Source organism: Monodon monoceros, unplaced genomic scaffold (genome assembly GCF_005190385.1).
Source record: "Monodon monoceros isolate NGI ecotype Baffin Bay Population unplaced genomic scaffold, NGI_Narwhal_1 Super_Scaffold_2, whole genome shotgun sequence".
Classification (NCBI taxonomy): domain Eukaryota; kingdom Metazoa; phylum Chordata; class Mammalia; order Artiodactyla; family Monodontidae; genus Monodon; species Monodon monoceros.
Window position 1 is genome coordinate 90,426,714 of NW_021703776.1, and position 144,179 is coordinate 90,570,892.

The 144,179-nt window shown below is 43.2% G+C and overlaps 3 protein-coding genes, 1 long non-coding RNA gene, 1 other non-coding gene and 1 pseudogene across 8 annotated transcripts in view; 1 reads left to right on the forward strand and 5 right to left on the reverse strand.

The window, feature by feature from the left end:
* Positions 1–36,229: 36,229 nt before the first annotated feature.
* ZC3HAV1L (zinc finger CCCH-type containing, antiviral 1 like) lies at positions 36,230–48,410 on the reverse strand. 2 transcript variants are annotated; one of them, XM_029232976.1, is made up of 5 exons: positions 48,028–48,410; positions 46,907–47,042; positions 41,391–41,649; positions 40,061–40,186; positions 36,230–37,914 (listed from the first exon to the last, which is right to left on the reverse strand). In XM_029232976.1, exons 1-5 carry the CDS (start codon positions 48,390–48,392, stop codon positions 37,712–37,714), a joined length of 1,089 nt encoding a protein of 362 aa, XP_029088809.1. In that variant the 5' UTR covers positions 48,393–48,410; the 3' UTR covers positions 36,230–37,711. The 2 variants fall into 2 exon arrangements, with proteins under 2 accessions (XP_029088809.1, XP_029088808.1); XM_029232975.1 differs by lacking the exon at positions 36,230–37,914 and having other exon boundaries at positions 38,553–40,186.
* A 4,389-nt stretch (positions 48,411–52,799) lies between these two features.
* ZC3HAV1 (zinc finger CCCH-type containing, antiviral 1) lies at positions 52,800–118,056 on the reverse strand. The gene is made up of 13 exons (XM_029233142.1): positions 117,716–118,056; positions 96,222–96,357; positions 90,915–91,167; positions 81,923–82,687; positions 81,023–81,121; positions 78,508–78,631; positions 76,511–76,685; positions 70,925–71,045; positions 67,334–67,436; positions 64,564–64,654; positions 63,613–63,743; positions 63,109–63,239; positions 52,800–55,622 (listed from the first exon to the last, which is right to left on the reverse strand). Exons 1-13 carry the CDS (start codon positions 118,021–118,023, stop codon positions 55,360–55,362), a joined length of 2,700 nt encoding a protein of 899 aa, XP_029088975.1. The 5' UTR covers positions 118,024–118,056; the 3' UTR covers positions 52,800–55,359.
* Positions 58,667–58,773, reverse strand: LOC114902194. The gene has a single exon (XR_003795414.1). It is a non-coding gene; the product is annotated as a U6 spliceosomal RNA (small nuclear RNA).
* Positions 118,057–127,044: 8,988 nt separating the features above from the next.
* Positions 127,045–131,762, reverse strand: LOC114901742. Of its 3 annotated transcripts, none has more exons than XR_003795269.1 (4): positions 131,518–131,762; positions 130,194–130,351; positions 128,945–129,099; positions 127,045–127,581 (listed from the first exon to the last, which is right to left on the reverse strand). It is a non-coding gene; the product is annotated as an uncharacterized LOC114901742 (long non-coding RNA). The 3 variants fall into 3 exon arrangements; XR_003795270.1 differs by lacking the exon at positions 131,518–131,762 and adding an exon at positions 130,680–131,506; XR_003795271.1 differs by lacking the exon at positions 128,945–129,099.
* A 316-nt stretch (positions 131,763–132,078) lies between these two features.
* TTC26 (tetratricopeptide repeat domain 26) overlaps positions 132,079–144,179 on the forward strand; it is a 36,425-nt gene continuing 24,324 nt past the window's right edge. The window contains exons 1-7 of the mRNA XM_029234405.1: positions 132,079–132,178; positions 132,685–132,822; positions 135,169–135,261; positions 137,199–137,313; positions 138,785–138,834; positions 140,993–141,138; positions 142,056–142,227. Coding sequence (XP_029090238.1) covers positions 132,176–132,178; positions 132,685–132,822; positions 135,169–135,261; positions 137,199–137,313; positions 138,785–138,834; positions 140,993–141,138; positions 142,056–142,227 — 717 coding nt within the window. The 5' untranslated portion in view covers positions 132,079–132,175. The remainder of the gene's footprint in view (positions 132,179–132,684; positions 132,823–135,168; positions 135,262–137,198; positions 137,314–138,784; positions 138,835–140,992; positions 141,139–142,055; positions 142,228–144,179) is intronic.
* LOC114901812 overlaps positions 142,600–144,179 on the reverse strand; it is a 1,769-nt pseudogene continuing 189 nt past the window's right edge.

Here is a 144,179-nt window from a genome sequence, read left to right on the forward strand (position 1 = left end):
CACTGAGGGCCAGGCATGGTGCTAGGCAGTGAGGACACAAAGACAAAAACTGCACCATTTTTCTACCCTCAAGAAGCTTCCAATCTAATTAGAAACAAATACTGCTCAGAGTGGTCAGTGCCATCATAGGGGTGCATGTGGACCGATGGCGTCTAAACCATTCTGGGATTTCTGGAAGGCTTCCTGAAGGAGGTGATATCTGGGCTGAGATTTTTGAGGAGGGAGAAAAATCAGGCAAATGAGGAAGAGAAAAAGCATTCTAGCAGAAGGAACAGCATGTGCAAAGGCACTGAGACATAAAGAACTCAGTGTAGTTCCGCTTAGGGGAATGACCATATGGCCAGAGCAGTGTGGTGGAGAGGCAGGAAAGGGGGGAAAGGCTGCTCCACTATTATAGGCAGATCGAGAAAAATGAAGATTGAACAAACCAAGGACACTGCCATCTGTGGCATCACACTGCCCTTCTGATCAAATGAACTTAGTGAACACGCTGACTAGGGACAGAGCCAAGAGGCCCATGAATGAAAACACAAGCAGAAACCCAAAGTCAACTGATAAATCTCAGCCAACTACGTTGTTAACGCATGTAACTCTGGACCCCATTCACATCCCATATCACTCACTGCCCTGACCTTATCTCTGCTGTCCCTCTATTTTCTCTCCCTCTTCCACCCTCTACCATTCAGCCTTCCTTCCCCAGCGCATTTTATCTCCAAGCACCCGGGCACTCTGCTAAAGGCATGGACTCCTGAGTTTGTCTGTAAAATTAAACATTTATTTCCATGTATCTATCTATAGGTGTATCGGTGTATGTACTGCTATTAACCTGTATACTTGTACACGTGAGGCTTCTTTATGTACTCGCATGTCTTTGTGTATGTTGTATTTGTGAAAATGTCTGTTAATACATATTTCTGTCTTTCCTCATCTTTGCCTGAATGTCTTCCTCTGGGTGTACGTACACGCATGTTTCCCTGTGAGTACGTGTGTGTATACAGGTGAAAAGATGTGCCGAGCATGAGTGGGCATGTGGCGCACACGCAGGCCACAGGAGTGGGCATCGGCAGCTTCAGCCTGCATGGCACCCACTCCCCCAGTCTTGCTTTGGGGAACACTCCCTCCACCATGATCGAGGTACCATTGTCACCCAAGATGCCCATTCCCTCATGGTCAAGGGATGGGCGCCTAACCCAAGCCCCAGGCTCTCCCCCCAGAATTGGAATCTTGAACAGAATAATAATAAAGGCTGGAATTCATCCTGTGGGCTGTGCCCTAAAGGAACAGTCTCCGACTTCTACAGCCTGGATCCTGAAGGTGTGGGTCCTGGGGCACCTTTTCAGGGCCACAGAAGTAGAAATTGACACACATATGAACATTTACATAACTTCCCAGCTGTAAAGTTCTGTGATTCAGGAACTATTTTACAACCTGTCACACACTTCTCATGACAACGGCTTTGCCTGGGATTATTTTTAAAACTGTGTTTCTCCCTCCCCCGTTCAGTTTCTTGCTGCCTTACTCTCCCACCAGCTATTCTTCCTCTCCCAGCTCCAGAGAGGACCGGCTTCTGCCTAGTCACCCTTAACTAATGTGGACGGCAGACACTTCTGGATCACTCGGCAACAATCCAATATGACCCAAACAATGTGGCAGAGCTCAGAAACTGTTCCTGTTCAGGTAGGCACATAAGTTACACTATTAGAGAAGTACACATTTGTTTTTGCACTGTGGCCAAAAGTTCTAACCCATAATTTTTTAACAAAACAACCGTAGTAGTATTATAAAAACCTGGTGTGTATTAATGTATTCCCTCTTGGCAATTAGCCAAAAATCAAAACTAAAAGACTACCAGAAATCATGACCATAAACAACTAGAAAAAGTACCATTGATCCATCCATTCACTCACTCATTTACTAGTGCTGGGCACTGTGGAATACAGGTGACTCTAACAGGGACCCCACCATAGGAAAAGGGAATGAAGGTGTGTGGCCGAGAGGCCCAAACTGCACAGGGCAAAGAGTCTTCGTATTTATTTCCCCTAAAAACCTGCAATTATAACCCAGATTTTATAAATGCAGAAAATGTAATCATTGTTATGATCATTTTTAACGTTGACATTGGTTATCAATTATTTCAGCATGAAATATGTCTTGAATGTTTGGTTACAAAATAAGATTTATTTAAATTTATGTTAAATTAGAAACATTTTTTTCTTGATCAGCTGATCCATTAACAAATCTCTTTATAAAATTATGTAAATGTTACTGTCAGAGTTATAAGTTAGTAAATTCCAAAGAGCTAAACTGCAGGGTCAAAGTGATGATCACAGAGCAACTGTGTAGGGAACTGTGTCTCTGAGCTAGACATGATCTGTCTTCAAACACTCAAGGACTAATAATTTTCAGCTCCAAATGTCATGGCTGTGTTGTATCAGGTCAGTGCTCAGGACTAGAGGACAAAGATAGAAAAGACTGCCAGTTTCCTGACATGGATAAAATCTGGTCTGGTCAGAAGCTTCAAAAGTTAATCCAAGATAGGGTGAATCAAAGCAGGAATTAGAGTGATGTCCCAGGCTCAATTGCTCAAAGGCTGACCAATTGAGGGGGGCTACCTGGGTCCAGGAGAAACAGAATTAACCCCTGGAACTCTGTGGCATGGGAGATAGTACAGATGATGTGTCAAAAAATACACACTAAAATGTTTCCAATCCCAGCAGAAGGCCGAACCTCCCAGACACCCAGGCTGGAGCCCAGGCAGCAGTGGCAGGCACCTCACGGGAGTTTAGCTAGAGCCCTCCTGGAGGTAGAGCTGTTTCTCCCGTATGGAATGTGCTTTTCTCAAGAAATGCTTTCTAAGGCACGTAGAACTAAGAAGACAGGTGGAGGTGCCTTCCGGGCCTTCCAGAGCGATCAAACTATTAGGAAGATATGCTCCTATGAATCAGTCAAAGTCTCCAGGAACATAATGGTCGGAGTGCTGGGAAACTGCAAGAGCACTACAGACTCCACACAACAAGGGCAATTAAAGGGAATGGATGGACACGAAATGCAGCCTCTCCCTCAGTGCCTTCATAACCAGACGGGCCCCATGCAGGCCATCAGCACGACCTGAAGAGCGGAAGCCATCTCCCCCTCCCTGTGACCTCGGTGACAGCCAATGCCCACACCCCCCAGCCCACCAAAAAGAGCAGAGTCTCTTCTGGGGGCACAGCAGGTGGCTGAAATCCAATTCTAAGTTGTCCTAAAAGCTGTCTCAAGACTTGAAGTTTGGCACTTGAAGGGTACTTTAAATAGGCACCCAGTTAAAGGGCAAGAAACATCTATAGGGTCAATGCAGGGGGATTTTTTTCAAATCACTGATGGAAATGCTGCTTTTTGAGAGCCACCAGGGAAATCTTGTAAGACTGAAGCAATCATAGCAGCAGCTGGATAGAAAACAGATCTATTAAATCAACTATACATCAAGATAAAATTAAAATTTAGAAAAACAGATTATACTCTTATGGGCTGAAAGAGCCACTATGGAACCAGTCCCAAGATGTAGCTTCTCTACCTGACAACCCTGCTGCAGAAATCCCCACAGGACTCAGGGAGGATGCTGCTGTACACAAATGACCCTCACCTCCGTGGGCCCTTGACCATTCACCATCACTTTACAGCTTCCTGCTCTACTCCTTCTGCTATGGTCCACTGACCCTACAGTTATAAACCACTCCTTGCACAAAGCTCAACCTGCTCCTGCCCTATCGCACTGAAGTGATGACCACCCTACTGTCCAAAAGAAATGAGGCAACCAGACATTAAGTTCCTCAATGGCATCATCCCCCCACCCCTCACCTGCACCCACCCACACCTGCACCCATCACTCCCTCTGTCCCATCTGTCTCAGTGGAAGAGGCACCATTCTTCCTGTCCAAGAATGCTCCGGAGTTTGAATCCCTCCTGTCCCAGTTACTAGCTGTGTGACCTAAGGTGAGCTACTTCACCTCCTTGTATATGTTTCCTCATCTGTCAAATGGAATTAATAATTGTAGCTGATAGGGTTGTTGCCAGAATGAAATAAGTTAATACAATTAATACATGTCGAGGGGCTAGAAGAATGCCTGGCATGTGGTTAAGTGCACATTATATGTTGGTTAGCTATTATAATTCCTATTGCTTTTATCATTTATTTCTGTCTCTTCTGAGAACTTGCCCTGGTAATTGTACCTTTTTCCCCATTATCTTCAACCAATTTGTGCTTGTGGTCGATAATCTCCAAAGATGACCAACCATCAATTCATAAGCAGATGCTATTCCATCCACCAATGGGTAGATCCTAGTCCCTCCCGCCTCTGGAATCTGGGCTGGCCGGTGACTTCCTCTGACCAAGAGAATGCAGCAGGGGAACTTTCAAGCCCCAGATCTTAAATGAACTGGCAGCTTCTGCTTCGTCCCTCTTGGAAGCCAAATATGACAACCTACTACCCTGAGACCACTTCTCTTTGAGAAAGCCCAAGACAGTCACATGGGGAGAGAGAGGGAGGGTATGTGGAAGAGCACGAAGACACTAGACATGTGAGGGAAACCCTCGTGGACCTTCCAGCCCAGTCCCAGTACCAACCACACTCAGGAAGTCAGGGACCTCAGGCCAGGCTATATGGAGCAGAAGAATCACCCATCTGAGCCCTGTCCAAATTCCTGACCCACAGAACCACTAGAAATAAAATATCATTATTGTTTTAAGCCATTCAATCTTTTTTTATTTAACATCTTTATTGGGGTATAATTGCTCTACAATGGTGTGTTAGTTTCTGCTTTATAACAAAGTGCATCAGCTATACATATACATATGTTCCCATATCTCTTCCCTCTTGCGTCTCCCTCCCTCCCACCTAAGCCATTCAATCTTGATGCAATTTGTTATGCAGTAACAGATAACTGAAACAATGTTCCCCTTCAGCACTAAAAGAATGCTCCATCGTACATCCCATCTTAAAACAAAATATCCCACACAGTTCTTCCATACTACACTTACTACTTTATATCACCACTGCAGTCCTCTATTATAACACTTAGCATACTGCTGGACAGTTATTTATGTATAGGACTATCCCTCCTACTGGACTGAGCTCCTTCAGGGCCATGACTGACTGCCATGTTTATCTTAGTATCCCCACATCCAGCATCGCACTCAGCAAGTGGTGGTGAGTGCTCAAAAAGTGTTAGCTGAATAATGCATGCATGTGTGAATGAACGGGACCTCCATACATCTGGTCTACCTGCAGACATGCATTCTGGCACTGGAAACCCAAGACAAATATGGAAGAAACCATAGGATCCAAGAAAGCAAAATTTCAAGAACCGGATTCAAAAGGTGCAGGAAAGAGATAAAGGGAAAGATCAGCATGGTGAAGCCAGAAGCCACAAACTGAAAGTCACTGAGATTTGAGGGTTGTTTCTGCAGCACAACTAGTTTATCGTAAGTGATCGAATACATATTCTACAATTACATGTTGTTTTGTTCTCATGAGGAGCTGAACCCTGAATTGGAAGAGGGAGAAGAGGAACTTGAAGGATGCCAATGGTCAAAGTCTATCTACACTGTGATTAAAGAAAAAAAAAAAAAAAAGAACAGTTTCAGGCCTAAGATTTCTGGCAATTATTTAGGTTACACTTTAACACCAGATCCAGGCAAGAATTCAAGGTGTTAAGACACTGTGTTTTATGAAGAACTAAAAAGGCTCAAGGGGCATATAAAACAATGGAAGTAGGACAGCTTGGTGCACTGGTTGGGATTCAAACAATGTATTTATTTTAAGGTATCGACCTCCTCCCACCAAAATTTCAAAGTTAATGAGAAATTGATTTTTAAACTGGTGGTATACACCAGTTTATTAATAAAGAGGATGTATCACAACCACACACTCTGCTGTCAGAAACAAGCTACAGAAAAATAGTTGAAACAAAGTAGAAATATTATCAAAACCACAAGGATATGATCCAGGACACGATAAGAGAGGAAATGCAGTAAGATAATGTCACTTGGTATTAGGAAAACGATTACCCTCTGTGCTGCAGGATATGGAATATGGGCTCATAATATGAATTTTAACTTTCTGAAATTTTCTATTTTTGAAATTTTTAATTTTTAATCTGAAGTAAAACAAAATGGCACCTTCACATAATACCCTAACTTTCAAAAGCCTGCTTCCTTCATTTCTCTTAACCAATATTTGGTGAGCACCTTCTTCTACATGCCCGGCCTTGGGTGTGCCCTCACAGCCAAGACTTCTGACACACGCAAGGGGCTGGTGAGGGGCCACAGGTGGCTCTGACTGAAGCTCTGGATCCACAGAGCTCACTCTACCAAGCGAGCAAAGCCTGTGAGTGGGCATTTCAATGGCAGAGTTCATGGAGTCATTCTCTAACAGGGACCCAGAGCGAAGGAAACTCCCAGGGTGAGGACTCCTCCCACTAATGGTGTGACCTTAAGCAAGTTTGTGAACCTCTCTAACCTCTATTTTCCTCATCTGTAAAATGGGGATAACAATAGTGCCTACCTCATGGAGTTGCTGTATGGATTAAACATGATGCATTGCGCCTAGCACAATGTTTGGCACACGGCTAGCGCTCTGTAATTGTTGGGTATTATTATTCCCAGGTCAGCCCTGAGATTTCTGCAAGGGAAACCAGAGAAAGGAACGCAAAGGGGACCTCAATCAAAGGCCTGAGTGCCTACTAACAAGCAAAGAAATGCAAAAGAGATTTTTGGGGTTTTTTTGGTTTTTTGTTTGTTTGTTTTTTGGTACACGGGCCTCTCACTGTTGCGGCCTCTCCCGTTGCGGAGCACAGGCTCCGGATGCGCAGGCTCAGCAGCCATAGCTCACGGGCCCAGCTGCTCCGCGGCATGTGGGATCTTCCCGGACCGGGGCACGAACCCGTATCCCCTGCATCGGCAGGTAGACTCTCAACCACTGCGCCACCAGGGAAGCCCCAAAAGAGATTTTTTAAAGTAGATATTTTTTACCTGCGAGTTTGGCAAAGATAATACAGATTGGTAACAGCCTATATTATGGAAAGGTAGAAGCAAAACTGGCACTCAGATTCATTGCTAGAGAGAATGTTGATTGCTTCAGTCTCTCTAGAGAGCAGCTTGGCAACATTTACCAAAACGTAACACATCAATGCTACTTAGCCCAACAGCTCTTTGCAGGAATTTATGTTAAGGAAATAATTGGAAAAGCGTGCCAAGAGAGATGTCCAGGGCTTCCCTGGTGGCGCAGTGGTTGAGAGTCCGCCTGCCGATGCAGGGGACACGGGTTCGTGCCCCGGTCCGGGAAGATCCCACATGCCGCGGAGCTGCTGGGCCCGTGAGCCATGGCCGCTGAGCCTGCGCGTCCGGAGCCTGTGCTCCGCAACGGGAGAGGCCACAACAGTGAGAGGCCCGCGTACAGCAAAAAAAAAAAAAAAAAAAGATAGATGTACAAAGATGCCCATAGCAGTGGGGTGTATTTGGTTTGTTTTTTTAAATTTAATTAATTAATTAGTTTATCTATTTTTGGCTGCGCTGGGTCTTCGTTGTTGCGCGCGGACTTCTCATTGCGGTGGCTTCTCTTATTGCGGAGCACGGGCTCTAGGTGCGCGGGCTTCAGTAGTGGTGGCTCGCGGGCTCTACAGCGCAGGCTCAGTAGTTGTGGCGCACGGGCTTAGTTGCTCCGCAGCACGTGGGATCTTCCCGGACCAGGGCTCGAACCTGTGTCCCCTGCATTGGCAGGCGGATTCTTAACCACCACGCCACCAGGGAAGCCCAGCAGTGTTTTTTTTATCACAGCACAAGTTGAAAGCAATATAATTATCCATCAACAGAGAACCGGGTAAATAAAGTACAGAACATCCACAGCACTGAGTAAAGTCATGATGTGGATCTATATTTGCTGACAAGGGAAAGGCTCTATGATAAAGTGTGAAGTGACAAAAAGCGAGTCAGCAAACAACACGTAGAAGACGGCACTGTTCCTTCACGTGTATGTGTGTGTGCTTATACGTGTGAAAAAAAAGTCTGAAAGGAGAAACACCAAAATGTCATAGTGGTTATATCTGAGTGGAGGGATCTGGGGTGATTTTCACTTTCTAACTCACATCTTTTTGTACCATAGGAATTCACTAAATGTGCAACAAATCCGACGTGTTAAGCCTCGTCACGTCACTCCTCTCATTCTAATTCCCACCTTACCTGGGGTGACGACCAGTCCCGTGACACCTATGATACTCCCACCCAGCACCCACTTCCTCCCACTCCCCTCCCCGACCGTCTCTGCTTTGGGCGCACTGGCCTCCTTCCCATCCCCCCACACGGGCACACTCCCACCTTTGCGCTGGCTGCTTCATCTGCAGGGAACACCGCCCCCCAAAGACCTGCCTGGCTCACCCTCTGGCCTCCTTCAAATCTTAAGAGTAAGTGTTACCGTTATGGCTTGAACCATGTCCCCCCACACACACACCAAATTCATAGGTTGACGTCCTAACCCCGAATACCCCAGAATGTGACCTTATTTGGAAATAAGGTCACTGCAGATGTAGGTAGCTAAGATGAGGTCACACCGGTGTAGAGTGGGCCTCTAATCCAATGACTGTCCTTATAAAAAGGGGAAATTTGAACACCGACATGCACACAGGGAGAACCCCACGTGAAGACTGGAGTTTCACTGCCACAAGCCAAGGCCTGCCAGAATCCAGGAGAGAGGCCTGGACAGACCCTCCCCACCACTGCCCTTCAGAGGCAGCTCGACCCTGCAGACCTTGACCTGGGACGTCTAGCAACCAGAACGCTGCCGCAATAAACTTCTGGTGTTTAAGTCACGGGTTTGTGGCCCTTCATTATGGAGGCCCCAGCAGCTAATACAGTCACCCTCTTCACGTGGCCTCCCTCACCACCCAGATTCACACTTCAGCCCCTCACTCCCAAGCCCTTTACTCCTCCACTTCTTCACGGCATTTATCACCTAAAGGTGATTACATCATCATGTAATTACCTTTGTTCACTGATGCATCCCCAGGGCCCAGCACAGTCTCAGCCCAGAGTAGACTGCTCCAGAAAGATTTGCTGCACAGGTAAACAAACAACTCAGAACCAAACAGATCAAGTCTGGCCTGGAGGAGCTGACTGTCTAGTGGAGGGAGACAGAGAATAAACAGACCCGTATAAGATGGTGATAAGCGCCGTGGAGACAAATCAGGGTCAGGTGCAAGGAATTATGGAGGGGCTGCTGTTTCTTGAAAATAGAGTTAGAGAAGGCCTCTCTGATGACGTGAGACTTGAGCAGAGACCTGAAAGAAGGGGTGCAGTAAACCATGGAGATCGTATCTGAGATAAGAATGTTCTAAGCAGAGGGAACAGTAAGTACACATTAGTGGAAGGAACACATACCATTTTTACAATCAGAAAAAAAAATAAAACTATTGTAAGTCTGAAAATGCATCCAAATATGTAAAAGCCCAATTCCAAGGGCAAGGAAGAAGAATCTGGTTTTATAAATTCTTAAGACTCTATTCAGGCCCAGGATGAAAACTCCAGCCCCTTCCCAGAGTCCCCTTCCCCAGCCCCAGCCCCATCTCATCCTCCATCAAATGGCTCTCTCAACAATACAGGTGAGGTGAGGTGAGAGGTGAGGTAAGAAGTGATGTATGAGGGATAGGTAAGGTGAGGTGCGAGATAAAGCATAAGGTGAAAGGTGAGGTGAGAGATAAAGTGTAAGGTGAAAGGTGAGGTTAGAAGTGAGGGATGAGGGATGAGGTGACGTGAGGTGAAGTGGTCCTGAGGCTGAGAGGCCTGGAGATCCCTGATGGTGCCACAGAGCCAAGTGCAGGAAATGTGACTGCTGTCCTAGCCACCAGCTGCCGACTTGCCCCCATCAGATCTGGCCTCTGATGGCCTGCAGAGGCCTTTCCATCCCAGCCGGTCAGCTGCCTCAGCCGGCATGTTCCCACAGCGAGCACCTGTCCTGTGTTTTTGCCCTGCCCCCAGGCCACGGTGGCTCCCAGCTCTGATGAATGTTCATTCCTGCTACCCAACCAGCTAGTTCCTACTCTGCCTCACTTTGGTTTTTTAATAACTGTAGTTTTAAAAAACCCACATAAGGGACATCCCTGGTGGCACAGTCGTTGGGAGTCTGCCTGCCTATGCAGAGGACACGGGTTCGAACCCTGATCCGGGAAGATCCCACATGCCGCGGAGTAACAAAGCCCGTGCGCCACAACTCCTGAGCCTGCGCTCTAGGGCCCTTGAGCCACAACTACTGAAGCCCGCGCACCTAGAGCCCGTGCTCCGCAACAAGAGAAGCCACCGCAGTGAGAAGCCCGCGCACTGCAAAGAAGAGTAGCCCCCGCTGGCCACAACTAGAGAAAGCCTGCGCACAGCAACGAAGACCCAACGCAGCCAAAATATAAATAAATAAATGTTTTTTAAAAATAAAATAAAACCCCCCATAAAATTTACTGTCTTAACCATTTTTAAGTGTTCAGTGGCGTTAAGTCCATTTACATTGTCGTGCCACCGATCTCCAGAACTTTCTTCATCTTGCAAAAGTGAAACTCCGCTCCCATTGAACATTAACTCCCCTTCCCTCCTCCCCTCAGCCCCTGGCAGGCACCACTCTACTTGCCGTCTCTGTGATTCTGACAACTCTAGATACCACATAACTGGAGTCATACAGTTTTTGTCTTTTTGTGACTTTCTTACTTCACCTAGCATTAATGTCAAGGCTCATCCATGTTGCAGCCTATATGAGAACTTCCTCCTTTTGTAAGAAGGAATAATAACTCCCTTGTATGGACGGACCACATTGTGTTCATGTCTGTTGATGGGCACTTGAATTGCTTCCGCGTTCACCTCACTTTTGACACCTGTTTGCTTCAGCTGCCTCCAGGTGCTTTTGTAATCCTCAGCTGTCACCACCAAGATCGCTGCAGGGCAATGCAGGGCTGGCCGAAAGGCCTCCCAACACGCCCAGGCCGAGGGCAAACGCAGCAGGAGCAGTTCTCTAAGCGTGTCCCACCAGACGCCAGCCCAGTTCTGAACCCGCGGCTGCCCCTTCCCTCAGTTTTCCCAACCAACTTGAAACCTGAATGTTTACGAGCTAAAGACTCCCCACTAACAGGCAACAACCAAAAGTCTTGGAAATGCACCCAACCTCAAGGAAACACCGCCTGGGCCAGAGCTTTTCAAACCTTAGTGTGCAGACAATTCACCAAGGCAGGCCCTTAAAATGTAGATTCAGCAGATCCAGGCGGGACCTGGGTGCGTGCCTTCCTAACGCGCTCCTGAGGCTGCTCCACGCAGCACGCAGCACGCAGCACGCAGCACGCGCAAAGGCCTAGCCACCTCCCCTCCCCTCCCCCACCCCGTCCACACCTATCTCCTGGGCTCAGTGCAAGTTCTCCTACAAGATGGCTGTGGAAGACTGTGTGTGTCTGTGTGTCTGTATGTGTGTGTGTTCCCCCTTTGAAGGCTCCCCAGCAGGATTTCCCCAGCGTTTACAGCAGCCCTTCAGGCTGTCTGGCTCCAAAGTTAATCCCAGCACCCAAAACCACGGTAATGAAGGGCTCCTTCCACAGGCCCCAACACGAGAACAAAGAAAGGAGAGGGGAGAGTTTCCCATTGGCTCCACAGGGCCGCGACACCTGCCCGTCAACACGAGGAGGCCCCCAAGCCCCGACCTCCCGCCGAGATGTGCCACCCACCGCCCAGGACGGCTGTCACCCCCTCACGTTCTGCCCAGGCTCTGGGCCACCAGGGCCGCAGGCAAGGCAAGCAGAGCGCGCCTGCCGGGCCTGCTGCCGAGACAGGCCTCCCAATTGCAGCCCCCGGCGATTCATCCACTCACCTCCTCTCCATCTCCTCCGGAGACCAGTGGTGGTCTCCTTCCTCACGCTCCCGAACCCCTCTCACACCTGCCTTCTTCTCAGAAGAGGGCCTCGTCCACCATCCCCACGAACGGGGGGGTCAGTCACCAGCCCCTCAGCCCATCTCTGCCCCCAGGTCTAGCCTCCTCCTGTTCTCCTCCAGCCTAAAGTGAAGCCCTCCAGGGCTTCCCTGGTGGCGCAGTGGTTAAGAATCCACCTGCCAATGCAGGGGACACGGGTTCGAGCCCTGGTCCGGGAAGATCCCACATGCCGCGGAGCAACTAAGCCCGTGCGCCACAGCTACTGAGCCTGCGCTCTAGAGCCTGCGAGCCACAACTACTGAGCATGCGTTCTAGAGCCCGTGAGCCACAACTACTGAGCCCGCGCTCCGCAACGAGAAGCCACCGCAATGAGAAGCCCACGCACCACAACGAAGAGTAGCCCCCTCTCGCCACAACTAGAGAAAGCCCGCGCGCAGCAACGAAGGCCCAATGCAGCCAAAAATAAATTAAATAAATGAATTTATTTTAAAAATAAATAAAGTAAATTCCTCCACTCTTCCCTGGGTCTCATACCCTCCAAAGCCCCGGGAGCCTTCGCTCCGGCGCTCACTGCCGCCCCTTCCAGCCACATCTGTCTCCTCCTCCAGCCCACCCCGTACTGGCCGATTCCTCCCCTTCCTCACCGGCCCCAGGGACTCCTACTTGCCGCTCCCCCTTCACCCTCCCTTATTTCATCCTGCCTTATTTCACCCCCGTGAACAGACACAGCACCCCCCAAAGCAGGACTCGGCCCTCCGGCAGTTGCCGGCCGGTTACCACGAAGCACAAACTGGAGTTGAAAAGCAGCCTCTCTGCGGCTGAGCCTCGATCTGAGGAGGGCTAGTCTCAGGCTTCAAATCCTTTCACTTCCCCCTCTTGTTGGCCCTTTTCAGCACCAACGTTTTGAATACTCTGCACCTGACACGTCCTAGTCCCCGCTCCCGCCCGCATGTCCTACATCCCCGCTCTTCTCCCACTGCTCCATCCACTGCTTCCCCCTCCTTCCTCATCCAGCCCAGACTCCACACGGCGGCATCCCCACCACAGATCCCTCCACTGCCCTCGGCCCTTCACCGCGTCTGCCCAAGATTCCCAACCCTGAGTCAAGCCAACCACCCATCTTTCCTGGCCACACGGCCGGTCAGATGCTACAGGACAAACGGCATCACATATGCACTGGCGACACTACAGATTTCTCCCATCACCTTAGGCTTCACTCCCAACCTTCCAGCAGTCCCCTCCGATTCCTTCCCCCATTATTATTTCTCCCCCACTCGCTATGGTGCGCCAGCCTGCCCACAGGAGCTTCTTCACTTTGCGGGAATTACCCTTCAGTTACTTCTACTCTTTCTTAAATTTTCAACCACTGTATCTTTACTGATTCTTCCTTGAAGCCTATAAACATGACCAAGTCTATACATGTTTTCAAAATTTCCATCAACCCCACGCCACCATGAAGTGACAGGTGGCAAATCTGGTCACGTCACTTCCTTCTTGCCTAACCACCTGCAGGGGCTCCCGTGGTTCTCGTGACCTCCGAGTCTGACTCCACAGCCTGTGCTCTTGGGACTAGGTTTATGAGGTGGGGTGGGAGTGGGGATCTAAGATGCAAGGGATCAGGAGAAAATGGACACGGTGGGTGTCCTGGGGGTGGGGATGCAGGAGGGAAGAGTGGAGGAGGATTTTTTTTAAAAAAGAAGTATTGAATACAATGGCCTTCAGTAAGTCACTGGGCTAGAACATCTACAGGACAGTGAGACAGTGACGCTCACAAACATTCAGTAGAAGTAGGACAGTTGCTATAACAAGTGCATTCCAAGGTATCCAACCTGTGGACCTGAAATATAAGAGCTAAAGGGAACTTAGAGATCATCTCAGCAACCCCTTATGACACTGATGAAATAACCCAGGACACGGTGACCTATCCACAGTCACACAGCAAGTCACTGGCTGAGAAGAGCACGTTCAGGTATGTTAGCCCACAATTCAATGTGCTTTCCAACAAATCATGCTGCCTAAGCACATGAGAGAGAAATCCTGTCGCAGTGAGAACAGCATCCTCCTATCTGGGAAGATCAACCTAGTGTAATTACAATTACAGCAATTAGCTGCCGCTAGCACCCAAGGCACTGAGAAGAAACCTGTGGCTCCCAGGTCCCCCGTGACTTTTCACAACCCTGCTGGGTTTTGTTTTCAGGATTAAATGAGGCCTTTCCTGACAAAGACCGCAGCAGCTGTTCCCTAGGGGCCAGGAGGTGAGGATTTAAAATGACATCCTCTATGCCCTTTGATTCTCAACCCAAAGACAACCAAGCAAACAAGAAATAACCAAAAACAGTTTCAATGTCATGATTTTACATCAACTGTTCTAACGGTTAAAAGACAATTGCAAGATATTAAGTGGTATATCCCCAAAATGCCATTAACTTTCAGTTAGGGGTTTATGGTATCTGGATCATTGGTTCCAAGGTGAAGGTGCCTAAAAATCAGCTGTGAACTTGTTAAAAAGGAAGATTCCCAGTTACTACCACCGAAGATTCTAATGTAGGCCAAGGGTGAGCCACAGAAATCTAAATTCTTAACAAGCACCCACGTCCCCAAGAGGCTCGAGGAATCACACCTTCGAAACATTTATCTAAGTCTTTGTTTATAGGTACTAAACCACTCAAAAACTGTAACAGTATTCACCTCAAAAAGCTAATAATAAAATAGTGCATTAAGATAAAAATTTAACATGTCATGAAGCACAAATGCAATGAAGAAAAACAAAATGGCAGATTTTGCTAATCAAAATAATCAAATTTCAAGATTATATAAAATTTAAAAGAAAATCCATTTGGAGGATTTGGAGAAAAAAAAGGTTGCTATCTTTAATATATAAAGAAAAATATTAAATATATATGTGTGTGTGTGTGTGTATATATATATCACAGGTAAATAAGCAAAAACAGAAAATTCGCAGAATACAAATACAAAATAAACAGAAAATATTCAACTCAAGGGACTTCCCTCGTGGAGCAGTGGTTAAAAATCTGTCTGGCAATGCAGGGGACACGGTTTCGAGCCCTGATCCAGGAAGATCCCACATGCCGCAGAGCAGCTAAGCCCCTGCACCACAACTACTGAGCCTGCGCTCTACAGTCCGCGTGCCACAACTAGTGAGTCCACGTGCCACAGCTACTGAAGCCCATGCACCGAAAGCCCAGAAAGCCCGTGCTCCACAAGAGAAGCCACCACAATGAAAAGCCCGCACACGGCAACAAAGGGAAGCCCCTGCTCGCCACAACTAGAGAAAGCCCGCGTGCAGCAACAAAGACCCAACACAGCCAAAAATAATAAATAAATAAATTTATATTTAAAAATTTAACTCAAAAGTAATAAAAAATTAAAGCAACAAGAGTTTTAAAAATAATATTCCATGCTGGTTATGATGAAGTGAAACAGTGAACTGCATAAACTGCTTGGGTTGATTTCAGCATTACAGCTTTACATAAAAAGTTGATTCATTCAACAACCACCTACTGAGACACGTATTAGGCACCCAGCAGAGCCCACGCACAAAGAAATATAGACAAAGCCTTACCTACATAGCTATTCATCATAGCATTATTTATAACAGCAGAAAAAGCTGGAAATAATAAAAGAATAATTAAGTAAATTATTAGGATGGAAACTGTTTTTGAACAATATTTAATGAATAGGGAAATGCTTAAGTTAAATATTGAGTGAAAAAAGTAAATACATATAATTCAGTTTTCTTTTTATTAACGTTAACAAAGGAAAGACAAAATTATTTACAGTGTTGGCTATAGGTTATGGGATTATGGATACCTGTTTTCTGTACCTTCCAATAATTTCCGAAGTTATCAATTTCATAACTATTATTTTAGGAGACTTATCCCTGAATAAGATGAAGAAATGGGCACAACCCTTTCTTTTAATATTGTGGATGTAGGATCTCCTAAAAGGACTCCATTCAAAAATAAGTCCAAAATATTACAATTTGTTTCCACAAGACCAAACTTATAAATGTTTAAACAAGCAAACAAAAAAGGGCACAATCAAAATGCTGAATGAAATAGAAATAGACAAGAAATCAATAAAACATAGAAATTTAAACAAAGACTGAAATAAGGGGAGCAACTGGAGGGTGGACTCCATTTAACAAAAGTTAACAAGGAAAGACAAACCTGCGGAAGGAGACGCGAGTTTGCAGGCAGCCACAGAAGGGACTCCAGCCTCATCTAGGAGACCCAAGGCAGGAGTAAGACATGCCACTTTCTGACTAATACCACCTACTCTTCAGAAAGAGAACTACCACGGCACGTTCGGCAAAGCCTCCCCAGCCCCACTCCAATGGTGAAAATACAACACTCAGGAAGAGGAGCCAGAGGGTCCTGGTGGCACAGAAACAAGACGTGGACTGAAATGCAGCATCTCTTCAGGATCACCTGCCACTCACCATGCCCAGCTATCCTACCAGGAAGCCACCCTCCACCAATATCACTCCTCTCAGCCTTCAAGTGGATCGGGGCCACCTTTAAGAGGTCTTCCTTAAGGAGCCCTTTCACTCACTGCCTCTCCTATCCGGGGACAGTCCGTGCAGGGGTCGGCACCTGCTTATGCGCTGCTCTGGGTCTCCACCTGGATCCTTGAGGACTGGCGCTGTGTCCCTCCCCTTCTCAGTTCCTATCCTATGACCCAGCCTAGAAGCAGCTTTATGATTATTATTTTCTGCGTGCCTCAACCAGGGGAGCCCAATACACCAACCCATGAAGAAGTCTCTGCTTCCGTGCTGTCAGCTCTAGAGCGGAAATATAATTTCAAGTCACCAGGTTGAATATTTGTATTTGGGGTTTAAGGGGGAACAGGAACAGACTTGCACCGACGAGAAAGTTATGGAGGAACAGTACAAACAGCTCCATTTATTCTAAACTTATCAAGAGAATTACTTATATTATGTACAACATCTGCAGCAAATCCAGACGGCCGTGCGCACACGGGGAAGCTGAAGAGAGGTTACATGCGCGCAGTCTGGAGTCAAACTAACCTAAACTCCTGAAGCCTTAGTTTTCTCATCTGTAAAATGAGTGTGATCGGATCATGTAAGTAAAATGCAGCACCTGGCGCACAGCAAGCACTCAGTAAACGGGAACAACTAGCTTGCCATGTCCCCCAGCAGGTGAATCCATGAGTATCCGATGGGCTTGCTTTGTTGACTAATGCCAAGAGCCCTCTTCATGATTACCTCTTCTCGTGGAAAGCCCTGGGTCTCCGCTCCTCTGGACACACAGGCTAGAACGCTCAGAGGCAGGACTGGGAGCTGAGGAGCTAGGTCAGACAAAGCTGTTTACACTCTCTGTGTACTGCATGAAAGAGACCCATTTTGTCCCCCCAGCTCTGGTGTGACTCCCTGAGCAAGGCTCTACCCAGTTATGGGAAATCTATGAGGAGGTCTCAGGTGTGCATAAGTCCACGGGTTAAGAGCCGTAAGGAGAATGGAAGAGAGATGAGTCTGCACCAACTAGCCTGTGACCTTGAGCAAGTCACTTCTCTGTCAGTTTCCTCTTCAGTCAGAGGAGCAGTTCCATTCTATGATCCCTTAAGTCCCTTCCTATGCTTTTTTCTCCCATCCTCTATCTGGCACTGGTTATAATTCTGACAGTGAGGTCCAGGGACACCTTCAAATGTGTTCCATTTCCTTCCAAAGCCACTTGCCAGTCCTCTGGCACTGCTCCCATGAGAAGGGAGGATTTGGAGTGGCTTCCATGGCTTTCTGGTTTTGTTCAGTGTGCAGCAGCTCTGCGCGCTGCTCACTCCACCTTTCCTGCCCCCAAAGTGGTCAAGTGTGTGTGTGCTGGGGCAATCACTGGCTTGCAGCATGTCATCTCAGAGATGGTTTCCAGACCATCCTCTGTGTAGGCTCGGGGTGGACAAATAAACATTTCAGAGAAGCAATATGAATTAAATCATTTCCTCAACAACAAAACCCGCCCACATGCTTCTTCATAAATCATGCCTCCTAATTCCACGCTAACAGTCAGTAAACTGCATCTATTATAAAAACAACCCTTACTCCTTTCATGCCCTGACACTTAAGAATCACAATATTTTCACATTCTGTTGTATTAATGCCTTTGCAGAAGTAACAGCAATAGCTATTTCCCTGGAAAGATCCATGGCCAGGGCGCTTTCCAAGAGATACTCTTTGAATGTTCTTTGTGTCCTGGTGCACTGGGGGACACCGCCAGCAGCCTGCATCGGGGGGAAGCAGGGCCACCCAGAGTAATGCAATACTGTTTTCAAGCAAACACGCCGAATGTACCCCTTCGCCCCGACAATAAAGTATTTCCAAAAATTTGATGTAACCATATTCATATAGCCATGCACAAATACCATTCCAGTGCCTGCGTTTTGCAGGGAAAATAAAGGCACATTCTGAGATGAAGCCACCAGACCCGCCACAGGCTCCCTGGATAACAGAATAGCTATGCAGACCTTCAGCAAGATTGGCCAGAACCCGCTTGCTTTTTCGTATTATTTTCTGCGTGTCTTTATTTGCTGGGCCCAACAAGAATGGAAAAGCATCTCAAGAAAGGAGGGCGAGGGAGCGGTGGAGAATAAAAGAGGATGGGCGGGGAAAGCCGGATTTTGAAAATAGCAGCAATGAAGGAAGGCAGGGTCGCGCCGGAGGGTCTCCGCGGTGCTTACCTGGGGCGCACGAGGCCGGCCGGGCCAGCAGCAGCAGCCAGAGGCCGGGGAGCAGCAGCCCCGAGCGGCGGCGGCGGCGGCGGCGGGCGCGGCGGGCGGAAGGCCCGCGGCCGCTCGGCCCCGGGACCAGCGCGACCCCGGCGCGGGTCTTCCCCTCCATGGCCGCGCCTCGGCGTCGGCGCCGCGCCTCTGGCTGTCCCGGTCGGCGCCCCGGCCCGGCCTCGCGGCTCAGCGCTCTCAGGCCCGGGAGGGGCGGCCGCTGCGGCGGCGACTGCTGGGACGGGGTGCCGCGCACCGGCGCGGAGGGAGGCCGGCGAGGCGGGAGCTGGCCGGGGACCGGAACCGCGGACGGACGGGGGCCGCCAGCCGCACGCCGGCCTCCCCGCTCCGCCCCCTTCGGAGCCTCCAAGCCGCTGCCCGGCAACGCGCGGGCCCGGGCGCGGGCAGGCGAGCACCACCTCCCGGCCGGCCGGGCTCCTGCCTGCGGGGCTGCAGGCGGCAGGCGCGGGGAGCGGGCGCACGGGGCTGCGCGGCGCGGGGTCGGAGCCCGGCCCGCCCCCGGGATCCGCCTCCTGGGTGGGGACGCGCGGGACGCTGGAGGCCTGGGCCCGGCCGGCGGCCGGCGCCGCCCCGACCCGCACGGAACACCCGGTCCGCCGCCCTGATGGCCCGGCGCGTCCCGCCCCCGGGGGCGCCCGCCGGGAGGGAGGCCCACGAGGAGGGGTCAGAGCCGGAAAACCTGGCCGGCGCGAACGTGACGGGCTTCTCGCTCCTCCTCTGGCTCGAGTCTGTGCGGGTCAGCAGGTGTGAGTGGGGCGCCTGCGTTGGTAGGACAGCCTTCGGGGACAAAGCGAGGGAAAGGTCGGGCTCCCTTCCCAGGAGCTCGACGTGCAGTAGAGGAGGCGAGAAAAGGCGCACACAGCTCTACCCATCCTGCCTCCCATCTAGAGGTCTTGCCTCCTGTCCAGGTCATTGGGAAAGGAACATGCAGGATGCTCTGAGTTTGGGAAACCCGCAAACTGCGCACGTAGTAGGCCTGCAGAAGGCGCCTGCAGAATCGAATTGAAGCAGAGCTGGAGAGAACCACACACGTTTAGGCCCTTTTAGGGAAAGCAACGCTCTTGGGAGGTGAAGAGAGTGTCAAAGGATCAGCATTTGGCGGGGTAGAGCTCAGGGTGCGTGGCTGGGATCAGGAAAGCAACGGAGGGAGTTAACATTTGTTGAGTACCTGCTATGCGCCGGGCATCGAGCTCCGAGGACGCCGGGGGGGGGGGGGCGTTAAAGGCCTTGGAACATGGAATTGGCAGTTTTGGATATTGCCATCCCATTGGAATGCTTGCACCAATCAGGTTATGAAAGGTGTGAATTGGGGACACTATGGTATCGCCAGGAAGCTATAGTGGACAGTAGAAAATGTGAATCATCCACATTAACAAAAGGATGCACGTTGCTCTCCAGTCCGCTTGCCCTGCTGGGCCCAGCCTTGCAGCGTCAGCCCAACTAGGCTTCTTGCCTGGTGGTAAGATTGTTGGAGAATCAGAAATAGCCCTCCCTCAGAATATGGCTGAGGGCCTTCCCTGGTTGGCTCAGTGGTTAAGAATCCGCCTGCCAATGCAGGGGACACGTGTTCGAGCCCTGGTCCGGGAAGATCCCATATGCCGTGGAGCAACTAAGTCCGTGCACCACAACTCTTTGGTGAATATCCAAAGAAAATCACTATTGTGAAGAGATATCTGTACTCCCACGCTCAGTGTAGCATTCCTCACAATAGCCAAGACTGGGAAACTACCTAAGCACTCATCAACAGGTGAATGGATAAACGTAGTACACAAACACACACACACACACACACACACACACACACACAGAGGAATATTATTCAGCTATGAAAAAGAAGGGAATCCTGTCATTTGCAACAACGTGGATGGACCTTAGGGGCATTATGTTAAGTGAAATATGTCAGAGAAAGACAAATACCGTATGATCTCACTTATTTATGAAATCTAAAAACATGGAGCTCAGGGGACTTCCCCAGTAGTCCAGTGGTAAAGACTCTGCCTTCCAATGCAGGGGTCGCAGGTACAATCCCTGGTCAGGGAACTAAGATCCTGATCTAGGAAAATAAGACAGACACTTAGGTGAAGTAGAGAAGAGAGAAAAGGGAAGCTGGGATAGAATAAGGACTCAAACATCTGGCTAAAGGGTCTAGATTTAACTTTGTAGGCAATGGGGTATCATTAATGATTTTTGGAGATATTAGAACTAAGCACAAGAAGGATTACTCTATTAACAATATATAAGATGATTTGGAGAGAGAAAAGACTACAAGTGCAGAGACCCAATTAGGATAAGATCTTAGCAGTGCATGACTGAAATATCAAGAATCATAAGGTTTTTCACCATCAAACAGACATTTTAAAAAATTGATTATATCCATTTGTGCCAGAGTATGGGGAAATAGGCACTCTCAGATTCTAGTGGTGGAGGTGTAAATTGGTATAGCCATTTGGGAGGATGATTTAGCCTTATCTATCAGAATTTAAAATCAGCTCACCATCTGGTGCAGAAAATTCCACTTCAATATATATATATATTTATATATATATATATATATATTTTTTTTTTTTTGCTTTTCCTTTTGCTTTTCTTTCCCTTCCTTCCTTCCTTCTTTCTTTTCTTTTCTTTTTAGCCAGGCTTAATTCAGACAGGTAAATTCAGCCAAATAATTCAATCAGATAAAATTTACCTTTTTTTAAAGTGTACATACAGCTCAATGGGTTTTGACATGAGTAACTGTCACCACATTCAAGATATGGAACTTTCCTATTGCCCTAAAAAGTTCCCTTGTGCCAGCCTACAGTCTATCCCCTGCCCCTACCCCAATCCCTGGCAACCACCAATCTGATTTCTGTTTCTATAGCTTTGCCTTTCCCAGAATTTCATATAAATGGGATAACACAGTACGTAGCCTTTTGTGTCTAGTTTCCTTTACTTAGCATAATGTCTTGTGATTCATCCAAGTTGTTGCATACATCAGTAATTTGTCCCTTTCTATTGCTAACTAGTATCCCACTGAGTGGCTATACCACCATTTGTTTATCCACTCACCAACTGATGGACATTTGGGTTGTCTTCAATTCTGTTTTGTTTTGGCTGTTATGAATACAGCTGCTATAAACATTTGCTTCCAGGTCTTTGTGTGAGCACATTTTCATTTCTCTTAAGTAAAAACCTAGGATTCGAATTGCTACGTCATGTGGCAAATGTATGTTTAACTTTATATAAAACTGCCAAACTGTCTTCCGAAGTGGATATAATATTTTACATTCTCACCAGCAACGTATGAGAGTTCTGGTTGTTCCACGTCTTTGTTAGCTCTTGGTTTTATCAGTCATTTTAATTTGAATCATTCTAGTAGCCATGCAGTGATATCCTGTTGTGGTCTATAATTTGCATTTTCTGATGACTAATGATGTTGAGCAACATTTTATGTGCTTACTTTTCATTAATATTTCTTTCTTGAAGTGCCTGTTTGAATCTTTTACTAATTTTATAATTGCATTGTTTTCTTATTATCAAGTTGTAAGTATCTTTACATATCCTGGATATAAACTCTTTTTCAGATAAGTATTTTTGCAAATATTTTCTCCTAGTCCATAGCTTGTCTTTTTTTTTTTTTTTGGCCACACCGTGCAGCAGGCAGTATCTTATTTCCCCAACCAGGGATCGAACCTGTGTCCCCTGCAGTGGAAGCACACAGTCTTAACCACTGGATTGCCAGGGAGGTCCCCATAGCTTGTCTTTTTATTCTCTTTTTTTTAAGATTTTTTAAAATTATTATTTTATTTATTTATTTTTGGCTGTGTTGGGTCTTCGCTGCTGCGTGTGGGCTTTCTCTAGTTGTGGCGAGCCGGGGTACTTTTCGTTGTGAAGCATGGGCCTCTCACTGCGATGGCTTCTCTTTTTTCTTTTTTTTTTCTTTTTTTTTTTTTTTTTGCGGTACGCGGGCCTCTCACTGCTGTGGCCTCTCCCGTTGCGGAGCACAGGCTCCGGACGCGCAGGCTCCAGACGCGCAGGCTCAACGGCCATGGCTCACGGGCCCAGCCGCTCCACGGCATGTAGGATCTTCCCGGACCGGGGCATGAACCCGTGTCCGCTGCATCGGCAGGCAGACTCTCAACCACTGCGCCACCAGAGAAGCCCCTACGATGGCTTCTCTTGTTGCAGAGCACGGGTTCTAGGCGCATGAGCTTCAGTAGTTGCAGCATGCAGGCTCAGTAGTTGTGGTGCACGGGCTTACTTGCTGCGGCATGTGGGATCCTCCCGGACCGGGGCTCCAACCCATGTCCCCTGCATTGGCAGGCAGATTCTCAAGCACTGCGCCACCAGGGAAGCCCATCTTTTTATTCTCTTAACAGTATCTTTTGAAAAGCATAAGTTTTTAACTTTGATGGAGTCCAATTTGTAATTTTTTTTTGGCTTATGCTTTTTATGTCCTATCTAAGAAAATTTTTATCTAACCCAAGGTCACAAATATTTTCTCCTATGTTTCCTTCTAGAAATGTAATGTTTTAGCTCTACAACTCATCTGAGTCAACTTTTATGTATTTTGCTAGATAAAGTTTGAAGTTAACTTTTTGCATAAGGTGTCCAGTTATTATAGCACTATTTGTTGAAAAGACTATCATTTCTCCATTGAATCAATTTTATACTTTTTCAAAAGTTATTACAATGTACATGTGGGTCTATTTTTGGACTTTCTATTCTGTTCCCTGTAAGATCTATCTATCACATGAGGGAGGGGAGAAAGCAAGATTACAGTATAGTGTAACTCCATTCATGAAAAAAAAAGTATTAATTGGAAATCCACTTTCCCACTGGGAAAAGAAATAGAATTCGGAGAGGGGTTGAGGAGTAAATATTTGAAGAGAAATGTTCACTTTCATGGAGAGGAACATTCATTTGTTACTTTGTTACTCTGAATGCATCTGACTATAATATTACATCATTTGCATTTTTAACACAAGCATACTGCTTTTGTATTTAAACTTTTTTTAACTAAGAACTTTGTGAGTTTGAGGGGAAATCAGAAAATGGATGAGACACATTCTGGATGTTAAATCAGCTCATGAAATATGAGGAGAGAAAAGAATAAAAGATGATTCAGAGGTTTTGAGGCCATATGTGCAAGGGTAGATCAAAGGAAGCCAGTGGAGAGGCTGGGGTGGAGGACGAAAAACGTTGGGTGTTGAATGCGCTGCGGGGAGCTGGGCCAGCACCCAGGGAGTGATGTTAGCACGAGTGGTGGGTGGTGCAGGTGAGCCTCAGGCTTGGGAGATAAGGCAGGTAGGGCTAAAAGTACAGATATGGAAATCATTTGCACAGAATTATTAGCTAAAGATGTGACAGTGAATGACTATGCCTGGGAAGAGAGGAAAGCAGAGAAGAGGGCTAAAGACAGGCCCTTGAGAAAGACCTTCATGTTGAAAAAACGGAAGAGGAGGCAATGAAAAAGGCAGGGAAAGACTCTGAGAGAAAGCTGAGGAGAACGACTGAAATGTGATGTCACCAAGGGCCTAGAGGGCCGTTTCAGAAGGCCATGGTCAATGTCAGGGACAATAGGACTGAGAAGATCTCTTTGGACTCGATGACATGGTCATTAAAAAGAAATTTTCTGTTGAAATGGGGATGGAGAAGGGTAATAACAAGAGTAAAAGAATGAGCTGGTTGGGAAATAATGGAGGCTACAGAGAAAGGTATCTGGCAGGGTTGAGATATGTTTTAGGATAGATAAGCCTGAACATCCCCGTAGGTACAACAGAAGGTGTCTGAAGACAGCGAGAGAATAAAATGCAAGGGAGGGGCTTCCCTGGTGGCGCCGTGGTTAAAAATCCGCCTGCCAATGCAGGGGACACGGGTTCGAGCCCCGGTCTGGGAAGATCCCACATGCCACGGAGCAACTAAGCCCGGGCGCCACAACTACTGAGACTGAGCTCTAGAGCCCGTGAGCCACAACTACTGAGCCTGCGCGCCTAGAGCCCGTGCTCCACAACAAGAGAAGCCGGCGCACCTCAATGAAGACCCAACGCCGCCAAAAATAAATTTATTTTAGAAAAAACATAAAGGGTCACTTCAGACATGACATTAGCTCAGCCTCGTGCAGAGTTTGTTAAGCTATAGTAATTGGCATCAACAAAAGTTTATTAAATTTAGTGAATAAACTTAAAAGCTCTTCACGGAAAAAGAGAAAGAACCAATCTCTGCTCTTTAGGAAATGACAATCTCCAAAGAATAAAATATGCTTACAAAATTTGAATTTTATAGGCTCTGGATGAAAATTGTGAGAAACCGGATGATAAAATTACCTGCCCACAAACAGCTCTGTGTGGAGCTCATTCACCATTTAAAAGAGCAAATTAAGACATTTCTGGATCAGCGCTGTCCAGAAGAACTTTATGCAATGATGGAACTGTTCTGTAAGTCTGTGTCCAGTGAAGTAGCTGCTGGACACAAATAGCTATGAGCACTCGAAGTGTGGCCAGTGTGACTGAGGAGCTGAATTTTTAATGTTTAAGTTTAATGAATTTAAGGTTGAATATCCACATGTGGCTAGTGGCCACCATATTGGACCGCACAGCTTGACCATGAAATAAAAGTACAATGACTGCCGTGTGGTAAACTAAGTATACAGAAACTGCCAGTGTAGAACTCGCTATTCCGATTCAATAATAAATCCTGGACTTGGTCTATGATGGCCATTTGATATCTATGGCAAACACCACTTTCTGTACCTGAGTTTCCTCAACTGCAAAATGGGAATAATTATAATAGTAACTACGTCATACCACCCTCAGTACTATGTCCCTCTAAACTTCTGAGAATCAACTTGAAATCCAGGTTTGGGTGTGACGGGCTGTCTGCCTGAGACTCAGGCCAGAGCGGAACTCAGGCGCCATCACCTGTGACCACAGAAGATGTTGGAGTGAGTCCCATGTGCAGGACGGATTAGCCATCAGGTGAATAAAAAATAAAAGACATCTGCAGATGAAACATCTGTAGTGAAAACAAACACTCCATTAATATAAAAACAAAACTTCAGGGCTTCCCTGGTGGCGCAGTGGTTGAGAGTCCGCCTGCCGATGCAGGGGACACGGGTTCGTGCCTCGGTCCGGGAGGATCCCACATGCCGCAGAGTGGCTGGGCCCGTGAGCCGTGGCCACTGAGCCTGCGCATCCGGAGCCTGTGCTCCGCAACAGGAGAGGCCACAGCAGTGAGAGGCCCGCGTACCGCAAAAAACAAACAAACAAAAACAAAAACGAAAAAAACAAAACTTCAAAAGCTCCCCATCACTCTTCAAATAAATCCAGCTGCTCAGCATGACCTGCAAATGTTCACAGACTCCTGCAAGGACATCCAGCTGCTGGGACCATCCTTCCAGGCATCGTCCCAGGGCCTCTTAATGGGCTCTCCCACTGGCCCTGGCCCTTCACCCACGCTTCATCTGATGGGTTCCTCCTCAGCCCAGTCTTCCCTGACTGCCCTGCCCCCACCTAAGTAAGCGATTCCTGTTAGTCTCTTCTTCCTTAGCATTTACTATTTGAAACTGTGTATTTAATTTTGTGTTTGGTTTCATGTCTTTGTTTGCCATTAAATCATAAATCTCCATGAGGACAGAGATCATTACTTCTTGTTTAGAGAGGGGTATTTACACAATGGTTAATTGCTTAGACTCTTAGGCTAGGACTATCTGTATTTTGTGTCACAGCCACATCACTTATTAGCTATGATGCATTAGCCCCTCTGTGCCTTAGTGTCCTCGTCTATGAAATGGAACAATTGTAATAGTAACTGCCTCATGGGGTTGTATAAGGATTAAACAAGTTGGTATATCTAAAGTGCTTAGAAAAAAAGCTAGCATATAGCAAGCTCTACTTTAATGTTAGCCATTATTATCCTTTGCCATTAATTGGTCAATGCCTGGTACAGTGCCTGACACACAGTATGTTCCCAATAAATATTTACTGAATTAATGACTGAATTTCCATCAGGCTACTAGACAAATGTTCTGATCTTTTTTTTTTCTAACCACTTTTGCCATCTTAAAGCAATGACAGTAATCCCTAAAAGTATTCTAAATAATTATGACAGTGACCAGTTAATTTATAGTTAGTGTGATGTTGACCTTTTTTTAAATTGAAGTATAGTTGATGTACACGTTAACTTGTTTTTAAAGATATAGATGCCAAGTTAATAAAGTATCTACCTGCTTCTAGCTTCTGAGAGTCTGTTAAATATTATACAATGCCTGTGCAGTGTCTATAATCTTCTGATGTTCACCATTCATTCTGTTGTTGACATGAAGTAATATATTCAGAGTTTTCTTTGTGATCTGTTCATCTTGTAAGCTTGGAGATAAGTTCGGCTTAGCCACAGTGTGGCTGACAACACAGGGTTTAGGTAAAGACAGGGTTTAAGAGTTTGAATACTGTTTTATCATTTAATAGCCATGTAACTTTGGTAATGACTTTTCTGAGCCTTGGTTTTCCCGCCTAAAAATGGAAATGTTAATACCTACTTCATAGTGTTGTATGAAAAAGTTAGATAACCAGGTAAGTCACTCAGTATTATAACTGGCATCTAATTATATACAATAATTATTTTTGCTCAATTCTTTGTTGGAATTTCATTTAAGAATTTTGTAACTATGTTCGAAAATGAAATTGGCTTCTAATAGAATTTTTAAGGATTTTTCCTTGTCAGTGTTGAGGACAGCACCTATTTAACTCACAGAATTAATTTGGGATTATGCCGTATTTCTCATTTTTCTAAAAAGTAGCTTTAATTTTTTTTATTACACATTGTAGAAAAAGCAGAATAGGGGCTTCCCTGGTGGTGCAGTGGTTGAGAGTCCTCCTGCCGATGCAGGCGACAGGGGTTCGTGACCTAGTCCGGGAAGATCCCACATGCCACGGAGCGGCTGGGCCCGTGAGCCATGGCGGCTGAGTCTACGCGTCCGGAGCCCGTGCTCCACAACGGGAGAGGCCACAACAGTGAGAGGACCGCAAAAAAAAAAAAAGTAGAATATACCAAGAAGCAAAGTTATGAATATTAAAATTATCTGTAATCTCACCACTCCAAAAGAAGCACTGTTAACATTAGACCACACGCTCTTCCAGACACTTCAAATGCATAAATGCGCTCACACACATACACACATACACACACACACACACAGAATACTGATATAAAATTGGGACCAGACTGTACATAAAATTTTGTTTCATGCAATATATTATGAGCATATTTTTTCACCTTAGTAAATACTTCCAGGACATCATTTTTAATGGTGGCGTTGTATTCCCATATATGAACCTATCCTAAGTTGTTCAGCAAATTCCCTAATGCTGGACACATAGGTGATTTCCAATATTTTACCACCATAAGCAGTGCTGCATCAGACATTGTGCTAGATATTTTATTAGCCCATGTTCATCCTCTACCCATCTCCACCATGCTATTTGCTTCAGGAAGCTGACCTTTGCAAGACTGCATCGTTGACCTTCCTCCCTCTCCTGTGGGTTTGATCAATGGGAGGCACCAACAAGAAATTAGACAGCAGCAGAAGAGGGACACAAGCGTATTTATTTCCCCAGGTCCTCCCTGAAGGGTTACTAGTTGGTGGTGTCCATGAACATAAGAACTTGAATTCATCTGGTGGGAGGTTCTGTCCTACAGCTACTCTCCCTGGGCTCCTGTAACAGTCCCTCCCTTTGCACCTTCAAGCGTAGGGTGGCGTCCCCATCACTGCTAGCCCAAGTACTCCACCGACCCTTGTAGGCTTCCCTGAACCTGACTCATGTCTTTGGAAATAGTCCTTCGTTACATTCTCCCCACTTATCCAGTTTAAGTGTGCCATCTGTTTCTTGCTAGGACCCTAACAAATATAAACAATTTTGTAAGTAAATCCCTCTACATATTTTTATTATCATCACATGATAAATTTCTGAAACTGGAATTACTCGATCAAAGAGATGTATATTTTTAAGATCTTTTACGGTCTTGCCAACTTGTCTTCAATAGACTCTTCCTCCAGCAGTGCCTGAGAATGTCAGCCTTCAGACCACTTGTCCAGCTGGGTATTATCATTTCTTTTCGTCTTTCGTTGTGTTCATAAACACTGCTATAATATGGAGTCATATCTTCAAAAGTGTGTGTTAGGGGGAGATTACCTATTAATCATTTTAGTCTATTTACTTTGGCTGTTCTTGAATAATTTTTGTGTTTTCCTCTGTTATACCTGTTATAAATTGACATGCTAGCCCACACTTGGTCTTTAAGAATTCATTAAAATTTACGTGATTTCATCTTACCCATTTGCGTAAGGGCTGCCTCTACCCCTATGCTCTGTCAAAGGTGAAATCGTTTTGGGGTCACATCTCTCTTTGCAGAATCTTGCCACTCTTTGGACTTCAGTGAAGTTGGTTGACTTGTGACCACAGTTCTCCTGGGCTCAAGAAAAGTTATGATTTTGTAGGTTACCTAGCTTTTTCTTGGGACTTCCTACATCATGAGGTGAAGTACGGCTCCCCATTTAATTTTTTGAAACTTTAATGAAATCTTAAGGATCTTTTTATAAAAGCAAAACATCAAACTATCCAATACCCACATTCAATGTGCTAATAGAAAGAATCGATATCCTGCTTCTCACGTGCTAAATGGAAAACTACTTATACAAATGTCGAGGAGTATGAATTGCTTAATAACGAAAAATGTTCCCCAGCTGCCATGAGCACTTGCAGCAATGCTGAAGTTGTATAATTTGTGAGTATCTCCAGAACTACTGATTAGGACACAGAGAGGAGGGAAAATGGACACTGGAAACTCCTGGGAAAAAGCTATTTCGTTTTGTAAGATTCTATTGTATCCACGCTATCTGAAAGGCAGGGCTTGATAAGTTCATTTGTTTTTGTTTACCTGCATGTTTACATCAGTGAGATCCTCTGCAAAGTCTAAAACCACGTTTCCAATGTTGGCAGAGCTTTCAGAAGCAATCACCTTTTGTGTTGAGGACATAGTATAAGTGATGTGGAGAAGCATTTCCCTGGCGCCTAAATGGTGTAAATCATGAGCAGAGAGAAGCTTCTAGAGGCCCAGGCAGAGCCCTCTTGCCCAGGTCTAAGGGCAGTATTGATCTTACTCATCTGTGTTTTGATAATTAAATGAGTAAAAGGACTTAGAACTGTACTCGTCACACAGGTAAGGTACAATGAATGGAAGCTGTTACAATTATCACTATTTCTCAACATTGATGAGACATATTAGCTTTATGTATCTTAAGGATACTGATTTAAGTCCCTGTGGCCTTTTATTTATTTATTTTAAATTAATTAATTTATTTTTATATTTGGCTGCGTTGGGTCTTTGTTGCTGCGCGCAGGCTTTCCTCTAGTTGCGGCGAGTGGGGGCTACTCTTCGTTGTGGTGTGCGGGCTTCTCATTGGGTGGCTTCTCTTGTTGCAGAGCACGGGCTCTAAGTGCGTGGGCTTCAGTTTTTGTGGCCCTCGGGCTCAGTAGTTGTGGCTCGTGGGCTCTAGAGTGCGGGCTCAGTAGTTGTGGCACACGGGCTTAGTTGCTCTGCAGCATGTGGAATCTTCCTCGACCAGGGCTCGAACCCGATCCCCTGCATTGGCAGGCGGATTCTTAACAACTGTGCCACCAGGGAAGCCCTATGGCCTTTTATTTAGATTCCAAGTTCCAAAATAATCCTATTTGGTATTTCTTTAAATGTTATCTATCCCTTCTTGGTTGCCCAAAACATTCTTTATTATTAAAGTTCAACAATTTAAAATATTTATTTAGATTTTTTGTTTTAAACGATAATATTTGACAGGACACTGGGAAGACTTTTGAACTTCAGGCTCGGCTTATTTTTGTTTCCAATTCTAGGAAATGCTCCTCATTACAACCCTGATTAAGCTGCTAGTCTAGTACTTCCTCAGAAATTCTTTTTAATCTACAGTTCTTGACACATACATACAATGGAATATTACTCAGCCATAAAAAGGAACGAAATTGAGTTATTTGTAGTGAGATGGATGGACCTAGAGTCTGTCATACAGAATGAAGTAAGTCAGGAAGAGAAAAACAAATACTGTATGCTAACACACATATATGGAATCCAAAAAAAAAAAAAAAAAGGTCATGAAGAACCTAGGGGCAAGACAGGAATAAGGACGCAGACCTACTAGAAAATGGACTTGAGGACATGGGGAGGGGGAAGGGTAAGCTGGGACAAAGAGAGAGGGGTAGTGGATATATGGACATATATACACTACCAAATGTAAAATAGATAGCTAGTGGGAAGCGGTCACATAGCACAGGGAGATCAGCTGGGTGCTTTGTGACCAGCTAGAAGGGTGGGATAGGGAGGGTGGGAGGGAGGGAGACGCAAGAGGGAAGAGATATGGGGATATATGTATATGTATAACTGATTCACTTCGTTATAAAGCAGAAACTAACACGCCATTGTAAAGCAATTATACTCCAATAAAAAAGTTTTAAAAAAAAATCTACAATTGTATTGCTGTGTCCTAATGCTTAGGTCAATAATTGTGCTGGTAATACTATAACTCTCTTACTCAGTCCTTCCGTGTCTTGAATTTGATTTTTCAATTAATCTTTGGCATTACTGATTGGCTATAGTATAGACTTAACTATATAGTTATATACTTTTACTAAGCATAAAACATTTAGGTATTATCTTAATTTTTATAGCACTTACAAATACATTAAAGTAGTTTTATCCTAATCTGTTTTTCCTCTCATCTCCTCTAGAGATCCCAAGCAGATCTAACATTCTGCTTGAAATCTGTATTTCTACAGTTGCTTTTGGCTTTGTTCTTTTTGTACTATTACATTTTTTTTTATTGGTCTCGGGCTATTTTCTCCCATTCCTCTTTCTGTGAGTATTTTTCTACTGATTTTTGATGTTGAAGCTTTTGTTTCAGATGCTTTCATTTGTATTTTAGAGGATTTTGTCAGTTCCAGTAGTTACTACAAAAAAGTGTGTTTGCACTTTATAGGTCATCCTTTATACCTTAGAAACAAGCTCAAAAAATGTGAATTTACATTTAGGGCATCAACCATGTTAGAAACCTTCAATTCACATGAATAACCTTTGATATTAAAAAAACAAATATAGAATCATTAATGTATTGTTCTTCTTAATGACATAATTATATCAGTATCTTTATCTATAAAGTATTTTAATTAATGAAATATGAACCAAGAAGCAAAGTTTAGCAATTAGCCTCATTTTAATGAGGCAAATGTTTCCAGCTCTTTTCCATTTAAGAACAGTCTTAGTTTCCTCAATAAGGTAGCAAATGAGAACTGGCTCCTTGTGCCACCTACTTACTCAGGTTTCTTTCCCTGAGAACTCCTACCAGTAATTGGTCAATATCAGATTGATCTTTATTGAACTGTGCAAGGAAAATCACTGGGATAAATCTCCGTGTCCTATTTGTGAACATCTAGTTCATCATGCTCAGTAGACAGTGACTGCCAGCATTGTTAGAAATTTGTTGGTTTTTTAAAAAATTTCACATTATTAAAAAATGTTGTTGTGTTTATCAAAGTAATACTTGTAATTAATTTTTTAAATCATATAGATCATAAAGAAATTGAACCCATAATTAATAACCTTCCAAAACAGAAAGCAACAGGCTGAGATGGGTTCATGGGTGATTTCTACAAAACATTTAAGAAAGAAATTATACCAATTCTCTACAATCTCTTTCAGAGAACAGTAGCAGAGGGACTAATCCCTAACTCATTCTATGAGGCTGACATTACCCTAATACCAAAACCAGATAAAGACATAATAAGAAAACTACAGACCAATTTCTCTCATGAGCATATGTACAAAACTCCTCAACAAAATATTAACAAATCGAATCCAAAAAAGTCTGAAAAGAATTATACACCATGACCAAGTAGGATTTATCACAGATATGCAAGGCTGGATCAACATTTGAAAATCAATCAGTATAATCCATCACATTGACCAACTGAAAAAGAAAAATCACATGATTATATCAATAGATGCAGAAGAAGCATTTGACAAAATCCAACACTCATTAGTGATAAAAACTCTCAGTAAACTAGAAGTAGAGGGGAACTTTCTCAACTTGATAAGGACTATCTACAAAAAAACTACAACTAATATCAGACTTAATGGTGAGAAACTCAAAGCTTTAAGACAACGATGTTGTCCCCTCTCAGCCCTTCTTTTCAACGTGGAACTGAAGTCCTTGCTAATGCAACAAGACAAGAAAAGGGTGGTACAGCCACTTTGGAAGACAGTTTTGTGGTTTCTTATAAAACTAAACATTCTCTTACCATATGATCTAGCAATCATACTCCTCGGTATTTACCCAAAGAACTTGAAAACTTATGTCCACACAAAAACCTCCACATGGACATTTATAGCAGTTTCATTCATAACTGCCAAAACTTGGAAGCAACCAAGATGTCCTTCAGTAGGTGAATGGATAAACTGTGGTACATCCAGACAATGAAATACCATTCAGCACCAAAAAGAAATGAGCCCCCAAAGACATGGAGGAACCTAAATGCATATTACTAAGTGAAAGAAGCCAATCTAAAAAGACTACAGGGGCTTCCCTGGTGGCGCAGTGGTTGAGAGTCAGCCTGCAGGGGCGGGGGAGAGTCCGATGCAGAGCACACGGGTTTGTGCCCCGGTCCGGGAGGATCCCGCATACCGCGCAGCGGCTGGGCCCGTGAGCCATGGCTGCTGGGCCTGCGCGTCCGGAGCCTGTGCTCCGCGGCGGGAGAGGCCACAACCGTGAGACGCCCGCGTACCGCAAAAAAAAAAAAAAAGACTACATACTGTGTAATTCCAACTATATGACATTCTGGAAAAGGCAAAAGTATGGAGACAATAAAAAGATCAGTGTTTGCCAGGCGGGGGAGGGGAGATGATAGGCAGAGCACAGAGACTTTTTAAGGTAGTAAAAATACTCTGTATATTACAATAATGGATATATGTCATTATATTTTTATCCAAACCCATAGTATATACAACACTAAGAGTGAACCCTAAGGTAAACTATGGACTTTGGGTGATAATGATGTGTAGGTGCATCCTGGGACTTCCCTGGTGGTGCAGTGGTTAAGAATCTGCCTGCCAATGCAGGGGACACGGGTTTGAGCCCTGGTCCAGGAAGATCCCACATGCTGCGGAGCAACTAAGCCTGTGCGCCACACCTACTGAGCCTGCGCTCTAGAGTCCACGCACCGCAACTACTGAGCCCGTGTGCCGCAACTACTGAAGCCTGTGTGCCTAGAGCCTATGCTCCACAACAAGAGAAGCCACCACAATAAGAAGCCTGTGCATGACAACGAAGAGTAACCCCCACTCACAACTAGAGAAAGCTTCCGTGCAGCAACAAAGACCCAATGCAGCCAAAAATAATGAATAAATGGATTTGCCTTAAAAAAATAATAAATAATAAAAATTTTTAATTTTAAAAAATAAACATCTAAAAAAAACAAAGTAGGTGCATCCTTGCTAAAAAATACACCATTCTGGTGAGTGATCTTGATAATGGGAGAGGCTATGCATGTGTGGGAGCAGAGGGTATATGAGAAACCTCTGCACCTGCCTCTTAATTTTGTTATAAACCTAAAACTACTCTAAAAAACTCAAGTGTGGGACTTCCCTGGTGGCACAGTGGTTAAGACTCCGCACTCCCAATGCAGGGGGCCCGGGTTCAATCCCTGGTCAGGGAACTAGATCCCACATGTATGCTGCAACTAAGAGTTCGCATGCCACAACTAAGAAGGCTGCATGCTGCAACTAAGAAGCTGGCGAGCCGCAACTAAGCAGCCCGCCTGTCAAAATTAAGATCCAGCGCAACCAAATAAAAAAAAAAAAATCAAGTGTACTAAAATGTAGCAAATAATAAATGCCCAACCATAGGACTATGATTAATAAATCATACATTAAAAACTATAATGCAGCTATCAAATATAATTGTGAATGCTTTCAATTATGTGGGTAAATGCTTACAAAACAGTATCAATCCAGAAGAGCATAATATGAAATTGTATTTATAGTATACTCTCAATATTTAAGAATATGTGCATGGAAAAAGACTGAAAGAAATATCCTACATTATTAACAGTGATTGTCTCTACACAGTCATATTATGGGCGATTATATGACTTCCTTCTTAATACTTAATTCCTGTATTCTCCAAAATTTCTACAATATTATTGTATTTCCCCCCCAAAAAAAAATTCTTTTGTAAAAATATTCCTAAATAATAAGAGTAATTCAAGGATACATAATACATTATTTTAAAACTAATAATGAATGTGAGGGGATGGATGTGCTAACTAACCTTATTGTGGTAAACACTTTGCAATATATATGTGCATACAGATGTATCAAATCATCACCTTGTACACCTTAAACTTACACAATGTTATATGTCAGTTACATCTCAATAAAGCTGGAAAGAAAATTTAATAGAAATTATAATACGGCTTCCCTGGTGGCGCAGTGGTTGAGAGTCCGCCTGCTGATTCTGGGGACACGGGTTCGTGCCCCGGTCCGGGAAGATCCCACATGCCACGGAGTGGCTAGGCCCGTAAGCCATGGCCGCTGAGCCTGCGCGTCCGGAGCCTGTGCTCCGCAACGGGAGAGGCCACAACAGTGACAGGCCCGCGTACCACACACACAAAAAAAATTATAATAACATTACAAATCAATTTACAAAAACTCAAAACAGTACCTAGAATAAAATTTATATTTTGAGAATATAGCAATAAAAAGGAAATTACTACATACACACATAACATATAAATGAAATTTATTTATGAATGTTTAGATGCATACACTTGAAAGTTACCAAATAGGATAAAAAATACATTAAAAGAATATATGGCATTATCAAGTGGAGCTTACTCAAGAATTTAAGGATGTTTTAGTATCATGAAAACCATGAATATAATCATATTAGGTAACTTAAATGATTAACATTATATGATTATATCAAAAGATACCAATTCCTACCAAAAGCTTCTAATAAACAAGAATAAAGGATGCTATTTCCCTTATTATAATAGAGAATATTTGTTTAAAACCAATAATTAACTTCATATTAAATGAGGAAATATCCAAAAATATCTTATTACAATTTTATTTAACAAAAAGATATAATAGAAATACATAAGACAAATATTTTTGCAGCTACAATTTTATATTGAAAAAAAAAACCAAACAAGCCATCTAATACTGTTAGAACAATGACAACTCACCTAAAGACAAATATTTTGAAAATCAATAGCATTCTGAAGATAGAGATTCCCATACTTAGTAGCAATACAGATATATTTAGCCAAGAAAGAATTTATGCAATAAGGGATATTCATGACCTAGACAAAAACATGAACAAATTATAATGAAAGAAATCAAGAAATACGTCAATAATGAAGACTTAATTCCTTAATGGAAAGAATTAGTATCATAAACATAAGTCATAAAGAATTAATTTTAGACCTAGACAATTCAAACCGAAGCATCAAAATGATGTTTACCTTATATAACACATTCCTTAGGGAAAAAAAGATCCTTTGAACACTAAAAATATGTGAGGAGAAAGAGAATCAACGAGAGCAATATGATACTGAATCAACAGATTCAAACGGAGAGTTTAATTCATTATACGGCAAAAAATATTTAACTACCAAGTGTTATAATTACCAAAAAAATAAATAATGTTTTTGCTCAAAGCCGGGGAATAAAAGCATTAGCAATGCAATGTACGAAGTGCTAGAGCTTTGAGAACACTAGGAGAGCTGCCTGTCTTGGGGTCAGGAAAGGCTAACCTGACATTTTAAATAATCTAATGTTGCCTGGTTTTGAGGCAGGAGGAGGGAAGGAGTGGCACTTATAGGGAGCATCATTTACAAACAGAGAGTCACAAGATAAAATGGCACATCCCAAAAACTGCAAGTAGGTCAATACACGCAATATTGGGCTGCATTTTAAGAACTCAATTAAAAGTCAATATTTTAAAATCAGAAAATTTATCATAAAAATTTCTGGATTTGTGGCTGCTTTTGACAAATTGGATGATACGTCAAATTGGGCCCCGCATTCCCATGTGGAAGCAAGAGGCAGTTGTCCATTTTAGATGGGACAGTTTGCCACAGCACTTCCTCTCTTACCCCATTCCTCTCACATCCACCTCACTTTATCCATTTATCTTAACTTTCTAGTCCCTGTAGGGATTTGAGTTTTATGACTTCTATCCTCCGTGATGGGGACCAATGAAGGTTGTGGCAGAAAAAAGCAGTACGATTAGGTCTGCATTTCAAAAGGTCAACCAGGCAGCAGGGGGAGAGAAGGGTGGTAAGGAGATCAATGGCATCCACAAAAGCCTATTATATTAAAAATTACAATGGGGGTACCATCCTTGAAGTGGAACAGGGGTCCATCTCGCACTTCCTACAAAAAACTCTCCCAAGACAGACTTGAAAACCACTGAGTTATGAATCTGTAAATTAAATGCAAGAGGTGATGAGGGTTTAGAAAAAGGCAGTGTGTTGGGGATGGAAAGAAAGGGGTAGAGAGGATAAAAATTTGCAAGATTTTTAAAGTGGGAAATTCTGCAACATGGGGTAACCAATCTGATACAGGGAATAAGAAGAAAGGAAAAGTATAGGACAATTCGCAGGTTTTTGGCTTAAGTCATTTGGTGCTGACACTCCAAAATAAAGAACAAAAGGAGGAACAAGTCTGGAGGAAAGTCAGTCATTCAATTTAGGGTATTTGGAATTTGTGAAGCCTACAGATGTGCAGCTTCATCTCATAAGCCCTGATAAATTGCCAAAGAAATTCTAATCTGATAACTCTCTAACAGCTGAACCATCAAATTAAAATAAGAGACAGGTATGATTACATAAAATGTTTTTATAGGATGAATACCAATGGAACTAAGATTAAAATGGAATATTATAGAATTGAATAAAATATTGCAACAAAGATTACAAAGGGTCAATAACTTCATATATAAAGGCATAATTATAAGATATATAAAAAGAGGGGCTTCCCTGGTGGCACAATGGTTGAGAGTCCGCTTGCCGATGCAGGGAACACGGGTTCGTGCCCCGGTGGTCCGGGAAGATCCCACATGCCGCAGAGCGGCTGGGCCCGTAAGCCATGGCCACTGAGCCTGCGCATCCGGAGCCTGTGCTCCGCAACAGGAGAGGCCACAGTAGTGAGAGGTCCGCGAACCGCCAAAAAAAAAAAAAAAAATATATATATATATATAAAACACAATAATGTAAAAATCTAAGTCTTTTAATGTAAAGAATATGCATTTATACACTATACTGTTTCCATTAAGGATTTAACATGGCTTACAAAAGAAATATAACAGTAAAAGAATAAAACGTAAATAATAATAATAAAATATAAAGATAATTTTTAATTAGCACCGGAGAAATCGTAACTAAGAAAAAAGAAGCAAATACGCAAAACATAAGAGCTTTCAGAAATACTGTTGTTGGCAACCAAAATGAAGAGCTTAACATAAGTTGCGTGGCTCTTACTGTCCATTAGGAGAAAACACAGCACCTTCTCACTTTAAAAAGGACAGTTTTGCACACCTCCCCCAATGGAAAAGAAAAGTTTTCATGATTAAAAATTTTCTAGGGGCTTCCCTGGTGGCGCAGTGGTTGAGAGTCTGCCTGCCAATGCAGGGGACACAGGTTCGTGCCCCGGTCCAGGAAGATGCCACATGCCGCAGAGCGGCTGGGCCCGTGAGCCATGGCCGCTGAGACTGCACGTCCGGAGCCTGTGCTCCGCCACGGGAGAGGCCACAACAGTGAGAGGTCCGCGTACCGAAAAAAAAAAAAATTTCTAAATTAAATAAATTTAGCTTGATGAAAAGCTCACTACGTTGGCCCTATTTCTCAAATGTTATGTTATTGCCAGACAGTTAAATTAAAAAAAAAAAAAAACTTTACACACCAACATTTGTGGCTATTAATACAACAAACACAGGAAAGAATTTCACAAAGCTGCTTCTCTGTGGTACCCCTTGATGAAAACAAGGAAATAAACACCAGGTACAACTAAAAAGAGACAGCTGGGTGGGCAGGGGGCAGAGAGAAGGGGGGAAGGGAGAAGTCAGTATGGAATGGGTGAGGTATATAGATTTCTGATGGTCCATCCTGATCACAGAAAGAATGGATACAACTTAGAGGAATGTAGGAGCTACGCATCCTTCATACTACAGGAATCTGAGACTTTGGTAAAAGAAATGGAGGGTACACAGAGTGAGGTGGAAATCTCTGGTGAGCACCCGTAAGTTATACACTCTGCAGTGTCGGCTGAGCATGGACCCACGAGAGTTGGATATCATATCATATACAGTCAACATGCTTTTACGAAAATTAAGGAGCCATTAAAGGCCAAGTCACATCAGCACAGAGGAGGGCCCCAGCAATTAAAGGGCATGTACAAACTACACAAAATAAAGACATAGGGAAAGAAGACATACGGAAGAATATTTACGTGCATATATATATATATATATATATTTTAACCCATGCCCCCTGCAATGGAAGCGCAGAGTCCTAACCACTGGACCGCCAGGGAATTCCCGCATGTATTTTTAAAGAAATGAAAATCAAGAGTATCATTCAGCAACTATACGTGAAGCAAAAGTAAAGAATAACGTAAAAACTTAATATTGTGTGGATTTTAAGAAAAGAGTTATATTCAAAATTTGTTAGAATCAAAATATCCCAGAATAATGGAACTAGTTAAGCAAACGATGATACATTAGTGTATCTGTGCATGAAAATGATTACGCATGATAAATGTGAATATGGAGAGATGCTTATGGAATATTAAGCAAAAAAAAAAAAAAAAAGCATAAAGTGTATGTAGTCCCTGAATACCACAATGTAAAAACTATGTATGTGGGCGTACAGAAAAGCACTTGGCTGGGTCTCAGAACAAGTCCGCAGGAGCCTGCCTCTTTAAGAGCTCTGGCCGGCCAGCCCGGGGAAAGCTCTCAGGAACTGCAGGATTTGCCCAGGACTGACCTCATCTACTCTCAGGTTTTACTCTCCCTTTGCCTGTTCAATGTCTAACCTCATCCTCAACCACGCACCCCCAAGTTTATCCTCCCAATCTGGCATTTTCTCTTTCTCCATCTTCTTTAATTCTCACCACAACCTGTGAGGTAGGTATCATTATGGCTATTATTAATAAACGATTAAATGAGTGAATGGTTACAAATTAAATCTCAACAGAAGCTTTGTTTTCAGACCTTCCAATTGGACAACGTTCTTCTTATTTCACTGACGTCCTCTAAGGTTTACCTGCACATGGCTTCTTGGCTGACTCAGCAGGGCCAGAGACCAGAGGACCGGCCTCTGCAGCCCTAGCCACGCGTACTCCTTGTTTCTCAAGGCCCTGGGAATGCTCAGCAGAAGAAGCTGAATTATCTAAAAAGAAGAAGAAAAAGATGAGGTTTCCTGACATACCCCTTTACTCTAAATTTCATTCTACATTGGGATCATCAGCCCAGCTAATCAGATCACCGATAAAACTCCCAACACTTTGTATTTGGAGAGTTCGTGTCTTCTGGAGTAAAATATACATATATATTTATATATCTCAACAGCAAGCAGAAAGTCACATTTCATAGCTAGGAGAGACCCACTAAACAAGACCAGATCAAGAGAATAACAGGCCCTACCCACAGTACAGGGCAGAATGTCCCTGCCACCATTTAGGGACACACCTACACAGCCTCTGACACTGGTACATGCAGAACCCTCCCTACCTTCAAACCACCACTCATAGTCGGCCACTACCATCCCAACACAAGAAAATTCCATATTAAAGCTTAGGGACTCTGACTTTGATGATCTGGTTTTCCTATCAGCAATTCTCCAAAGCCCACCACCCAATGAAACTGATTTTCAGCTATAAGCAAATCTAATGGAATAAGTACTCCCGCATTGTGATTTAAGAAAACCAAGCCACACTTTATAGACCTTAAAAAAGGACAGACTATGTGGCAATATGAGAAGATATTTATGATGTTGTAGAACGTGAAAATGAAAGATACTAAACTAATGCAGACTTTGACCACCACTGGACTAGTATTTTCTAGTAACAGGACTGAAGGGCCTGTAATTAAACAGTACCAATTATTATGGATTAGAGTGAGTGGGGTCATATGTCATTTTTATTTTGACTCTCTATTTTCCAAATTCTTCTGTAATGTGGTTAAAATTTCCTAAAAATTTAAGAAAAAACTTTAACTCAATTTAATAAAAGAAAGCCATCCCTACGTTATCCTTACCTAGATTCTAGTCACTAGCCCACCTCCCTCCTCTTTTCACCTACCAAAGCGGTTAAGACTGTTCTCCCTACTTCCTGACCCCCAACTTACCGAGGAGCTACACTGTTCAAACACTTGGGCAGAGGCTATTAGCTGGCAGCGCTGAAAATAAACTCCATCCCTTCCCTCCTTTGGTTAGAACCACAGCTCCATATCATAGAATGTTGACTGACGGAGCTCCCCCAAGGACAGAGCAGCAATTAACCTAGGAAGTGCTTTTTCCCCAGACTCACTTTCAGCTCAGTGTACAGCTCAGTGTACACTGTTGACAGTGTTCTGTCTACCTCTGAGAGTCTCACCTTTATTTTCAAGCGTCTTGTGCAGCTTCATGTGCCTGTAGGTAGCAATTATCTGAAAATTAACGACACTTGGAATATTCGATCCTTGGTCCTGCAGCAGCTGCAGGGACGTAGCGTGAATTAGCTGATGAGACCGCTTGCACTTGGGCAGCCTGCACTCTCCCCTGACAAAGGACTTGCACACGTGAAACTTGTTGCATTTATCCTTGAGGTTGCAGTAACCATACAGGGCTTCACCTTTGTTGTAGAGCAAACAGACCTGGTACAGAAGTGAAGCAACACTTAGGACATTCATTTTCACTGTATCTCTTGAGCCAATAAAGGACAGCTTCTCTAAATGGCACCTTCTGATCATCAGTGGCTATTAAAATCATCATGGGGGCTTCCCTGGTGGCGCAGTGGTTGAAAGTCCGCCTGCCGATGCAGGGGACGCGGGTTCGTGCCCCGGTCCGGGAGGATCCCACATGCCGCGCAGCGGCTGGGTTCGTGAGCCATGGCCACTGAGCCTGTGCGTCCGGAGCCTGTGCTCCGCAACGGGAGAGGCCACAACAGTGAGAGGCCCGTGAACCCCCCCAAAAAAAAAATCATCATGGGTGAAAGGCAGATGGGTAAATGATAGTTCCTCCACCCATATCTCCCCTAGCTGTTACTAATGTTCAGCTGCCCCTCTCTGACCTTGACCCTCAGTTGGCCCGCCCTCCTATCCCAGAGCCTGTAGCCAATGAGTGACTTCTATGCAGGTACAAAAGGCTGGCCCCCTTGCCTCAAGGCTAGAACCATTCTTCGATGTAATTTTTGCTCTAGAGCCCCGGCATGAATAAAGCCAAGGCCAGACTTCACCTTGCTTGTAACTCTCCCTTCCCTCTTTTTTACTTTACAGATTTTCCCCAAGGATCCCTCCTTCAATAGATCACATGCACCTAAAACACTATGTCAGGCTCTGCTTCCAGGGAAACCAACCTGGAAGCGTGAACAGATAATTTATTATCCAAACTAGGGCAAATTAAACTAGGGCATATTAATATTTGCATTGGGACCAGACACTGTGTACCTCCTGAGATGATGCAATAGGAAATACAACTTTCCAGGTATTAGCATGAAAGTCTGCCATGGCTGGAAAGCCCCCAGTCCCAGGCAGCCAGGGACTGTTAGTCACCCTAACAATATACCAAATATACAAAAAATTCTTCTATAAAATCAAGCCTAAATCCAATCAAAGGTCCAGATCTATCAATTTACAGTAAATACAGGGGATAGAGGAACATGTTAAATGATATTAGAGGCACACAATTAGTCAAACCTAAAATGTGGGAAAATTCTAGTGGACACAAATGACCTGGTTTAAAACAAAATGGTATCAGAGAACAAATGAATGGTTGCCAGAAGGGAGGTGGGTGGAGGATGGGTGAAATAATTGAAGGGAATTAAGAGGTACAAGCTTCCAGTTATAAAATAAGTCATGCGAGATTCACTGTAGTGATTTTTTCATAATGTATGAAAATATTGAATCACTGTTATATACCTGAAACCAATATAATATTGTAAATAATTATACTTCAAAAAAATTTTCAGAAAATAAAAAGTCATGGGATCAACCAACAAGGGATTAAGCTCCAAAATATACAAATAGCTCAAGCAGCTCAATATCAAAAAAACAAAAAACCAAATCAAAAAATGGGCAGAAGATCTAAATAGACATTTCTCCAAAGAAGACATACAGATGGCCAAGAGACACATGAAAAGATGCTCAACATCACGAATTATTAGAGAAATGCAAATGAAAACTACAATGAAGTATCACCTCATACCTGTCAGAATGGCCATCATCAAAAAATCTACAAATAAATGCTGGAGAGGGTGTGGAGAAAAGGGAACTCTCCTACACTGTTGGTGGGAATGTAAATTGGTACAGTTATTATGGAGAACAGTATGGACACTAAAACTAGAGCTACCATATGATCCAGCAATCCCACTCCTAGGCATATATCCAGAGAAAACCGTAATTCGAAAAGATACATGCACCCCAATGTTCATTGCAGCACTATTTACAATAGCCAGGACATGGAAGCAACCTAAATGTCCATCAACAGAGGAATGGATAAAGAAGATGTGGTACATACATGCAATGCAGTATTACTCAGCCATAAAAAGAAAAGAATGAAATAATGCCATCTGCAGCAACACGGATGGACCCAGAGATTGTCATACTGAGTGAAGTAAGTAAGACAAAGATATCGTATGATACTGCTTATATGTGGAATCTAAAAACATGATACAAATGAACTTATTTACAAAACAGAAATAGAGTCACAGATGTAAAAAGAAAAACAACTTATGGTTACCAGAGGGGAAAGAAGGGGGGGGATAAATTGGGAGATTGGGATTGACATATACAGACTACTATATATAAAACAGATAACTAATAAGGACCTACTGCATAGCACTGGGAACTCTACTCAATACTCCGTAATGACCTACATGGGAAAAGAATCTAAAGAAGAGTGGATATATGTGTATGTAAAACTGATTCACTTTGCTGTACAGCAGAATCTAACACAACATTGTAAATCAACTATACTCCAATAAAAATTTTTTTTAAAGTCATGGTGACATAATATACAGCATAAAGAATATGGTCAATAATACTGTAATAACTTTGTATGGAGACATGATTATTAGACTTACCATGGTGATCATTCCATAGGTATTTAAACGTCATACATATGAAACCCACATAATACTGCACATCAATTATACTTCAATCAGTAAAGCCAAAACACGGTATACGATTGTGATGCCAATTTTCTAAAATGAACCCATAATTTTAGTGCAATTCCTACCTCCCCCAAAGAATTCCTATAAAATAGTTTTAGGAATTTGAATGATTCCAAAGCTCATCTGAAAAAGGAAAGAAGTGAGAATCAATTAATGAAAAAAAGAAACAGGAAGCCAGAACAGTTTTTTGAAAAATAAAAGCATTAAAATAAAAATGTAAAAAAACTCACAAAACGAGTATAAGTTAAGGCTTCTACAAGACAGTATTAAGCACATATGGTCTTAATTGCTCGGCTCTAGTAAATCTTGAAGCAATAGATTATTCTGACTTGGGGGCTAGGTCTAGGATCTGTTTTCTTTGATCTCCTGTACATTCTGGAACCAGTATCACACTGTTTAATGAAAGTAGTTTATATTTTAAGATATGATGGTATAAGTCTCTATGCCCAGTTTATTATAAAAGGATATGTAACTCAGGAATAGCTGGATGGAAGAGATGCATAGGGCAAGGTATGTGGGAAAGGGTGTGGAGCTTCCATGCTTTATCTGGGCGCCACTCTTCCGGCACCTCCACATGTTCACCAACCTGGAAGCTCTCCTAAAGCCATCCTTTTGGGTTTTTTATGGAGGCTTCATTACATGGGCATGATTGTTTAAATCACGGGCCACTGGTAATTGAACTCAATCTCTAGGCCCTTTTCCCTCCCAGGAGGTGGGAGTGGGACTGAAAGTTCCAACCTTCTAATCACATGACTGGTTATTAGGGAAACCAGCTCCCATCCCTAGGTTACCTAGAGGCTTTCCAAAAGTCACCACATGAACATAACAAAAGTCACTTTTTATCGCTCTCACGTTTGAAATGTACACACCGTTATATTTAAAATGGATAACCAGGGACTTCCCTGGTAGTGCAGAGGTTAAGAATCCGCCTGCCAACGCAGGGGACATGGGTTCGAGCCCTGGTCCGGGCAGATCCCACATGCCACGGAGCAACTAAGCCTGTGTACCACAACTACTGGAGCCCGCACACCACAAATACTGAGCCCAGGTGCTGCAACTACTGAAGCCCGCGCACCTAGAGCCTGTGCTCTGCAACAGGAGAAGCCATTGCAGTGAGAAGCCCGCACACCGCAACGAAGAGCAGCCCCTGCTCACCACAACTAGAGAAAGCCCATGCGCAGCAACGAAGACCCAACACAGCCAAAAATTAATAAGTAAATAAATTAATTAATTTTTTAAAAAGGTAAAATGGATAACCAACAAGGACCTACTGTATAGCACAGGAAACTCTGCTCAATATTATGTAACAACCTAAATGGGAAAACAATATGAAAAAAAATAGATACATGTATATGTATAATTGAATCACTCTGCTGTACACCTGAAACTATCACTACTTTGTTAATCAACTATAATCCAATAAAAAATAAAAGGTTAAAAAAAAATTTAGGAAATTCCAAGGGTCTTAGGAACTCTGTGCCAGGGGCAGAGACAAAGACCAAATATATATTTCTTATTATAAACCACAATATCACAATACTTGCCCCTTATTGATTTTTTATGTGTACGGTACCTATATTACATACTGAATCTTTAGGAGTGTGGCAGAAAGGAATCACCAGGCATTTTCACACACGAGACGTGAGGTACCACTCCTGCCTCATCCACTGTGCTTGTCCACGGTCCCTGCTGTCTAAGTGGCCGTGTTTTGTGCCACGTGCCACACACCTCCAGTTCCAGATGATTAGACCGAAGGCAGGCTCCTATCTTAAATGCAGCTAACCCATCAACTGCTCACAGAACACTGACATAGTCTAATATGACAAGATGAGGCTGGACCCAGGGTACTCGGGTAGAAGCCATAAAGAAAAAAATGCATTAAGTTTAACAACTGAAAAATGTTAAGCTTCTATAAGTCAAAAAAACTCATGAACACTAAAGGTAAACAGAAGTTGCACTGCCCCTTCTCTCTGAGACAAAACAGACCGCCCCCCCCCCGCCCCCCTATAGCTGCCGCATCCTCCTCTCCCTTCCTGCCAAGATCTCTCGTAATACTTTCTTTGGGGATTCCAACCCTTCTGTTTAAAAAATTCTTTGTGTATAGCTAAACAGATACAAATGTGCTAATTCTGCCATTATAGCAGTTATAATGGGTACCTTTGGAACAACATAATGTAGTTCCAAAACAATTCAAATTAATATCTAAAGCCCCCAAAAAGTAAATGGGGGGGGATATTTGTAACAAAGTGACCAAAAAAGGGATCTGTATCGTTAAAGACATCTTATGAATTAACCGGAAAAGACAAACGCCTGGATAGAAAAGTCAACAAAAGTATAAACAGGTAATTCACAGAACACAGGCTTCGTAATCAGACAAAACTAAATTCAAATCTGCCATTTTCTATGTGACCTTGGGCAAGTTATTTAATCGAGCCTCAGTTGCCTCCCCTGTAAAATGGGGACAGGCATGCCTCACTCATAGGCTATAAATCAGCTAAGGTATACGAATTACCCAGCATTCAGTAAGAACTCAAAAAAACCAGTAGCCATTATCATTATTTCTATACCACACTTCTTGTGTATAAAAGCCCAATAAAATCATAGACTGCAGAAAGGCCAGCAGTGTATCATACCCACCCCCCCCTTCCCCTCAGGCTGTCCTCTGTAAGCAGATTGTTGAGGTTCTCCCCTGACTTTTTTCAAGGTGCAGACAATATGAGGGTGACTCCTTAGTGACTCACCTCTGGTAAAAGGCAGGGGTCATTCTGCAAAAGAAGGATCCGAAGCTGGGCCTCATTGAGACCAAACAGTCCCTGGTTTTTCAGGACTTGGATGTTGACAGGTATGTGGATATCATGAGAAAGGGCGCAGGTAGACCTAGAACACAAAGGTCTGGATCAGAGGCCCAGATGAAGGAGGGGCCAGACTGTCAAATCCCTTCCCTAGGGTCACTTTCAACTTGCAGGTGAAGTTATACAATTTTCCATGAACCCATGGATACTACAGTCTAATAAGCTCTGATAATAAGAAAGCTGGGATGAAGCAACTCCCCTACCAGAGCCATTTAATTCTGAATGAGGATGCTTTAAGGCCAAAGGGACCCCCTCCCCCAGTCACCTGCCTTGACAGAGGGTGCCCGTGGGTGGGTTCTGCAGAGGACCGCACTGGGCCTTCTCCACCCCAAGCGGCTGCGCACCCCACCATCCACCAACCTTAAACAGAATGCATGCCTCCTCCCCCCACCCCGCTTTGGGGGGCTAGAGGAAACCGAGGAAGACTGGAGTTAGGAGGCCGCCTCTAACGACCTCTTCCAAATCATCCAGCCCTCAGTTTCCTGGAGGGGGGGGGGCAAACTAAATCGCTCTTTCTAAACCTAGAGAGCACAGACTCGCGTCTGTAAAACTATGCTCAAGTGGGAAGGGCCGATCTCTGGATAAAGGATCCATGAATCTCACGGGGTCCTCAAATGGCCCCCAAAGGGCCACTGGTGGAAATGAACGCAAAAGTCCCAACCTGATTTATCCCGGCCGTGCTGTGGAAGATCTCGAGGGGCGGGGGGGGGGGGGGGGGGGGAAACGGCAATGGGGGGGGGGGGGAGGCTGTTGAGAAGTCCAAGTCCGGACGATCTTCCGCCTCATTCCGCAGCTGGGAGCGCGGGGAGGCCTCCCAGCGAAGGACCCTGACGGGCCCCTTCCCGGGGCTTTCCTTCCGCCCTTCCGGAGGGGGGCGTCAGGCCCGGACCAACGACCCCTTTTCTTACTTCTTAGCTGGGTCCCGCTTCCGGCTGGCCAGGCCAGGCCCGCGGCCCGTGCGCCCTGACCGCCGCGTCCCGCCCGCCGCCCCGACCCGTCCGCAGCCTCACCAGCAGTCGCGGTTCGGGCACTTGCCCATCATGTGGCGGCGGCAGAGGTGCAGCTGGTCGCAGGCCTGGCACTCGCCGCGCTGGTAGCGAGCGCAGAGGCGCGCGGAGGACACAGCCACAACCCGCCAGGCCGAGGGGCCGCCGCCGCCGCCCGCGCCGGCCGCCACCTCGGCCTCGGCGTCCCACGGGTCCTCCCGCACCTCCACCTCCTGCAGCAGGAAGCGGTCGGGCCCGGCCTGGCGCAGCACGTCCCGCAGCCGGGCCTCCGAGAGTTCCACGTGGCCGCGCAGATCCTGCAGGAACATGCGGCCGCCGTGGGCGCACAGCACCTTGGTAAGGAACGAGCATACCGTGGGCTCCGCCATGGTCGCGGCCCGGCTCCTTGTGCGGAAATCCGAGGCGGGCACACTCCTCCCAGTCACGTCCACGACTACAAACCCCGTTCCCGGGGCGGGCCGGGGGGAGGGTGGGCGAGGGGCGGCCGCCCGCGGGCCGCGGCGCAGAGAGGCGGGCCCCGGGGCCTGGGTCCACCCTGGGCGCGAATCGGGCGGGGACAGACTTGATTGAGCGCCTGCTCTGCGCCAGGCACCCTTCAAGGTTAAGTCCTCCCCTGGAGGGGCTCGTATAGTCGGGGGGAATCTGAGATACTGGTAAGGGCTACAAAGAAGATGAAACAGGGAATGTGGTAGAAGGTGCCTAGCTGGACGGCGTTAGGTAGCTGGGAGAGGAAGACCTCAGGACCTAGCCACTAGCCACAGTTGAGCATTTGAAATGTGACCAGTGCCAGTTGGAACGTGCTTCAAGTGTGAAATACACATACACCGGATTTGGAAACTTTAGAATGCAGAGAGTGTAAACTTCATATTCATGATGTTAAACTGATAATATTTAAATAAAACGTTATTATAATTTCATCTGTTTCTTTTACTTCTAATGTAGCTATGAGAAAATGTAAAATGGCTCACTTTATATTTCTGTTGGACAGCACCTGTTTAGACCTGTACATTTATTAAGGAGCTATCTTTTTGCCCAGCACCACGCTGATTTAATGACTATTTTTTGAGCCAACCGCTAATGCAGCAACAGAGTATAAAGATGAATAAAACATAATTGAGGAACTCAACTAGCCGAGTTGCTGTCTTAACAGGGCGGTTGTGAGGATTAAACGAGTTAATGCCGCATAAAGAAGCCAGAGGGAGGCCACTTTAGCTTCCAGATGCCAGAAGACCTTCTCTGCCGTGTTAAGAAATTTGGATTTACGGAAGACTTTGGGAAGCTACGGAAGACTTTGGGAAGCTACGGAAGACTTTGGGAAGCTACTGAAGGAATTTCCGCTGGCGAGTGACGGTGATCCCTCTGCCTAGAATGCTCCCCCGCACCCCCTTCTAGATGTCTCCTTTTTGTCATTCGACTCTGATCTTAAATGTCTTCTCTTTAGCAAGGCCTTTCCTAAAGTAGCACCCAGGTCTCTGCATGGAACTTATCACTCATGTTTTACTTCTTACTTATTTATATATTTGTAGAATTCAAACATGTGAAAGCAGGAATTTTGTGTGTCTTATTCCTTGCTGTATCCCCAACACTTAAAAACAGTGCCTGGCTATATTGTAGGATAGGTGTTTTTTATTTTGTTTTTGTTTTTAAAAAAATTTTGTAGTAGACAATTTTTCAAGCAGGAAATTAGAGGACAGTGAAATAAGCACCCATATATATCTATTTCCTCGTGTTATAAAATCTTAACACCTCGTCCTATTTTACACCTCGCCTGATTGTTTTGGCTGAGAACTTGTAAGTTTCCATTTCAATTTCTAGATAATTCAATCCTCAATACTTCAGTAGGCATGACTTTTAAAAATGGTAAATTTTCCTACATAATCCTAACATCATTTTCATAATTAACAAAAGTAACTGTAACTTTCCTCAACACTTCTAATGTAGGATAGGTGTTTTAGAAAGATCCCTGGCAGTAATGAGAATGGATTTCTAGAAAAGCAGGACAGGATAAGGAATAACAGAAGAGAAACAGGAGTTGAGGGATTATCATCTCAATTTTTATTGTGCTGTTTGCAGTGGGCAATCCAAGAGAAGATGCTCAGTGGGCAGTTGTATTTACAAGTCAAGAGCTTAAGAAAGATTGAAGAGACTATCTATTTGAGTGACATCAGAGTACTAGTAATTGGAGCTGTGAGAGTTGATAAGGTCACTCAGCACAAATAAAGTGAGGAACAGAGATGGGAGGATAGAACCTTGGGGAGTAGCAACATCAAACATTTCTGAAAAATTGAGAGCCTGCTACGGCAAAGTAAATAAACAAATGGAACAAATAACTAAGTGGAAAAACTCAAACATCTGCTCATGCTTGGTTTGATGCCACTTTGTATATTTGAATGTAGGTGTTTTTGACAGCAATGAGTTGGCTATACATTGTTTTATTTACATTGAAGTCCATATCAAATGGCAAATTTTACCTTCACTTTAATCATATCTATGTTGCCATATAAAGGTTTTCTCTCTCCATCCAAAGCTTTATGATTAAAAACGAATGAGGGGCTTCCCTGGTGGCGCAGTGGCTGGGAGTCCGCCTGCCGATGCAGGGGACACGGGTTCGTGCCCCGGTCCGGGAAGATCCCACATGCCGCCGAGCGGCTGGGCCCGTGAGCCATGGCCGCTGGGCCTGCGCGTCCGGAGCCTGTGCTCTGCAACGGGAGAGGCCACCAACAGTGAGAGGCCCGCGTACCGGAAAAAAAAATAATAATAATAATAAAGAAAAACGAATGAGTGGGGACTTCCCTGGTGGCAGTGGTTAAGAATCCGCCTGCCAATGCAGGGGACACGGGTTTGAGCCCTGGTCTGGGAGGATCCCACATGCCGTGGAGCTACTAAGCCCGTGCGCCACAACTACTGAGCCTGCACTCCAGAGCCCGCGAGCCACAACTACTGAAGCCCATGCTCCCAGAGCCCGTGCTCCGCAACAAGAGAAGCCACCGCAATGAGAAGCCCGCGCACTGCAACGAAGAGTAGCCCCCACTCGCCACAACTAGAGAAAGCCCACGCGCAGCAACACAGCCAAAATAAATATAAATAAATAAATAAATTTATTTTTTAAAAAAAGAGTGGAGAAGGGCTTTTGAAGGAGTGACTGATAGGACAATTCTGCTGAAGATCATTTACATTTTTTTAACTTTTGTGCCTCAGCCTGGCCCTGTTCCCACCCCTAAGGTGCGTCAGCAGTTTCCAGCGTCTCCCTGTCTCAGCCCTTAGACAAAAGATGTGCCAACCAACTGCAGGCTTCTGCATCACAGCCACCCCACCTTCCCCTGGCAGTGTGCTAAAGGCTCCTTGGTCATTGAGTCCTGGAATGATGAAGCTGGAAGGGGCAACACACATCCTCTATCCCCCATTGAATAAACTGGTATCTGCAATTGATTACCTTTTTGGAGATACCTGGAAATAGAGCAAATAAAAGCAGCAGAGCCAAAATTAATATTTATTTCCTTTTATTAGATAATCTCAAATGGAGCTTGGAGAAGAACAGGAAGGAATACAACTACTGAATTATAAGAAGCTGAGCTTACTTTATTCAACAAAATTTATCCAATGTATCAGCGTATCAAGCGGGCAGCTAGGTATCGGGTGGCACAGTGAACAAGACAGGTTAACTCAACTCTCATGGAGCTCACACTCTAATGCGGAAAGCAAACAACGCCAGGTTGGACAGATGCTTAAAATGAACAAAGCAAGGCGCAAAGTGTTTTAAAAACCAGAGATCCGGGAGGCAAGCATCCAATTTAATCTATAGAAGGACTCCTTATGGAGGTTAGTAAGCTAATCTAAAGATGCTAGGTGTTAACTAAGTGAGTGGTTCTCACTGTGGTATTTTAGAAACTGATGGATTGTTGGCTTCATGATAATTGCGGACTTTTACTGGCATTGAGTGGATGTAGCTAGGGAAAACAGATGCCCTGCAGTGTATGGGTTAGTCCCACACAAAGAATTATTCGGTACCCTATGCGACTTTCTAATGTCCTGTTGGACATTTATGTAGGACTTACAGCTCGCCTGAGAAAATATAATTCCTTTTTTCCTCTTAGACAATCTGTAATTTGTCTTGTCCTATTATCCTTATTTCAATTAACGTAACTACGCTCTTTCCCTTACCACATACAGAGATGGTATATGGTCTGTTATGACTTACCCTAATACTGGTTTTCATTCTGGTGTCACCCATACTAATAATCTTTCCTTCTCCTGTACTTCTTTACGGGAAATAGCCTCTGATCGACTCTTAAATCCAAACCTATTCACTATAAGTAGAAGTAGGTATCTATTTCATGATGTCGTATAGCGTGGTCATGCTGGAGCATTTACACATTGATATTCATTTTATCTTTATTACAAACTTCTTTCCTTCTGTTTCTCCATTATAATAGATAGGGCAGTAAATTGATTTCTTAAGAAATTCATGTAGATTGTAGTATCTGAATCATCTCAGGACAGCAAAGGGGATGTTACAAATTGCTCTGAAAGAGGTGAATAGATCTGATAGGGTTTGTAGTTGCCACCATAGTGGCAGTGGGGGAGAGGGCGCTACTGGCATTTAGTATGTGAGAGCCAAGTATGCTGAATACATTGCAATACGTTGGACAGCTCCTCACAATAAGTAATTATTCTGCATGCTATACGAATTTTGAATGTCTCACTAGACATTCGTGTATGACCTAGAGCTCGCCTGCAAGAATATAGTTATTTCCTCATTTTCTCCATTTCGACAATCTGTAGATTTTCTCTTTTTTTAAGTTTATTTTATTTTATTATTTTTTTTTAATTTTTAATTTTTAAATTTTTTTGGCTGCACCACACAGCATGTGGGATCTTAGTTCCCCAACCAGAGATCGAACTACCGCCCCCTGCATTGGAAGCACGGAGTCCTAACCACTGGACCACCAGGGAAGTCCCTAGATTTTCTTGCATAGTATCTTCATTTCAGTTAAGGTGGTTTCGTTCTTTCTCTTATAGAAATAAGTATTATCATATGCAGATAAGTTACTGTATCACTAGTTTTGATTCCAATGTCCACTCGTATCCCTGCTTTTTTATTTTCCCATACTTCTTTATGCAGAATAGCTTCTGATCTCCTACCTTCTTTTAAGTTCAGATTTATTCTTTATAAGTAGATGTAAAAAACGTCTGACTACTTAATGAGGTCTTGTAGTATAGTTGTGCCCAAGTTATGTACCTTTCATTCCCTTTTGTGTTGATATTAATTTTATTTAATTTTTACTTTCCTTCTAAAATTGTTTATAGGTAGAGTATATTACCACTGAATTGCATTTTGAGGATAATGAAGAGGATGTTACAAAGTATTTGTCATTTAAAAAAAAAAAAAAAAAAAGGCAGGAATGCTGGGTGAGAACCACCGAGCTAGGTTAAAAGGGGCACCGAAGAACTGAAAGAAAGCCAGGGTGACTGTGAAAGAAAATAAATGAGAGGATAGGGAAGGGAGAGAGCCTCTGGAGCCATGATGATGATTTTGAACTTTATTCTAAAGGCATGATCAGATTTGTGTTTTGAAAGTAAAAAGTTTTAAATTCTTGCTGCTAAGCAAAGAACAACTTAAAAGGCGACAAAGAGATATTTAAAGAGGAAAACATGGGAACTGCTTAGATGTGCAGGGGGAGGGAAAGAAAGGATGACTTCTGCATTTCTGCTCGAGCAGATGTTTTTCTGGGGGAAAAACTGATTTGTTTGAGATAGGCAGATGGAGAGCTCAATTGTGGACATGCTGAATTAGAGATGGCTGTGAAAGATCCAACTAGAGATGTCCAGTGGGCAGTCGGACAGAGTTGGATAAATAGCATCTCTACAATGTGAGGGTCAAGATCAGGAAGTGAAAACTCCAAAACAGAAGCTACCATGAAAAAAATAAGTGAATGAAAATATTTTTGGCAAGCCTCTCAAAAAATAACCCTACCCTAAAACATATCTTATACATTTGTTACTGTTGGAGCCCTTTGAAGCCAAGGAGCTGTAGAGATCTCTGCACTGCTCTAAAATCTAATATAAAATCAACTCTAATGCTAATTAATTTTTATAACATACCTGCTGGAAGGAACTGTAACAGGAAATGTTGGCGACTCCTGTGCAATGTTGAAAACGAAAACTGGAAGGAAAACCCTAATTCATAATAAGAAAGGAACTCTTGCTCCAGGCACCTCAGCTGCTCTAAAAACTAATTGTGCTGCAATTCCACACAATCCGTCATATTTAGAAAAAGGAGCCCCTAGCAGGTGCGAGGCTTGTTTGGGGCACTGTTCTCTTCGTTCTGATTCTGTCTCACTAGGAAACTCATCTCACCTCCTTAGGGGCCCATCCTTCAGCAGATGGCCCTGCTCCTAATTTCTTGACGAGCCTCAACTGCCACGGGGAACGACTACAACAGCTCTCAGATTTCTCAGTCGTGCTTGTGTGAATCTGGCTACTGCAACTCAGTCCCCCCAAAATACCAACCAACACTTCATGAAAGTCTAACCTGAAAAAAGCCTTCTCTATAATCATATTAGTTAGAATAAAAACGTCTACTTTGCCGTAATTTCATAGAGCCCAAATGGGCAGTTAACTCCAGTTGGTTGCTTCTCTCTGAGCCCCACTTAGCAGCTTTTTTTATTGAATTTCAGAAAGAGTCAACCTGGATGGAGTGTCCTAAATAAACGTAGAGATAAAGAAATGCATGCCCCCAAATCAGTTTCACCACAAAGAAAAGGTATAATACTGCAGTTATGTCCGTGCTAGCATTTAAATTGCCCTTACATTTTTTCCCCCAGTGTATCCCTAAGAATTTTCTGCCAACTTTTCACAATCTTCCATCCAAGATTTGCTTGTACTGTCTTATGTCTTTATTTCAATAGGCATTTTTAGATTTCTCTCAAATTTCCCAAATTAATTTTCTTTCAATTTAACCAAAACAAAACCATGTCATGCAATAAACTAAAAGAGTAGTTGGGAGAGAAAGTTTGCTGCAATTACAGAAGTTTTAGAAGTGAGCCTTTACCAGTTACATCTAAGGCAGTGATTCCCAAACTTTATGACACGTTTCAATCCTCTTCCTGGCTCTCATCCCCAGAAAAAGTGATTTTGTTGGAATGGGGTGAAATCTGGACAGTGGAATGTTTTAGAGCTTCCCAGATGATTCAGATATGCAGCAAAGTTTGGGAACCACTGATCAAAGGCATTTATAGGAGAGGAAATGTAAGTTTAAGTATTATCTGGGGCAGTCTGGTTCTATAAGTGAACAGAATAGTTATGGCATCCTTTATGACGCTGTAACCAACATTTCTAACTAATCACGCAGGCTTTGTCTGTTTCCGTATATTCAATCACATATTCTGGGTAAATCTGATCTTTCTGAAAGATGACAAAAACAGAGGGATTCAACCTTGTATCCACACAGCTGTCATACTGCAGAGGAGGGCTCATGTAAGCCTTATGTCCTTCAATAAAACCTCCAACCAGGACTCGGGCTACAAACATAACGATGTTTTTGGGATCACACAGGCAATTTTTATGGGAATTAATGGCATCTTTTGTGAAGTAATTTCCTAGAAATAATCAGAAAAAGAAAAAGGTTAAGAATTATTATAAAAGAAGATATATAGTTTATAAGATTATTTACACATAATCCCATGATAGGCATTGACCAAGTATATATGTCAGCAATAGCTTACTGATACTTATAACTTTCCTTTGTACTTAAAAAAATGTTCATTATGCAAGTAAACTTGAATACAGTGTGTAACCCTACTGAAATAACAGAAACATTTGCTACTCTGCAGGATTCACAGGTATGGGGTTAAGCCACCGGATACAATGAGCATCTGCTGATATCACAGTGGCCCAATTCATGCAAGGCAAGTTGAACTGTAACCGATAAACCAAAGACACTCTAACAGAGTATTACACTGTGTCCATTCTAAGGAGGAAAAGTCATTTACTACTATGGGAAGGTTCTGGAAAAAGGGAAAATGGGGACGAGATGTAGCACGAGCAAACAACTGACCCTGGCAGAGCTCTTCAGACAGTTGATCCATCGCCTCAATTCTAAAACAACCTCTGATAATCACTGATATTTCCAAACTCAGCAGATCAACAACCATTTCCTGACAAATTAAAATTTCCTGTTTTTATTTTTATTATTGCCCAGTGTTTTTCTGCCCTTTAAAGGAGTATATATTGCAAATTCTGATTTTCGATGCAAAAATTAATAAGTAAAATGAATTTGCTGTATTTACGATGACACATGTTTAATACATTTTTCTTTTATTTTGCTTGGTGTTATTATTGATTTTTTTTTTCATAATTAAGATGTTTGAATTCCAGAAATATTGCTTATCCTGAATAAGTCAGATACAGGCCATTCTGGGTAAATGATGTTCAGCTATATTTAGAATTAAAAACTAAAAGTCTGGCTATACTGACCTACCATTTACACTCCCACTCTCCTTCCCAAACACAGTTAATGGCCTGGTGGGAATACTCTCACACTTGTTTCTATGTATTTACATACACATATGTACATAAACTCTGATAAGTTTTATGTTTATTTGTTCCTAAATGGGATCATGCTACATGAACTGTTCTACAACTTTTTTTCCTACTTTAGTCCAAGAAATCTTGCTATGTCAGTACATCTAACCCCAACTCATTCTTTTTAATGGCTGTATAGGATTCCACTGTTAAGAATGCATCATAATTTAATTTAATTAATCCTGAAATTAACTGATGAAAATGTAGGTTGGTTTCACTTTTTTTTGTCTATTACCAGTCATACTTCTACATAAATGCTAAAATATCCTAGTAAATATACCTTTGAGAACCCATATAAATATTTCTGTAGAACAGACTGCAAAACTATAGTGGCTGAGTCACAGGATATGAGCATATTAAAGTTTGATATCACAAACCGCCCTCTAAAAGTAATCTAAAAATGTTACCACCAATAATAAAATCCTGTTTTCTCCACATCCTTGCCAACATTGGATATTATCTATCCTTTTAATTTTTGTCAATATACTGGGCAAAAAGATCTGATTTTAATATGCATTTTCTGAAGACTAGTATACTGAGCATCTTTTCATATGCGTATTGGCATATTTCATATATGCCAATATATGAACTGCTTTTTCATCTTTTTTTTCTCTGAACTGCTTTTTCATCTTTTTTTTTTCCTGTTGTATTGTCTTTTTCTTACCGATGTGTGACCAAAACAAGCTTAAATTCAAGAACTAGTAGGTCCATCAAGATCTTTTTACAGTCTTAGGCAGTGAGGCAATAGGTACTTGGAAAATGACCAGGGATACAAACAAAAGTCAACCCACCACATTTCTATTGTGCCACCCACTCCTCTCTGTGCCAAAGATGCTCCTTCACCTGCATTCTGTACTGCTCTGTTATAGCCTCCACAAGCAAACTAGGACTAGAGGCTGTGCCCTCTTTTTTTTTTTTGGCGGTACGCGGGCCTCTCATTGCTGTGGCCTCTCCCGTTGCGGAGCACAGGCTCCGTGGCCATGGCTCACGGGCCTAGCCGCTCCGCGGCATGTGGGATCTTCCCGGACCGGGGCACGAACCCGTGTCCCCTGCATCGGCAGGCGGACTCTCAACCACTGTGCCACCAGGGAAGCCCCATACTTCATTTCCTAAGTGTCTACAAAGAGCAATTCCTCGTGTGTCAATTTCTAGAACTTCTAAACAATTCAAGCTGTTCTGGAATGAAATCTTTCTAAAGCATACACACCTCTCTGATTTTAAAAAAAACAGAACAAACTCATTTTACCCTTTATTTTACTAATACCTCAGATGCAGATATTAATTCTGACATATGGTGTTATAACAGAGGGATGCCCTGTTGAGTTACTAAGGTGGATAGAGCTGTTTTCTCCTATACTAATGACTCCAGCATGAGAAAAACAAATTGTGTTTGTGCCTTGCAGATCATTTTTCCTCCTTCTCCGCTTAACAGCTATTAACTTCCTTCTTGCTGCCTGCCTCTAGTATCTCTTTATTCCCACTCCACACACGTGCTGGGCTGAGAAAGAAAACACTGCTATCGGCATAAGACTAAATGGATTCTGGGGAGCTCCCGAGGATAAACATACATGATCTTTGGCACAGAAATTTTATGGCAACATGGGCTACTTATACACAGTTATTCACTCTTTCAGACCCTGAGTGACATTCCAGAATGCTAACATTTACAGATAAGTGAATTCCAGTTATGCATGTAAAAGGTGTAAATAGTATGGAATTACTGGTAAAAACAGATTTGACTTAAAGCAATTGGAATTAACCATAAAACCTATTTTCGACATTCAGGGATAGCTGTACATATGTCTTAATGGCACTGCGGTTTTTTTACAGTTGTTCAATTAAATTTTTTCTATCTTCTAAGAAAGTCTGAGTGCTAATATGATTACTTTTGTTTATCAATGTTAACTGAATGAAGAATGACTCTTTATACAGGCATTATAGATCTTTGGAGGACATTTTTATCATTCTCCATTGAGAAAAGAGTAACCATCACCCTAAATAACTGATTTTTAAAAGAAAGCATACGGCTTTTTTTCTCCTTTTTTTTCTTTTCTTTTCTTTTTTTATGGAACGCTTCACGCATTTGCGTGTCATCCTTGAGCAGGCACCATGCTCATCGTCTGTGTATCGTTCCAATTTTACTATATGTGCTGCTGAAGCGAGCACAGCATCAGTCTGTTTTTAAATCATGCTTATATAATCTGGAGTCTACATAAGCTTAAATGATCCAAACCAAAGACCCAACCTTTTAGCCCACTCTCCTAAGACCTGGACTCTGTCTTGTTGCAAATACCCCTTTCAAGGAACAGATCCTTTGAAACCCAACATCCTCTTCCCTCCTTCTGCCACTGCGTGGCTGTAGGCCACCCTCATTTCTGGCCGGGACTCCTGAAACAACCTAATTGTTCTCTCCACCTGCAATCCTGGTCCTGCCCATCCTCTCTTCACACTGTAGCCAGAGACATGTCATTTCTTTCCTAAAGCCATTGGTGGTTTGCAGTTGTCCTCAGGATAAAATCCATCATCCCTTTAGCATGGCTTGCAAGGTCTTTAAGGATCTGACCCCAACCTACGGCTACAACCTCATCTTTCGTCACCCTCACCACACCTTAAGTGTGCTGTGCTGGGCTGTCCACAGCCTCCCTGGCCTTTGTCAATCTCTCGTCTTCATAAACACTCTTCTCTCAACTTTTTTTTTTTTTTTTTTTGCATAGCTAGCTTTTGTTTGTCCTAGAGATCACACTTACACTTCACAATGTGCTGATTTTCTAGGGTCTGCTTTGATTCATTTTTTCATTCATTCAGTATAACTGATATAATGGGATAATACTGTCAAAAATATTATGCTTTTTTCCCTCCAATTCTTTATACACAACTATCCTTCATTTAGCCAGACACATACTTTGCCTCAAAGAGAATTAGAATCTTGGAAGGAATATATAAGGACAAAGAATTATGATCAGCTTTTGATTACCAAAATAGGATCTAGAAATACATGGCAAAAAATGGCAGAGTTTGTTAACTAGAAAGAACTCTGAATAAGACCAGGAGTAGGAACCGTCTCCTGGTTGAGAGTCAAAAAGGGCCAACTTGCCTCTGACTCAGTCTTTCAGGGACCTAGGGTCTGGGCCCAGAGGGTGGTCAGTGGCTAAAAGTCAGAGATGACAGGGGAGTCCAGGAGCAGAGGAATGCGTGTGTCGCACTCCCTGGTAGACCACCAACATTCCAATGCCCTGGAGACTCTTTGGAGTTTTCTACATAGTAAGATTATCTTGACATTTTTGTTTCCTTCTTTCTAACCATTTGGCATCTTGAGGTACCTGGGTGGCAGAATCTTGCACCCTGGATCCTAAACATGTTCCCTGACCATATACATGTCCCGTCTAGGGTCTTGAATCCAGTTGGTATCAAGACAGGTCCTTCCTTGCTTAGCCGCCCCCCAAACAAGTGCTTCTTTTTCTAATTTCACTTTGCTTCTGCTTTTTATCCAAATCTGAGTTTTTATAATCTCCTCTGCTGTTAAGGTGGGTGGCTTTCACCTAACTGCTGCAGTTCTTCTCCTCAATCCAGTCTGATCAGTTCTGGGCCACCTTCCAGCCTGTAGGAACTTGCTTACTCACCTGCCTTCCACTCTTCTCCTCTACGTCCTGTTACATGCCTGGTTTCCAACTCCAGTTTATCAAGATGTAACCCAGAGCCCTTCTATCCTTCCAGGCATGTCTTACCACCTCTTACACATAGTCATGTATAAATTACACAGACAACAGCCTATCCATAGGGGTTTCACGTGTGCAACAGGGGTTCTTTTTTTTTTTCCCTCAGAGAGTAGCCATCTCTTTGAGATCTGCCCCTTGGCCTCTTTTAGGATAACTGCCTGATCTTTTCAAGATTATGGGCCCAGTGGTTCATACCAGTCTATCTAGACCATATTAACAGCATCATGGGAGACAGGACTGGAAAGCCAACATTAAAAATAAACACAAACAGGGGCTTCCCTGGTGGCGCAGTGGTTAAGAGTCAGCCTGCCGATGCAGGGGACACGGGTTCGAGCCCTGGTCTGGGAAGATCCCACATGCCGCGGAGCGGCTGGGCCCGTGAGCCACGGCCGCTGAGCCTGCGCGTCCGGAGCCTGTTCTCCACACTGGGAGAGGCCACAGTGGTGAGAGGCCCACATGCTGAAAAAAGAAACAAAAAAAACACAAAAAACACAAACAGAACAAAAACGCCCCCTAATTCCATGTAACAGGAGACAGGCCAAGGAGCAGGACCCCTCCCTGACCTTCACAAGGGAGAGTGGCATGGGGAAAGGTTCCTTGAGGAACACCCTGCACGTCCAGAGAACTGCAGGCACCCTCCTCGCCTCTTGCATCCATGCTACACAAAGGCGTATACTTGGCCATGAACAACTCTCCCCTTTCACCAAATTAAAGGAAGAATGACAGCCAGTGAGTAACACTGTCAAGTCATCCAAATACATTTCAGAGCATTTCAGCACTCTTCTGTTCATAAAAGAGGAGAAACAGACTAAGCATCCAAGAATGTCACTATTAGAGTCAGTTATGGCCAAGACCCGGGAGCACGTATATATATATATATACCGTATTTCCATTCTCTAGGAGAAATATTTGTTTGACTTCTGACATAAGCGACTCATGAGAGGGCTTCCCTGGTGGCGCAGTGGTTGAGAGTCCGCCTGCCGATGCAGGGGACACGGGTTCGTGCCCCGGTCTGGGAAGATCCCATATGCCGCGGAGCGGCTGGGCCTGTGAGCCATGGCCGCTGAGCCTGCGCGTCCGGAGCCTGTGCTCCACAACGGGAGAGGCCACAACAGTGAGAGGCCCCGTGTACCACAAAAAAAAAAAAAAAAAAAGAGACTCATGAGAAACTGATGGGTTTAAATGTCACACCTGTTATATTTCATTCAAGATGGTTACTCCGCTATCTCCAAACATTTCTCAGTACGTATTAGTGATGTGTTTAAACTTAAGAAATGTTCATCTAGTCATTCCCCAGCTTAAAACCCTTCATTAGCTTCCCCTACCCTGGGGTCAAGTCTATTGTGTGGCCATGTCTTGGACCAATTATTCCTGACTCTTTGAGGCTGGTGAACCCCACCTGTTCTTACGAATACCTCTCCAACCTGTTCAGGTGTCCACAGGGCCTGTTCTTTTCATCTACAGCAGCTGAACATTTGCAATCATTAAATCATGTAAAATAATGGTGTGGGGGGGGAGCATGTCTAACTTGTTCGCCACTGTGTCCCCAGCATGTAGCCCATAGAAGGCACTCAAAAATATTTGTTCACTGACTGATTGGCTTCTTGCTTTTGCGGGGGGGGGGGGGGGCGTTGAATTTAATCTTAGTTATATGAGTTGAGCCCCCTTTGAAAATGTGATAAACTATTACTTGTCCCTTAAGATGAGTGATTCTTGGGCTTCCCTGGTGGCGCCGTGGTTAAGAATCTGCCTGCCAGTGCAGGCGACACGGGTTCAATCCCTGGTCCAGGAAGATCCCACATGCCAAGGAGCAACTAAGCCTGCGAGCCACAACTACTGAGCCCACATGCTGCCACCATTGAAGCCCACGCGCCTAGAGGCTGTGCTCTGCAACAAGAGAAGCCACCACAATGAGAAGCCCGCGCACCACAACAAAGAGTAGCCCCTGCTTGCTGCAACTAGAGAAAGCCCGTGCACAGCAACGAAGACCCAACGCAGCCAAAAACAATTTTTTTTTTTTTTTTTGCGGTACGCGGGCCTCTCACTGCTGTGGCCTCTCCCGTTGCAGAGCATAGGCTCCAGACGCGTAAGCTCAGCGGCCATGGCTCACAGGCCTAGCCGCTCTGCGGCATGTGGGAGCTTCCCGGACCAGGGCACGAACCCACGTCCCCTGCATCGGCAGGCGGACTCTCAACCACTGCGCCACCAGGAAAGCCCAAAAAAAAATTTTTTTAAAGAAAGAAAAAAAGATGAGTGATTCTTTGGTTTTTGTTTGGTTGGCTTTTGGGTTTTTGGTTTTTGAGTTGCATGAAGGAATTTAGGAATAAAAAGAAAGAGCTGAAAAGATTTTGTGTGACCACCGGTGTGGCCTGAGATGGGAGAGGCTTCATCTCCCATCTTTGATTAGAACCTAGCAGTGGCAGTAGGATGGGCATAGGTCAGGAAGAGCCATGGCCGGTACTGAGTAGCAATGGTAGACAAAGTCATCAACAAGGGGGAGTACCTTGCAAGATGTATGAGATGCCTTGGTTTCCCCGCCCTACCCTTCCCGCAAAACACAAATGACAGGAGGGAAGCAGGGCTAAGGTGCAGTAATCAAGTCCCACGGCAATTTCCCACTCTACTTTGGACATTTCAGGTTAACATGAGCTTATTTTCTCTCCATGACTGTAAAAGCCTGGATGTGCTGGTTAATACAAAATAATTACATATATCTCATAACAGGAGCATGTGTAGAGCCTGAGCGATGGTTTCTACTAGTTCGGCTTCTCTATCCCATACAAACCTTTTCCATATTTGGTGTCATGAATTCCATGTATGACCCAGTCAAAATTATTCGCACAGATAGACTCTACATGGGTGCGTCTCACTGCACAAAATAGGATTTGCTCGTCTCTCTTCATCTCCTTTTTCTTCCTAATATAAGAAATGTGAGACTTAGTATCGGGAACATTCCTCCTCCACTCCAGTTAATAACATTAATCCCAACTAAAGTCTAATCATCTTAAAATTTTATTCTGCTAGCTTTCAGAATGGAGCTACTAACATTATGGCAACAGCTGTAAAAAATAAATATATGAAAACTTTTAAATGATAGACACATGAAAGCATTTAATTGTAAAGCTGAAGCTGAAAGAGAGAAGCTTGGGTGGACGCAATGAAAACACAACTAGAGATTGAAGAAACTGTTGACTACTAAAATGAACCAGTGAATATAAATCTTAAAAGACAGATCTTCACTAATCCTTTCAAACTTTATGTCAAGACACCTGATAATGTGGCCACCAACCTTTCAAAAGCCTTCAAGAGCTTTGCGTTCCGGATCTTCCTTATCTTTTCAATCTTGAAATTTTTCATGGAAGCTTTAAAATGCTGACTCACTTTGGCATATTCCAGAGAGTCATTATTGATCTCAAACAACTAAAAAAATTTAAAAATATATGAGTGTGAAGCAGGAAACATTTAAGGCATGATATGTCCATATGTATGGCTGCCTGTGCCATGGAGTATCCTTGCCAGGCCTCTGACAGCAGATGGGATAAGCTGGCTTAGGCCTTCCACATCTGGCAGTCCATTCCAGTGATGAACTAGATGGCATGGAGCCCGTCTGTTCAGGCTGACTTCAGGCTAACAGAGCATTATGCCTGAAGGCAAACGGAGCGTCCCCACCCCATCCCCAGGTGTGTGACTTAGTTAGTCCAATGACCTGGTGAGTTCCCTGCCTAAGGCCAGTGCAGGGGCAGAGGCATTGGAGGTACCCAAGGAGCCCAAGCAGAGCTGCCTGCACCCAAAGTTGGAGTCTGATGTGGAGGCTAAATGATCCAGGAAGAGTCTCGCCCCAACCAGGCGAGGTGATGAGGTAAGGCACACTTCAACTCCCATAGAAACTTGTTTGTTAACTCCACCTAACGACAAGTCGCTTTTACTGTGAGTTCCAGTTTTCTCATGTGTAAGGTAGGGAATCGAACATCTATTTTACAAGTTTGTTGTGAGGACCTATCCCAAGGAGATCATGTATGCCTGGACTCTGGAAATGATGACGTGCCCTGGAGAAGACTTGTTCTCTGGGAAAGTGGCACATGACACAATCACCATTTAGATGTCAGCCTTTGAATCTTGATTCAAGGGTTTTGCAGACTCACTCCTTCACTCATTCATTCATTCAAATACACACATTTGTAGCAAAGTACTTTGTCCCATCTTTAAACAATTCACCCACTAAAAAGTAAAAACCAAGTACCACATAGCCATTTGAGGATGAGGTGCACGTGTCCCGCTGAAGACTAAATACCGAGGTGAAAGGCTCTGGTTGGGTCCTCACCTGCTGATGGCTGCAAACAAGACAGAGAAAGAAATTCACCTGGCTCCCCGTTTCATGTGCCCAAATCACCTTCTGTACTTAACTTCAACTAAGGTGAGGTTCCTCAGAAAACTTCCCCTTTGTACCTTCTTTAGACAACATCCCTGCATATTCCTGGTACACACATAACAGTAATCATGCTTTTAAAAAAGGTGGTAATCATTCATAATTTGGTAAATTGTTATTTTCCCATTGATTTAAAATGTAAAAGCCTTGACTCTTTTTTACATTTCTGCTTAACCTTCAAAGGTCCTAATGTGTTAGCATTAAGTTTGTCTTACAGCTTCTTTGTCAAGTGATAAACACTAAAATAGGGGTATAGGGGAAAGAATCCTGCCTTTCCTGGATGAACTGTATTTCAGAGTAACCATACACATGGGTGTTCTCTACTAACATGTACAATACATAGGGATTTATTGTACAATTTTAAGTTTGAAATTTTCCATAATGAGAAAAATAAAATTTTTTAAATGCTTTAAGGAAAAAAACTCTTTAAAGACCCCCTTCTGGGGCTTCCCTGGTGGTGCAGTAGTTGAGAGTCCGCCTGCCTATGCAGGGGACACGGGTTTGTGCCCCGGTCCGGGAGGATCCCACATGCCGCAGAGCGGCTGGGCCCGTGAGCCATGGCCGCTGAGCCTGCGCGTCCAGAGCCTGTGCTCAGCAACGGGAGAGGCCACAGCAGTGAGAGGCCCGCGTACCACCAAAAAAAAAAAAAAAAAATACCGCCTTCTGTAAAATGAAGATTCTTTTGGAATGAAAGAAATTGGCCCCAATTTATATTTTAAGCTCTGATTTCCATACTATGCTAGTATAGTGCAGAACAAATTCAATTAATACGTTGTAAGGTGCTCGTCAGCAACGCTATAGTTCATTTCTCTTTGGGCTGTTCAGAATAATACTCACAGCCCTTAGTCTGTCCTAGAGCAGTGTGTCCCCTCTGGGCTCATGACAGCAAGATTCAAGCTGGTTCTCTCCACAGCCGCCCACGAACAGTTTTCTCAATTCATTTTATTCACTCACTCACTTAGCTGACTATTTAGTATCACTACGTACCATTCATCATACAGAATATTTCAAGAGCTTTGAGGAGCTGATATTTGTGGAGGGGAGGGAAGAGGTGGAGGATTATGCTAGGGGAGACAGGTGGGAGTGTACTTGACGCCTCTCAACACTGCGATATTTTTACTTTATTCATTTGAATGTTAAAAGAACTGGAGGGAAGCTTAGCTGGCTAGGCTGATCCGATTCTAATTCTTGGGAGTTGGAATTAAGAAATTCAGAGAAAATTGGGTAGTAGCGGCAGAAGGTACAGCTGAAGGGATATAAAGATTGGAATAGAGTCCGCCTGCCGATGCAGGGGACACAGGTTCGTGCCCCGGTCTGGGAAGATCCCACATGCCGCGGAGCGGCTGGGCCCGTGAGCCATGGCCGCTGAGCCTGTGCACGGCCGGAGCCTGTGATCCGCAGCGGGGGAGGCCACAACAGTGAGAGGCCCGCGTACCGGAAAAAAAGAAAAGATTGGAATAATGAGGTTAAAATTGTCAAGCATGAGCCAGAGAAAAGTCTTAGGAGATATAAAGACAGATATGCACATAGATACACATAAGGTTGCTGAGTCTCTTAGCAGGGGAATAAGAAGAAGAAGAAGAGCAGCTAAGATATACTTGACAAATGTACTAGGATCAAGCCCATGTTACAGATGGGGGGATGCAGAGTGATTAGTTTGTCCAAATGCACACAGCTCATAAGCAGCAGGCAGAAGCTGAGCCTAGACGTGTAGCTCCAGAGTCCGGCCGTTAACCTGGTCACAGGCAAAGATCTGTGACCCCAGGCTGCTCAGGCCCTAAAGCAGCACTTGGACCCAACTCCCGGTCCGAAGGCCCTCAGAGAGCTCAGCTTCCCAGCCTTGGCTTCTTGTAAAATGTTGTTTTCCCTACTACACCACGTTTATCCCTTTAGTAACTTCCCGTTTCCATGGAATACCTTAATTCTTACAACCAAAAGGACCTAACTAGAACACCGACTTCACACCTGCCTTGACGTCTGTTTTACACAATCACTCATCACCCAGGAAAAAAAAATCCAACTCCAAAATTGTTCATGAGCAATGTAGGTTTGACTGGTTTCATGAGCAGACAGAGGCGTCACACTGAATCCCCACAGCAAAATTTCCTTTACAAATCCCCTTTCGTCAACTTTATCTTTCCCCAAAGCCTTTACTCAGGCAGTTACCACATCCCTTTTTTTCTCTCCATTTCTTTCTCAGCCTCCCACCCCCTATAAATCCACTCAACAAAACTAAAGATATCCAGAAGAACCCACAGCAAAACAAAAACCCAGTAATTGTGCATTTGATTCTTTCCTGGGAACAACCAGCCGTTCCCAGCTGAAGAAGCTGAGCCCAGAGTAAGAGATCTGCCCAAAGTCCCCCGGGAATTGGAGGGAAAGACAGACTCCCTGCTCTAGAATTCTTTCAGTCATGCTGTACCACTTAGCAAGTACCTCACTCATTGTTAAAGCAAAAGGAAATTGCAGTGTTATGTGAGCAGGAACATTTCAGAAAACAGGGTCCAGATTCATCAGCAACTCAACGAGGTCAACGTGTTAACATCTCAAACGTGTGCCAGCAAGCAGCGTTCCAGACACTCACACTTGTCCACATTTCACCTGCTCCACATCCCAGTAAGACACAAATGTCGGCCTTCTGACGATATCCTTTTGGGTCTTGGAAGCTATGTTTGTCTGAATCATCCCTTTAGACAGAAAAAACAAAACACAAATCAAGAATCAGTCCTAGGAAATGATTTATTGTTATTTTTCAGAGGCTAGTAACACAGCAAATATTCATGACTCCACTGTACATGTAAGAATCGAGAAAATCCTTTTGGATGGAAATTACTCATGATAAAAACTTGTATTCGTCACTGCCCTTAGTATAAGACCCAGAAAACAAAGAGGTAAATGAGCATTCCTGAATTAATCTAATCTTTAAATCAAAGTCAGGTGGTAAAGAGAGCCAGGGCAGCCAGATTACGTCACCCATGACAGGCTTCAACGATTATGGGTTGGAATGTGGTAGCTATGTCTTAGAAGTTTTTTCCTACCTCAAATGTGAAATGTCACCTTCAATTCACACATGTTGTACACCTAAGTCTAAGCTGCAAGCAGCATGAGCTCTTTAAAAAGTAAATCATCGTACATTGCTAGTGAAAGTATAAAACGGTGCAACCACTTTAGAAAACAATTTGGTAGTTTCTTATAAAGTTAAACATACACTGCCCATGCAATCCAACGATCCCACTCCTTAGTATTTATCCAAGAGAAATGAAAAGCTACATCCACACGAGAACTTGCGTTTGAATGTTCCTAGTAGCATTATTACAAGAACCAAAAAGTGAAAACAACCCAAATACCCATCGACAGGTTAATGGCTAAACAAACCATGGTATATCCATAAACAAAATTTATTTTATTTATTTATCTTTGGCTGCATTGGGTCTTTGTTGCTGAGCGAGGCCTTTCTCTAGTAGTGGCGAGCAGGGGCTACTCTTGGTTGCTGTGCGTGGGCTTCTCATTGCGGTGGCTTCTCTTGTTGCACAGCACGGGCTCTAGGCGTGCGGGCTCAGTAGTTGTAGCTCGCGGGCTCTAGAGCACAGGCTCAGTAGTTGTGGCGCAGGGGTTTAGTTGCTCCGTGGCATGTGGGATCTTCCCGGACCAGGGCTCAAACCTGTGTCCCCTGCATTGGCAGGCAGATTCTTAACCACTGCGCCACCAGGGAAGCCCCATGGTATATCCTCACAATGGAATATTACTCAGCAATGAAAAGGGAAGGACTACTCTATATGCAACAACATAGATGAGTGAAAAACAGTATTCTGAGTGAGAGAAGTGAGCCATATGCAGAGTACACACTACAAGGTTCTATGTATATGGAATTCTAGAACAGATAAAACTAATCTATAGTGACAAAGTAAACTGGCTGCAGAGGAGAGACCGATTGCAAAGGGGCATAAGGAAACTTTTTGGATTGATGGGAGCATTCTAGATCTTGATTAGAAGAGTATTTGCACTCACTTGTCAGCACTCATCCAACTGCACACTTAAAATGGGTGCATCTTATTGCAGCAATTACGCCTCAGTAGTTTTACATCAACATCAACAAAACAAACAATGACAGAAAGAGCAAATCAGATCATGCCACAGCCCTGCTCAAAACCTTCTCGAGGTTTCCAGCTCATAAAATATTTAAGTTTCAACGTCTTCTCTCATCTCTTACACACCTCCTTCCCATGTGCATGGGCTGCCCCCTCCCTTCCAAAGTTTCCTCCTCAGATAAAAGCAGCCTCCCTCCCATGATTCCTCCATCCTCTTTCTGCCTCATCACATTGCTTCATTTTCCCCGTAGCTGTAATTAGTTTCTGAAGTTGCCTGGTTTGCCAGCATCCAGAATGGGGCCTAACACACAACTGACACTCTAATACTAGTTTAATGAATAAGAGCGAATAAGAAGTAGAAAGAAAGTAGTCTGGAACACTGCAAACTTCTCTGAACTGGTTTCTATGAACCAAGTGAACAAAATTATGGAGCTAAAATTGTTCAGACTCAGGAACAAGGTATATTGGTTCTCATCTCTCCACCACATTTCACCACAGAGAATACCACCAAAAAAAATTTTTTTAAATTTAAGCACATTTTTAATTTGACCATCCAACAGAGGAGATTTTTATTTTTCTCTATTGCCGTCTAGTCTTGGTCCACATGCATACATTCCTGCACTTATCATGCACATTAAATTTTTTAAAAATTCATTTCTGTTTTAAATATAACATAAAAACCAAAAAGTACAGAAATACAAACTTGGGATTCTGTCTTCTTCATTTAACAATATCAAATTTTGCTTTTACTGCACAGTTTTCATAATCATAATTTTTAACAACCACCCAATACTCCACTGAAATTTAATACCTTAATGTGTTCAGTCACTACCTTACTGGTACACAAGCTATTCCTCTACTTCAGTACTATAAGTAAGGCTTTAACAGAGACCTTTATGCCTATAGCTTATTTTTTTCTTGTGAATTATTTCCTTAGAAAGATTCCTGAGAAAATAAAAAAGCAAGCATATTTTAATATCTCTTGATATGTATTGCCAGGTTGCTTTCCACAGAAGTTGGTATAATGGCCCTTCAAAGCTATATGACTTAACACGCCATAACTGGTACAGGACCCAAATCTCAGGTACAACCTGGGAATGTCAAAGACCTGACAAAATCTCCTTTACCTCTTTCAGAGCACCTATAGGGCTGGGTCCTGGAAAGGCAAGTATCTGACCACACGCAGGGGGTGTCCCATGGATGCAGCCGATGGGACAGTACATTCAGAGGGAGAGCAGTTTCTGCCCTGGTTTTTTACTAAACACAACAGACAGATGGGTAGAAGGTAACCAGAAAATCTTCCTATGGAGGCTCAAATAAACATGGCGGAAGGCAAAGTCTTTAGAAAAGGTGATGGATAAAACCACTGACCTAGATGATGAAGCCTAAAAGGAACAGCAAGGTTCTAAAATTCAGAAGGAGGACTTCCCTGGTGGCGCAGTGGTTAAACGGGCTCGAGCCCTGGTCCGCGAAGATCCCACAGTGAGTCCGCGGGCCACAAACTGAAGCCCGCGCGCCTAGAGCCCGTGCTCCGCAACAAGAGAAGCCCCCGCCATGAGAAGCCCTTGCGCCACAACAAAGAGTAGCCACCGCTCGCCGCAACTAGAGAAAGCCCGCACGCAGCAACGGAGACCCAACACAGCCAAAAATAAATACAGTAAAATAAATAAATTTAAAAATAAATAAATAAATGAATAAAATAAAATAAAACTCAGAAGGCACCCACAGGCCCAAGGTCTCTACTGCAATCGTCAGCACCTGAAAATTCTGCCTCAGTCTGGGAAGCAACCCACCTAGAGTCAGAAATTAAGAATGGCAGAGCCGGAAGTACCCCCAGAGACCACGTAATCCAATGCCCCCATTTTACAGGGTGCTCGGTGCTGTCCCCAGCTACTCTGCGTCAGAGCCGAGGCTCCAGAGGACAGGTCTTCTGACCGCCACTGGCTCCCACCCACGGAACTCCCTGCCTTGCTAAAAAGAACCCGGGTCCTGAGCGCAGCACGCCGGGCTACTCCATTCCCACTCCCACGCGGATGCCACAGGCCGGATTCCAGCAACAGGCACCACTGCCAAACGCAAAGACTTACCTTGGAAACTCAGCTCGTAGTTTTGTGAACCCGCCTGAAATGGCACAATTCCCCTGTGACAGGATAGAAACAGAGACTCCAGGTATGAAGAGTCGATGTTTGAAATTTGCTCATTGTCTTTCTAATTAAAAAAAAAAAAAAAAAAAAGGTAAAGACTTCAGGGTAGGCTTTTAAGAAATTTCTACTATGATATTTTATATAACTTTATTTTAGCCGTGGGATTTGAACTGGAATGCACCCTGCCTTTCAAATCAGACTGCCAAGTTTCCTGGGTGGGACCACGTCACACCCTTCTGTAGTCTCCACCGCGGGGCTGAGAGCACGCTCTACACTGCAGAAACTGACCATGCCCTTGGTGGAGGCCTGAAAAACAAAGCTCTTTGCAAGTCTTTTACACCTTCCATAAAATATGACCCAAGTGTACAGAGCAACTGGTACCCAACGTGCAGACATGATGTCTAACAGAATCCAACATCCTGCCATGAAGTAGAACATCACAGCTATCAGCCCATCACACGATGAGAAAGCACAGTTTAAAGCTGGTATGAAGGCATGTAAAATTCCAGTAGGTGTACTGCTGTCCAAATGAGAGTGACCTAGCCCTTCTCCTCCGGCTATAATGAAAGGGGCACCCCCAAAATGGAACGATATAATCTCCAGCCTCAAGGCACATATGATGGGTCTGAACACCAGAAAGGGAAGTAAAGGGAAGTGTGTTATGCTAGCAAGGGGGCAGACTAGGCCACCATTCCATTGTCCCCACCCTATGTCAGGGATGACAGACCAGATATAAGCCCCCAAGAGCAGGGGTTCCCAATATCTAATGGTAAGGAGTTCTTGTTCCTCGTGATCTAGAATGGAGGATGACAGCAAGATCCTGTTGGCAGCCGGTGGTGGGCAGGGGCTCCCAGTCCCTTTAATGACAGGCCAGACTCTGCAGGCTTCAGCTACATCCATCGCATTCCCCTTCCCTAATGGAAATGTCTGCAGGATGTAAAGGGGGAGAGCCAGAACGAAAGCTTCCAAGGAAGGCGTCCCAGATAGAGAGGTCTCTTAGCCTGGAGAGGAACATGGTGGCACAGGAAAACTGGGTTCAAGTATTTGCACACAGTGCAAAGCAGGAATAAACTCAATGTGTTTCTGGAGGTAGAACCAGGACAAACGGGAGGAAGGAACAAGAAGGCTAACTTCAGCAGAACTTTCTGAACTACAGTCATGAACAGTTACGTCATACCACAACGATGTTTGTTGCAACGGCTGCTGGGACATGTATCGGGATGATTGTAAAAGAGACTGCCATCCAGGGTGGGCAGTAGGAAACTGAGTTTCCATGATTAGATGATTCGCTGGGAAACCATATGCCTTCCTCAGACCCCAAAGAATGGCTTAAGTGGGCAAACACCTGCGAGCAAGGGTGGGGGAAGGCAGCCATCACCTCTCGGCACCCTGGATTTTTGGGGGTTTTGTTTGTGGTTTTTTTTTTTTTTTTTTGGCTGCACCATGCAGCTTGCAGCATCTTAGTTCCCTGACCAGGGATTGAACCCATGTCCTCAGCAGTGAAAGTGCAGCATCCTACCACTGGACCACTGGGCCCTGGGTACCCTGGTTTGATGACTTGAATCTCTGCCTTAATTTCCCATCCCCAAAGTCCTGTACCCCTCAACTGCCTGCTCAGCCCTGCAGAACCCTGTTCCTGGCTGGAAGGAATCTGCAAACTCTAGGTCAAAGCCTTTCAAACTTGAATGTAAATGTAAATCACCCAGATCTTGTTAAAATTCGCATAATGATTCAGGGGAAGTGGGGGAAGAGTTTTGGAGCCTGCATTTTTTTAAAGTTAATTAATTAATTAATTTTATTTTTGGCTGCATTGGGTCTTCGTTGCTGCAAGCGGGCTTTCTCTAGTTGCGGCGAGCTGGGGCTACTCTTCCTTGCGGTGCACAGGCTTCTCATTGCCGTGGCTTCTCTTGTTGCGGAGCACGGGCTCGAGGTGTGTGGGCTCAGTAGTTGTGGCTCGCAGGCTTAGTTGCTCTAGAGCACAGGCTCAGTAGTTGTGGCGCACGGGCTTAGTTGCTCCGCAGCACGTGGGATCTTCCCGGATCAGGGATCAAACCCGTGCCCACTGCATTGGCAGGCAGGTTCCTAACCACTGTGCCACCAGGGAAGCCCCAGAGCCTGCATTTTGAACATCTCCCAGATGACACTGACATTGCTGGTCTGCGGACCTGACTTCGACCAGCAAGGCTTTAGGGTCCATATCAGCCATATTCACTAGAACTTTCTTTGACAATGGAAATTTCTCTGTGTTGTCCTATACGGTAGCCACGAGCCACATGTGGCTGCTGGGACAGCTGCTGGTAGAGCACTTAAAGTGTGACTAGTGTGACAACAACTGATTCTTCATTTTATTTAAGTTTAATTAATTTAAGTTTAAAATTAAATAGCCCCAGAGACATTGCTTTGGGAAAGATCCACAGTGTTCTTCTTCCTTGCTGCAAGTAATAAATCCTTCCTTCTCTGGGGGAAAAAAAAAAATTAAATAGCCACATATGGCTAGTGGTTGTCATACCGGACAGAACGAGGCCATTAAGTCAGTGTCTGAGCATCTGCACAGCCTCTCATGGTTCACGGGGACATTCCTCTGGCTCTGCCCTCACTGTACTCCAGTTCTGAATGGGTGAGTGAATGAATGAATGAATGGTAGAGCCTTCAATTATGCATTCTCCCAGAAGACTTGAATTTATACCTCAGTTTCAGTTACCAGGTCTTGGCTTTTGTCTTGTACCTACATGTTTGCCTTGATCTCGGCTTTCTAGAGCTACGGCTTGCCCTTGTCCTGGGCAATTCCCTCAGGTCATGGACTCCTGCCCCAAAAGGCCAGCTTTCACAGCTACTAAGCTTGGCTATCTGCTGGTAAACATCTTGAGGGTCTGGATCTGCACCCCCTGATGCAAAGCCCATGACTGCTACCTGGCTCTGCCCTCCAGTCACTCCTGCTGTAACTCCATCCTGCACCATTGCTGCCCACCGTCCTCTCCTGGTCCACCATCCATGTAGGTACAAGTCCTGGTTAAGCACCTGAACTGCCATATATCAATTCTACCTTCCAGAGGGTTCACTGTCAAACATATGCATCTACCCTTTGTTGGCAAAAGTTTCTATTTCTCCCAGTTCCTACCAGAGAGGTTCCTAACCCGGAAATCTCAGTTGCCCAACTCTTTTTTTTTTTTTTAACATCTTCATTGGAGTGTAATTGCTTTACAATGGTGTGTTAGTTTCTGCTTTATAACAAAGTGAATCAGCTATACATATATGCGCAACTCTTATTAAAAATTCAGTTGCAAGAAATAAAACCTGTAGGGCTCTGTCTGAAAACTATTCAGTCCACTCTTTTCTCTAAATATTCTAACCTGTACACTGGCTCAAACCAGGTCATCAAACAGCTGTAAACTTGGACCATAATACATAATACACTGAACTATGAAAGAAACCAGGCTGCAACTTATGTTTGTGTTTCAGATCTCCCGGTACCACCATTTTTATTTTACTTGGATGACCAGCAAGGAAAACACCAAACCCAGGGCCTGGTTTCCCGTCCTTCCTTTCTTTTTTTTCCTTTTATAACAGAAGTGCCCACTCAATTTATATAATGATGGGTCTAACTAATATGAGACAGTAAGAGTTTATTCACATCCTCAAAGAACACATTCCATTTCTTACAACAGACAAGTGCCACAGATTCAATGACTATAACATTTTTTGTGTTCGTAGGTAGAAAGTTACATTCTAGAACCGTGCATTTAACACAGACTGAATATCCCAGGGATAACTTCATATTAAAGAAGTTTTATCAGGAAGTTTCTTGATGTTTTACTAGGGGACATGAGTGACACAACCTGTGTAAATTTAAATATGATCTTTTACCCCTTAAAGTTCCTTTTGGTCTCTGGGATCATGATGTCACTAGAATACAAATATTTTCTAAGCCTTCTCCCCTATCTTACTGAAAATTGCAAGTATTTGACATAAGAACCATTGAGACCTATAGTTTACTATTTTAATTTCATTTCGTTTCGTTTCGTTTTATTTAATTATTTTATTTAATAACCAAGGCTAAAGAATTTGAGTTTATAATTTCTATTTCCACAGGCACCTCACAGAATCACTTTTATGGAACTGCACTTTGACACCATCCTCGGCTTAAATATAAGAAGAGCCCGTACGAAGCTAAATATCACAGGGGTTTTCACGCCGAGGTGCTTGACAGGTCACCGCAGGAGGGGAAAGCAAAGAGCCCTGAGCCCCGTCCTCTTTGCACAGGGCACCTCTGCTTCACCCTAGTTCGCTCATTTAGGTTCTGTGAAAGATTGTTTGATAGCATGTATCTGCCGCTAAGACCACTGGGAAACCGCCATGTACTGCACGGATGGTGGGACCAAGGTTGAGGACCTCACTCACCACAGCACACAAGGTCCCCTCTGTGTGGCCCTGTAGGAGACCCTTTTCTCAGGCCTCACTAACAGAGAAAAAGCCGTGCTTCTCCTGAGTAACTGGAATGGTCTTTTCATGGAGGCACAGGGGACCATATAACATAGTGTTTCTTTGCTTGCTTTGACAGCTAGGGAGCGCAGAGCCATATGTGTAGCCCATCCACTTCTAACCCTAGAGAATCTGACGCTGGCATTTCCTCGTCCCTACTTTGGCTTCATTTCCATCTCTTGCTTTTCTTTTCTCTTTCTCTTCACTCTGATTTCATTGCCTACTTAAGCTCACTCCCTCCCTCTCTCTCTCTCTCTCTAATCCTATGAATCAAAGGAAAGAAAGGATACTAGACAGAAGCTTTGCTTATCTAAACTTCTCTCCCGAGAGGCATGGACATATATGCACTACCAAACGTAAAACAGATAGCTAGTGGGAAGCAGCTGCATAGCACAGGGAGATCAGCTCGGTGCTTTGTGACCACCTAGAGGGGTGGGATAGGGAGGGTGGGAGGGAGACGTAAGAGGGAGGAGATATGGGGATGTATGTATATGTATAACTGGTTCACTGTTATAAAGCAGAAACTAACACACCACTGTAAAGTAATTCTACTCCAATAAAGATATTTTTAAAAATTAAATTAAATTAAATTAAAAAAAATAAACTTCTCTCCCTTTACTATGTCCCTGTGCAGGTAAGTCTAGAATCTTCTAGTCCATCTGAATCCAGACTCTGACTGCATCCTAGTAACCATCTATATCAGTCTTCTGATTTCTCAGTCCTGCTCCTCTTCTGGCTGAAAGCAGTAGTCTCTGTACATTTATGTACTAGTACATAGAAAGCTAGCTCAAGGTTCCAGCCCAGGCCCCGATAGCGAGGAAAGAAGGATATTGGCTGGCTCATGGATCAAGGAGTTCCTTAAAAATAATTATAATTTTTTATGATGCAATCGGAGTCCATGCTTGCTGGGTATCATGTAAAAAAGCACTACTTCCTCTACCATGTCCATGCTCCACGGGTAACCACGTGGGTGTCAGACATTGTACTACTAGTTTCTTCTGAAGTTGGCAAGTTTATACAAGAGCGTCCACAAGGAGGAATGGTACTCACCTTCTCTCCATATTGAACCCATTTGTCATATCCATTTCTCCAGTACCAAATCCATTTTGTGGTGAAGAGAGAACTGGCCGGCATTGTGACAGATGAAGGCGTGGAGAGACGTCGGATGGGATTATAATCACAAGTCATCTTCTGGAAACTGATTTTATAATTTCCAATAGAAATGCTGAGAGGGAAAAGTTTAGTGTTAACAAAATGCTTCACTGAAACAAAATGCTTCTGTTTTCTACACTCTGGTCTTCCCTAATAAGAGGATAGAATTAAACCTTGAGAGCTGAAAGGGATCTTTGAATTTCCCTTATACAGCTTTCGGTCTTACACATAAAAGAAAAAACTGAACTACAGAGAGGTAATGTAACCTGCCTGCCCCACATATTCAACGGTGTCACAGAATGTGTTCTTCCCTCAAAAAATATGCCCCATAGACAACTGTGCCCACACAAAACAATGGATTGGCTCAATGTTTGTTAGAAAGTCAGTTAGAAACTCACAGTAGGTCAGTTTTTTTCAATTATTATTCAAATAGTTATCAAAGTGTGGTCCAAGACCTTTTTGGGAGCCAGCAAGGTCAAAGTTATTTTCATAATGATATTAAGACATCACCTGTCTTTTTCACCTTCATACCCTCACAGGTGCACAATGGAGTTTTCCAGAGGCTACATGATGTTTGATTTCACAATAAAGAGATTTGCAAAAATATATAACAATTTCAGTCTTCTCAGTGAATTTGGTTTTGTTTTGTTTTGGAAAAGTTATTTTTATAGTTTTACTTATATACAGTTATATATGCATATAACTACATATAAGTTAGATATATAATTATCAAAAAATGTTATGTCAACATGAATGAGTTTATTATTGTTATTTTTAATGTATCAGTAAATATTTAATTTTTCTCAGTTGTGATTTTTAATATGGTAAATATAAATAGCTATAATCCACATAAACAGAAGTTCTTTGGGATCCTCAATACATTTTAAGACTATATAGGGCTCCTGAGACCAAAAAGTTTAAGAGTTACTGCTCTATGAAACACCTCCTAGATCAGTGATATTCAACCAGGAGCGATTTTGTGACCCAGGGAACATTTGACAATGTCGAAAAATGTTTTTGTTTATCACAACTGGCATGCAGTGGGTGGAAGCCAGGAATGATGCTAAACTGCCCCCCACCCAGAACAAATAATTATCTGGTCCCAAAAGTCAATAGCGCTAAGGTTGAAAAACACTGCTTCAGATTTACCTGGGGGGAGAAATACACCTAGAAGCAAAACAGCTGACGCCACCCTCTAGTGGCAAAAGGTTGCAACACAGAATCTCCACCAAAAATTCACTAAATTTGCAGACGACGACACATCCATATTTTTCCCCCCAAAGAACTTCCTTGTAAAACAGGATGCAGCTTATAAATATGGTCATGGGTGGTATCACCCATATCAGCCCTAATAGAAGCAGAAATATAAGGTAGCCTCTTAGAAACCTCCAGGGTAGAGAAAATAGCGAACACAGAGGAAGGTATAAAATGCTAAAGTATACAACAAAATCCTGCCCTAGAACTATAGGAAATGACTCAAATCATTTTCTCAAACTATGAAATTAAGTCAAAGCTCTTCTGAGCTCATCATTTAGTACTTGTGATAGTCCTACGATGAGCTGATAGGAATACAAACCAACCTACGCATTGTGTTGCTCAGCAGGACACACTGACAAATATTAACTAAACACATATTTGTGTCCCTGTTTGTTTCACCTGAGTTAGCAAATACTCCCAGAGTCCCTTGTAATAGCGAGGCTCTGAGTGACTTCAAACCTGCCCCACTTACGTATTTTTCTTCATTAACTCAGCAGGCGTTTGCCATTTTTATCTCAAGAGTTAACCTGAATGGGATTCTGAAGGAAAACTGCTTTTTCTTCTTCCCATAAGCATAGCACTGGGCTTTCTTCCGATGATGTTGTGCATCTCACAAGCCAGACCGGCCACCAACTTACGTGCAGACTTGGGGGTCACAAAAGGCCTTCTCAATATCCTCCATGAGCGGGAGGTCCATCCAGGTGTTTGCAAGTAACATCTGCCACCGGTAGGGCAGGTGGAAGTGAACTTTGTTGCATCTCTCTAAAAAGACAGAAAAGAAGTCTCAGCGATTCGGCCAAGTTCACTGCTGACTCTCCCCATCCTTTCACGGCCCACCTTTCCCCTTCTGCCTGTCCTGCAGGCACATTTCCCAGCTACACCTGTGCTCATGCTGGCCCCTACCTGCATTGCCCCTAACTCCAGGTTCCATTATTACCCATGGAGACTCATCAGAAAACAAAATTCTCTGCTCCCCAAAAAGCCATGTTACCCACATGGAAATCTGAGATCTTTATAAATTGACAGTTACCCGTTCTGCACCCCACACGTGGATTTACTGAGACAAACTGCTCTCCAGCATAGGCAACTGCTTTTGTGTTTCCTTGAAGCCCTGACCTAAAATTCATCTCTCCCAGAAGAATTCCCTCACTAATCTCGCGCTCTTCTGAACTGACTTGTGTTTTATTTTCCCTCAGCCAGTGCTCGGGACTCAGTTTGTGCTTTATTTACGTATTTACTCATTTTACGCAGTTTTCTAATTTGTGCATGTTTTGTTTGTTTGTTTTTGGCCGCACCGCGCAGCTTCTGGGATCTCAGTTCCCCGACCAGGGATGGAACCCGGGCCCCCGGCAGTGAGAGTGCGGAGTCCTAACCACTGGACCGCCAGGGAGCTCCCAAATTTGATGCCCCACCTTAACAACAAACTCATTGAAAAAAAGGCCTGCATCATTGTTTAGCTTACTTCTCCCTTGCTTCACTGGCAGAGGGCTGGGCATGAAAAAGATGACCATTCAATGAATGCTTGCTGAAGAATGAATTAATGTTAGAAGTCCATAATACAGGAGTACAGAAAACAGTTCTATTTTTCACAATTTGCATTATGTTTCAACCGTTTTGAAATGTCTAAAAGATGTGTTACTACTTTAGAATAAAAAGAGGCAGACTTAGACATCACAACGAAATCCAGAGTGGCACTGCCTGGGATTTGGCTGATTCAAAAAGTATAACCTTCCTCACACCCATTAGAATGGCTGCTATAAACAAACAAACAAACAAACAAAAACAAATAAACAAGTGTTGGTAAGGATGTGGAGAAATTGGAACCCTCGTGCATTGCTGGTGAGAATATAAAATGCTACAGCTGCCATGGAAAACTGTATGGCAGTTCCTCAAAAACTTAAACATACATTTACCACATAATCCAGCAATTCCACTTGTGGGTATATACCCAAAAGAACTGAAAGCAAATCTCAAACAGATATTTGTACACCTGTGTTCATAGCAGCATTATACACAACAGCCAAAGGTAGAAGCAACTCAAGTACCCATCAATGGGTGAATGGATAAACAAAATGTGATAGAATACAATGGAATAGTATTCAGCCTTAAAAAGGAAATTCTCACAACGGCTACAACATGGATAAACCTTGAGGACACTGTACTAAGTGAAATAAGCCAGTGTCCGAAAAAGACAAATACTGTGTGAGTTCATTCATATGAGGGTCGTAGAGAAGTCATACTTATAGACAGAAACCAAAATGGCGGCTGCCAGGGGCTTCCCTGCCAGTAGTGGGAAAGGAGGAGTTGTTGTTTAAAGGGTACAGAGTCTCAGTTTTACAAGATAAAAAGAATTCTGGAAATTGGTTGTGCAACAATACGAATGTACTGAACCCTACTGAACTGTACACTTAAAAATATTTAAGATGGTAAAATCTGTTATGTGTATTTTACCATAATTAAAAAGAAAATATTTTAAAGATTTTTGATTTAGGGAACGCAGGGCAGAATCTCCTCTTCAGACACAAGGTGAATGCGTCTAAGACCACTAAGTAATCAAGCAAATGAATCAGACATGATGCCTAGGCCTGGGGTGGAGGCATGAAAGGGAAAGAGTGGTGTAAGAGTGAGAGGGCAGCTCTGTGTCCCAAGCAGCCCCGTGGGAAACATTTCTGCAGGAATCCTGGTGGGAGGCAACAGTGTGGACAGGTGTGGCTCATTGACTGCAAAGACACACAAGACATTGTTCGGGTAGAGCACGGGTCCCTCAGTACACATGTGAGGGGCAACTAGAGCCCACGGCCCAGAAGAGAGGCAATGCCTAAATCACGACAGGACACAAACTTTGAAAATGTGTCTGCTAGGATACTTTTGTTTGCTTTTCGTGTGCAAAAAGATGGGTCCCTGATTAAGTGTAACAGATCACCTAAAACTGAATTGTGAAAGGAGAACGTATAATATCATGCAGTGGTGAAGTGGGTGGTTTGTGCATCTGTGAAATGGGTTAACAACAGAACCTAGGGTTGATGTGAAGTTTAAAGAAGATGAATGTAAGATTCTTAGCATTGCACCTGACACACAGTACACAGTAAATGTTAGCCATATTACTATTAATAAAGTTTCTGCTTCTAGAAAGTCCTTAAGTAAGTTACTCACTAAGTTGGCAACCCTTATACAGATGGTCAAGACAAATTTCGTTTGAGCCATGTTCATCCCTCGTAGAACATTCGGTACTCGCAACGTCAGATACGGAATCTACAAGAAAAAGAGGATGCATGTATGCTGATCCTAATATTTAAACCGAAAATAAGATATCTGGTCTTGCAGTGGGGAAGAATATCTGAAATGGGGGCCACGTTCAAGAAAATTCTTATGATTCGTGTACTGCTGCTAAGGAGAGCCTAGACACGAAAGCAAATGAACGTCTGGGGCACCTGAGAGTTATGTTTATTTCTTAAACCATAGTTGAACTATTCCTGTTCTGAATAAATGTAGCACTTATTCTATACAGTTCTAGGGTTGGTCCTTCCATCTTCATATGTCAATCTCCTCATCAGAAGTGCTCCTTAACCAAAACCCCTTTGCCCTTTAATACTGCTAAGGGACATGCAAAGAGAAACCACTAGCCCTAGCTGCTGTGCTGCAGACATGAGACATGGGGCCCCTCTCTGTCCCTCAGTGACTCACACAGAGCCCAGCCTGAGCCCTTGTTGTAATCTCGCTGGCAGGGGGAACAGGCATTTGAGCAGAGTTCCGACCATGGGTCCCCTAGGCTGCAGCTCTGTTGCTTAAGGAAGGTGTAAAATGAGGGACCCTGGGCAGAGTGAGTGCTGCTCTGTGTCGGGGCAGTGGTCTCCCCATGTGTGGGCAGAACCTGGCTTGTCAGCCTCTGACTTTCAGAGCGTAACACGTCTTTCTCCCCACTGACTGCCGACGTCAAGCCAAAACTCGTGGCATCAGTTTTACCTACATCGGTAGTTTCATCTATCACTTTACTAGAGCCATTTGGTGGCACTGTGGACAGACTAGCCCAGAATGTCTTCTCTGTGTGTTTACCATTAACAAAGGCCGTGGCCCCATCGTCGGCAGCTGTCATTTGGCCAGCGGGCTGCAGATGGCTGCGAGTCACTCCGGTGTCCTGACCCCTAGGTAAAGATTTTTCTCTCTGCCTACTGGCTGTGGTTTTATAATTTAACAATCTCACGGAAGTGGCATCTGTGGCCATGTCATCGACATTATTATTAAAAAGCGGGAAATGCTGGCTGTCTTGATTCCCACGTCTGCCCTCCGTGTTCACGCAGTCCGAGGAAAGGATGGCCGTGCTCTTTCTGGTGGTGATGGTTTCAGGTATTTGTGGAGAACCAAGAGGCGAGAAGGAGACAGCCTGACTGGAAGAAAACAAACTCTCTCTACTAGTGTCTTGGTCATTCTGCCAGGATGCGGGGCCCTTCCACTTGGGAGCTGATGTCGAATCAAAAGTGACGTAAGTATTGCTGTGATTCCCATAGAAAAGATCCTCTGGACTGCCATTCTCTGCAAACCTCTGGCTTGCTCCCCCTTGACCGGTTCCTCCAAGGTTGGACGCCGCAGACGAGCCTGAGGAAGGCGGAGGGCACTCCTGACTTCCCAAATGCGTGAACTTGTGGGCAAGATCCTTGACAGGCCCATCATCCAGGGGAGACCCGCGGCCGGTGGGATCTGGACTGGGGGGGCAGGACCTCTGGGCAGAAGCTGCAGCAGATGGAAGAGAGTCCCCACTGCCCCGGTCTCTGCTCTTGCTTCTGCCTCTGTATGCCGCGTCTCTGCGATGTGAAGGAGGAGCTGGGAAAGAAAAACCAAACAACGGAAGTTGGTGTTAACGTGACTAACTTCCCTGCCCTGTTCCGCCTCAGCTTCTCCAGGTTTGCTATCGAAGTTCTATCAAATTACTTTTGTGTGAAAATCTCGAGAAGGTGCTTATGACAATGCAGGAATCTGTCACCCTGCCAGCCCTGCAGAAAACACCGCCTATGACCTAGGATAAAGGTCGAACTGACACTGGCTCTGCTTGGCTTCTCTCGTGGGACTTAGATGTAGCCCCCAAATGCCCACACTCTTAGATGGGGCTGTCCACAATTCTCTAGTTCAAGTCACTCACCGCTAGGGTAAATGGAGAGACAGACGAGTACAAATCAGGGAGGAGTTCCCCGAAATCATTTAGAGTTTGCCCATATTGTGATACAGGTGTACCTAAGTTACGGATTCATGATACATAAAACAACAACAACAAAAGAAACTACAACAGAGGTCTGATTTCACTGAAGCTTGAGAATTTTCCAGAGTTGTTCGTCCAGCCCCCCAAATGCCCAAGCTTAAATGAGTAACATCTAAAAAAGAAAAATTGGCCTCTCTCTAGAAACGTGGTAAGTCACACCCCCGGGAAGCAGACAGGAGGGAGGGGGGTGAGCATGTGTGCTCGTGAGTACGTACAAAGTGCGGTGTGCATGCGTGTGATGTTTATATGTGGAGTGTGCTGTGCTGGGTGTGTGTGCATGAATGAAGTGTGTGCATGTGTGTGTGTGAGATACGCATGTGTGGTATACATGTGACGGGTGTGTGTGTGTGTGTGGTTGCACGCATGGTGTGTGACGTGTGTCGGTTGGTGAGATATGCATGTATGGTGTATGTGGCATGCACAAGTGAAGTCTGTGTGGTGTGATTGCATGTGTTTGTGTGGCATGTGTGAAGTGTGTCCTGTGCATGTGTTACACATGTTGTGCGTGCGTGAAGTTTGTGTATGTGTGGGGTATGTATGTATGCAAGTCGTTGTTTTTGTGTACATGTGGCTGGAGGCTGTGTGTGTGCGTGTGGTGTGTGAGTTGTGCTATTGTGTGTGGGAAAGAGGAGGAAGAGAGGTCTTCTCTTCCAAACCCAGGGGGCAGCAGGAATATAGTACAAGCAAGCATCCTCCTCCCATCAACTAAGTAGATTAACTAGAAGTGACAACAAAGAAAACTCCCTCTCGCATACAACAAATTTATATTGAGAAGCTACACCAAACCCCGTCCTTCCAGATATTCCCCTGTCGAGAGGGCATTGTCGTGCAGGAGAAAAAACACAAGATGTGGAATCAGAACACGCGAGCTCTGCTCCTCTCGAGTCCTGTGAGGCCCTGAAAACGTTACTTTTCTTGATTCATAGTATTACCCTTCACTCTTCTAAAAATGATTTAAGGCTGCTCGCAATAGAACTCACTTAAGGGACTTCCCTGGTGGCGCAGTGGTTAAGAATCCACCAGCCAGAGCTCCCGAATATGGCTGCCCCCAGTGCCCACGCCCCAACGTGAGCACAGCCGCCCCAGCTCTCCAGGAGACTCTCCTAGACCAGCAGCCGTGTGGATGAAAGGCTCTTGGTGCTGCAGCCAGGAGTCAGTGCTGTGCCTCTGAGGTGGGAGAGCCAACTTCAGGACACTGGTCCACAAGAGGCCTCCCAGCTCCACATAATATCAAACGGTGAAAATCTCCCAGGGATCTCCATCTCAAAACCAACACCCAGCTTCACTCAACGACCAGCAAGATACAGTGCTGGACACCCTATGCCAAACAACTAGCAAGACAGGAACACAACCCCACCCATTAGCACAGAGGCTGCCTAAAATCACAATAAGTCCACAGACACCCCAAAACACACCACCACACGTGGACCTGCCCACCAGAAAGTCAAGATCCAGCCTCATCCACCAGAACACAGGCACTAGTCCCCTCCACCAGGAAGCCTACACAACCCACTGAACCAACTTTAGCCACTGGGGACAGACACCAAAAACAACGGGAACTACGAACCTGCAGCCTGCAAAAAGGAGACCCCAAACACAGTAAGATGAGCAAAATGAGAAGACAGAAAAACACACAGCAGATGAAGGAGCAAGATAAAAACCCACCAGACCTAACAAATGAAGAGGAAATAGGCAGTCTACCTGAAAATGAATTCAGAATAATGATAGTAAAGATGATCCAAAATCTTGGAAATAGAATAGAGAAAATGCAAGAAACACTTAACAAGGACCTAGAAGAACTAAAGATGAAACAAGCAACGATGAACAACACAATGAATGAAATTAAAAATACTCTAGAAGGGATCAATAGCAGAATAACTGAGGCAGAAGAACGGATAAGTGCCCTGGAAGATAAAACAGTGGAAATAACTACTGCAGAGCAGAATAAAGAAAAAAGAATGAAAAGAACTGAGGACAGTCACAGAGAGCTCTGGGACAACATTAAATGCACCAACATTCAAAGTTAGGGGTCCCAGAAGAAGAAGAGAAAAAGAAAGGGACTGAGAAAATATTTGAAGAGATTATAGTTGAAAACTTCCCTAATATGGGAAAGGAAATAGTTAATCAAGTCCAGGAAGCACAGAGAGTCCCATACAGGATAAACCCAAGGAGAAACACGCCAAGACACATATTAATCAAACTGTCAAAAATTAAATACAAAGAAAACATATTAAAAGCAGCAAGGGAAAAACAACAAATAACACACAAGGGAATCCCCATAAGGTTAACAGCTGATCTTTGAGCAGAAACTCTGCAAGCCAGAAGGGACTGGCAGGACATATTTAAAGTGATGAAGGAGAAAAACCTACAACCAAGATTACTCTACCCAGCAAGGATCTCATTCAGATTTGATGAAGAAATTAAAACTTTACACACAAGCAAAAGCTGAGAGAGTTCAACACCACCAAACCAGCTTTACAACAAATGCTAAAGGACCTTCTCTAGGCAAGAAACACAAGAGAAGGAAAAGACCTACAAAAACAAACCCAAAACAATTAAGAAAATGGGAATAGGAACATACATATCGATAATTACCTTAAATGTAAATGGATTAAATGCTCCCACCAAAAGACACAGACTGGCTGAATGGATACAAAAACAAGACCCATATATATGCTGTCTACAAGAGACCCACTTCAGACCTAGGGACACATACAGACTGAAAGTGAGGGGATGGAAAAAGATATTCCATGCAAATGGAAACCAAAAGAAAGCTGGAGTAGCAATTCTCATATCAGACAAAATAGACTTTAAAATAAAGACTATTAGAAGAGACAAAGAAGGACACTACATAATAATCAAGGGTTCGATCCAAGAAGAAGATATAACAATTGTAAATATTTATGCACCCAACATAGGAGCACCTCAATACATAAGGCAAATACTAACAGCCATAAAAGAGGAAATCGACAGTAATACATTCATAGTAGGGGACTTTAACACCCCACTTTCACCAACGGACAGATCATCCAAAATGAAAATAAATAAGAAAACACAAGCTTTAAATGATACATTAAACAAGATGGACTTAATTGATATTTATAGGACATTCCATCCAAAAACAACAGAATACACATTTTTCTCAAGTGCTCATGGAACATTCTCCAGGATAGATCATATCTTGGGTCACAAATCAAGCCTTGGTAAATTTAAGAAAATTGAAATTGTATCAACTATCTTTTCCAACCACAATGCTATGAGACTAGATATCAATTACAGGAAAAGATCTGTAAAAACTACAAACACATGGAGGCTAAACAATACACTACTTAATAACAAAGTGATCACTGAAGAAATCAAAGAAGAAATAAAAAAATACCTAGAAACAAATGACAATGGAGACACGATGACCCAAAACCTATGGGATGCAGCAAAAGCAGTTCTAAGAGGGAAGTTTATAGCAATACAATCCTATCTTAAGAAACAGGAAACAGCTCTAATAAACAACCTAACCTTGCACCTAAAGCAATCAGAGAAAGAAGAAGAAAAAAAAACCCAAAGTTAGCAGAAGGAAAGAAATCATAAAAATCAGATTAGAAATAAATGAAAAAGAAATGAAGGAAACGATAGCAAAGATCAATAAAACTAAAAGCTGGTTCTTTGAGAAGATAAACAAAATTGATAAACCATTAGCCAGACTCATCAAGAAAAGAAGGGAGAAGACTGAAATCAATAGAATTAAAAATGAAAAAGGAAAAGTAACAACTGACACTGCAGAAATACAAAAGATCATGAGAGATTACTACAAGCAACTCTGTGCCAATAAAATGGACAACCTGGAAGAAATGGACAAATCCTTAGAAATGCACAACCTGCCAAGACTGAATCAGGAAGAAATAGAAAATATGAACAGACCAATCACAAGCACTGAAATTGAAACTGTGATTAAAAATCTTCCAACAAACAAAAGCCCAGGACCAGATGGCTTCACAGGCGAATTCTATCAAACATTTAGAGAAGAGCTAACACCTATCCTGCTCAAACTCTTCCAAAATATAGCAGAGGGAGGAACACTCCCAAACTCATTCTACGAGGCCACCATCACCCTGATACCAAAACCAGAGAAAGATGTCACAAAGAAAGAAAACTACAGGCCAATATCACTGATGAACATAGATGCAAAAATCCTCAACAAAATACTAGCAAGCAGAATCCAACAGCACATTAAGAGGATCATACACCATGATCAGGTGGGGTTTATTCCAGGAATGCAAGGATTCTTCAATATACACAAATCAATCAATGTGATACACCATATTAACAAATCGAAGGAGAAAAACCATATGGTCATCTCAATAGATACAGAGAAAGCTTTCGACAAAATTCAACACCCATTTATGATAAAAACCCTCCAGAAAGTAGGCACAGAGGGAACTTTCCTCAACATAATAAAGGCCATATATGACAAACCCAAAGCCAACATTGTCCTCAATGGTGAAAAACTGAAAGCATTTCCACTAAGATCAGGAACAAGACAAGGTTGCTCACTCTCACAACTCTTATTCAACGTAGTTTTGGAAGTCTTAGCCACAGCAATCAGAGAAGAAAAGGAAATAAAAGGAATCCAAATCGGAAAAGAAGAAGTAAAGCTGTCACTGTTTGCAGATAACATGATATACTATACATAGAGAATCCTAAAGATGCTACCAGAAAACTACTAGAGCTAATCAATGAATTTGGTAAAGTAGCAGGATACAAAATTAATGCACAGAAATCTCTGGCATTCCAATACACTAATGATGAAAAAGCTGAAAGTGAAATCAAGAAAACACTCCCATTTACCACTGCAATAAAAAGAATAAAATATCTAGGAATAAGCCTACCTAAGGAGACAAAAGACCTGTATGCAGAAAATTGTAAGACAGTGATGAAAGAAATTAAAGATGATACAAATAGATGGAGAGATATACCATGTTCTTGGATAGGAAGAATCAACATTGTGAAAATGACTCTACTACCCAAAGCAATCTACAGATTCAATGCAATGCCTATCAAACTACCACTGGCATTTTTCACAGAACTAGAACAAAAAATTTCACAATTTGTATGGAAACACAAAAGACCCCGAATAGCCAAAGCAATCTTGAGAACGAAAAACGGAGCTGGAGGAATCAGGCTCCCTGACTTCAGACTATACCACAAAGCTACAGTAATCAAGACAGTATGGTACTGGTACAAAAACAGAAATATAGATCAACGGAACAGGATAGAAAGCCCAGAGATAAACCCACGCACACATGGTCACCTTATCTTTGATAAGGAGGCAGGAATGTAGAGTGGAGAAAGGACAGCCTCTTCAATAAGTGGTGCTGGGAAAACTGGACAGGTACATGTAAAAGTATGAGATTAGAACACTCTCTAACACCATACACAAAAATAAGCTCAAAATGGATTAAAGACCTAAATGTAAGGGCAGAAACTATCAAACTCTTAGAGGAAAACATAGGCAGAACACTCTATGACATAAATCACAGCAAGATCCTTTTTGACCCACCTCCTAGAGAAATGGAAATAAAAAAATAAACAAACAAATGGGACCTAATGAAACTTCAAAGCTTTTGCACAGCAAAGGAAACCATAAACAAGACGAAAAGACAACCCTCAGAATGGGAGAAAATATTTGCAAATGAAGCAACTGACAAAGGATTAATCTCCAAAATTTACAAGCAGCTCATGCAGCTCAATAACAAAAAAACAAACAACCCAATCCAAAAATGGGCAGAAGACCTAAACAGACATTTCTCCAAAGAAGATACACAGAGTGCCAACAAACACATGAAAGCATGCTCAACATCATTAATCATTAGAGAAATGCAAATCAAAACTACAATGAGATATCATCTCACACCGGTCAGAATGGCCATCATCAAAAAATCTAGAAACAATAAATGCTGGAGAGGGTGTGGAGAAAAGGGAACACTCTTGCACTGCTGGTGGGAATGTGAATGGTACAGCCACTATGGAGAACAGTATGGAGGTTCCTTAAAAAACTACAAATAGAACTACCATATGACCCAGCAATCCCACTACTGGGCATATACCCTGAGAAAACCATAATTCAAAAAGAGTCATGTACCAAAATGTTCATTGCAGCTCTATTTACAATAACCAGGAGATGGAAACAACCTAAGTGTCCATCATCAGATGAATGGATAAAGAAGATGTGGCACATATATACAATGGAATATTAGCCGTAAAAGGAAACGAAATTGAGTTATTTGTAGTGAGGTGGATGGACCTAGAGTCTGTCATACAGAGTGAAGTAAGTCAGAAAGAGAAAGACAAATACCGTAAGCTAACACATATATATGTAATACAAGAAAAAAAAATGTCATGAAGAACCTAGGGGTAAGACAGGAATAAAGACACAGACCTACTAGAGAATGGACTTGAGGGTATGGGGAGCGGGAAGGGTAAGCTGTGACAAAGCGAGAGACTGGCATGGACATATATACACTACCAAAGGTAAAATAGATAGCTAGTGGGAAGCAGCCGCATAGCACAGGGAGATCAACTCGGTGCTTTGTGACCACCTAGAGGGGTGGGATAGGGAGGGTGGGAGGGAGGGAGACGAAAGAGGGAAGAGATATGGGAACATATGTATATGTATAACTGATTCACTTTGTTATAAAGCAGAAACTAACACACCACTGCAAAGCAATTATACTCCAATAAAGATGTAAAAAAAAAAAAAGAAAAAGAATCCACCTGCCAAAGCAGGGGACACGGGTTCGAGCCCTGGTCCACAAGGATCCCACATGCCATGGAGCAAGTAAGCCCGTGTGCCACCACTACTGAGCCTGCACTATAGAGCCCATGAGCCACAACTACTGAGCCCACGTGCCTAGAGCCCGTGCTCTGCAACAAGAGAAGCCATCGCAATGAGGAGCCCGCACACTGCAACGAAGAGTAGACCCCCTCGCCGCAACTAGAGAAAGCCCACGCGCAGCAGTGAAGACCCAACGCAGCCAAATAAATAATTTTTAAAAATAGTCACTTAAAATTTCCAAGCCTCAGTTTCCTTATCCATTAAGTGAGGCCAATAATACACCTGCTTCGCTTCACAGTTTTGCTGTGAGGAACAGTGATGAGATATTTTAGGTGAAAGTCCCTTGTAAATGATAAAGCATTTCTCAAATATTAAAAGATTCTCTCACAGAATTTTAGTTATATATTCTACTTGCTTCATAAAATACATCTCCTCTATATCTGCTTAATAAAGATATTAAAAAACGCAAGTGTTAATTCCATTAAACAACATCAAAATGTTTAAGAAATTGTACTGATCACTTCACTGATCATAATAGGATGGCTATTATCCAGAAAAAAACAGAAAGTAACAAGTGCTGGTGAGGAGGGGGAGAAATTGAGACCCTAGTGCTTTCCTGATGGGAATGTAAAATGGTGCAGCCACTGTGGAAAACGGTATGGCAGTTCCTCAAATATTTAACACTGAATTACCATGCGATCCAGCAATTCTACTTCAGGGTATATACTCAAAAGACTGAGGGCTTCCCTGGTGGCGCAGTGGTTGGGAGTCCGCCTGCCGATGCAGGGGACACGGGTTCGTGCCCCGGTCCGGGAAGATCCCACATGCCGCGGAGCGGCTGGGCCCGTGAGCCATGGCCGCTGAGCCTGCGCGTCTGGAGCCTGTGCTCCGCAACAGGAGAGGCCACAACAGTGAGAGGTCCGCGTACCGCAAAAAAAAAAAAAAAAAAAGTAGACCGCATTTACCTCTCCACCCAGAGGGTTTCTTCTGGCGGTGCCTGCTGTTGCAGATGTCCTGGATGTTCTGGACCACACGTGAGCTCAGCCCGTGCTCCCTCATGATGGCCAGCACCTTTCTGTCCATCAGGTTATGGGACCGGAAGCAGTTGGCATAACCACAGTTCCCTCGGGTAAAGTGTTCACAAACGTGGAGCCTTTCACACGGTGGCTGCTGGTTACAAATCTGTCTTCCACCCTCTCCCTTATAATTTTTGCATATCTACAGAACGAAGAAAAAATAGTTAGAGATAAAACATGTTTCTCTATGTGCCACACGTTAAGGAAAGTGTATATAAAAATTTCGGCTGTAATGACCTATATGGGAACAGAATCTAAAAAAGAGCGGATAGGGGCTTCCTTGGTGGCGCAGTGGTTCAGAGTCCACCTGCCGATGCAGGGGACATGGGTTCGTGCCCCAGTCTGGGATGATCCCACATGCCGCGGAACGGCTGGGCCCGTGGGCCATGGTCGCTGAGCCTGCGCGTCCGGAGCCTGTGCTCTGCGACGGGAGAGGCCGCAGCAGTGAGAGGCCTGCATACCGCAAAAAGATAAAAATAAAATAAAATAAAATAAAAAAGAGTGGATATATGTATACGTATAACTGATTCACTTTGTTGTACAGCAGAAACCAACACAACAGTGTAAATCAACTATACTCCGATGAAAAATAAATAAATAAATAATAAAAACGCAGCTTTTCTTACTTCCTGATAAGAAAAAAAAATCAGAAGCAAGCAGAGATATATCAAAGGAAAAAAATGCATGTGTATTCCACAATCTTTGATGAGTTCTTTTCAATCGATGACTTATTTGCAGCAGAAGAGGCCTACAAACTAACTGAAGGAAACTTGAATTTGATTAACCTCCTTTGGAAGAATCAACATAAGATGGCTAGCTACAGATAGAACCAAACAGGACCCAAAAGGAGCCCTACATTATAAAGGAACCCCAAAGAGGAAGGCCTGTCTTTGGATATCAATTCATTGTTCTATTAAAAGGACATGTGGAGGGACTTCCACGGCGGTCCAGTGTTTAAGACTCCACGCGGTTCAGTCCCTGGATGGGGAACTAAGATCCCGCATGCCGTGCAGTGCAGCCAACAAAAAGGACATGTGGGGACTTCCCTGGTGGCACAGTGGTTAAGACTCCATGCTCCCAGTGCAGGGGCCCCAGGTTCAATCCCTGGTCAGGGAACTAGATCCCGCACCATGCCACAAGTAAGAGTTAGCATGCCACAGCTAGGGAGCCAGTGTGCCGCAACTAAGGAGCCTGCGAGCCACAACTGAGAAGCCCACATGCTGCAACTAAGGAGCCCGCCTGCTGCAACTAAGACCCAGTGCAACCAAACTAATTAATTAGTTAATTAATTTTTCAAAAGAGGACATGTGGGTCTTACCTACAACTCCTGGGAGTCTAGAATCTAGTCTCAGCTAGGCAGAATGTCAGTTTCTCAAAAGATCAACTGAAGCAGATAATTTGTATATTCCTATGTAAATAGGCATACCTACATATCTAGCTCTACAGAGATGTAGTTCTTACAGAAAGGAGAGCAGAAGAAACACTGTCACTGAGGCCAGACCAGGTGATGCAGGACTAGAAGATGCTGGTTGAAGTCTGCAGCCCTGGAAGCAGCTACATGTGACCTCACATCTTGAATTACTTACTTGCTCCCAGCCTCTCTTTCCTTTGCTGTAAAGAAGGAAAATATTTGCTCTCCTCACCTAACCAAGTTGTTGAGCACATTAAATAATAAAATATGTAAATGTGTTGTGCAAAATATGAAATGTGATGCAAATGTTTGAATCATTACATGAAGAAGCTTAAAGATGAAAACGTTTATAAGTTGTTTCAATAGACTCTGAGCAAACCAGGTCAACACGGGCCACTGTGATGTATCCAAGTGGCAAAGACATGGATTCAGACTCTAACAACAATGACTTAAGCCATATAAACAACTTCTAAACCTGATGCAAACAGATATCATTGCGATAGAGCCTATGATCCAGATTCAAGACTCTAGACCAACAGTTCTCAAAGTGTAGTCCCTGCACAAGCAACATCGGCTCCAACTGGAAACTTATTAGAAATACAAGTCCCTGGGCCCTTCCCCGTACCTACAGAGTCAGAACGGCCAGAGGTAGGGCCCAGCAATCTGGGCTTGACAAACCCTCCAGGTGATTCTGACACACATTTAAAGCTTGAGAACCAGTGTTCTAGAGGCTTGAGTGAAACAAGAATAATTAGTAACTTCACAAATGATACTTTGGTTAACATTCCTAGTTCTATGCTGATGTTTAAGTAAGAATGCTCCTGCCAAAACAAATGAAATCATTTCTTCCTTTTAATAAATACATCTCAGTTACACAAGTCTCTATATAAGGACGTCAGATTTGCCTGATGCTTTTATGTTCTCGCAGGTCAAGGCAAAGTGGAAGAGTGTGAACATTTTAAGTTTTTGAGGGCAGGCAGTGTGTCTTGTCCACTGCTGCCTTCAGAAGCCTGCCCTTGTAGGAACTCCTGAGTGTTAGTTGAATGAATGCAAACCAAACAATAAGTAAAGTGAGACGCAGAAGGATGAAATGCCTTGTCCAGGACCACAGAGGTGGTTCGTGGCAGAGTCAGGACTTTGAGAGACATGGAAGGACCATCGTTGACCAACTATCCTTGGAACTAGCTGAACTCTGGCTGAGCCCCTCCTGCTAAAACCTTGAAAATATTCTGCCCTACTCACCCAAGTTAAAACACTCCTTGAGAGACTACTCTTGCCCCAAATTGTCAAATAGAGACTTATGTTATTGATGCTCTGGTCGATTTTCCACTACAGGAACCAGCGCCTCAGACCTCTGGTTCAGGAAACAGTGCAGTCTGCTAGTCTGTGATCCTACCCCTGACAAGTGGTAAATGGCAATTAAGTTATTGGCTAAAAATAAACTTCAAGCACAAGCCTTCCCACCCCACCCACTAAGCATGGGTACTGAATTCATAAAAGGGAAAGGGAACCTCAGATGACACTTCAGGCTCTCTGTGTGATAAAGGATGACAACGGCATTTTCCTACGAGGACCCCCCCAGCTCTTCTGTCAATGGGCTTTTCCGGGATCCATCAGCAACACCACCTTCTAGTAGGTTCTTCCCTAGAGAAAGGAAGAGTTGTCACTCCCCTTATTCTCCAGGGACGTGATACAGAAAGTCCTTGGTGATTCTGGAGAACAGAAGCAGACAGCAAACTTGATGAGTGACCTTTCCAAACTTCCAAGTTTAACACTAGACTAAGGTTGGACCCCATGGACACTCCTCTCAAGGGTCATAACAAGACTTCACCTGTCGTCATCCCTTCACATGAAAGGAAAAGGGCGGGGTGGGTCTGTTAGTCAACGGGACCTTTAACGAGTTGGTGTGTAAGGCGTCTCCCCATGCTGGTAGCCAGGAGGGACTGAGCTGGCACACAGGCCAAGGGCCATAGGGATCCCAAGACAAGACCTCTAAACCTAGGCTCCTGGAAACGGAGAGAGAGAGAGAGAGAGAAATCCAAGTACCTAAATGAAAGAATGCCTGCAGAAATGGCATATATAGTCCTCCTCCACTCTCTCTGTCTCTGAAGACATTTTTATAGACGGCCTTGCACTCCTATCTCTCTTGAGCTCAGTGATCAACTCAAAATCACCCCTCATGTCCTAAGGTTTCTAAGTCCTCAGGGAAACACACTGAGCTTAGAGTCAAAAGATGTTTAACCCCCCAGATATCCCTAATAGCTATCTTGTCATAAATAAAAGCACATCTGAATTTCAACCTTGCTTATCTTTAAAAATATATATATATATTTATTTATTTATTTATTTATTTATTTCCTTACTTACTTATCTATTTTTGGCTGTGTCAGGTCTTAGTTGCGGCATGCGGGCTTCTCTCTAGTTGTGGCGTGTGTGGGCTCTGTTGCCCCACAGCATGTGGGATCTTAGTTCCCCAACCAGGGATCAAACCTGAGTCCCCTGCATTGGAAGGTGGATTCTTAACCACTGGACTACCAGGGAAGTCCCCACCTTTGCTTATCTTAATCTCAGTCCCTTCCACTCATTCCACTTGAGCCTTCAATTATGTTTCTGTGCCTCTCTTTCAGTGTGAAGCTAACTTCTCTACACAAGGGTTTTTCTCAGGTCAGACACCATTCTTTAAACAGCATCCTCTGATTTTCAAGTCAATAGTCCTGTGTGGATGAGACTGTTAATTATCTGCCATTGTCCTCACCTTTCTTCTAATAATAGAAGCTTCCAAGTTTTAGCTGGACACCTAGTTACCCAGCCAGAAACTACATTTCCCAGCCTCCCTTCTACCTAAGTGTGATCATGTGATAAGTTCTGGCGAATGACATGGAGCAGATGTGCTTTTTACAATGTCCAAGTTGCATCTTTTAAAAAAGAAAGCTGCTTGCCTTTCACTTACTCCCTCTCTACATTCCTGTTGGTTAGAAAATGATGACAGTGAGAAGAATCTCCTTGTACCTGGAGGAGGAAGCCACATGTTAAAAGAGAACAGAGATTATCTACTGGTCCAAAAATAGAATGGATATATTATATATAAGATAATAAGGCTGACCTACTGGCCTGAGTCCCTGCGTGACACTGTGGAATCCAGCTGCCTGACCATCGGATACCTACCTGCCTACATCTGGGCAAGACCAAAAGTCAGTAAACTATTTCTGTAAACGATCAAATGGTAAATATTTTAGGCTTTGCAGGCCATTCAGTCTCTGTTGCAAATACTCAACTCACTCTTGCATGAGAAAGTGGCAATAGACAATATATAAATGAATGGGGGTGGCTGTGTTCCAATTAAACTACAAAAACAGGTGGCAGGTGGGATTTGGACCATGGACCATGGTTTAATGACCCCCAATCCAGACTGTCAAGTGATAGAGAAACAAAGTAATATTTTATTTGAATCACTGCACTTTGAGGTCTCTTTGTTCCAATAACTTAGCCTCAACCAATACACCCTGTCATCTTCCAAAACCCTGCCTCAAAGCCCACCTCTTCCAGGAGGTCACAGGGTTCCCTAGCAGCCTGGCGGGGGAAGCATTCCAGACTCCAATTCTTGTAAAACTTCTAATAGAAAGGAAATTGTTGGAATCTCTCAGATAACTCAGCAACAATCACCTGTTGACGGCCACCTGCAGGCCCTGGTGCTCAGTTTTCTCTGCTCCCATTCCAACACACCCACGATGCCACGCTGCCAACAGCAGTCTCCCTGCTTTTCAAACTAAGGAATTAGAACTTACCTCTGGCATAAAAAAAGGGTCATTTTGGAGAAGGAGCACGGCTAATTCCTCTTTGTTCAGTCCAGAGAGTGCATGATTTTTCAGGACCTTGAAGTTATCTTCTGAGAGAACCTCGTGAGAATATTTGCATAAATTCCTGGAAATAAATGACAATGGTCAGTGTTTCCACTTCACAGAAAGTAAAGAAAAAGCAATCATCCAGGGAACTTTCAATGAAAATCAATGCCCATATCCTTTGGTAACTAATACAGGTTGGTCCTGCTTCAAGAGTACACTTTAAAAATATAAATTGATGGGCTTCCCTGGTGGCACAGTGGTTGAGAATCCGCCTGCCGATGCAGGGGACGCGGGTTCGTGCCCCGGTCCGGGAAGATCCCACCTGCCGCCGCGGAGTGGCTGGGCCCATGAGCCATGGCCGTTGAGCCTGCGTGGCCGGAGCCTGTACTCCGCAACGGGAGAGGCCACAACCGTGAGAGGCCCGCATACTGCAAATAAATAAATAAATAAATAAATAAATTGATGAAACACCTAGATGGGAAAAGGGAATATGAGGATTATTTTCACAAATTATGCACTTGTATACTTTATTTATTTATGTATTTATTTTTGGCTGCATTGGGTCTTCGTTGATGCCCGCAGGCTCTCTCTAGTTGCGGCAAGCAGGGGCTACTCTTTGTTGCGGTGCACAGGCTTCTCATTGCAGTGGCTTCTCTTGTCGCGGAGCACAGGCTCTAGGTGCACAGGTTTCAATAGTTGTGGTGCGTGGGCTTCAGTGGTTGTGGCGTGCAGGCTCTAGAGCACAGGCTCAGTAATGTGGCACATGGGCTTAGTTGCTCCGCGGCATGTGGGATCTTCCCCAGCCAGGGCTTGAACCTGTGTCCCCTGCATTGGCAGGTGTATTCCCAACCACTGTGCCACCAGGGAAGCCCCACACATGTATACTTTAAATTATTGCAATACTTCTTCAAATAATGTCTCCTCTAGTATACATTAATAATGTAGGACGAGGAAAAAATGGCGAAGAAACTGATACAAATTTAGTGGAAATGACTGCCCATTGAGAGACAAAGAATAATTAGGATAATACATCTATGGATTGACAATAAAATCAATGTGAAAAGAGAATTCCATTGAACAAACTAAATTAGATGAAATTGTTCCTTGCTTTCTCTCTTCTATGCCTTACTTACCAATGTATACCTATATGATTTGTGACTACAAAGGAATAGAACAAGCTCATAATTGTACATTTCAAACAACTCTACAAAGAAAGAGATAAAAATCCTCTTCACTTTAAGACTGATGATTTAGGTCTGATAGTACTTTCTATGATGATGGAATTGTTCTATAATCTGAGCTTCCTAAAATGTAAGCCATACATTACTAATGAACACTTGAAATATAGGTATAAGACTTAAGAAACTAAATTTTCTATTTTACTTTACTTTAATTAATTTAAATTTGAATAGCCACACATGACTAGTGGCTACCATACTGCATGGCAGAGATTTCAATCTTTGCTATTCAAAATGTGGCGGGAGAATCAGCAGCTTCACCATTATCTGGGAGCTTGGTCACAAATTTAGAATGTCAGGCCCCACCCAAGTTCTACTGAATCAAAAGCCATCTTTCAACAAGATCCCCAAATGATTTAATCACACTGAAGTCCCACAAGCACTGACTTAGACCATTGAGAAACCCAGACAGTACCGATGTTTTCATTAGACAAACATAATGTGACAGTCATCAATGTTCGGCTAACAAACTCGTTCGACTTCTTAACTTACATACGCTCCCTATAATATCGCCAACGTCCTCAGATTTATGGTTTTAACAGTTGCTAATATGATGGGATCTTAATAGTTTCTGGTTTGCTCAACCATTATCAAATTGTCAGGAGGTTAGGTAATGGCCAGATTTTCACTACATTACAACCTTTGTACAGACAACCTTTCTTCTTTTACATTATTTCTTGAGATTTATTCCTTTGAGGGTATTGCCTCAAAGGACACAATCAGTTTCCCTGCAGCTTCCGTTTCATTTTGATCTCCTACTCTCCAGAAAACATACCAGCAATCTGAGAGCATGTCTATTTCCCCGCCAGCACATTAACATAGAGTTTTATCACTTTTGCTCCTTCAGTAAGTAGGAAATAGACTTATGGGGGACTTCCCTGGTGGTCAAGCAGTTAAGACTCCCTGCTCCCAATGCAGGGGCCCCAGGTTCGATCCCTGGTCAGGGAACTAGATCCCGCATGCCACATGGTGCAGCCAAAAAAAAAAAGAAAATTAAAGAAATAGACTTATGCTTTTAATTTGCACTTTAATTATTAGCAAGACTGAAATATTCCCAAATGTAGGCTTGATGCTTGCATTTCCTCTTACTTATAGTATTTGTTCATATCTTTTAACTGTTTATCTAGTGGAGAATGAGTACTAACCTACAGATTTATAACTGTTCTTTATATTTTTTAATACTAATCTTTACCAGCCTTGTGTATTTCAAATAGTTTTGGATTTTTCCCTTTTGATCAAGAACTTATTAAGGTTGTTGTTCAACAATCTGATTGCTGTTCTATACAATCATGTCCTTCCAATTCGCCATTCGTAATTTAGCCCACTGTTTTAATACTTGAGAAATTAATTCCTCCACCATAGCTAGATAACTATACCATTTTGTTTCACCTTTAAAAGAGATATTTTCAACTTTAATTCTTTAAAATATCTGGAGCTTATTTTGACAACCAGCATCAGAGGAGGACAGAAGTGCTTTGTATCAACTTTTCTCAATAACATCTATTAAATTGGACTTTCTTACTATTTTGTTATAGAGGACTATTGTTTGTTAACTTTTTAGCAAATTTAGAACTATTGGAATCCTTATTATGTTTTTATCAATCTACGGTTCTACTTTGAATCCAATACCATACAACTAAAATGTCCTTTGCACTGTATTTTAAATATTAACAGAATAATTTATCCTATTATTGGCTTATTCCTTTTCAAAAATCTCTTTAGTGTGCTTAACTATTATTTCCTCTATAGAAATTTTATTCTGGCTTTGTCACTTTCCACAAAAGATCATACTGAGAATCTAATTTGTGTTAACGCCATACATTAGATTGGATATTACGTCATCTTAACTACATTAAATCTTCTGATTCTGGAACAGAAAATATCTCTCCATTTATTCAAGTCTTATTCTATTTTTCTTACTGAGAATTAAAATCTTTCTTTTAATAGTTCTCTCATTCCCCAAATATTAAACATGAATCAGTTGCCACTATTATGTTTTAGTTGTTTGTGACTAGTAAACAGAAATGCGAATGACTGCCAAATTATCTTATTGAAATTGACAATGATTTTTTAAATGTAAACATCTACATAAAAGTTATTCTCTAAGAACTAATCTTTAAAAGCCACTATTCAAATAGTGACTTTTAATAGTCCCACACTATTCATGCTGTCTGCGTGTAAGGCATTTCTGAAGCATTCTAGAATTGCCTTGTTATCTAGCCGTGGAACCTCATGAGAAAAATCAGAATCAACAACCATGGCAGCCACTGCCCAAGCCCTTAAAACCCAGCCAGCCCTCCCCACGCACCCTGGTTCATGCACAATTCAAGGGCAGTCGGTCAGGCTCTGGCAACAGCCTGTATCTCAGCCGTTTTCTCAGGCGTGCTCTCTCCTGGCTTTCTCTACCAGGAGTTCTGGCTTCTAGTGTGTGTCTGGCACTCCTTGATAAAGCTGACCTCAGCTCTCCACTTGCTCTGGGGGTCTGTGCTTTCAGATAACTGCTCCCCAGCAGCCACCACGACCCAGAGCCCTCAGCAGCTGGGCTGGGACTCCACCTTATCACTCCTCCAACCACCACGGGAGGGGCGATCTGTGAAGAGACTCTACAGCAGGAAGGGGACCAGCCTCCTACCCAAAGCAGGAAATCCCTCCATTAGAGCTTTACCAGATACCTGCAAGCTTCATTACCTCACAAGGCATCTCACTCCACCGGGTACTGACGTTAAGGATCCTCTTGATATGGAACAGGAAATGACCTTGTTGAAACACCCTGCTGCTAGGCAGGTCCTACCCTCTGGCTCAGAGATATCTGACAACTGGGAGGAATTAAGAACCTTTCTTCCCTTTGAGCTCCAGTCCAAGACATTGTGATCACAGAGCCAAGGCTATGGTACCTCTCCTGTGGCCAGATTAGGGTCACAGATGAGGACCCAGTCCCTCTCCAGGTCCCAGCAAGATACAGCGTCGGTCATATCTGTCCTGTGCCTGCTCTGTCCTAGCCAAGGAGCAGTGGGGCACTTCCAAGGTCCTGGAAGTCAACATTTCCTCTAAATAACTGAAGGCAGCCAGACAAGTCTAATAAGAACCCCTCTGCCTGGAGCCCTGAGTGTCCAGGCTTTGCCAACCTCACCCAAGAGACTCATGCCTGTAGGAAGAGCCCTCCCAGCACACGCTGCACTGGCTGGGTCCCTGACGTTGCCCGTCTGAGGGCCCAGATCGCTTTTCATTTCTCATCTCCATCCTCAGGCAAACTGCCCGTTCCTCTAGATTCCATAATACTCACCTTGAACTCAGCATGTCATATCTAGCCTTGAGTTCTGACCTGCAGCCCTGTCCCTCGGAGGCCCTGCTCAGTTTTCCCACATTCCCTAGACTTTTCCAAACTTGTGAGAGGCTTTATCTCCACCCTGATTTCAACATAGTGTTCAGGGCGGGGCAGTCTGTGCTCACCTATTTGGGGAGTGAGACCAGAAGCACAGACACTAACATTTATTACATAGTTACTAAGTGACAGGAACATGCATCTGTTATTTATAACCTACGAGGAAACAGTTTGCTTTTTACTTTGGGAAACTGAGGCTGGGTAAAATGAGAAATCAAAGGTGACTCAAATAAGAGGAAGAGCTGATAATTGAACCCAGATCTCAAAAAGCAAATAAAAACATCATCTGGAAAAATGAACAAAAACAGACATGTCTGAAATTTTTCCAAACCAGAAAAAAAAAAAAAATGCCATTCTGGATTATTCAAACTACTGTTCCCTAGCACTAAGTAGAAAATTGAGAGTAGGGTATGAGGAGAGACAGTGCATATAAATCACATATGCCGTGTAGAAGGGACACAATAAATGATAGAAACTGTTGCTTAGGGACTTCCCTGGTGGTTCAAGGGTTAAGACTCCATGCTTCCCCCACTACTGGGCATATACCCTGAGAAAACCAAAATTCAAAAAGAGTCATGTACCAAAATGTTCATTGCAGCTCTATTTACAATAACCCGGAGATGGAAACAACCTAAGTGCCCATCATCGGATGAATGGATAAAGAAGATGTGGCACATATATACAATGGAATATTACTCAGCTATAAAAAGAAACGAAATTGAGCTATTTGTAATGAGGTGGATAGACCTAGAGTCTGTCATACAGAGTAAAGTAAGTCAGAAAGAGAAAGACAAATACCGTATGCTAACACATATATATGGAATTTAAGAAAAAAAAATGTCATGAAGAACATAGGGGTAAGACAGGAATAAAGACACAGACCTACTGGAGAACGGACTTGAGGATATGGGGAGGGGGAAGGGTGAGCTGTGACAAAGCGAGAGACTGTCATGGACATATATACACTACCAAACGTAAGGTAGATAGCTAGTGGGAAGCAGCCGCATAGCACAGGGAGATCAGCTCGGTGCTTTGTGACCACCTGGAGGGGTGGGATAGGGAGGGTGGGAGGGAGGGAGATGCAAGAGGGAAGAGATATGGGAACATATGTATATGTATAACAGATTCACTTTGTTATAAAGCAGAAACTAACACACCATTGTAAAGCAATTATACCCCAATAAAGGTGTTAAAAAAGAAAAAGACTTCATGTTTCCACTGCAAGGGCGCGGGTTTGATCCCTGATTGGGGAACTAAGATCCTGCATGCCGCATGGCGAGGCCAAAAAAAGAAAAGAAACGGTTTCTTATGATTGGCATTGCGGAGGCAGCAGCACTCATTATGGTCAGGGCTGGATGGAGATCATGTTCAGGTTTAAGATGCAGAAGCTTCCTTCTCACTTTCTTCTGATCACTCTGTCCCAGCTCCAGGTCCCTAATATTCGCCAGGAGGATTTAGCCAGGAAATAGTGTGAAAGTCTCCCAAGGCCTCTTGGGAGTTCTCAAAGCCAGTGGTTCTCAAAGTGAGGTCCCCTGATCAGCATCACCTAGGAGGTTGTCAGAAATACAAATTCTCAGGCCCCATCCCAGACTTGCTGGGTGAGTCTCAACCTTCTAGCTCACATCAGAATCATCTAGAGGGTTTGTCAGAACACAGATTGCTGGGGCCCACCCCCAGAGTTTCTGATCAGCAGGTCTTGGGGTGAGGGCTGAGAATGTGCATTTCTAACAAGCTCCCACGTGATGCTGATGCTGCTAGCCCAATGAGCACACTTGGAGCAAGGATGCTCAAGGCTACCTTCTCCAACAGAGAATAATGGGCTCGGCAGAAGGTTGATTCACAGCCACAGGGACTCCCCACCTCCCAGCACGGGAAAGAGCTTGCCCACAAACCATTATGAACTGCCCAGGGGAAAACAAGTGTTTGCAGAATGCTGCTTGCACTTGGAGCAGATAAACTTAAAACAGCATGAGCTGGGATAAGAGGTGACAACTTTTTAAAAAAGAGCAAAGATGGCCTTGGAAGAGGCAGGAATGTCTCTCAGGAATCTCAAGCCAAAAGCCTAAAAACAAATGACTTTTTCACTCTTCTCTTCCAGTCACAGAACAAAATGTTACTTTAACCCTGGCAATAAATGCTCCCCCAATCACAGATGAAGTCTAGCCTGCAGAGTGGTTCTCATCCCTGGTTACACATGATAATCAACCGGGGAGTGCTTAGAAATACCTAAGCCTGGGCCACACGCTCGGAGACTGATTTAATTTGACAGGATGTGAGACCCCAGATGATTCCCATGTGCAGTCCAGGCTGGGATTGCTGGCCGGGCCTGTCAGATGAAATTCTAAGCTAGGTTCCTGAACTAGATACTCACACGTGTGAACTCTAGCACTTCACGAGTCAGCAAACATAGGGCCAACCCTGGGCTCCACAATCAGACCAGAGGGAAAAAGATAACCTTAAGGAAAGTCTTGTTTTTTCACAGTCATTTGTATCAAAATACCCCTTCTCTTCTCCTACTCACCTGCTCGGTTCCCCAACACCTCGTGTGGGAGGGTGGACAAAATCAAAGAGCTAGTCAATTTGTACAGAAGACAGGAAATAGCTCATCATGATTCAAGCCAGGCAAAAAAGAAACCAGGATGTGTGAAAGGTAAAATCTAGAGAACACTCATCTAAAGAATAAAACGTCACCAATCAAAACCAACCCTGAAAAGTATTAGTCATGAGACTCCTATCGTCTATATGTTTGTACTTCTGACGTTCGAGATTAAGTTGCCAGTTACTAGAGGCAGGGATGGTTCACTGAATCTGGAACCCCTAGTCAGATGGGGGAGAACCAGAGGAGACCAGCAGAGGGCACAGCAACAGGGTAAGGAACAATGTCTAGGAAGAGAAAGGGTGAAGCCGAAGAAATCGACCTGCTTCAACCACAACTGTATTACCCAGAACACATTATGCGCGAAGACGACGCCCCCTGACTGCTGATCGTGATTAGCCCCAGGTGCAGATGGCCGAGGGCCCCGGCCAGGCGAGGGGAATGCAGCTGGTAGGCTGCAAGACTCTGGGCTGCAGGGAGCAACAAGAGGGGACCAGGCCCGCTGAGGATGGGAGAGGTGGGGGGGCCGAGGAACTGATTGTAACCTATAACTGTACCAAGAGTAAGGCAAACAATGCAGGTGCCACAATATTGTAGACAATCTCCCCAGTTTGACTTATTTCTCTGGTCCTTTTAATCAGTGGTTCTCAAACTCTGCTGCCCATTAGAACTACCTGGGGACTTTTTTAAAACCCTGATGCCCAAGTCATACCCTATACCAATTAAATCAGAATGTCCAGGGGTAGGAGTTGGGCATCAGTATTTTTAAAAGATTCCTCAAGTGATTCCAGTGTGCAGCAAAAGTTTGGGACCATGGCCCTAAGTCCACATCAGGACTGAGAAAAAGCACAGGAAATGAAGAGAGTGAAGGGCAGGAGATGCCGCAGGATATGCGGGATCTTAGCTCCGCGACTAGGGATCGAACCCCTGCCTCCTCTATTGGAAGCATGGAGTCCTAACCACTGGACCGCCAGGGAATTCCCACCAAAATCTTGATTAGAGACAGTAGGTCACACAAGGCTCCTCTCCTTGAACACGCCTCTTCTCCCTCTGCCACACTTCCCAACATAAATCCCTTTGGAAGTTAAGAAGAATATTAAACTAGGGAGAAAGATGAATTAACTGGTTAATGGTGTTTGAGGATTCTTTCAGTGAGAAAGGGGCAGAAGCTTCTAGAATAGCCTTCTTTTGGTGACACAATAAATATTTGTTGACGTAGTGGGTAGAATGTCTGAGGTTTCCTGGATGTCTTGTGGTTCTATCATATAAGAGTAAGAGACATGTCACCCTAACCTTGGAGGAATGCAACACTTTTTTCATTTGCTCACTCAGCACCAAAGAATGCGTTTCTCTTTGACTCCCTCAAACTCTAAAGCCACATAAAACTTGCATTTGCAATCTTCCAGGAAGTGCATCTGCAGATGCACTTGTTTCTGAAAGTGTGGTTCCTGAACCCCTGCAAGAGAATCCTTAGGGTGATGGTTAAACACAAATTCCAAGGCCTCCATTCATCCCTTCTGAACCAGAATTTCTGTTGTGTGATTAGGAATCCACATTTTAATAAGCTCTCCCCAAGCGATTCAGATATACATCAAAGCCTGAGAAGTACTGCTCCAAAGCTGGGTACCTACTATACCACAGGGGCAACCCAAAATCGACCCATCAAGGTGTGGGAAAAAAAATGTTATAACTCTTTATATTTATTTTGTATCTAAGAGTAAAAAATTATTGCCTGGGCTGAAAGAGGTGAAGGATTAGGGAGGATTAATTGGTTAATTTAGAAGGGGCATAAGAGAACCTTTAGACTGATGAAAATTTTCTGTATCTTGATCATGATGATGGTTACATGGGTATATCCATTTGTTACGAGTCTTCAAAGACTCTTCAAACTGTACGCTTTAAATGGGTATATTTTATTGTATGTAAATCATACCTCAAAAGTTGATTTTAAAGTTCTTTTAAAAGGTAACAAATTAATAAATATTTAATACACAAAGTAAGAGTTATACATCATATGGTTTTTAAATAAATAGATACATAATAGGAGTACATGCTGAAAATGTTCTCTAATGACAGGGGTGAGGCATCAAAATGTTTGGAAACTACTTCCCCAGATGACCTCTCTTAACTTGAAGCTCTGAATTGGTCTAAAACATTCTTTTTTTTTTTTTTTTTTCTGGCCACCAGGCATGCGGGATGGAACCCATGCTCCCTGCAGTGGAAGTGTGGAGTCTTAACCACTGGACCGCCAGGGAAGTCGCTGGTCTGTAATATCTTAAAATCTCTTCTTAGTGGGGAAGCATTAAAAGCTCATGAATTAGGTCTCCACTTTCTTCTCTCAAACTGAGTCTAACTCTCGTGCCCCAATTTGGTTAAACTGATTTCTCAATGGACTTGAAATCCTAGGTTCTTCTAGATTCTTTTACTCCTTTTCCACCACCATCTTGGGGCCTTTGTCAATTCCAAAGTAGCCTGTAGGTAAAGATCACAGACACCAGTTTGGAAATAAATGGGATCAGGTGCAGTAATCAAATCAGAAACTTTTTATGGATGGAAAACGAATCTATACTTATTTTAAATCTCTAATTCTGCCATCTCCACATTATGTAAAAAGTAGAAAATATTTTATCAGATGCCTATTTGTCACTTATTTAAGATTGTTTATCATGATTCACAGTATCACTTATTAAGTTGCTTAGTTTAATTTTTGCAGAAGGCTGCAGAAATTGAAAGTCAAATTTGATCAAATTCAAATAAATATGAAGCAAATCTGAAAGGAGAGCAAAACTTCCCAAATGATTCTTATGGGGCACACACCCCTTCGTGCTGTGACATCACAGAAAGCAGCCTGTCTCTAAGGGCATCAGCCTGACAAGGAGACTCCATGGACACAGCACGATCAGGAACAAAGGAGACGTCCAAGAAGACTCCTCCTGGGTAAATACACCCCCTCAAATGACAAGCAACATGCAAGAGTAAAAGGCAAACCTTGAACACATCTGCTAAGTGAAAGAAGCCAAACACAACGGGACAAATACTGGATGATTCCATTTAGAGGGAACATCGAGAATAGGCAAATCCATGCAGACAGAAAGAAGACTAGAGGTTGCCGGGGGCTGGGTAGAAGGAATAATGCGGAGTGCCTGTGGATGGGTGTGGGGCCTCTTTCGGGGATGATGAAAATGTTCTGGAACAAGACAGTGGTGATGGTTGCACAGCATCATGAATGTACTTATTGCCATCGAACTGTACACTTTATGATAAAAAATTAAATAAGGCAATTATAGACAAAAATAGAGTGCTAAGAGGACAGAAAAAGAAAAATGCAAACAGAAGCAACAAGTCAGAATTAGACACCACATGAGACTAACTTGAAAAACAAGCACTGGGAACTCCCTGGCGGTCCAGTGGTTAGGACTCTGCACTTTCACTGCCAAGGGCCTGGGTTCGATCCCTGGTTGGGGAAATAAGATTCCACAAGCTGCCCGGCACAGCCAAAAGTAAATAAATAAATAAAACAAGCATTATGCCTGCAGCAGTTTTTTTTGGATCTGTCTCCTAAAGTAAAGGAAATGAAAGCAGAAATAAACAAATGGGACCTAATTAAACTTAAAAGCTTTTGAACAGCAAAGGAAACCATCAACAAAAGGAAAAGACACCTACTGCATGGGAGAAAATATTTGCAAATGATATGACCAATAAGGAATTAATATCCAACATATATAAACAGCTCATACAACTCAACATCAAAAAAAAAAAAACAACCAAACAACTCAATAAAAAAATGGGCAGAACTGAATAGACATGTTTCCAAAGAGGAAATGCAGATGGCCAATAGGCACATGAAAAGATGTTGAACATCGCTAATCATCAGAGAAATGCAAATCAAAACCACAATGAGGGCTTCCCTGGTGGTGCAGTGGTTGAGAGTCTGCGCCGATGCAGGGGACACGGGTTCATGCCCCGGTCCGGGAAGATCCCACATGCCGCGGAGCGGCTGGGCCCGTGAGCCATGGCCGCTGAGCCTGCGCGTCCGGAGCCTGTGCTCTGCAACGGGAGAGGCCACAACAGTGAGAGGCCCACGTACCGCAAAAAAAAAAAAAAAAAACCCACAATGAGATATCACCTCACACCTGTCAGAATGGTTTTCAAAAAGAACACAAATAACAAATGTTGGTGTCGAAGTGGAGAAAATGGAACCCTCATACACTGTTAGTGAGAATGTACATTGGTACAGCCACTGTGGAAAACAGTATGGAGGTCTCTCAAAAAACTAAAAATAAAACTACCACATGATCCAACAATTCTACTACTGGGTATATATCTGACAAAAACAAAAACACTAATTTGAAAAGATACATGCACCCCAACGTTCACAGCAGCATTATTTACAATCGCCAAGATATGGAAGCAACCGAAGTGTCCATCAACAGATAAATGGGTAAAGAAGATGTAGAATATATACACAATAGAATACTACTCAGCAATAAAAACGAATGAAATCTTGCCATTTGCAGCAACCTAGATGGGCTTGGAGGGCATTATGCTAAGTGAAATAAGTCAGACGGAAAAGACAAATACTCTATTATATCACTTATATGTGGAGTCTAAAAAATACAACGAACTAGTGAATATAACAAAAAAGAAACAAACTCACAGGTACAGAGAACCAATGGTTGCCATTGGTCGGGGGGAGAATACAGAGGTGGGGGAGTGGGAGGTACAAACTATTGGGTGTAAGACAGGCTCACGGATGTATTGTACAACACAGGGAACACAGCTAATATTTTGTAGTAACGATAAATGGAAAATAACTTTAAAAATTGCATATAAAAACTATTTTTTAAACTTTAAACAAGCGTCATGACTTAAAAGGGCCAGAGACGGAGAATATATAAAGAATTGAAACCACAGTGAGGGACTTCCCTGGTGGTCCAGTGGTTAAGACCCTGCGCTTCCACTGCAGGGAGCGCGGGTTCGATCCCTGGTCTGGGAATTAAGATCCCACGTGCCTCACAGCATGGCCAAAATAAATAAATAAATAAAAACACAATGAGGCACAATTTCACATTCCTTATATTGGCACAATTTGTAAAAGGCTGATGACATCAATTGGCAAGGATACAAAACATGGGAATGCTCATAATTTTCTGGTGGGAGTAAAACTTGGTATACAAACCTGGAAAACAATTTGGTATTGTCTCCTAAAGCTTAAATCTGGGAATTCTGGTACTAGATACCTAGGTAACTTTTGCACGTTTACACAAGGAAAGACGTACCAAAATACTACAGTTTGTAATAGCAAAAAAACTGAAAACAATCTATATTTTAATAACAAGAAAATTGATATATAAATTGCATACGTTTGTACAAAAGAAAGCTATTGTTTATAAAAGAAAGAACTAGAGCAGTCCCTCTCCTAAAATTTGTGGGGTTTGAGGCATGATAAAATGGAGGCCCATGCACCAAATATCTAAACACTTCAAAGTAATTAGTCAAGCTAAGAAATGGTTCAATAAAATATGTTCTAATATATATATAGATATACATATATATATATGTATGTATGTATGTACGTATATATGTATTCTCTCTTCCTATCTTGACAAACATACTTTCATAATGACCCGGAAGGCCAAGTTTGAATTAGAATGCTCAGACTCCTTTGAGCTCTATGAATAGGATGTAGTAAAATGAAGAAAGAAAGCCCCTGGGACATCCCTGGTGTTCCAGCAGTTGAGACTCCGTGCTTCCACTGCAGGGGGTGCGGGTTTGATACCTGGTCTGGAACTAAGATCCCGCATGCTGTGTGGTGCAGCCAAAAAGTTAAAAAAAAAAAAAAAGATGAGGAAAGAAAGACAGCCCCCGTTCCCAACTCCAGCCCACCTCTTCTCTTCTCCCCCTCAGGCTCTGTCCCACATTGCCAGCACCATCATACAGAGGCAATGAACATGCCAGCCTGTACGTCCAAATTCCTTCCACGCGTAGGAAGACCCAGGGAAGAAGCCCACTCAGGCCCTGGAAGTAGGCTTGGGAATTCTAGGGTCCTGGGAACCCAGAGCATAGTCTAGAACAGGGGTAGGGGCCACAGACGGAGGCCACTGGTTCTAAATGAGCACAATTCCTTAACCCCAGACTCCTCAATAAGTGAGTAGCTATACAGTTGGGCTGGAATAGGACCTGTAAAGCAGAGGGCGCAGGGCAGAAGTCCATCTTGCCCAGGCCTCAAGGTGGTACAGAAACAGGGTTTTGTATATCAGAGGTGAGTCTCAGAAACATTATGCTGTGCAAACAAGAGCAAAATAAAGCAAGTATTTGCATACCTAGTATTGATGTAATTTATAGGCTTGAAAACAGGCAAAATAATCCCAAATGTTGCTTAGAAATAAACACATGGGGACTTCCCTGGTGGCGCAGTGGTTAAGAATCCACCTGCCAATGCAGGGGACGTGGGTTCAATCCCTGGTCCGGGAAGATCCCACATGCCACAGAGCAACTAAGCCCGTGCGCCACAACTACTGAGCCTGCGCTCTACAGCCCACACACCGCAACTACTGAGCCTGCATGCCACAACTACTTAAGCCTAGAGCCCATGCTCCACAACAAGAGAAGCCACCACAATGAGAAGCCCACGCACCGCAACGAAGAGTAGCCCCCACTCGCCACAGCTAGAGAAAGCCAGCGCGCAGCAAGAAAGACCCAATGCAGACAAAAATAAATAAATAAAATTTATAAAATAAAAATAAAAGAAATAAACACATGTGTAGGGACTTCCCTGGTGGTCCAATGGTTAAGACGCCGTGCTCCCAATGCAGGGGGTGTGGGTTGAATCCCTGGTCAGGGAACTAGATCCTGCATGTCACAACTAAAAGAGCCTGCATGCTGCAACTAAAGAGCCCACATGCCACAACTAAAAGATCCTGCATGCCTCAACTAAATATCCCACATGCTACAACTAAAGATCCTGCATGCTGCGACCAAAAAAAAGACCCCACATGCCACAACGAAAATCCCTCACGCAGCAACAAAGATCCCGTGTGCCACAACTAAGACCCAGCACAGCCAAATAAATAAATGTTTTTAAAAATAAAATTAAAATTATAAAAGAAATAAACACATGTAGAAACATAATAAATGTGTGGGAAAAATAAATATCGAATGCAAAAGTGTTGTGGGATTGTAAATTGGTATGCCTATTATGGAAAACAATATGGAGTTCCTCAAAACATTAAAAATAGAACACCATATGATCCAGCAATCCCACTTCTGGGTATATATCCAAAGGAAATGAAACCAGTATCTCAAAGAAATATTTGCACTCCCAAGTTCAATGTAGCATTATTCACAATAGCCAAGATATGGAAACAACCTAAGTGTCCATCCACAGATGAATGGATAAAGAAAATGTGGTTTATATGTATAAGATGAAATATTATTCAACCATGAAAAGAAGGAAATTCTGCCATTTGTGAAATGCTTGAACCTAAAAGACATGATGCTAAGTGAAATAAGACAGACACAGAAAGATAAAACAAAACAAAACAAAAACCTGCATGATCTCACTTATACATGGAATCTAAGAAAGTCAAACACGTAGAAAAGGAGAATAGAATGGTAGTTGCCAGGGATCTGGGTGGGGGAGGGGGGAATGTTGGTCAAAGGGTACAAACTTCCAGTTATAAGATGAATAAGTTCTGGAGATCTAAGGTACAGCATGGTGACCATAGTTGATAATAAATATTGTATACCTGAAGTTTGCTAAGGGCGTTGATATTAAGTGTTCTAATCATCAGGGACTTCCCTGGTGGCGCAGTGGTTAAGAATCCACCTGCCAATGCAGGGGATGTGAGTTCGATCCCTGGCCCGGGAAGATCCCACATGCCGCAGAGCAACTAAGCCCATGCTCTACAACTACAAAGCCTGCACTCTAGAGCCTACAAGCCCCAACTACTGAGCCCATGTGCCACAACTACTGAAGCCCGCGCACCTAGAGCCCATGTTCCGCAACAAGAGAAGTCACCGCAGTGAGAAGCCCGCGCACCACAATGAAGAATAGCCCCCGCTTGCTGCAACTAGAGAAAGCCTGCACGCAACAAAGACCCAACACATCCAAAAATAAATATATAAATTTATTTATTTATTTTAAAAAAAGTGTTCTCACCGTCCAAAAAATGGGAGTAAATAGAGGAGGTGATAAATGGGTTAATCAGTTGATTGAGGGAGTCACTTCACAATGTATACATATAACAAACGATCACACTGTACACCTTAAATATAAACAGTGTTTATGAGTCAACTGTATCTAAAGCTGGTATGTGAATCTCTAGTTATCACCTCTAAAATGGGGGAGATGATCAAAGGTGAGATTTCAGGGGGTTTTAACTGTGTAATATTTTATTTCTGAAGCTGATTTGTGGGTACACAGATATTCACTGTATGTTTTATACATTCTCGTAAGACTTAAATATCACGTAATAAAAACTTTAATGAGAAAATTCTTTTAAAATAAAAAAATAAGATACCATTGTATACCCTTCAGATCGGCATAAATCAAAAAAATCTGATAATACTAAGTGCTAGTTGGCTATAAAATGGGGAAACTGAGACATCAAACATGAAAATGTAAATGGGTACAACCACTTTTACTACACTGATTTGTCAGAATCCCGAAAAGTTGAAGTGGTGCAAGAATTGAACCCAGCAATTCCATTTCCTAATGATCTACCTTGGAGAAGCACTTGCCATGAGCACCAAGAGAATGTATAGTCTTGGCAGCATGCTTTTTTGTAGCAAAAAATTAGAAATATTCTAAATGCCCATTATTGCAGGAATAGGTGCCGAACTGTGGTGTAAATCATATGGTGAAATACTATATGGCTGTTAAGATAAATAAACTAGATCCTTATAACAACATGAATAGATCTCCAAAATATAACTTTGGGTAAAAATTCTAAAACACATAAAACAATACTACATCTTGTATATGAATACAAATATATATGACAGGAAATTTTTAAATCATGGAAGGGCAGGACACACCCCAAAATCATGATTGAAGTTGCTTCTGGGGAAAGAGGGAAATGAGACTAGGGAAGAGAAAAAAACAATAACCTTAGGCCTGTTATGGTATTTATTTTATTTTAAAATTAAAAAAGCAAAAATAGAAATGTAAATATTTATTTTGGGAGGTGAATTATAAGCTTATTATACTATATATTCTTTTATATAGTATAGCTTTCGTTATATACTCAGAATATATATAATCTGATGCTTTTTGTACTAACCTTTGCATTTTTTTTTATTTGTTTTTTTGCGGTATGCGGGCCTCTCACTGTTGTGGCCTCTCCCGTTGCAGAGCACAGGCTCCGGATGCACAGGCTCAGCGGCCATGGCTCACCGGCTTAGCCGCTCCGCTGCATGTGGGATCTTCCCAGACTGGGGCACGAACCCGTGTCCCCTGCATCGGCAGGCGGACTCTCAACCACTGCACCACCAGGGAAGCCCTACTCTTTGCATATTTTTGGTTGGTTTTTTTTTTTTTTTCAATTTATGAAATTGTCAATTAGTTTTCTTCCTATCTACCCACCCCCACCCAAAGTTTCAGTTGTGCAAATGAAAAAGGCATACAAACAGGAAAAAACCCAGAGGAAACACCCACATTAGCAGAAACCACAAAGCTAGTTGAAGACAGACAGCCTGCTTTAAACAGTTAAACAGAAATCATGCTTGCAAAACAATATCTTGACCTTGAATTAATGAGCTAGCTTCATAGAGCTACTTGACGACACCAGTAGCTAAGTTAAGAAGTCATGCAGATCTCGGTTCAACACTAACTTTGCCAGCTATCAGCTATGTGACCTTCGGTAAAATTCTAAACAGCTCTAGGCCTGAGTTACCTTACATTAAGATGGGGCTTAGGGACTTCCCTGGTGGTCCAGTGGTTAAGAATCCGCCTTCCAGGCTTCCCTGGTGGCGCAGTGGTTGAGAGTCCGCCTGCCGATGCAGGGGACACGGGTTCATGCCCCGGTCCGGGAGGATTCCACATGCCACGTAATGGCTGGGCCCGTGAGCCTGCGTGTCCGGAGGCTGTGCTCCGCAACGTTAAGAGGCCACAGCAAGTGAGAGGCCCGCGTACCGCAAAAAAAAAAAAAAAAGAATCCGCCTTCCAATGCAGGGGACGGGGACATGGGTTAGATCTCTGGTCAGGGAACTAAGATCCCACATGCCACAGGGCAACTAAGCCCGCGAGCTGCAACTACTGAGCCCACGCATGCTTTAGAGCCCACATGCCACAACTAGAGAGAAGCCCACGAGCTGCAACGAAGAGCCCACATGCCGCAATTGAGACCCGATGCAGCCAAATAAATAAATTAAATAAATAAATATTAAAAAAAAAAAAAAGATGGGACTTACAACACCTACTTCAGGAATCATAGTAGAGGTGAACTTGGATACCATCTCTAAAGTGCTTATCATAGTACTTGGTAGACAGCTATTTGTTCAACAAATGGTAGTTATTATTTGTGCCAGAACTGGGATTAGAACTCCATGTGTGGACGTATATTTCAGCAAAGCAAATAGAAATACCCAAAATGATGGACCAAAACTAATTATCCAATAGTGAAGCAAGCCCTGCTGTCAACTAAAATGTATAGTTAAAAGCAACATCAGAGAGACTTGCCTGGTGGTACAGTAGTTAAGAATCCGCCTGCCAATGCAGGGGACACGGGTTCAAGCACTGGTCCGGGAAGATCCCACATGTCGGGGAGCAACAAAGCCCGTGCACCACAACTACTGAGCCTGTGCTCTAGAGCCCGCGAGCCACAACTACTGAGCCCGTGTGCCACAACTACTGAAGACCGTGCGCCTAGAGCCCGAGCTCCGCAACAAGAGAAGCCACCGCAACGAGAAGCCCACACACCGCAATGAAGAGTAGCCCCTGCTCCCGCAACTAGAGAAGGCCCACGCGCATCAACAAAGACCCAAAACAGCCAAAAATTTAAAAAATTTAAAAAATAAAAGCAATAAGAGAAAAGACTGGAACAGCAGAACTGATAGGAGAAAGCCCATCTATAAATATTAGTACTACAGAGGAAAATGTAGAAGTCCAGCAAAAGGCAAACTCCTCATGCAAACAGAGAACAGTTACCAAACTGAATGGTCACCTCAACATGGGTATCAACTGGTCAACAGCGCCCACCAACCTATAATCCACAAAGAAAGCCCTTAGACTCCCATGTGTCAAGTATTAGAAGATGAGGATTTATAAGTTGCTAAGAAAGGGAAAATATTTTAAAATATACCTGGGAAAAAATTATATTTTCTAGGCTTTTACGTAAAAGAAAAAGAATTCTCCCAAGGGTCCTTATTATGAGGACACAATGTACATTAATGGATTAAAAATTTGTAATTCCCAAACTCAAAAGTTATATAAAAAGATTTTAAAAATAAGACTGGACCCATACATTTAAGAAATAAGAATTTAACACTCAACTAAAAAAAAAAGGTAATAATAACTTTAATGAATTCTCCAGAGAATCCACCCAAACTTGCATAGACCATATTATTCATATAGAATATATTATTCCTCTTTGAAAATATAAACAAGTGCAGGTTAACTACCCAACTTACGAGCTTAAAATGGTTTTGAGTTGCAAACAACAACAACAAAATAATAACAACGATAATAAAACAAAAAACTAAAGTTTCTAAACCTACTGCATGTAACAAATTAAAAGTTTCTAAATATATTAAATATATAACATATTGAAACCATTATGAATTATGACTGTGTAGGTTTTTTTCCCTGAAAATGAAAGTCCAAGTATAGGGCAATCAGAGAAATTTGAACACTAACTGGATATTATATGATATTAAAATTATAATCGTAGGGACCTCCCTGGTGGCTCAGTGGTTAAGAATCTGCCTGCCAATGCAGGCAACATGGGTCTGGGAAGATCCCACGTGCCGCAGAGCAACTAAGCCTGTATGCCACAACTACTGAACCTGTGCTCTAGAGCCTGTGAGCCACAACTACTGAGCCCTCACGCCACAACTACTGAAGCCCACGCACCTAGAGCCGGTGCTCCGCAACAGAGACGCCACTGCAATGAGAAGCCCACGCACCGCAACAAATAGTAGCTCCCGCTTGCCACAACTAGAGAAAGCCCATGCACAGCAACAAAGACCCAACACAGCCAAAAATAAATAAATGAATAAATAAATTTATAAAAAGAAAATATAATCGTAAAAAAAGTGATCATTGTACTGTGGTTATACTAATAAAATAGAGTCTTTAATCTTTGGAGATACTAAAGTATTTACAAAGCAAATAATCTCTGGCATTTGGTTTAAAATAACACGTTTGAGTTGGGGACAGGGATGGGGAGGGCAGAATAAATGAACCAAGACTGGCCTTACTGTACTTTGAAAACTGTTGAACCGATGGGCACATAGGGGTTCATCATTCTGTTTTCTTTAGTGTATGTTGAAAATATTCATAGTAAAAAATTAAAAGATAAGAAGCCTATGTATTTAAAACTAACAGCCAACACTAACTGGTGAAGAATTTTTCACAACAGAAATGATAACAAAGTCTTCCATCTCCATTGTTATTCGGAAGAGTGTTAGAATGTTCCTTCCTTTTTTCTATTCTCTACCCTCTTTTCCTCCTTCCCGATTTTATTTGCCGACTTAGATGACTCCTTCCATACACATAACTTCCTGCAACTCAGAAATAGACATTCAAATTGTTGCCTCACGACATAATAAATATTTATTTTTAACAATGGGGCATATTTTTAAAATTTTAGTTTTGCTCTAAACAAATTTTTTAAAAAAATTATCTCACCTACCACATCCACTTAAAACATCTGTCTTTTGTATGTTTTATCAGACAAGTATTGCAAGTGAGTAAAGTTTTTCGCTTATAAGCGCATGCTGGAAAGTTTGATGACCACCATTTTGGACACTAAGACACCACTTAAAGTTTTTAAGGATGGAGGAAGTGTGACAAGTACTACATCAAGAAAAATAATTTAGCAAAAGTACATACGGATAGGAAAGATGGGGAGAAAGACTATGGTCAGAGAAAATCATTCATTAATTCAACAAGGCATTCATTTAGAAGTGAGATGCGAAGTAGGAACCAGACAGGGAAGGGACGGGATTGGTCAATAAAAGAACTTGGTGTTTAAGGTATTATGAAGGAGGAAGAAGAGTTTGGGGGTTGGGGGGGAGTGTCACAGACCCTGCGCTGGGGGAAAGAACATGAGTTCGACAAAGCCTGGCAGGATATTCAGGTGCAGATGCTCCTCAGACCCCTGGAGATGAAGAACCTAGAGTCAGTAGGAAGGCCGGGGCAGCGGATGTACACAAGGAAGCCATCTTTGTAGATGTGACGACTAAACCCAAGGAAGTGAGGGCTCTCGGGGAGAGACCTGGAATACAGGTACATCAAAAGGCTTAACTGAAACCTTGGGGCACACCTATATGCAGGAAGCAAAAAAAGAACAAGTGGGAACACAGAAGCAGCTGCCTGGGAGATATGGCACACTGTTTCAAAGTGGTCCCAAAGGTAGGCGGTCAGCGGTGCAGGCCACCGCGGGGCCCACGGGAAAGGAGTTCTGGAAGAGGGCCCATCATTGGTAACCTTGAATAGAACCATTCTGGTCTTGGTGGTGCGGGCTAGAGTCAGATATAAGAAAAGTGATAATGAGGGGAAAGGAGGCGCTTGGAAAGGAAGGCCAAGCAGAGACCCGCAGCTCGCAGCGATGGAGACATATCCCGGGATCGAGTCGGCTGGGGGGCTGGGAAGACCACACAATACCTAGGGGGTAAGGTAGCAGAGAGGGGAAGACTCAAGATTCCAGAGAATGGAGGCATTTTCTTTCGTTCCCAAACCTGCATCCAAATTGTCTAGGCCCTGGCTTGCCCAAAAGTACTTTATCCTTATGGAGGTGGGGAGTTAATCGTAGTCTTCACCGGGGCAGTAGCGCGCTAGCCATATTCGAAGGAAGGTCTGAAGGCGCTGGAGGGAAGGGAACCTTCGAGAGCAGAAGCGCGGGCCCAGCAAGAAGGGAAGCAGAGGAGTGAGCAGCTGGAGGAAGAGTCATCGGGTGCGAGGTCCCCGCGAGGGCGCGCCCCTCATCACGGAGCGGCAGCCGCGACAGTCCTCCCAGACCGGGACCGGGGAGACGCCCCTCCCTCCCAGGGCACTCACCGCTCCGACTGCGAATAGTGGCACCGGCCCAGCAGGTTGAGCTTGCAGAGGTGCAGGTTTCCGCAGGGTTTGTTGCAGAACTTGCGACGGCAGACCCGGGCTCGAGTGGTGGCCACCACGGACCGGATGACCCCTTCCTTGCCGCCAGTCTCCAACACCACGAAGCGGTCGGGCCCGGCCTCTTCCAGCACCTCGCAGAGCTGCGCCTCGGAGAGCTGCATCTCGTCGAGCAGCGCTTCCAAGGCCATGCGGCCCCCCTGGGCGCACAGGATTTTGGTGATGAAGCAGCATACCCCCGGGTCAGCCATGGCGCGCTGTACTGGCCTGGCCGCGGCGCGGGACTCTGCTCCAGGGAGAATCGAAACTTAGAGTCCCGGGGGCGGGGGCGGGCGCGGGCGGCGCGCGGGCTGGGCGCGCCCGGGGCGAGGGAGCGTGCGCTCTCCGCCGCCGCTGGCCGAGCCCAGCGGTTTCGGTTTCCCAGTAAACTTGGGTCGAGAGGCCAAATCTCACCGTCCTGTGTCAGATTTAAAGTCAATCGCGACGGTAACCTAGTGGAAAGAGGGTGAACAAGCGCGGGCTAATCTGCCGGCGACGCGGCGACCACCGGACGGCTCCTCGAGGGTCAGGTTCCCCAGCTGGGCACCGAGAGGCTTCTCCGGAAAGAAGAGAAACTAAAAACTGATCTCGGGGCTCTGGTGGAGTTTTTATAAACCAGCCAAAGTGACGATGACGCGAGTCTTGGGAGCTTTCTTGAGGAGTGCTAGGTTCTCTGGCCCACCCATTCCCGGAAAGAACAGACCCAAGTGAGCGCTTGCTCCGAGCCCGGCGCCCTGCCTCCGGTATTAGTGAATCTTGCAACTCCACGAGTTAGATATTGTCATCCTCACTCTACTTGAGGAAGTAATTTGAGTAAACACAGCCTACAAGCTGGAGCCTGGGAACCTGAGGTTCCCCAAATCTGGGCCCCAGATCGTGGTCCGCCTGGCCAGGACCAATGTGAACTTTCTCTCACACCACCCTTCCTTCTCAAAGGACAAGTATTATTGCTCTCCCCCTTTTTTGCCTTCTTATGAGCTCTTTGAAGAACCACTTCTTGACACATTCTTGCCTGCCTATAGTCACTAACAGAGGTGGCCCAGACACCGCTTAATCCCTGATAGTAATCAGTCACAGTCGGGCAGGCGTGCTTAGACATATCCCAAGGCTTCAGATAAGTTCCTCTCTTTGGATATTCGGACAAGACCTTTTCCCTCAGTGGGGACTCACTTGGACCCCCAGAGTTGGTATAAAGTGAGAACATTTGAACTACAGAAGATACAGAAAGAAATTTTATCTGAGTTTCTCTTAATCTGACTAAAGCAAAGCCTCCTGAAAATACAGCTACCTTTCAACCCTTTCCAAGGGAGTTTCCTGCTAATTCAGTTGCCCTGGAGACAGACTGTCCATTGCAATTAGCATCAAAAAGCCCAGTAGAACCTTCCATACTCTCCCACTGAAGTCCTGAAAACCCCCCTTTTGTTAAATTGAGATATATAAAGTTACTTCAGGTTCTTCCAGGAGGTTTCCATTATTGAAAACTGCCCCCCCATGCTAAATAAATCTTGTCTTTTCTCTTTTTAATCTGTCTATTGTCAGTTAATTTGCAGGACCCAATCACTGGACTCGAATTGGAAGAGGCAAAAGGTTTTCCTCCCAACACTCCCAGGTGAAATAGGTCATTGATGGGATAAGTAATAAACCTTTTTTTAAATGATAGAATTCAGTTGTCAAACTAGAAATTCTTCAAAATGATTAATGGGCATTCTCAGATTGGTGATTCATGGTTGATGATCAGAGTCTCTTAGGAATACAGTACTTTGGTATGAAAACCAGCGAAAGCTAGGTTCCCTCTAACTATTACTTTATAGTTTCCTTTAATCCACTTGGCCTGATTTGTGGTCTGACAGGTTCCCAGGGACTGGGCTTTCAATATCAAATCAATTAAATTCACCACAGTATCTTCTGTGTGGCCCTTACTTTAGTTAGTCACTCTGAACATACAGAAGTTTAAGAAATAGTCCCTGCACTTAAGGAGCTTATGTTTGGGAAGACATGAGAAAACATTAAAACATAAGGGAATCCGTGGTTAAGTGCTGCAACGGGGTATAAAGGAGGTTGGAGAAGAGTACAGTTTGGCTAGAGTGGTTGGGATTAGAGATATAAAATTCCCCTCAATTTGAGGCCCTGAGAAACAATTTAAGGGGTTGTGGAGAGGAAAAAAGCAGAGATTTAGGAAATTCGTGTTGTCATAGGTTGGGTTCTCCAGGAAGCAGACACTGATATGGAGTTGAGAGTACAGATCTCCTGGAGTATAACGCCAGAGAAAGTCAGGGGAAGCAGCAGGATTGGCCTGTGAGGGCTGTCAAACCACGATGCAGACCTCACAAGGTCTCCGCCGGCCCAACGGGAGCAGGAGACTAGCCTCGGGCAGAAAAGCCTAGGCCCTTGTACCACTGCTTTGGATGGTCATTGGCAGGGGCCGCTGGAGCGGTGCCTGACTTCAGCTTAGTCACTGAGGTGAATCCTGAAGGAGCTACAGCTGGAGGCGCTCAGCTAAACACACTCCTTGCAGCTGGGGAGCAAGCCCTGCCTTGAAGGGAAATCTGAGTGACGCCCTGTGTCCGCTCTAGTCCACCTTTCGTGCCACGTGGATCTGTTTCTCCATCTGTACTCGGGAAACAGCTTTTTCAGCACTCCGATGGGCCGCTCTTCCTGAAAAATAACTTAGAAGAGGGAAGTTAATGGAATGAACTACAGCTTCTGTCACTGCACCCGGTTGTAGGACCACAACTGGCCCTCATCACTTCTCTCCACCACCATCCATTTCTTTTTCTTTTTTTATTGAAATATATTTGATTTACAATATTGTATTAATTTCAGGTGTTCAGAAAAGTGATTCGGTTATACATATGTATATATCTATATTCTTTTTTTTTGATTCTTCTCCATTGTTGTTTATTACAAGGTATTGAATATAGTTCCCTGTGCTATGCAGTAAATCCTTGTTGTTTATCTATTTTATATATAGTAGTGTGCATCTGTTAATCTCATACTCCCGATTTATCCCTCCCTTCCCTTCCCCTTGGGTAACCATAAGTTTATTTTCTGTGTCTGTGAGTCTATTTCTGTTTTGTAAAAAAGTTCATTTGTACTATTTTTTAGATTCCACATGTAAGTGATATCATATAGTATTTGTCTTTCTCTGACTTATTTTACTTAGTATGATAATCTCTAGGTCCATCCACGTTGCTACAGATGGCATTATTTCATTCTTTTTTATGGCTAATATCCTATTGTATATACTACATCTTTATCCATTTGCTGATGGACACTTAGGTTGCTTCCATGTCTTGGCTGTTGTAAATAGTTTTCCTAAGAACATTGGGGTGCATGTATCTTTTCAAATTAGAACTTTCATCTTTTCCAGGTATTTACCCAGGAGCGTGATTGCTGGATCATATGGTAGCTCTATTTTTAGTTTTCTAAGGAAACTCCATACTGTTCTCCATAGTGGCTGTATCAATTTACATTCCCACCAACCGTGCAGGAGGGTTCCCTTTTCTTCACACCCTCTCCAGCATTTGTTATTTGTAGACTTTTTGATGATGGCACCACTGTCCATTTCTAATTCCCCTCATCCTAAGGCGGTCCCAGTAGATCACCTGGGTGGGTACCCCAAACCCTCATTCCTAAGAGGTCCAAGCACCTTCTCAGACCACTGTTGCTGCTCTTGTCTTGTCTATTCACAGTCACAGTTGGGCAAAAGAGTACCAACTGACACACAAATAGGTCCCTGGAGTACACACATATTCCTCTCTGCCCCCTCTAACAGCAGCCCTACCTCTTCCTGCTGACCAGGTCAATTACCTCAGATAAGACAGTGATTCCTTGTTTTACTGCTGGTCTCTCAGCATTAGGAGGGCAAAGTGCTTGGTGGCAGCCATAACGTGTAATCCAATGGGATATTTGCTGTATCCCCAGGCAAGAATGTGCCCCTTTTGGAGACCAAGACTTCTAATTTCGCAGAACCCAGACTTGTGGGGACAGGGAAGCTCAGTGGATTTGTAGGAGAGCAAAACTTGCCGCCCCCTAATATCACTTTAGCATGTGGATTATTTCCAGCTGAAAATAATCAAGGCCCAAAAGACTCAGGAAGAAACTCTGACCTTCCCACAACTGCCTAAAAAAATTTTAGATAGAGGGTCTGTTCCCAAATAGAGCTATCACCAGAGATACCTGCAAAGAATATGGGCTAGGGGTGGTAGGGGAAACACTAGACAGGGCCTAGAGATCAGAGTCCACTCTGTGTCCCGTTGTTTCTGCCTGACCCAGCAAACATTTATTTACCAAACGTTTGCTTTTCCATCTCCGTGTGAATGGCCTTCTTCCCCTTTGAAGTCCCAAACTACCACTCCCAACATGCTCTTTTGTCTTTAGCTGAAGATGGTATTTAAGGTGAGGGTTTCAGCTATTTGGGGGACTTACTCAGTTTTCCTGCATCTCTCCCATGTATACATGATATTAAACTTTGATTTTCTTCTGTTAATCTGTCTCATGTCAATTTAATTTTTTGACCAGCCAAAAGAACCTGGAAGGGTAGAGGAAAATTTCTTCCTCCCCATTGGGTCATTGGAATAATGCTAACTGGGGCCACTCATGCTTCCACCCATTGTGGAAGACACACCTACGTTATCTGACTGAAGGAGTATACTCCGATGTCCTGGAGGAAATATAATCACTGCAGTATATTGCCTCCATGCTGGAGCTTCGGCTGCACCTCTAACTGACCATTCCAATATTTTATCTATCCAGCAGCTTTGGGATTACACTGTGTGTGATATGACCCGTAGATCCCATGTTTATGGGCCCATTCCTCTATTTACTGTAAAGAATCCTCTGGTCAGATACTGTGTTATGTGGGATCCCATGTCTGTGGATCAGGCAATCTTTAAGCCTCCAGAGTGGTGCTACTGAGGTTCTGCAGGCAGGAAAGGCAACCCCATACCTGGAATCTGTCTATTCCTGACACAGTAAACCTCTGGCCCTTCCAGGAAAAAAGATGTCACAATGTCACAACTGGTTACCAAGTATCCTATTGGTCTCCTTAAGGAATAGTGCTTAGCCTTGGTCTTAATGGCTGGCACATTGGACATTTAGAGGTGGCAGTAGCTATATTTGTTTTGGTAAATGACAGTCCACGCTGTAGGTTTTTGTATTGCCTCCATCTCTTTTGCCACTGTAGGCTCTTTAGTACCCATCACGTAGCTGGGGTGGGACAGCTGCTCTGACCAAGGATGGCTACATTAACTGGCCAAATTACTTTGTCTAGTTGGTACATCTTTTGTAATGGATATTTACTAGTGGGCTTAAAACATTATACAAACAACTTCTCACTTTGCATCCACTCCTATAGTTCATCCATGTGCCCCAATTCCAGCTCTTCTTGTCTCTGATTTTACAATCTTTTTCTTTCAGGTCCTCTAGACACCAGCCAGGCCACACACCACTGTCCATGAGTCCACATTTGTTCTAACCTTGGGCCATTCTCCTTCCACACAACGCAGATGACCTAGTGCACATCTGAAAGCTCCTCCATTGGGGAGATTTTCCTTCACCACCGTTTTTCAAGGCCTCCCCTAAGTATGACTGTAATGTAGCTGCCTTTCATTTTCAGCTTGTACCCACATACTGAGGGGACTCATCCATACTCCCAGCTTGGTCTTTTTCTTCTTCCTTTACTGGTTACATGGGACCCCCCTCATATGGCCATAGGTATAAGCTGGTGGAGGGGTGCTGGTGCAAGTGTAATGAGTGACATGGAGATCTGGGCTACTTGTTCATACAGTTTCCTTGTACCCCCTAAACCCTGTATCCTGAGACAGTACTCCTTTGTCAATAACTTCTGTGTACAATCTTATATTCCAACTTACTCGATAGAGAGTTCTCAGAATGGTCAGGTTGGAAATCAAAATACAGCACTCATTTTAGAGGATTGACAAGGAAAGGAGAAGAGAGGAGAGGAATTACTTGGGTAGCTAGAGAGATTTTTTGTTTATTTGTTTGCTTATTTATTGCTGTTGTTTTACTGGAAGATCTGGGCATATTTGAAAGTTTCAAAGAAATATATCTGGGGAGAGTGCAAAGCTGCAGTTGCTCGGACACATTAGTGTGATATCAGGCTATGTGAATCAGTTGAACCACCAATCAGGGAGGGAAGCAAAACATACACAAGGCAGTGACGAGTTAGCTGTGCTGAGTCATAGAAATTTAAAGTACATAAACATTGGAGGGTTGAGTCAGATGGAATGTCCAAAGTCCATGGCAAACAGATGCTCTCCAGGAGATATGGGAGTCAGAGGGGGCATTAGTCAGCCAGATAGGGGAGGGCAGAGGTGAGGAGCAGGCAGACGGGATCTTCCGACATTGAACTTGGCAGCAGCAAGGCTCCCTGGGAGGAAGAGAACTGGGACTACATGAAGCTGGAGTATACAGGTGGAGGTGTTGACTTCAGAGTGAGGAGGGTCATTTCCCTCTTCGAGGATGAATTTATAGACTTTGCTTTGGTGGTGTTAAAATGAGGAACTTCAGGCTGCAAACCTTTCGATAACACTCGTCTGAAGGCACAGGCCACAGGCATGCAGACAATGGCTCGATGTGGCAGCCAGCTAGTCCCCAGCAAGTCTCACCTCCTGGTATTTATACCCCTGTATAGTCCCCTCCCACAATGCATATGACTGATCTCTGTAATCAGTGGGATATGACAGCAATGACAGCGTGAGTTTCAAAGCTAGGTCATAAAAAACATTGTGACTTCCTTGTTCACTCTTTTATCACTCACCGTAGGGAAGCCAGTTGATACGTTGTGTGGACCCTCAAGAGGCCCTATGGAAAGGCCCATATGACAGGTAACAAACGCCTCCTGTCCACAACTAGCACTACCTTGCCAGGCATGTGGATGAGCCCCTTGGAATGGGATCCTTCAGCTCCAGCCAAGAGGTCCAATGACTACATCCCCACAGCTGACAGCTCAACTTGAACCTCGGGAGAGACTCTGAGCCACAGCCACCCAGCTAAGCTACTCAGCAGTATGGGAGCTACTCAGTAACCATGGGAGACAAGAGTATTGATTGCTTTAAGCTATTAAGCTTGGGGTAAATTGTTATGCAGCAATGGATAATTAATACAACATCCCCAAATACACAAAGTAACCAAGGTCCAAAACACAAAGTAATGTGCACTGTGTAAGGAAACTGGGGAGGTAATCAGGTCCAGAGGAGGAATAAAAGAACAGATTAAGTGAAACAAGCAGTTGAGAGGGAGTGGGAATTACAACAGGTTATCAGGTTGTGTGTGACTGGGAGAGACAACGGGGAACTCATGATTTCTGAGACCACTTTATGGAAGGTCAAGACATGGCTGGGCATGGCAGACAGAGAGAGGCCCACAGCAGGCTGCATCAGGGTGGACTTGCATGGCTTGGGCTTCTTCCTTGAGTACTATTCCCCTTGGGATAGAATAGAACTGGGGCTGTGCCCTGAACCCTATGGCACTGGGTGGGATGCTGACAAGACCACCAGGCCCTAAGCATTTACTATGTGTTCAGTGCTTTAAATAATACGAAGACTTAAACAAATGTGGCATTCATACCATGGAACATTATTCAGCCATCAAAAGGAATGAACTGGACTTCCCTGGTGGCGCAGTGGTTGAGGGTCCGCCTGCTGATGCAGGGGTCACTGGTTCGTGCCCCGGTCCGGGAGGATCCCACATGCCGCAGAGTGGCTGGGCCCGTGAGCCATGGCCGCTGAGCCTGCGCGTCCGGAGCCTGTGCTCCGCAACGGGAGAGGCCACAACAGTGAGAGGCCCACATACCACAAAAAAAAAGAAAAAGGAATGAACTACTAGTATATCCTATAATGTGAATGAGCCTGGAAAACGTTACGCTAAGTGCATGAAGGCAAAGATAAAGGGTCATATACTGTATGATTCCATTTACATGAAATGTCCAGAATAGGCAAATCCACAGAGACAGAAAATAGACTGATGGTTGTCAGGAAGGCCAGGAAAAGAGTGAATAGGGAGTGACTACTAACGGGCACACCTTTCTTTTGGAGGTAACGAAACCGTTCTAAAATTAGATAACGGTGACGCACATTCTCGTGAACATACAAAAACCCCATTAAATTGTACACTTTAAAGTAGTGAATTTTATGGCATGTAAATTATATCTCAATAAAAAAATAATATGAAGACGGAAGCACATGTAATAGCATTGACCGTGTGCCCAGCACTGTTCTAAATGCTTTCTGTGTATAATTTAACTTTCACAACCAATGGACCTACGAGGTAAGAACTATTATTATCATCTTCCATTTACAGGTGAGAAAACTGAAGCCCAGAGAGGTTAAGTGATTTGCCCAGGTCACACAGCTAAAGCAAGTACTAGAGCCAAGAACTGAACCCAGGCAGTCTATCTCCTGAAGCTACAGGCTTAACCATTATGTTATACCACCTTTCACTTATAAATGATCTCAGGTGAATCTTTTTTTTTTTTTTCGGTACGCGTGCCTCTCACTGCTGTGGTCTCTCCTGTTGTGGAGCACAGGCTCCGGATGTGCAGGCCCAGCGGCCATGGCTCACGGGCCCAGCCACTCCACGGCATGTGGGATCTTCCTGGACCGGGACACAAACCCGTGTACCCTGCATTGGCAGGCGGACTCTCAACTACTGCACCACCAGGGAAGCCCTCAGGTGAATCGTAAACAAATCAGTGAGGTGGGTTTTAGTACCTCTATTTACAGTACCTTTATTTCACCTCAGAGAAGTTAAGTAACCTGCTCACACCAGTAGGAGCAGGGGAGGCAGGATTCAAATTCAGGACTTGCTGACTTCAAAGCACACAACTCTGTGTCACCTTCAGCTCTTGCTGGCAGCTGCCTTCAGCACTAGGGGATGAACTAAAACGGACCTTCCGAGGATCCGCACCTCAGCAGCGGGCTGACACAGGGAGCTTCTTCTTTTAGGGATCATGGGATTGCAACACCTAGTATTTTTCCTGTGTACATGTTATGATGTCTATATTGCTTTCTCATCTTCCAATTATCTTTTCACCAAATAAACAATTACATTAGCAAATCAGAAGTTGAAAATCTGTTTGCTCAGTATCCTCACATAGACTTAGTTTTAACTAGGATAAATGCAAGTTAACTTTTATACTGAAATAAATATTGACTCCTATGTTTTTAATTCATTTCAGTTAAAAATTTGGCCATACAGAAAAATTTGCGAGTTTTCAAATAGATGCCTCTTTTTTATTTTTGGATTATGGAAATTTTCTGTATAAAAATAGAATGGTATAATAAGCACTCATCTACCCATCACCTAGCTTCAACAATTATCACCTATAGATTTCTTATTACATAGTTCTCCAATTTATTAGTAGTTCAGCTATGATTACATTATCCTTTAGTACTGGTTAAATCACTTTTTAAAAGGCAAAATGTTAACAGGTGTTAATAAGCGGTTATAAATTTATAGATAATTTACATTTTCTTTTTTTTTTTTTTTTTTTTGCGGTACGCGGGCCTCTCACTGTTGTGGCCTCTCCCGTTGCGGAGCACAGGCTCCGGACGCGCAGGCTCAGCAGCCATGGCTCATGGGCCCAGCCGCTCCACGGCATGTGGGATCTTCCCGGACCGGGGCATGAACCCGTGTCCCCTGCATCGGCAGGCGGACCCTCAACCACTGCGCCACCAGGGAAGCCCTACATTTTCTTCATTTTAAATCTCAGCATCTTCCAAACTTTCCATGGTGAATATGTAGTACTTCTGTAATGAGAAAAAATGTTATTTTAAAATGATTGAAAAATGTATTTCTTTGAGTGTTTTTTTAAATATCTATTTACTTTGGCTGCACTGGGTCTTAGTTGCGGCATGCGGACTTCTTAGTTGCGGCATGTGAACTCTTAGTTGAGGCATGCATGCAGGATCTAGTTCCCCGACCAGGGATCGAACCCAGGCCCCCTGCATTGGGAGTGCAGAGTCTTACCCACTGGACCACCAGGGAAGTCCCAGGAGTATTTTTTCAAATGCTTAATCCCAGAGTATTTCTTGCTCTTTCTTAGAACAGTCAAAAGTGGGGGCTCCTTTCCCCATGAGCCCATAACTCACTGCGAGGGAGTGGGATAAAATTTGGTTTTTAAACCATTCTTTATGATGGTAAGGTAGAATCTTTGTGAAACTAGGGAACAAAAGAAAAAAAAAACCTAATAGCACTCAACAGAGCTAATGAATAGAGCTGCTGTGGTTCTACAGCAGAAATGTTGAGGGTTCTTCTTTTCATGAGACTTTTCCTTAAGCAAAATCCACCTGAGCAAGAAATGCCAAAACTTCTTACTGTCTTTCATATTCCCTTAGCAAGTCATGGCCCTGGTGATTGACAGGTGGTTTCCAAGGGCCAGCAGTCAGTATCACTGCGCATCAGGGCTAAATTGGAGCAACGGGGACTCCAGAACATCACTCCAAGCTCAGATCGGGACCATCTTAAAAAATGACCCCCCCAAAAAACACAGATTTAGCAAGATGCAATTCACATATCATAAAATTCAGCTGTTTTAAGTATACAATTCAATGTTTTTCAGTAAATTTACATAGGCATACAACCATCATCACAACCTGGGTCATTTTTACAATTCTTCAGAAACTGCTGTTCTATTGCAACTGCAATAAAATTGCAAATTCCAACTTTATCTCTTACCCGTGCAACCAGCTTTTGTGTGTCTATGTTATTACATGTTTCACAACACATTAGATTCTTAGAGCTATAGCTGGGAATAATAGCTTCTTCTCAAGTACACTCAATGCCATATTCTGCCCTTCATAATTACAGCTACAGTTCAAACAGCTTCTACAGGGATTTAGAGGTTTAAAGCAGTATCACAAACTACTGGAACTCAGAGATCATTTTAATGGATTTAGCAAGATCGACAAGGTTGTTTACAGCATAATAAGCAACAATGCCCTTAGACCTTGGTGAAAGGGGTCCCTGCCCTGGGCTCGGTGCCCTGACTGCACCCTGTACCAGGTGTGAAGAGGCAATGGAGCTGAGGGGTTCCTGCAGCCCTCCACACCACACTACGGTGCCTAGGACTCGGAATTCCCTGCCCATACCACCCCAAGCCTGTTTCCATACCTGAGCCAGTCTCTTCCCAGCATGTGTCCTCCCTTTAGGGCTATTGGGGGTGACTGCTCACAGGAAAGCGGGTGACTACCCTTGCACTTGGGGGCTGGGTGGCCACACACATGCAGAGCCCCTCATGGCGCAGCATGGAGAAGAGAAGAGATGGGCTGAGAAGAGAAGGGCGTGGGCTGAGTGAGCACTGGGGGTAGCTCTCTCCACACTGCCACCTCCCCCAACAGAATTCCAAAAAGTCTGAGAATTCTAAATTGGAACGTGACCCTCTTCGTGATGGTGTACTTGTCAAGGCAAGAGGATAAAACATTTTAACAGTCTGCTAGGCTGATTTTAAATTTTTCACTATTTAGACATCCGGTATGTGGACCTCTCTTTGTATGGTTTCATTGATATGAAATGTCCAGAATAGGCAAATCCACACGGAGAGAAGATGGGTTAGTGGTTCCCAGAGGGTGGGGGCCGGAGGGGAAACTATGCGTGTGCCTGTGGTATGTGTCTTTATCCATGTTTGCATGTATACTAAAGTGTATACATCAGGCAATGAAGATATGCAGTCACTCATTTACTCTCCAAGTGATTGTGGGTGAGGGTGAGGGGCGGGGACAGGAGCTAGAGTGCAAGGAGGATGAAAAAGAATCTAAGGAGCCATACCTGCCTTCTATGAGCTTATGGTACACCTGAGTCTCTACAGGGCTAGTTATTCAGGGGGTATGTAATGTAATTCGACTACAACACAACTATCTATACACTTGGGAGAATTACTTCACTTCTCCAGATGTTAGTTCCTTAGTCTGTTAATTCTGAGGGTTGGACTAGATGTCCTTTAAAGGTCCCTTCCATCTCTAGTACTCCATGATTCGGTGATTTTAGACTACCCTTGCATCTGTGTTAACTGGGTTCAGGAGTAAGATAGATAAATTAAGTCATCCACCCAGCACATATTATAGTTCCTTACTGTGTGTGGGTGTTGGCCACAAGCCAAAGCAACAAGGCCAGGGAAGAATGGTGGGATTGAGAAGTCGTAAAACATGTCATAAGCCAATTGTATAAGAGGCTAAAATCACTTGGCTTATTGCACTCAACACACTCAAATTAGTCACACCCAACAGTAAAGAAAATAAAGAGTTTAAGGAACCACTCTGAAGAGAGATAGGGGAAGGGAGGCATCCTCAACGCAAATGGCAGGCACGGGTTCTAGATGTAGGCAGTGGCAACCTGCACGGCACTGGCTTTTCTCAGCAATCACCTTCTACTCCGGCAGCTTCTGACACGGGCAGTCTCCAGCGAGCGTAGTGCATGCGGTCCATCGAGACCCTTCTCCAGCAACTGCACTCAGACCCTGTCTTTTGTGAGGTACAATCCCTGGGGTGCAAAAGTTACAACCCCAGCAGCAAGGAGCCTTACCTGTGGACAAAAAAATGTTGCCTGCTATTTCAGTAAACAAAAAATGCTGTCTGCCTTCAAGCCAACGGTCACTGCAGCTGCCCTGACAGTGCATCCTGAGGGGAATTCAGGGTGGAGAAAAAGAGGATACTGGCCCTAGTTAGTTAAGATGCATATCAAAGGAATAATTTCAATGAGCCCAGACACTTGCATCTTCCCATACATAGAAAAGTATTAAAACCCTTTACTTGAGATGTCTGTTTTTTGTAATTAGCAGTAATCTTTTGAGGTTTGACTACATTTTTTTTTCCCCAGCAAAAACTCCTATATATCCTGGCTTCTCACTCACCTCTTTGGAACAGTTCTTCAGAGCCATCTGAGAAGCTAATTCCCGGGCTATAGTCCTTAGTAAGGTTCCCCAAATAAAACATAACTGTCAACTTTAGGTTGTTCATTTTTTAAAGTCAACATACAGGGGTGGATCCCGAAAAATTAGGATCGCTCAGACAAAGGGCATTGCTCACCACCCATTTCCACAGGAGTTCAGTTGTAACCCACCGTAGTTGCTGACTGACAGTAGGACTCTTAGAGGAATTTAAGGTGAACACAGAATGAGGCATCTGTGCTTTGGACGCACACGAATAGGCAGGTCCCACAGATAGTTAGATGTACATCTCAGGAAGAATTTTAATGACCCTAGATTCTTGCATGTTCCCATACACAGAAAAGCTGAAAAGATTAACTGGAGACATCTGTTCTTTACGATTAGTAGTAATCTCACCAATATATATACTTGACTTCAGGTATGCCCTGGCCAAAAATCATGTATAAACTGGCTTCTCCCCTACCTCTACCAAGTAGTTGCCACAGTTTACTGAGTGGCTGTCTCCCAGGCTTTAGTCCTCAGAAAGATCCCGAATAAAACTTAAACGCACAACTCATGTTATGCATCTTTCTTTAAGTCTTTCCACACACCTTTAAAAACAATTTACTGGACCCTGGTGGTCCAGCCGTTAGAACTCCAGGCTTTCACTGACGAGGGCCTGAGTTTGATCCCTGGTTGGGTAACTCAGATCCCACAAGCCCTGTGACACAGCCAACTCCCACCACCAAAAAAAAAAAAAAAATCAATTTACTTATTTGACTTCACACTCCAGTTATCTTAATTTACATATTCCAAATCTTACATCAGATCTTTAGAAACAATCAAGATGGGTGCCACACTGGCCACCGTGACTCCATGTTGGGTTTCCCTATTTATAACAAATCAGAGGTTCTATTCTAAATTCTATGAGCAGGAATCACAATATAACGTCACATCACAAGGGTAGCTTTATCTATGGAAATAAGAAACCGTATTCTGGTGAACTCCCGCCTCCAAACATCGGCTTCCTCGGTTTGGCAGAATTTTTTTCTAAGCTTTCCGGCACTGCACAAGAGACGGCGATCACGTGCCAGTCAGCGCCCCGTGTTGCTCAGGAGCTCAACGCGATCCAAACCGGAAGTGGTCCTTGAAAATTACTTTCCCGGGAAACTTGTATTTGAAAAACAATGCCATTCTAATTCGCTTTTTCCTAAAGTAAACTCACGGAGATCGAGTCAAACTCTCGCTGTCAGCACAGAGAACAACGGTCTCCTCCGGAGAAACTTTCACTCCTGCAGCGGTGAAAGCCTAGGGGAACCAAGACGTGGAGGGCACAGGTTCTCCGGCGGGCGCTACTCCGGCACGGACCAGTCCCCCAGTGGGGTTGCTGTGGAGACCGAGCCAGCTTTGTGGATGCCGAGGCGCGCCGAGGCCCGGCCTTCTGTTTGTCTGCAGAGGGGATTCATAGGACTGACGACAAGATGGTTAGTGGCTTTGAACAGTGAGGGAGAACTCTGAGTAGGTCCTGGGACTGGAGATTAGAGGTTCCAGACATACTTCTGGGTTAAGTCTAGGATTGTCAGCAGACGATGATGTCTGTGCCCTCCCCGGGTTCCCGCGGGGGACAGGGATGCAGTTGTAAATACATCGTTGCTTTCTTCCCTCCTGCTTCTCCATTTCCCCACTCCTGAGCTGTGCGTGGGATGGAAAGCGGACCGAGGGAAGGCTGAGATGACAGCAGCTGCGCGAAAGCATCTCTTACCTCACTCTTATTGGGGGAGATAAAGAACTAGGGAGTAGCAGTTTCGTTAGCTCAAACACAGGGTGATGGCCCTTTTAGTAAAATAACATGTTACAGAAAGAATTTGAATACGCTTGCTTGGGGTTCGTTGTTACGGATTTGACTTATAAATCCTGGAGCCGTCACTCTCAGTTTAATATTGACCATCGGAATGGGATCATACAGCTGTTTTTGTTGTTTCTTTCACAGATGCTTTCCAGGGCCAAACCTGCTGTAGGCAGGGACCTCCCGCATACTGACAAAAGAAAGAAGAAAGGTAGGAAGATTCCAAAACTAGAGGAGCTACTTTCACAAAGAGATTTCACTGGAGCTATTACCCTGTTGGAGGTAATGTCCAAAGAAGGTTGCTTCTTAGGAGGTGAAAAACCAGAATATAGAGGAATGCATGGGTGAATGCTGGTTGCTATGCTGTTGGAACAGGTGGGTGCATTCTGGGACTTTCTGTAAATCTTGTCAGGCCCCAGATTCCAGATTCCAAGTTAACTATAAACCTGATTAAAGGTGAACTAAAATGATAGACTTATTTCTCGAGGGACAGTTTTAATTATATCTAGTCCCACTGATGATGAATCCAGCCTAAAAATGTAGAGGGACATTTAATACAGTGTCAGTTCACATGTTGTTCATTCCACCCCCTGACCAATTTATGGTTTATTCCTATTATATGTTATAACATTCTGATCAAATTTAAATATTTCTACCATGTTGCATGCTTATTGTCTAAAAATACTGTATCTTCAGAAGATATTTCAAATCTCTATGGCAGTAGTTCTCAACTTTTAATATGCATCAGAATTAGGGTACTTATTAAAATGTACATTCCTGGACTCCTGCCCTAGGGATTCTGATTCTTTACAGAATCAGCCTACAGTGGTTCTCAGGAACCCATATTTTGGGCAAGTAGCCTAAGTGCTTCTGATGTAGGTGTTCCAAAGATGCTGCACTTTGGGAAACGGCTTTCTGGGAAGCATATGTTATAAAAGAATGAAAGGGTACACCAAAGAATGAAGAGATGAAGAGTTTTGACAGCACAGCCTGGCTGTGTTGTTCCATAATCATTTCTCTAAAGCACTACAACAGCCATATTACTCTATCAACAATAAGTGTTTTAATTAGCTTTGTGTATCTTTCTCAGTCTTTCACGTATAGTCCTGTGTTTCTTGCCAGTGCTCTGGTATTGAGCACATTGCTTAACTCTTCTGGCGTCAGCTTTCTCATCTTTAAAGTGGGGGAGTTGACTTGGAAGGACCATCTAGCTCTGTAAATCAGTGGACTGAGTGGTAGATGCACGTGTAATTTTTGTCAGTCTCTTTTTCTCTTCTCTCTTTTCTTTGAGGCAGTGACCACACTTTCCTTACTGTGTAATCCCATGCTGCCTGTAAGTTGTCAGGGAGGTTCTGCGCTACGCTTTCATTCTTAGGTAGCCAAAGTGCCATGATGGATGGGAATGGGGACTGCCATGGTTTAGGATGAGGAGATCTCGCGAGCTCTCCTGTGGCTCCAGGGAATTCCTGGGGCAAATTCAGGGAGACCTCAAATAAGAATTTCTTCAGACTTAAGGCGCTGTACTCAAATTCACAGTATTTCGTGAGAGGAGAATTTCTAATATTATGGAGTTAGCTACAGGAGTTAAGTTCTTATTCAGACAAGAAAGTATCAACAGATGTCTTCATCTTGTAATGGTCGAGGCACCTGAGGTTTTGTAACAATGATCTGTTTTTCTTTAATTTTTAATTTAATTTTATTTTTAAATTAATTTTTATTAGAGTATAGTTGCTTTACAGTGTTGTGTTAGTTTCTGCTGTATAGCAAAGTGAATCAGTTATACGTATACATATATCCACTCTTTTAGATTTCCTTCCTATTTAGGTCACCACAGGTTAACGATGATCTGTTTAATTTTTACTTTTTTTACCCATGTTTTTGACTTACCACCATACAGAGTGAAAAAAAAAAATCTCACCTTGCCATGGTCATTCAGACTCCTCCTTCAAGGTCTCACTCCTTTCCTCCAAAACAGGGCTTTTCTTTCATTGGCTGATGAATTCATGAATATTTTTTCATAATGGACATAAATGATTAGGTGGTCTTCTAAACATCTTTAATTCTTGCAGGCCCTGGTAAGCCTGTTGAAGGGTAATAGAATGATTTAATGGCTTGTCCTCAGTGAAAGGTTATAACCTATGAATAAATGTACGTGTGTGCTCACGGGACAGGTTTGAAGCATGAAGGTGAATGCGGGGTGGAGCATGGAGGGGTGAAAACATGGGCTTTGGAGTCCATGGGCTACGGTGGTCCCTGCCACCACACCTACTGGCTGTATGTGGCCTTGAGTCCATGACTTAATTTCACTAACTTTCAGTTATTTGGCATTAAATATTTCACATAATTCTTATGTTCCTTATATATCACCCAGAATTGTTATGAGGATAACTCTTAAATATTTTCTGGAGTAGGGTGTCAGTAAACACAGAAAAACAATTGTGAAATATTTGAGGTAAAGGTAATTGTGCTGAGTTCTGTAGGTATCAGTTTAATTAAACTGAGATTATCTTGCTTCTATAATTTGTGATTTCCTATTGTTCATTAATAACTTAACATAGCAGCGTTTAACAGAGAGTGTACTATTCAAAGTATTCATGATTTTTTTTTTCATGAAATTTTAATGTAAAGTTCAAACGTCATGTTGGGGAACAAGAAGAGGACACTAATTTGTGGATTGGATACTGTGCTTTTCATCTGGGTGACTACAAGAGAGCTTTGGAGGTTAGTTTAAAGAAACTTTTTTTTTATAACAGAAGGGTTTTGAAAATTTATTAAGCTTTGTATTATAATAATACACGCTCATGGTAAAATTCAAACAATATAGAAGGGAACAAAGGAAAAAGGAAAAAAAGTCACCCTGTATGCCTTCCTCAATCCTATTTCTTTGTTAACAGAAGTAACCATTGGCTCTTTTTTGATGTGTTGCCTCAGAAATCTTTTGTATATGTTCAAGCATATTTATCTATGTCTGTTTACTTTTTCCTTTTAAATATATACTAATGAGATTGTTCAATATATTAATATTAGTCTTTCTTAAGGAAGTCTTCAGGAGAAGAAAAATAAGCCCTTTTGATAAAAAATTTCACGATTCTTTTCTCAAAAAGAAGTTCATTGTTATTTTGTGTGGTTAATTTTAGACATAGGAAAGATTATATTATCTTTATATTTTTAAAGTATATCTTTGAAAGTTTTTTTTTCTTGGTCATTGTAAACCCTGCAATGTAATTAACAATCTATGGAATTATGGATCTAGATAAAATTGTAGATGCCTTATGTCAAATAATTTTTAATTCATAAATGAAATTGTTTGGAACTTTCCCACATATTCTTACTCTCAAAGTGTAATCTAAGGATATTAAAATAACCTGCACTACTGAAATGAAAAGTATCCAAGATCAGGTAATGAGGAAGTGATATGAACAAAAGAAACAAAATCAGTGAAGGAAAAGTGAAGATGTGAAAAGGGCAGAATAGGAGCTGGTAGTATATGTGAAAGATGAAGGAGAAAAGAGAGTAGCCCAAACAGAGTAAGAAAGAAAAAGCGCATCTGGGGAAGACTGATTAATAGTAAAAGAGTTTATGGAGGGACTTCCCTGGTGGCACAGTTGTTAAGAGTCTGCCTGCCGATGATGCTAGGGGACATGGGTTCGATCCCTGGTCCAGGAAGATCCCACATGCTGTGGAGCACCTAGGCCCGTGTGCCACAACTACTGATCCTGCGCTCTAGAGCCTGTGTGCCACAACTACTGAAGCCCGTGCACCTAGAACCCGTGCTCCGCAACAAGAGAAGCCACCACAATGAAGCCTGCCCACTGCAACGAAGAGTAGCCCCCGGTCACCGCAACTAAAGAAAGCCCGCGTGCAGCAACGAAGACCCAGTGGAGCCAAAAATAAAATGAAATGAAATAAAATAAATTTTATTTTTATTTTAAAAATAAAATGAATCTCAGAAACTGTCCTTAACAGGGAAAAAAAACAGAAGAACACACCAAATTTTAAAAGTGTAAAGCCAAATAAACAAAGCCAGAGAACAATTAGAATGAAATGAAATTTGTAGGGTATTAAGGTTATCAGATTTTAAGTTAACTGAATCTATGCATTTTTAATAAGGCATCTTTTTTATGTCTTTTTAAGTTAGCAAAAAAAAAATGTTTTAGTTGCTTTTCATTTCTGCAGTTTGTTAGCCCATATCAATATTAAAAGGGGGAAAAGAAAACAAGTGTAAGGTTATGTGGACAACAGCCCTGCATGGGTAGGATTGAGCCTTAACTTCAGTATTTTTTTTTTTTTTTTTTTTGTGGTACACGGGCCTCTCACTGTCGCGGCCTCTCCCGTTGCGGAGCAGAGGCTCCGGACGCGCAGGCTCAGCGGCCATGGCTCATGGGCCCAGCCGCTCCGCGGCATGTGGGATCCTCCCGGATCGGGGCACGAACTCGTGTCCCCTGCATCAGCAGGCGGACTCTCAACCACTGCGCCACCAGGGAAGCCCAGCTTCAGTATTTAATATTACAGGTATAGAATAGGTAAGGAGCATATAGAAGTCCCTAAATGTGAAGTTGCCCAGTCACAGTAAGAACTCCTATTCCATTATACATAAAGGAATGGCCCATTTGATTACCCTACTGCTGAAAGGGATCACTGCTTAATGTATGTTTCAGGAATATGAAAATGCAACGAAAGAGGAAAATTGCAATCCTGAAGTCTGGGTGAACCTAGCCTGTACCTACTTTTTTCTTGGAATGTATAAACAAGCTGAAGCAGCTGGATTTAAAGGTAAATGGGCCCTTTTAATATCTGGTATTCTCACTAATAGTAAGAGTCATTTTGAAGATTTTAAAACTTATTTAATTCCTTTTTCTATTGAGGAAAAATCAAGTGACATTAGAAAGCTAAAAAAAAAAAAAGCTTTACTCTTGAAAGAATATTGGATCTTAGCAACTTTATGTTTAAAAAGAGAGTTAATCTGTGTGCTACTTACCCTCCCCAGTTCACCTCCTCAGAAGCTAAAGCCAAAAAGCAGAAGGATGAGAGAAGAAAAAGGGCAAGGTGCCTTTCTTAGGCTCCACTGTGGTAGGAAGTTCATGCTGTTGGTAGGAGTTGGGTATAGTTGTTCAAGCTGTTATGAATGTGCATTTTATAGCTTCTTTTCTTGCTTCTGAATGAGAAGCTAAGTAATTTCAACTTGAAAAATCCAGATTTCTTCCCTTTTGCTTTACTTACCAGGACAGTCAACTTAGGAGAGCTGGACTCAAATTTGCAAATAGAGTAGGGCAAAAGGGAACTATGGGAGGAAAGATTAAGAATAATTAGAGTATGAATCAAATTAAATTCAAAGAAAAGTAGAGAAAGTGGGCAAAAGAATGTTTGTTAGGAAATATGTTAGGGAAGAATGTATTTCAGGGTAGAAATCTTAGAGAATTAACTGATATATACATATTTAGATAGAATTCCAGTTCAGAGTCATGGAATTCTAATTTTCCTAATTTAGTTATAAAGGCCTTTGAGTCATTTATCTCATGTTTCTAGACTTTATCTGTGCCTAGAACAGTTAGACACATGTAAGGTGATCAAGGTAGCTATCTCTGTTTCCATATATATTTTTCTTTTTTATACATTGAAGTATGACTTTTTGTTGTAAAGAGATATAAGATTGAGTGTCTAGAATTAGGAAAATTCTCCAAGAGCACATCTGGAACTTAAGAGGTGTTCACCTTTTTGCTTGGCTCCCTGTTTTAGATGGTAGATTATCGTGCCAGAAGATCTATGAAATGGAGACGGGGCTAGTATTTAGGAAAATATGGCACTGTAATTATGAAAAGGGGATTTCAGAAGGAATCGACAAAGAACACTGGAAGACCAGCTGAATGAGAGTGGATTCCTACATGTATTGAGATGACCGTAACCATTTGCTTCCGGTGTTTGGTTCAGTGTGTGAACTACACAGGGTGGGCTGCTGCTGGAACTGGGAGGAGTGCCGTGCTGTGCTTCAGCACCATAGAGTGAGGAGGAAGAAGTGTGGGCAAGAGCGGAACCTTAGAGCATTTTCCTTCTGGTTCTTGGTGATGTCGCTGCTACTGCAGTAGGACTAGACTAAAATAATACATTAATATATTATAGCAGAGACGTAGCAGGATCCAGTAGGTAAGGATTTGGGAAGATTTATCTGTCTCATGTCACTCCTGCAAGGGACTAAGTGCCATAGACAATTGAGTTCTTTAATAAGCACCTTGGATTTTTTTCACAGCTCCAAAAAGCCGACTTCAAAACCGCCTCCTCTTCCACTTGGCTCACAAGGTACTTCCGTTCCTATTTCACACTTTTTGTTTTAATGTGGTAAGATTAAAAAAATTTTTTTATGTATATCTTTTTTTAATTGACGTGTAATTGACTTCACACTTTTTGTTTTTAAAATATATTTCTCTTTCTTCTTGTTACCAGCAAGGGTGAAAGAAAATTAAGTAGAAAGTCTCGTTAATGGTATTTCTAGAACAAGTAGAATACAGGTGTTAATTTTATAGGACTTTCTCCCCCATTAATGTTTTTTTACTCCCCCATTAATGTTTTTTTACTCTGTTTATTTATTCAGAAATGTTAGGTTTTAGTTCTTCTTAAGCAATAGTCATTTAAGATTAGTTTGTTTCCACCATCTTATTGTCTCTTAGGAAACAGAATCAAAGACACCTTGTCCTGACTCCTGAAAGTAAATATATACCTTTCAGAATTGCCTTATAGCAATAATTTTGATCATGTCATAAAATAATTTTTAAAATCATTTTTCATATTATAAAATTACACATTCTATTAAGCAAAATATAAATATGCAATAAAAGGATATAACATCTACCATATTTAAAGCTAACTGAATTTCAACCTTTTGGGATAATTATTTTTTATATGCATATTTGTATTTCTGTTCATTTGTTTTGCAGAATGGGATTCATGTTAAATATATATTTTTGTATTCTGCTTTTTTTTTTTAACTTATCTTTGTAGTACGAGTGTACCCCTGAGTCACTAGTCTTAAAAACCAGACTTTTTTTTAATAACAATCCATCATATGCATGTGCCACAATTCATTCAACACTTCTAGTTATTTAACTTCCAGATTGGTTTTAATTTTAATGACAAAAATGTGATTCTAACATCCTAAAATGGACTTACTGAGTTACTGAGTATGAACAATAAAAATTTAAAGCTTTTAATTGATAGTACTAGATTATTTTACAGGAAGTTTATCTAATTGTCCAAAGGTAGTATTTGAAAATAATTATTTTTGGTGCATTTAAAAATTTTGGGAATTCCTTGTTGGTCCAGTGGTTGGGACTCTGCTCTTTCACTGCCAAGGGCACGGGTTCAGTCCCTGGCCAGGGAGCTAGATCCTGCAAGCCAGGCAGTGTGGGGGGAAACAAAAAAAACTTCATGCTATAATTATCTGTCTGTCTGTTTAGTTCTTTCGATTTTTGCTTTACATGTTTTGCAAACTATCATTAAGTGTTACAGATTTAGAATTGTTATGTCCATCTAGTGGACTGAAACATTTATCATTATGAAATGTCTCTCTTTATCTCCAAAAATCTCTCTTCATGTAAAGACTACTTTGTCGTATTTGTGTAGCTCCACCAGCTCTCTTTTGGTTAGTGTTTGCTTATTGTATCTTTTCCCATCCTTTCACTCTCTATCTTTCTGTGTCCTTCTATTTTAAATGTCTCTCTTATAAACAGCATGTATAAAAGATAGAGACAGAGAGAAAAAGGAAAGGGAGAAGATATAAAGAAAGAAATAGAAAAGAAAAAGAAGGTAAGAAGAGGGGTGTCAAGTAATTAATATGAGCTGTAACTTAAAGGCTTTCCATTGTTAAGGCTCTGCCTCCAGAGACTATTTTTTAAAAAATTTTTTTTAATGTTTATTTATTTATTTATTTTGGGTGCGTTGGGTCTTTGTTGCTGCACGTGGGCTTTCTCTAGTTGCGGTTAGCAGTCGCTACTCTTCGTTGCAGTGCACGGGCTTCTCATTGCGGTGGCTTCTCTTGTTGCGGAGCACAGGCTCTAGGTGCATGGGCTTCAGTAGTTGTGGCATGCGGGCTCAGTAGTTGTGGCACGCGGGCTTCAGTAGTTGTGGCTTGCGGGCTCTAGAGCGCAGGCTCAGTTGTTGTGGCGCACAGGCTTAGTTGCTCCGCGGCATGTGGAATCTACCTGGACCAGGGCTCGAACCCATGTCCCCTGCATTGGCAGGCAGATTCTTAACCACTGCGCCACCAGGGAAGTCCCCAGAGACTATTTTTATTCTTTCTCTGAAGGAGAGGTAAAGAACACCAGGAGCTGAAGGGAAATAGAACAGAGACAAATGGCTGAAGGAGAAGGGGAAGCTAAAATATCCATTACATAGGTGTTGATTTCTGTAACCGTACTCTAATGTGAATCTTTACACGGCTTTTGCTGTCTTACAATTTTAGTTTAATGATGAGAAGAAATTGATGAACTTTCATCAGAATCTTCAGGATATCACAGAAGATCAACTCAGTTTGGCCTCAATCCACTATATGCGATCTCACTACCAAGAAGCTATTGATATTTATAAGCGAATACTGCTAGATAACAGGTCTGTGTCCATTTATGCCTCCTTGAAATCTCATTTTGTTACTTTCTTCTGTACCTAGTTTGGCTGAGGACCTAGTGTCCTTTGGATCTAATATCACCATGTGTTCAAATCTATTTAGCTAATAATCTGGTTAGATTAAGAACTCCTTATTGTCTAGATCAGGGTTTCTCCACCTTTATTTCATTATTGACCTACCAAGGACGCTTTTTAGACTTTTCCCCCGTTAATTGCCCTCCCATGAAGTTTCAATACCATAGATATATTGTATATCTGTTTATGTACTGTATGTATATCTATGCTTTATAAAATGAGTATGATTTTCCACCTCTCCATAAGAACAAATTTTTGCCCCTTTGTGGGTGATATCACACCTGTTGGAAATGCATGGTCTAGGTGTATCAATTTCAGTGTTTTGGTTACACTGTAGGTAACTTGCTGACAAAATTGGAAACAAATCATTCTGAAGAATTAATGTTCCAACTTTATCACTGACCACTTAGCTTCTCTCCTGCATCCCAAAAATATCTCATACACTTCCCTTCTCCCTTCCTTTGCTTTACTGTCACAATCTCCCACCCATTCCCATTCTCAGTCGTCAAATCTACTTGCCTTGCCTGCTTATTTGAGTTTATACTCGATTACTGATTATGTAAGTTTTTTTAAACATGAATAGGTAGTAGTTGAACTTTTCCCTTTCTCCTCTAGTTGTCGTCTTTTACTCTGCTTATGTCAAAACACTTAAATATTATAATACAAAAAGAAAGATGCTACACTGATTATATCCTTCTTTTTTCTTTAAAAGAAGAAATGTCCTCTTTGCCTTGCTGTCCATTTGAGCCATTAAAAAGGTCTGTAGTTTGACAACATTTCTATGAAGTAGACTTAAATTGTTAATCCTTAATTCTTTCATCTAATAGGGAGTACCTTGCCCTCAATGTTTATGTGGCCCTGTGTTACTACAAGCTGGATTACTATGATGTGTCTCAAGAAGTTCTGGCTGTTTATCTTCAGCAAATTCCTGATAGTACCATCGCACTCAATCTTAAGGCCTGTAATCATTTTCGCCTTTACAATGGCAAAGCTGCTGAGGTAGTGATGAAATTTGTTCTTTTTTTTTTTTTTTTTTTAATTTCTATTTTGGCTGTATTGGGTCTTCGTTGCTGCACGCGGGCTCTCTCTAGTTGCAGCAAGTGGGGGCTACTCTTCGTTGCGGTGCGCAGGCTTCTCACGGCGGTGGCTTCTCTTGTTGTGGAGCACGGGCTCTAGATGTGCAGGCTTCAATAGTTGTGGCATGCGGGCTCAGTAGTTGTGGCACACGGGCTTAGTTGCTCCACAGCATGTGGGATCTTCCCGGACCAGGGATCAAACACGTTTCCCCCGCATTGGCAGGCGGATTCTTAACCACTGCACCACCAGGGAAGTCCCATAATTTGTTCTTAATTTACTTAATTCCAGTTTGAATTACCCTGTATTTCCCTATAAAGTATGTAAACATACTTTACACTAACAGCAGATTCAACTGCTGGGTGAAACAGTGTTTAGCAGCTGGTGGTTGGAGAACACGTCCTTAACATATGCCCAGATTCACTTTTCATGGTTTATGTCGATAAAGGTGGTCAGTTGTGGCAAAAGAAATGCCTATCAATTAAATTGCTTAGTATGCAATGGAGTGGTCCCTTTATATATCGATATTATATAAAATACATTCTTGGAATACTCATTTCAACTAGAGTCCCTGGAGTCTGCCTAATTGGCTAGTTCCCAGCATCAGCAGTTTAATAGTAAACTGGATTTGCAATTTGATCTCATTAGAGTTTTTTTTAGAATAAATGAAAGAAGAGAAGTGTATTCTTGCCTTTCTATCTTGAGTCAGTCTTGGGGACCTCGCCAATTTTAGTATAAGGTCCAACCTATTACATGTTTACATTTTGTCCGCACATGTTCTTTCCAGAGTCTGGTATGGGTGGCATGGCTAACCAATCTGCTGTAGGTCTGACGGTGTCCATGTCAGGGTACCAGACTGCACTTCCCATTCACTAAAGGCATGCTTTTTCATTTGAAATTGTGTCCATGTAGATTGCATGTTGATTTTGTAAAGTTCTCCAGCAGTAGATGACTATGTCAAAGGTACCCGAAGAAGCTATTTTTGTTTTTGGTAGCGAGAGGATATAATTTGTGTTTACCTATGTTAATTTTATTAAACCATTTAAAAGCAGACATTCCTCTAGTAATTTTTATAATGGGCTCTATATTGTATAGGTCATTATCTCCCCAGACACCAAAGCATTCTGATCTTCTATAGTAAACATGAAATAATCTGTAATGATTCACTCAATTCTTTTTTTTTTTTTTGCGGTACGCGGGCCTCTCACTGTTGTGGCCTCTCCCGTTGTGGAGCACAGGCTGTGGACGCGCAGGCTCAGCAGCCATGGCTCACGGGCCCAGCCGCTCTGCGGCATGTGGGATCTTCCTGGACCGGGGCACAAACCCGTGTCCCCTGCATTGGCAGGCGAACTCTCAACCACTGCGCCACCAGGGAAGCCCTCACTCAATTCTTAAAGTACTTTGAACAATTTACCCAAGGTTATACAACTAACAAGTGAGAAATTCAGGTCTCAAACCCTGACTCTAAAGCCCAGAGACTTAACCACTAAAATTTACTGCAAACTTAGGTGTACATTCCTCTTGCTCTTAATTTATATATATACGTAATAATATAGCTACCAAGTAGTAAGCATGATTATTTAAATGTAATCAAATAATATGGTTATTATATCTTACCAACAAATAATTGGTAATAATATGGCTATTATGTATGATTTTATATCTATATATAAAATCATACTTATTATTTGGTAGTTGCCTAATTTTCTTTTTTTTTTCTTCTGAAGAGGTTTTATTACGCACTGAAGGGAGGGAGCTCCGTCCTTCTTGGCTGCTGCTTTCCTCCTGGCTGCCAGGACATTACTCAGCTCCTGTCTCTTCCTTTTGGCATGGAAGTGTGTCCCCACCCTTTTCTTGATGAACTTGAGGGCCCGTGT

Excerpts from the sequence above, each read along its gene's own strand:
- ZC3HAV1L (XM_029232976.1), bottom strand. The coding sequence starts at position 48,392 with ATGGCGGAGCCCACGGTATGCTCGTTCCTTACCAAGGTGCTGTGCGCC. Across the intron at positions 47,043-48,027 it reads TGCCCGAACCGCGACTGCTG|GTCTACCTGCGCCCTTTCTC; the intron begins GTGAGGCTGCGG and ends TTTGTGTTCTAG. Across the intron at positions 41,650-46,906 it reads ACCCCTGCCTTTTACCAGAG|GTCTGTTTGCTCTACAACAA; the intron begins GTGAGTCACTAA and ends CTTCTGTACCAG.
- ZC3HAV1 (XM_029233142.1), bottom strand. The coding sequence starts at position 118,023 with ATGGCTGACCCGGGGGTATGCTGCTTCATCACCAAAATCCTGTGCGCC. Across the intron at positions 91,168-96,221 it reads ACCCTTTTTTTATGCCAGAG|ATATGCAAAAATTATAAGGG; the intron begins GTAAGTTCTAAT and ends TTCGTTCTGTAG. Across the intron at positions 64,655-67,333 it reads CAGGTGAAATGTGGACAAGT|CCATCAGCAGGTGAGGACCC; the intron begins GTGAGTGTCTGG and ends TCTTGTTTGCAG.